The sequence below is a fragment of the Diadema setosum genome, chromosome 13 (genome assembly GCF_964275005.1).
Source record: "Diadema setosum chromosome 13, eeDiaSeto1, whole genome shotgun sequence".
Lineage (NCBI taxonomy): Eukaryota > Metazoa > Echinodermata > Echinoidea > Diadematoida > Diadematidae > Diadema > Diadema setosum.
Genome location: NC_092697.1, coordinates 34,241,201 through 34,374,272, shown reverse-complemented (window position 1 = coordinate 34,374,272; position 133,072 = coordinate 34,241,201). Strand labels below are relative to the sequence as shown.

The window sequence follows — 133,072 nt, the reverse complement described above, 5'->3', positions numbered from 1 at the left end:
TCACGATAAATAAAGGGGGCGTGCGCCTCATGCGTCCCCTCTGGATCTGCCACTGCTATGTGTTTATCTCGAGTGATGGTGATCGTGTTTCTAAATGTTTATAAAAAAAGGACATTATCTGAGTGATGCCTGATGATAGTGGAGGTGATGATAATCAACGATGCTGATGTAAAAGACGGCTTGCTGTGGATGCTGAGCGTTTATACGTGCCCTTCGTTTATTTAAATAAGTTTTCCCTCTTTTACTCTTCTTTCCCCTCCCAAGAATGATAAAAAAAGAAAATACTGTACCTACACCTCACAACAAAAGGAACCACGTGTGAACAACTATCGTTAAGTTCAATCGAAACGTTCATTATTAGCAAAGAATAAGGGGAAAACACGAGTGACGGAAAATGATAGAAGCGACGAGATTGTCTTCTTGTGTATAATGCGGTCTCTTGGGATTGGAAAAACCCCACCCTCGGATCCCTTTGTGGAAATTTCCACAAAACCAGGTGCGTGCCAGACCCCAGGTGCCAGACGAAAGAATGCGCGCACTGGTGTAGTATATCGATCGAAGAACTCGCTGGTGAGTTGAGTTAAAGGAATCATTGCAAAGATGTTCCGATTCTTTCGCCTTTCTTTAGGCGCATACATCGAACAGTCGATTATTGCGTACTTGATCTAAGTACAATGTATTTATATGTTCCCGAGCTGTAAAAAGGAATTGATTAATCACTCAAAAATGCAATCACAGATTATGAAAGGTCTCATATGCCTAGACAAATTCACTGAGATGTCCTATGTGAGATGCAGCCACCACCCGATTAAACAGCAAAATCATGACAGTAAAATTTCACGCTCACCAAAACTGCCTATTACTTTTCATATGAATTTTGGTTATCAACACTCGTTCGTGGATTTGTTTGTTTGCATGTTTTGTGTGTATTATTCCTCGATCCTGAAAGACGTAATAATTATTCGCATCGAACGTAAACTGTTTACCGTAACTAAGCCTATGGTGCATTCGATCTATTCAACTTGCAGTAACCTCTAAGGCAGTAAGTTAGTAGCACATGGTGCATTCCTTTGAACCACATGTTTCGCATATCGGCACATCCAAACACATTAGCGATCGTCGTTATGGCAAACTTTCCGATTACAGTCAAGGGAGAAGAAATCGTAATACTGTACATGTACTTACGAAAGTGATTATGCTTAAGATCAAATAAAATGAAGAAGTTTGAAAACAACTTGGCAACACTCAATCAAGTTTTTCATTCTCTCACACAAAAGCTCTCTTGAGAAAATGAAAGCATTCCCCCTCCCCTGCTAGATAATGGAAGTTTTCATTACTAGCCCAGCAAGTTTTGGGAGTGTACATGAATGTTTTTAGGATAGAGTCAAAAGGGACCTAAGCTTTCGATTATAGCAGAATCTTCGTCAGAAGCAAAATGGCAAATAGGCAGAAAAAGCAACCACACACATGTAAAGCGACTTCACACAACAAGAACAGTCAGGGCAAAGGGACACGGAACAAAGAAAACAAAAGGAGAGGGTAGGAAGTCATGGGCAAGGAGCTCAACAGGTAAAGGGAGGGGGATTAGAGCAGGAGGATGGACAGACAAAAGGCAGGGAAGGTTAGTAATGGTCGCCGTGAGGGCCAGGGGGCAACCATTGAAGGAAAAGGATGAATATGGAGGCAACATCAAACAAGATAAGGAACAACAGAGAGATAAAGAAAGGTAAAGAGTGAAATAGCAACAGCAAAGGGGGGGGGGGGGAGCAAACAGCAAACCCTAGAAAGGATCTGTACAAGTACCAAGAGGATGCAACAAAATGAAAGTGAGAGTCAATCAACAAATGCAATTAACCATATCAAAGTATGGTAATATTAATACAGTAATAATGATGATATTGACAAAACAAATTACAGCTGTAGAATAATAATCATTAAAGCACATAAAAAAAAGGGGGACACAAAGTCCATGGGAGAGAAAATGTATACTTGCAAAGCAAGTATCAATAGGCAAAATAAATACATTTCAAAGAGCTGGTTCATATGAAATCACCTTTGATTTATGATTTTACAAACAAGAATTTTCATCGCTTACCTATTTCTTTTATTACTTTCCTAATGTCATGATATTTCATGATGGCATGTGTTCTGTCTTTACATGGCAAGATAGGATTTTTTTTTTTTCCATCCAGGGTCAAAAGAAGAAAGTGATAGAAAGATAATTGAAAGGATAGAATGAAACACCTACTCAGCAGGCTCTTGATATAACGCAAAAGCAATTCATCAGAAATGCAGTACAGTTATAAATAATTTATCAGTGGAAAAAAGAGCAAAGAAAATGGGATTTCGAGTTCAATAGGAGTAGGAACATCGCAATTTACAGACTTGGACCTGATGCAAACATATTGTCTAGCTTCTGGTTGAGTTTCTTCAGAGACATAAATTTTGGTAGCAGTAAACCAGAGTGAACAAGCAAAAGGATACAATTAAGTGAAAAAATAAAATGCAGGTCTCTAGACCATTCCAGTGCACGATCGAGCGAGCAACACTAAAACAGCCCCCAGGGCCAGGCCATGTCGTCAGTGTTACTCTTGTCTTAGATCATACAGGCCTACATTGTACATACATCGTTTCGTACTCGTCATCGCCAACGTCATGATGGTCGGTCACACGAAAAAAATTGCATCATCATAAGAGCTCTTATATCAACACCACTAGATAGTAGAATCATTATCATTATCACTATCATTCCAGTCAATCTCATCCAAAGCGAAACCCTCAAAATCCTCAAAATCATCGTGGTTAATAATAACACTCTCACAAAACACATCTGTAAACGATTCAGACATCGCAGACCTAGCTACACATCTTGCACACAAAAATGAAATGGAGGTGGAAAACTACGATGAATACACAAAAACTATCGACGATGGCATTTTACCGTAGCAGAAAATACACAGAGTATCTTGCACCGGAAAAACAAAATGGATGTGGAAAACTACGATGAGGAAAACTAGGGTGAAAACCTGATGCGTGAAGACGAACGATGAGACACTTTTACGGTAAAAATACTTACACGGAAACAAACGAGTGGGTACGATATTCTCGCACACACGAAGATAATCGACACATCGTTCAATCGAAAAACTCAACAAACACTCGAACAAAAACTCACCCCAAATTGTGGCAAACAGGGTAATCACTTAATAAAAATGAGAAAAAAACACTCTCAGAAGTATGATTGTACTCTGAAAAGAAAGGGACACAATGATACGGAAGCAAAAGAGAGAAAATGAGAGAAATGGACGGGAAACCTAGAGAACTTCGACGAAAGAAGAGCTAGCGATTCGCGATTAGAGCTAACTTTGTATACATTGTAGCTGTGTGTGTGATCGCGCGTACAAAGGGTTGAAAGCGTTGAAAGCGTTGAAAGCATTGAAAGCGTTGAAAGCGTCCACAGCTTCGGAAAAGCGTTCGGGGATTTCGTTGAATTCGTTGAATTCGTCCAAAATCCGTCCATGAAGTCTGGACGCAAAAAGCGTTGAAAACGTCCCAGGCGAAATCAACAACGCTAAAAGCGTTGGGACGAAATTTGGACGCACTTTCGTCGGGCGTTTTCTATTGCGCGTACTGTATGGGCAATTCCACGGTATATAGGACACAGATGCCGAAAATTCAAAATGATATTTGTTTCAAACACCGTACATTTTCAGACAATACTTGAGTTGAAGTTTCAAGAATCATTATGTTTTTCAATATAAGCGGCCATTTTGATTTTCAAAATGGCTGCCAAAATATGCTTTCATAACTCAGTACATGGTTGGTAAGAAAGAGTGTATTGTCATGTAACTTACTCTCTGTAATTATCCACTTTACTAGTACTCTAAACAACAATCTTTTATAATTATGTATGCAGTTACCAGACTAAGTCTTTTACCACATGATAGAAAAAAAAGCTGGTTGCTTTAAAGGATTTGATAAAAACTTTTAATTAGTTTGACAATGATGGATGTAATGTCAGTTACCAAAAAACAAGGAATTTGTAACTTTATTCATCAAAGAAAGTGAGCTGTATGATGTAATTTGGGATTTCTAATGTATGCCCATATGTATTCATTTCAGTACCAGAAATAAGGATACGTGGCATACTGGAGAGTAAAAATGAACACTTCAAAATGTGTAATGTCAGTTACCGAAATGTCATATACCAGTATGTAAAGTCAGTTACCATGACAGTAATTATAACTGAGGAAAATTTTTTGACTTAAGGCCATTTTAATACATCTGGGAAGTCAAAGGTTATCAACAAGAGCAGCAATCCCTTTGATAGGGAATGATGTCATCACCATGGTATGTCAAGGATACATTTTTATTTTGTTCATTTCATTTTTTTCTTAAAATTTATTTATCTATTTATTTATTTATTATAATTATCTTTTTTTTTTTTGGCTTGAGCTTTTGATTTTTGGTTCAGCACAAGTTTAAGGTTAAATCATCTGGAAGTTTAGGTTTACCGCATGCAATATATATGATGGGTTTGTTTGCAAAAACAGATAAGTCCATTTTTGAACATTTTGAAGTACGGTCTCTGTCATAAAGTACAAAATAATACCTTGGTCACTACATATAAAGGTATATTTTTGAAGTTATGGTCAAAAGAAGCAAAAATTTTCTTATTATTCTCTTTATTTTTCTTGATTAATCTATTTCATTCATGCAGGGACATTTTGTAATACGGTCAGTTTTACAGTAAAGGGTGTAACTTTGATGTGGCAAGGGTCAAAAATTAAAGTTGTGTTTCCATTTTTATCTTTGCCTTTAATTTATATAGGAATGTCTATATTTTCAATATTTTGTCATTCCAGAGCTTAATTCTTAAGCTAAATATGAAAAATGAAGTGACTATTATGGAATTTTAGATAAATTTAGGTAAAAACAACAAGAATGTTTTGGTTACCCACAGCAACCAAATGAAGATAAATGGTGGAGGTAATGCAACTTTTCATTTGCTGTGAACATTATTTGAAATATCAAAACACTTTTCCCCCAACAGATATTCACTCTTGCAATTATTTGGATGTGAACTTCAAATTCCAAGGTAAAAATGGTACCTGACAAACTATTTTTAAGTTAAAAGAATGTTCTAGAAGCAAGAGCCACTCTACACATAGCCCTAAATTATCTCTTGGTAACAAACATTTATCAACCCAAATCCCAAAGAAATTCGATTATTTTTGACAAAGTTGAAATTTTCAGACTTGTGAGTTTCGGAGGCTTCAGTTAACAAACTAGTGTGTTTCGGAGGCTTCAAAACTGCTATTACACAAAGTTCTAGTCCTGTATTCACTTAAAATAGTAAAACTACAGTAAGCAACTATCACTACATGCTAGAATAACAACAAGGCATCAATAAAATGTGGATAACAGTATACAGATGTACATTTTACGGCAGTGCATAATGTTTACCCTTCATACAAATTGTACTTATTATTATAAGGAAATTGGCTTCCACAAAAGTGAATAACAAACTGTGTACACTTTGAGCAATGCTCAGTTCGAATTTATGACATTACATGAGGCAATAATAGTCTAAAGGAAACTGCAACAGTAGCAATAAAAGTACACTGATTAGGAACATCATCTTTTTTTTTTTTTTGCGACTTAGCAGTTAGCAGCAATGCAGCAATGCATGTTTCGGAGGCTTCATCATGACTGTTAACATGCAAAAATGGTCCATTTTAAGGTGATATGAAGTACATTAATGCAGCTGATTGTTTCCAAATAACTAACAATGTTGTAACATGTAAAATAGTATTTATTTGTATGCAGAAAAAAGACTTTCCAACATAATTATGTTAAGAGACAAAGAAAAATATTTTAAATCTTTATGCTCAGTTGTATACATACACTGTATTTGCATATCCATGACTTTGGCAATGCAGAACATGATTAGGCTACACACATTTGTACAGCTGTATGCATTTGTCAAACTTTTCATCATAATGCAGTAAGAATTACTTTCAATGAGTTAGAACTGTAGCAATAGACTTAATGCAAATATTATGTTTGCTTGCTTTATAAGTGCAGTTTGTGGGATGTATATTGACATAAACCACCCATCATAATTGTTTTATATACATGTGAAATCAATTTCAACTGTTGATGAGAAAGGGATAGAAAATAGACTATGTGATGGCATGACGGTTAGATTACAACATAGCATTGTAAAATATAGAAAGGGGAAAAAAGGCTTATAAACATTCTTTTGCATATACATGCCTGATATCCCCTACTATAGCTATCAAATGCAGTGATCATGGTCATAGAACAGCAAAACATCGATCAGCCATTCCATGTAAGGGTCATCATCAAACTGTCATCATCAAAATGGAGTTGGAATAATCAATATATTGGTGATATTATCATGGTGCTCGATAGAAATTGAAATGGTCAAGATCCCATTCATCTTTTTGAATCGCCTGTTGAAAAGATAAATGTACATACCCTACCCATGACTGTGTACGAATTTGAATTTTAAAAAAATGTTGACCAAATGTATAGTTCCCTATAATATATGATAGTTAGAATTTTACTTTCTTTTTCTGTGACAGTATACAAGTCACCCCTGTTTTATATCATTTTATTTTTCCTTTTTTTAAATTCTTCAAAGGCTTTTTTTTTAATAGTTATTTTATAAAATTCCAGATTGTGTGACTCCTGTGACAGCTAGGAGGTCTGTTTTTGAAGGTACGCATTGAGAAATTGCTAACAGAACTGTTTCTAAAAATGACAACCTTTTTAGGAAAAAATTAAAAAGCAGCAAATGTGTTTAAATATCTAAGTTTGTTAGAAACCCACAAGTTTGTTTTAAATAGTATATGAATAGTCGAAGAATGGAACCCGAGTTTAGCCCAGCCGTGGATTGAGATAGTTAAGCCGTGAAGCTTGTTTATTCGATCTGTGAATAGATCAAAACCGTAAACAAAGAAAATATTAGCACCTTGTTGCTAATACACATGCAGTAACTTGGACATGTGAATCACATGTAATACTCAGGCATGCCTTGTACACTGAACTTGGACTTCTGAATCACATGTACATTATTCATGCACGTCTTGTACACTATACATTTGTATATGATTAAATCTTTGCATTGCCTGACATGCATATAGATTCAAAAACTTCTCTTGTTGTCACTGTCTCTTATTACCTTCATAGTATATTGTACGTGTATTGTACATGTACACTTCACCTGGATTTATACCTGTCACATATTGAAAAGCGACTAATAAATCACCATGTTTCTGTTACATAGGGAATATCAATTGAACATGCACATTTAATGCTTGGAGTTTGCTACTATACACTTGTATGCTAGATGTATGCTTGCTGTATGTGGGAGTTTGCTACTACAAAGTACACTTGTATGCCAACATTACAGATTCTTTCTGTCTTATTGAATGAGCTTTGTATAATATGTAATACACTGACTCATTGTGCTCATTTACTGTGTACACATGCAGATTAATCTGAGCACTTTATTTTGCACTCTTGCACTGTACTTAGCCGTGTTGTGCATATCCTGTCTAATTTGTACTTCTGCACAAACATGTAATTTTGTACAAATACAACATGTGTTATCACCCCTTTAACTCTCAGTGACTTTGCTTCATACACTTGCAGTCACAAATCATACGGATATGAAACAGAACTTACATTCAACTGTATGTGCAAGTCAAACCACCTGTACTTTAACTTATTCTTACATGTTATATGTCAAACCTCACTTGCATCTACACTCTGATTGTACTGTAGACACTCATAATCTCACTTTGAGCTCGGTAATTGATGCTGAATATACTCAATGTAACACCTTAACGAATCTACAACCTGCATTTCTGTATTCGCTTAGCACTATATTGTACACTCAACATTGTTACTTCCATACCATGGATTCTAGTTCCACTCCAGAAATGCAAATTAAACCTTACAGCACACCATTGAGTAGATTCTTACACTTTAAATTCCACTTTAGGCACTACAAACACTGTATGAACTGCTGTCATTAAGCACAGTTCTGTAATTACCTTGCAATTTGTCTTGCAATACAAACACCCACACTGATGCATGTCGATAAATCATACACAAAGAACCTATTAACGTGTGGTGACCTTTTCCCACTATCAACTCTATTCACCAACAACTTTGTCTCTTTGAACATTATCGACATTTATATAACACTAAATCTGTCTTAATGTCAATTTCTGTCACAACTGTATCTTCACACAACCACCACATCAGGTTGATGAAATGACACTACACATAGTTCATAAATTCCTGGCATTACATGCCTTGACATGAACGTGCATTACATGAACATGCACCAATGTTCACGTGCAATACCTGTGTAACCACGTACGTACCACGTTGCAACTCACCAGTACGCATGCAACAAATTCAACACTGTAACTGAGTTCAAATGAGTTCATAAGTTCGCTCAAGCATACTCTTATTTGCTTTCTTTCAGTTTTTAATGTTCATTTCACATTTTTGGGTATTTACTTACTCCTGTAGCGGGACTAAACTTGACTTGCATGAGTCTTCTGCAGAAACGGACGAGTCAGCATTCGCATCCCATAACGCGACCAGTCTTCACGTTGATACGGTCAGCTGCTAACTAACTGAATGGCACAATTAGAAACTGCGCGAAACGTGACAAATGACAACTTTCACTCACTGCGCATGTCGTCTATGGTGTCCTCAAATCACAAATGAGGCAAACTCAAACGCAAATTTCCCTTACCAGAATCAAAACCCGCTTCGCTCCGCGAGACATCCTCCCCACCCAATGAGGAAATATCTCCTCATGATCGCTTTAACACTGAATTTATCACAAACAAATCACTCGTCGTATCCCTCAGCTGGGTAGATCACCGCGATCTTCGTAACTGGACGTCGATACTCAGCAGTTGGCGTTTTCACCTTCACATTGCGCACCTTACCATCCGGTCCCGGGTAGACTTGGATAACGCGGGCGATGGTCCATTTCCCTCGAACCGCGTTCGCGTCAGCCATCATCGCGACGTCGTCGACACGTATGTTGCGGCGATCGACGTGCCATTTCTGTCGCGGTGCTAACAACGGAAGAACGTCTCTCGTCCAGCGATGCCAGAATGTGTCGACAATTCGCTGAATGAATTCGACACGATGCCTCGGATTTCTCGTTTCCCGGAACGGCCCTTGAGCGACGTCGCTAGATGCACGCCCCAACAGCATATCATTAGGACATAGGTAGTTGCCGTCATCGGGTTCGGTCGGAATCCTGCCAATCGGTCGCTGATTCACAAGGTTGGCGACCTCCAGCAGGCACGTATACAGCTCGAACGGTGTCAAGATCTGCTCCCCAATTGCCCTCTTCAGAGCATACTTGCAGCTTTTAACCAGCGACTCTGCACTGCCATTCTGATGGGGGGCAGCGGGTGTCGTGAATGTCCATTCCGTGCCTTTCTCTGCACAGAATTCTCGTAGCTCCTCTTTAGACCAGCCTCTTACCATGTCTCGTAGTTCACGCTGTGCACCAATGAACTGAGTTCCATTGTCGCTTAGGATTTTCCCTGGCTGGCCCCTTATAGCGAAGAATCGTCGAAGCACTTGCAGGAATTCCATCGTGGAACAGTCTGCTGCAAGCTCAAGGTGGACGGCTCTTGAGTTTAAGCATGTGAACAGGACGCCGTAGTTTTTTGCAGTCTTGTTACGTCCTACCCTCACTTGGAAAGGACCAAAATAGTCACATGCCGTGTAGTGAAATGGCGGCGTATGTGGAGATAGCCTCTCGGTAGGCAGGTCTGCCATTTCCTGGGTCTCAGTCTTGTGGTCGAATGCTCGGCAAACTGTACATCTGAACTTAACTGTTTTTGCCAAATTATGCCCTTTCAAAATCCAGTATCTGCGTCGAGCCTTAGCAGTCGTTACAGCCACTCCATTGTGACCGCTCTCATGGAAATGCCGTGTAATCAGGGTAGATATCCAATGCCCGTATGGAAGTAGCACTGGATGCCTCATTTCAAATGACATTTCAGCCTTGTCTACTCTGCCCCCTACTCTGATTATGCCTGTTTCGTCTGTGTATGGGCTGAGGGTCTTTAATTCTCCCTTGACGACTCTGGCCTTCAATGACTGCTGGGCTTTCTGGATCAGGGAATTCTCTCCCTTCTGCAGGTCATCAGGTGTCAAAGTGCAATCTGTGTCTTTCTCACTCTCGTCAGTTTCTCCTTTGCACTTTGCTTTCAGCTTTCTCAGGAACCTCAGCACATATGACGTCACCCGGATCAATTTTCTCCAACTGGAGAATTTGGCACAGTCTATAACATCCTCATCTGGTTGTTGGGTGATGTTTAGAACTGACTGATCTTTTCTCATTTCCTTCTCCATTTCAGACATCTTTTCCTCTGCCTTGTCTTCTTCAGGCCAGTCTGACATAGGCTCACGAAGGAAGTCAGGTCCGTGCTGCCATCTGGCGGTCAGCTGATCTGCATCTAGTCCTCTCGACAGGTCATCTGCTACGTTAACTTCTCCGGGGATATGACGCCACTTACTCGGGTCAGTAGCAGTCTGGATTTCACCAACTCGGACAGCGACAAACATCTTGTAACTCCTGGCCTTACTCTTTATCCAAGATAGTGTTATCATGCTGTCAGTCATGAAGATAACATTGGCCAGCTCCATTGCCATCTCAGTTCTGATTGCTGTGTACAACCTGCTTGCAAGTACCGCTGCTTGTAGTTCAAGCCTTGGGATAGTCAACTGTTTCAGCGGTGCCACCCTAGACTTTGCTGTCACAAACCGCACCTCGTACCTCGCCTCGTCTACCTCCCATCTGAGATACGCACATGCTCCGAATGCCTCCATAGATGCATCACAAAAAATGCAAAGAGTTGGCTTGCCTCTGGCGTGAGCTGGTGTCAGACATCTCTCAAATCTGACATTTGTCAACTTTTCCATTTCACGGAACAGCTTTCTCCATTCTGTCTGACTCTCCTCGGGTAGTTCATCATCCCAGTTCAAGCCTTTCTCCCATAGCCTCTGCAGTCCGATCTTCGCTCGTATCACTATGGGGGTTGCAAATCCAATGGGATCGAAGATACGTGCAACTTGGCTAAGGATGCTCCTCTTTGTCATCTTGATTGCTTGAATTGCATCCTCATTCAGTTTGACTTTGTATGAGAATGTGTCTGAGTCATTTTCCCATACCACACCCAAGACTTTCTCATCAGTGATCGTCTTCAGTAATTTGGGCTTTTTGTCATTCCCATCATGTTCTCTGGAGAGCTCCTTGTTTGATCTCCATCCCTTTACTTTGAACCCTCCATCAGCCAGTACTTTATCGATGCTTCTGCTCAGCTCCTCTGCCTCTGTCACTGTCGGCACCGATGCACAGATGTCATCCATGTAAGTATCGTGCATGATGGTTGATGCTGCTTTCGGAAACATCTTAGCGCCTTCCTCCGCTGTCTTCCGCAATGCCGTCTGTGCCATAGCTGGGGATGGCTTATCACCGAAAGTGACAACTCTCATGATATAGACATCTGGCTGCTTATCCTGGTTCAAATTCCTCCACAGAAAGCGGTGGACGTGCTGGTCCCTTTCAGGTATCATCACTCTGTGGTACATCTTGGATATATCTGCGCAGAGTGCCACCTCGTGTTCCCTGAATCTCATCAGTACACCAAACAGTCTGTTCAGCAGATCGGGACCCTTCATCCAGTAGTCGTTAAGCGAGTGTCCCTGGTAGGAGGCGGATGAGTTGAATACGATTCGGATGGGGGTACTCTGCTTCTCCGGTCGAACGACCGCATGATGCGCAATGTAGTGCACTGGGCCTTCATACGATCGCACTTCATCCTTTGACAGCTTTCTGGCAAATTTCATTTCAACCATCTCCTGGATCTGTCTGTCATATGCGTCTGCATGGTTGGGATTTTTTGCCAGTTTCCTCTCAGTAGCATATAGCATTCTCTCAGCCTGGGCCTTGTTATCCGGCAGAAGATCCGGCTCCTTTTGCCATGGATAGGGAACGAGCCACTGCTTGCCGACCTTCTGACAGGAATCACTGATTAGCTTACTCTCATCCATTTCCTGTCTACTCAGTCCGTCTGGTTGGTACTGGCTGGGACTATGACAAACTCCCATCGACTCTGTTGTCCAAAAATCTTTCAAGTCCACAGCATCTGTAACCATCACATTCAAAACTGTGCTTTTGGCAGCCTGATGATCCGGGTCAGCTCCAAATACCACCCATCCCAGGGGGGTATGTCTGGCTACCAAATTTCCTTTCTGCCTGGTTTCTCCTGTGTGCAGCTTAGCATGATCAATTCCAACCAAGACATCAATCGATCCGCTGCTACGATGTAGACAGTTCTGTCCCAGGTTGAATGTCTTGCACAAGTCATCTGTCTGGACTTGTACTATGTCATCATTGATGGAATCCAGTCCGACAGCCGACACTCTGTACACTCTGTTGTCATCGAGAGATCGCAGTCTTAATCGGTAGATCTTCGTCTGGACCTCTTCAGTGACACAGCCAACTTTTGTGATGTTGATGGATATCGGCTTTCCCTTTAATCCTAGGTTTTCTGCAACTGATCGTCTGACAAGGCTAATTTGTGCACCAGAATCCAGTAGACAGTTAGCTGAGTAGCTCTGGTCCTTGGAACCCATCATAGTAACTGTCACAACAGGCAGAAGGGCTGTTTTCCCTGAAACACTTGCCACTATCTCACGGGCTATTTCTTTGTGCAGCAGAGGATGATGAAAGGATGTGCACTGTTCTCCGTTCAATTTCTCTGTGCACCTCTTCCGTCGCTTGCAAGTTTTCATGTTGTGATCCCTGCCTGCTCTCTTCAAGCAACTGTAGCATGCATGATTGTCTTTCATCATTTGGAACCTCTTGGGCTGACTCTTTGACAGAAGCTTCTTACACTGGTCTACCCAGTGATCAGATGATTTGCAAATCCAGCACTTGTGGTCCACCTGTTTGCCTGACTTATCCTCTTCAGCAATGTGACTAACTGAAGCACTGGATCGTTTGTCTTTCTGTTGAGTGGAAGACCGTGCATCTCGAAGAGGGGCTGATGCTCTTAATCTCATCTTCATTTCCCCACTCATCCAGGTTCGCAGTGCCTCAAAGGTAGCCTCCTGTCTATCCCTCTGTAGATAGCGGAACCAAACCTTGCGATCATTGCTGGTCATCTTTCTTTCCACCAGTGCCAGCATGTGGCTGTTATCCATATCTCCCGTTCTCCCCACTTCCTTCAGTGTGTTGTAACTTCTCATTACAATGTGCACAAGATCGCAGAATCTTGCATCATCTCCCTCTTTGAGTGGGGGGAACCGCTCCATTTCATCCACGATTACATCTGCTACGAGCCTTGGATCGCCGTATATGGAGTCCAGCAATGCCCATGCTTCATCATAGTCATTTCCTATCCCTCTGATTAGCTCCAAAGGCTTACCGTGTAATGCTGTACGAAGGATGGCCATCGCGTCCCGTTTACTGTATCGGTCTATCAAATGGTGAAAGTCCGATTTGAACGTAGAGTACACTCTCACGTCTCCGCTGAAATGTGGCAGTTTGGGCCGCTCTACCTGTACTCTGAATGCAGACTCTACTTGTGGACTGTTAGATTCATCTGGTCTTTCAGGTGAGGCTACATTGCTGCTATCATTTACAGCCGGTTGTGTCTCAGCTCTCTCAGATGCCTCACTTGCTTTTGCCTTGATGCAATCCTTCGCCTTTATCTGCATATCCATGAAGTTTGACTGACACTCTTCCAACCAAGTGCCCTCTTTGAGAAACTGCTCGTCATCCTCGATGATCTCACAGTAGGCTTCATGTTTCTCCTCTAAGTCCTTATACGCTAACTCCAGACTCTGTAAGGACTCGGTGACCTCGTCAAGATTCCTGTTGCTGTCCAGCAATTTCTGCAAGGCATTCAATAATCGGGTCAGCTTTGCCTTGGCAGTCCTCCTCTTGATCTTGAGGTCCTTCTCTTTCTGTTCTGCACTCATGACTGCATGCAGTGTTCCCTCTGTCTCCTATTCCAGGTCAGCTAGGAATCGAATTTGATGAATAGTCGAAGAATGGAACCCGAGTTTAGCCCAGCCGTGGATTGAGATAGTTAAGCCGTGAAGCTTGTTTATTCGATCTGTGAATAGATCAAAACCGTAAACAAAGAAAATATTAGCACCTTGTTGCTAATACACATGCAGTAACTTGGACATGTGAATCACATGTAATACTCAGGCATGCCTTGTACACTGAACTTGGACTTCTGAATCACATGTACATTATTCATGCACGTCTTGTACACTATACATTTGTATATGATTAAATCTTTGCATTGCCTGACATGCATATAGATTCAAAAACTTCTCTTGTTGTCACTGTCTCTTATTACCTTCATAGTATATTGTACGTGTATTGTACATGTACACTTCACCTGGATTTATACCTGTCACATATTGAAAAGCGACTAATAAATCACCATGTTTCTGTTACATAGGGAATATCAATTGAACATGCACATTTAATGCTTGGAGTTTGCTACTATACACTTGTATGCTAGATGTATGCTTGCTGTATGTGGGAGTTTGCTACTACAAAGTACACTTGTATGCCAACATTACAGATTCTTTCTGTCTTATTGAATGAGCTTTGTATAATATGTAATACACTGACTCATTGTGCTCATTTACTGTGTACACATGCAGATTAATCTGAGCACTTTATTTTGCACTCTTGCACTGTACTTAGCCGTGTTGTGCATATCCTGTCTAATTTGTACTTCTGCACAAACATGTAATTTTGTACAAATACAACATGTGTTATCACCCCTTTAACTCTCAGTGACTTTGCTTCATACACTTGCAGTCACAAATCATACGGATATGAAACAGAACTTACATTCAACTGTATGTGCAAGTCAAACCACCTGTACTTTAACTTATTCTTACATGTTATATGTCAAACCTCACTTGCATCTACACTCTGATTGTACTGTAGACACTCATAATCTCACTTTGAGCTCGGTAATTGATGCTGAATATACTCAATGTAACACCTTAACGAATCTACAACCTGCATTTCTGTATTCGCTTAGCACTATATTGTACACTCAACATTGTTACTTCCATACCATGGATTCTAGTTCCACTCCAGAAATGCAAATTAAACCTTACAGCACACCATTGAGTAGATTCTTACACTTTAAATTCCACTTTAGGCACTACAAACACTGTATGAACTGCTGTCATTAAGCACAGTTCTGTAATTACCTTGCAATTTGTCTTGCAATACAAACACCCACACTGATGCATGTCGATAAATCATACACAAAGAACCTATTAACGTGTGGTGACCTTTTCCCACTATCAACTCTATTCACCAACAACTTTGTCTCTTTGAACATTATCGACATTTATATAACACTAAATCTGTCTTAATGTCAATTTCTGTCACAACTGTATCTTCACACAACCACCACATCAGGTTGATGAAATGACACTACACATAGTTCATAAATTCCTGGCATTACATGCCTTGACATGAACGTGCATTACATGAACATGCACCAATGTTCACGTGCAATACCTGTGTAACCACGTACGTACCACGTTGCAACTCACCAGTACGCATGCAACAAATTCAACACTGTAACTGAGTTCAAATGAGTTCATAAGTTCGCTCAAGCATACTCTTATTTGCTTTCTTTCAGTTTTTAATGTTCATTTCACATTTTTGGGTATTTACTTACTCCTGTAGCGGGACTAAACTTGACTTGCATGAGTCTTCTGCAGAAACGGACGAGTCAGCATTCGCATCCCATAACGCGACCAGTCTTCACGTTGATACGGTCAGCTGCTAACTAACTGAATGGCACAATTAGAAACTGCGCGAAACGTGACAAATGACAACTTTCACTCACTGCGCATGTCGTCTATGGTGTCCTCAAATCACAAATGAGGCAAACTCAAACGCAAATTTCCCTTACCAGAATCAAAACCCGCTTCGCTCCGCGAGACAGTATATAAACCCACAGACTACAGTTTAAACCCTTTGAATTTCAAAATAGTTAGGGGATGGTAACTTTTTCCAGAAAAGCCAGGACTAAACAGATTATAAAGACTTCAATCATTTCAATATTGTTCTTCATGAACATAACTTCTCCAGTCACCCACTCATGTAAACTACATGTACCCAATGGCAACAGGCTATTTATAAGTAGAGGTCTATATGTAATTTATAAACAATCCTATCCCAACCATTACTGTCCATTTACTGCACTGAGAACTACATCCACAAACATGTCATAGAGTCTCACACATGTATGCGAAGAGATGTTTCGTAACACGTTACATTTTGTTTAATAAAAAATAGTCAAGTGGTCACTGCCAGCATGATAAAGTATGGAAAATAGTGTATAGTATCAAGATTGTGTTGCACCTTGCGTGCATCAGATCGGACATACAGATTAATATGAAAAGCTGTCTGAATGAAGTAATCAAATGTCAAAATTCCAAAACAGTACCCTGTGATCCAAGTCACACCACAGAAATGATAATCTGCAAGATGTTAGCTATTTTCAAATCCAATCACAAATTTATTGATTAATTACTTTCCTCCAAATAAGTATTGGAAATGAAAGCCAAAGAATTTGTTAAGAAATGGAAAGCTGAAAAAGTCAAGATTTTAGTATGGCAAAAACAAATGCCATGTGAGTAACAATGGAATGGATTCGTCAATGGGTTATAATGGACATGTAAAAGATTGTGTTTCGAAACTTTTACACTCAGATGATAGTGAGTCGAAAGTGTAAAAATCCAAAAAGTATTTTCCACAATTTACTCTGGATCATGCATAAAAGATATAACCTTAAATTCAAAAGTAATATATTTCTTAGTTAAGTGTATGCTTCCCTCTTGAATAACCATCTACTAAGTCCTTGAATCTTCGGGGCAGGAATAGTATTCAGTTCTTTAAAAAAAAAAAAGTGTATGTAACACTAAATAATCAAGTAATTGTTTGGTCTCCATTATCAAAGTCTAACCAGTCAAAAGAGTGATACAAATATGGTCACAACACTTCAACTTCTCTCAAGAGTAAAAATGAGTTATCCAACTTAAGAACATTGATGTATCCACAACTACTTGCTTTGTTGCACTACTGTTGCACGATGTGGGCATGCACGCAAGCTGGAAGTCACTTTCATTACTCACAATATCTAGCCTGTTCCATTGTTTCAAAAGGAAACCTACAAAATAAATGCTTTTCATACATTTAAACAACTATCCACACCTTGCTTGAGGAATCATTCAGTCTCATTCAGTCCAAACAGTTATTTGATAGACTTAGAATTACAAAATTGTAATCAAAACATTCCATTTACATGCTGTTAACATAAAATGAAGCCTCCGAAACATCTGGAAAATTAATTTTGTATGCCTTATGTTTTTATGAAAATCATGTATGTTATGTAGAAAGTGATGGGTAAATTGTGTCTTTTTTGGTTGATATCTTACACTGTTTAAACATATTTGTGGGGCAACATCCTCATCTGCTAATATTTTATTGCTGAATGAAAAGGTGAGTTATGTGTGACACGTCTGCACTGTTTATGAAAAATAGGTAAATCGTATAGTAAATCTATATTGGTGAGTAAACAAAGCAGCCAGAAAACTGAATGTGATTAAATATCTTTAGATATGTCATAAGCGATCATTGGGTGGGTGAATAATAAATCTAATTTGATTTTGTCCAGAGAAAATCACAAAAATGCAGTGTTAACATCCTTTTGAAGCCTCCGAAACCACTTTTTCTCTATAAAGTATATTAGCTCAAAAAATTATTGCAGTATGATAATGTTTTTATTATTTTTGTTGTCTGTCCATGTCTGTTTGATGATTTCATGGCATAATTTGGGGCAGACACTCAAAGAATTTATCAGAAATGTCAAATTAGATGTTTTTGCTGTTTCGGAGGCTTCAGTGCGTCTCGGAGGCTTCACGTGTTAACGGAAAATTTGTATTGTCTCCTATTTTCAGAGAGTTTGGCGGATCTTAACTATTTTTGGTCTATTAGGTTAGGGCCCCATATCCTACATTTTGACATATAGATTAGGTCGCTTCTCTTATCTATATTCATATTATTTGACTAAACACTTTGTTTCGGAGGCTTCAAAACTGCTAACGGAAATTTCACTTGATGGAATAAAATTATCACGAAATTTCAAATAGCCCAAGAATCAAGTAAACTTTGATGTAAGTCTAAAGTTTAGCTGTACCTTACTATTTTCAACATAAAAGAAAGTAACCAAAACACATCCACTGATCATTACTGTCCGTCAAAGTTTGTAAACAATTGTTAACGGAAAATGAAGCCTCCGAAACCTCAAATTTGAAGTCATACAAGTGTAGTATTCTAAAATAAAGGGCCAGATACAAACCAAACTAATTTGGTCATTTCAATTGATCATACAACTATGCTTTTAACATAAAAAATTAGATCTCTGCAGTTGCTGTAGAAAATTATTAACATTTCAAAAATGTTATATAAATTTCAATGCAACAAAATAGTCATTTTGTGACTGTCAAAACAAAACGCATCAATACCTGGACCTGATTATGCTACCCAAGGTGGCTACTCATAAGGTGACTCACATGGGAAAAAATCTTTGAGATCTGTAAATCTATGTGTTCAGGGTGGGCCAAAAGGCTAAAAATTGAAAGTTACACCCTTTACCGTAAAACTGACCATACATGATAATTATGAACAGGAAGATTCGTTTATATTGATCTTAGAATTCTTTCATTGCAAAGTCCTATTTTGTGGTATCTAGGATGTATTTGCAGGCCTTGATATACCAGTAAAAAGGAAAAGAAAAACAATTATATTACTTCAAGCAGGGAATAAACCATTAATGCCCTTTTGACCAAAAAAGCATAATGTTTCTTCTTCACAGAAAAAATATTAAATGTGTAACACTATTCATTTAAATCAATTGATGATGGAGATCATTTTTTTTTTATTTGTGGCCCTAACAATGCCTTAAAAGAAAAGGAGTACAATAAAGAAAAGAAGAAGAAATATATCACAGTAGATTTCATACATATTTATAAATGCATAATTGAGTTGTGTGTACCCCATGACCGGAAAGATATATATATATATATATATATTTTTTTTTTTTTTTCACACACAAAAATATTTCTGTTTTGTGTAGTACTGCAGGGTATTATGGGTGGGGCACTCTAGACAGAAACTTTCATGTTCATTAAAAAAAACCCAAAAAACAAAACAAAAAAACAAAACATTAGTTATGTCAATATTTATACTTGGAACTGCTGAATCTAAATGGCTCTGTGCAATCATAACTGCTGAATAAGCATTCAATCTTCAGACAAATGTCAAGAAATATCCTCTGGTGCATTTACATTATTTTTGCTCAACTGTGCTATGGCATGGGGGGGGGGGGGGAGCTTGCCCCCTAAGGGCCCCACCCCATTTGTGTCTTTAGATTTTGTTTTGATTTGTTGCTAAGTAAATGCCTGGGATTGTTACTGGTATACTGCAGCAGTATGATAAACTGTTAAATAAATTAGTTCTCTGTAAACCCCATAGCAAAAGTATGTGTAACATCAGTTACTGACATGTACCTTTAAGTTTTCATAGAACACAAAGAAAATGGACTAATGTTTCATTTCATTTGGGTATTTGTAATTGATGAACCAAGGTATGATTCCATATCAAACAAATCACTCTGAAAGGTCAGAATTATAAAATATCACAAAACTATTCCCAATCATGATTTTGCATGTGTAAATCCATGACAAATGAAAGCGTCATACCGTCATGCCTTCACTGAAATTGGCATGGTGCTAAAAGGAAATATCTAAAGTGTACATTATTTTGCACACCTGTTCCTAAGAACCTAGGTATATTGCCATATCGTCGGTTGAGAATGATAAGGGCGTTAAGTTGTCACAAAACCCATAGTGTTCAAGATAACTTAACGCCCTTCTCATTCTCAACAGACGATATTAAACACATAAAGGGTAGAAGTCAGGGACATGAGATATTTCCATTTAAATCTACACCATAATTTCCCCATGTCCTTTTTCCGTAACGTCAGTTACCGACACATTTTCACTTGCTCTGTGGTAAGAAATGCAGTTTGAGAGAAAAACTTTCCACCCATTTCTTCATTCTCATGAACTCATTCATCAATGCTAATTACAAGCCCCAGGTGCTTTCATTCACAAAACTACAACATAAACAATTTCGTGAAAATCCTTCCACGTAACGTCAGTTACCGTGGAATTGCCCTTATGCTGAAATTGTGAGCATGCTATATTAACATATTCTTTAGATGAGAACTGCCAACTTTCAAAGCAATAGCATCATCTTCTCAAAAGTTAGTAGAGTTGAAAGTGAAGAGTATGGAGAGAGTCTTTTTGTGAAATGAAAAGGGGACTCTAACCCTTGAATGGCACAAATCTCCTGCCTAGCTCAGGGTAGCCTTTTGTCAAGGCCCTCTCGCTGTACTGTATGGTGAAGAGAGCCCAGCTGAGTGGGGTTGCTGGCGCGCTCGGCTGGGCTCCCTTTGCTCGCCCATTACAGCGAGAGGGCCTTGACAAAAGGCTAAGCTCAGGGCTGCACATTAACCTGTTTTTGTTGTTGTTGTTGTTTTTTTTTCTTTCTACTGGTCTGACCTGTCTATCGTTCAAGTAGGTACCCAGTTTTCCCATTCTTTATTGGTCAACTCCTGAAAAAGTTACTGGTCCAACAGTGATTTTTACTGGTCAAGGACCTTTGGATCAGTACTCTGATCTTTTCGTCTCTGAAGTGTCCTTGTCTAACCTCGGTCATGACATACCAATAATTTGATCATTCTGCCTGGTTTGGAATATTAATCTCCATGCACTCTCAAAATTAAAGGAGATAATGGGATTGAAGGAGTTTTTGTCTTGATTGAACATGTCACACATTTATATACCAGCATTTTTATCTGTGCAACGTGGGAGTAAGAATGGCTGGGTTAATTCAGAAGCCATTCCGACATTGTACAATGTACTAGTGATATTGTATGGGAGGAACTCCAGACAAGGGCTATTGCACAATATTTTGTTAAGGTGACCCAACACTGCTGTTGAGGGTTATGGTATCAAGGGAACAGGATGCTACTGATATCAAAGTAAGCTACATTGTAATGGGACATGAGTCGGGAATTCCCGTCTCATATCTGCTCTTTCAAATTTTCATCAAAGGAAAAGAAAACAAATAGTTGGCAAAAGGTCAAGAATTTCATGAAACAAACAGTGTTCTGTCAAATAGAAAAAAATCATGAAGGAAATAACATGGAGAAATACAAACTTTCGTTTATAGCATGCGGATGCGAACCAACAGAATGGACAGCAGCCCTAATAATGTTTAGTCCTCGCCATCCACCGAACATGAGATATATTTTTTCTTTCTCCACATAATCCCCTGTATCTCCAATCATGTGATTGACAGCTACAGTTGGAGAATGTGAATGAAAGAAAAAAAAAAGTGCCCAGACAACCATTTCAACTTGAGATGGACATTGTACAGGACACAAGTGGTAGAGAAGATTGAGGAAGAAAGGTTTATGGTAAACACCATGTGTATAGTACACTGCATGTGAATGAGGTGAGCAAAAATGTTTTTGCTTGCTTCATTTTGTCATACATCGTTTGGAATTTCTCATCTTCTGCACCTCTTTCTCTTGATGATTTTCCAACCTTCTCCTCCCCCTCACTCTCTTCTGGTTCATCCTTCTCCTCCCACCAACTTCCAAACTCTTTACCTGATTCTCACTCTAGATTCTTCCTACTTACGGTCCCTGTCTCCTATTCTCCCCGTCCACTTATTACTGAATGGAGAAATATGTGTACATCACATTCATATCGGGATCAGAGTCAATATATTTACTTCTCTTTGAATTCACGAACAGCACCTGACTTGCAGAATTCGCGAAAATAAAAACCTTGCAAAATATTTGGTATTTTATACAGTATTTGCCTTCCTTACAATCTCCCTGTGTTGCTTCCCTCCACTCTCCTCTGTGAGGGTCTTTTTACCAGACAAGTATTTTCAGGGACTACATGTACATATTACGTTAATTACTGCAAACTTCTCTCTCTCACTTACATCACCTCGCAAAATTTCAAACAACACATTTATCAGAATTGAAGAAAAATGGCAGAGAACGGTGTGAGCTCACTGAAAAAATAGGAGTAGAAATAAACACAAAAGAGTGTATATTTGATGCCTGGATTAATTAGCCACTTATGGAAATGAGGGAAGAGAGACACAGGAACCAAGCACTTGATATTCTAGAAAGAGAAAGTGAAACGTTTTAGCCTGTTTCCTTGTACCAATACAATTGTCTGAAGGTCAGAGAACTTTGATTATGACAGTATTTTACAAGAAAAATGAATGATTTCGGTTCTGTGAAAATCAGACCTGTAAAAAAACCTTACAATTTGGATTCTTTTATCTTCTTTTAAGAAACGGTATCATACATTTGGGGTTATGATGTGAATGCAACTTTAAACTCCTATTGAAGCAGATGTGAAAAAAAAAAGACTCTAACTGTGCAATAAATTTTTGTAACTTTCTCACCTTTAATGTCGAAATTCAGCTCTTGCTGTTTTATTCATGTAATTTGACAGGTGTGATGAGGTTGAACTGCTGATGTTCTTTGTCACAGAGTAGAAACATTTAGAGGGGAATGAAACTCAAATGTATGCTGATTGAGTAGAATCAGTAGAATACACCAATAAAACTTAATGAGAAAAATTGAACAATCCATTCAACAGAATGATGAAACTGGTGGATTAGAAGACTACTACAGATCATGACATCTCATATGCACTATGATGTAAAAAAGAAAATTCAAACTATGTTCACTTTTCTAGTATATAAGAGCAAACCTACTACTTCTTTTAGAAAGCAGGGAGAAAGTATTACACTCACCATATGTCAGTATCAAGGGAATGTGTTTTTCAATTTGAATTATTCTGTGGAATTTTCTATATGTTTTCTTTATATCTGTAGTGCACGTCATGATCTGTGGTAGTATTGTGATCCTGCGGTCTCATCACCAGAATTTAAAATTTTTGCAAAAATCAACCTGTGATGTCTATAATGTCTCTGCAAACCTCCAAAGATAAAGAAAGGCAAAAAAATAATGGAGGAAAATGAAGAATCTTCTGACAAATCCGTATTCAAAAGACATATTAGAGAAGAAGCAATGGTAACCAGGATGGTATTTAAAATTTAATTGGAAATTAAGAAAATTTGAATAATGTTTTAGTCTTGAATTTGTCTCATGAATTCTTAAATTCCATGATTAAAAATTAAATAAAAAAAAAAATCTTTCCATTTTACACTGTATCACCTTTGCGGCTTACTCCCTTTGTCATTTAAAAGGGAAGGCTAGTAACTGATCAGTGGGAATCAGTGGAAATGCTGGGAGATGATTGTTCCAATCCTTATGGGATTCATTCTAGAGTTCATTGTATATCTATTGTTGTGTGAAAATGATTTGCTTCAGAACGGTCTCATATTCAAGTAATGTGCAGACTAATGCTCCGTCACTGACCAGGGACGCTAACCTGGAAGCATTAAACTGCACATTACTTGAATATGAGACCATTCTGAAGCAAATAATTTTCACACAACAATAGATATACAATGAACTCTTGAATGAATCCCATAAGGATTGGAACAATCATCTCCCAGCATTTCCACTGATTCCCACTGATCAGTTACTAGCCTTCGCCTTTAAAGTTTGAGCTGACACAAAATTCTCATGTTCTCCCTGTAGTTTCCCCACTATGTTTTTATCATGATAATATAGAGAGAGACAATGTAGCAAAAACTTATTTCTGCTATTTCATTCATGTCTCCCATTGCGTAAATTGTTCTTTGTTATCATTGCTATCTTGAATGGCATTTCCAATGAATGTCGAATTGTCAATTTATGCAATTTTTGTCCCCGCCGAACGAGTTCGAGCAGGGGACTATGAAACGGGCTCCGTACGTGTGTGTGTCCGTGTGTCCGTGTGTCCGTCCGTGCGTCCGTGCGTCCGTGCGTCCGTGTGTCCGTCCGTGCGTCCGTCCGTGCGTCCGTGTGTGATCAAAATGTTCAAAATGCTACTCCTTCGCCATTTCTAACCCGATTTTGATTCTGTTTGCTTTATATGATAGCACTACATGGGAGCTTTGAAACTTCTATAAAGAATTTCAGTTGTGACCTTTGACCTTGACCTTTGACCTATATTGTACATTTTGCTTCAAAATGCTACTCCTTCGCCATTTCTAACCCGATTTTGATTCCGTTTGCTTTATATGATGGCACTAGGTGAGGGCTTCAAAACTTCTACACAGAATTTTGACCTTTGACTTCTTTGACCTTTGACCTTGATTTTTTGCCTATATTGTACATTGGCTACAAAATGCTACTCCTTCGCCGTTTCTAACCCGATTTCGATTCCGTTTGCTTTATATGATGGCACTAGGTGAGGGCTTCAAAACTTCTACACAGAATTTTGACCTTTGACTTCTTTGACCTTTGACCTTGATTTTTGACCTAAATTGTACATTTTGCTACAAAATGCTACTCCTTCGCCATTTGTAACCCGATTTCAATTCCGTTTGCTTTAAGTGATGGCACTTGGTGAGGGCTTCAAAACTTCTACACAGAATTTCGACCTTTGACTTCTTTGACCTCTGACCTTGATTTTTGACCTGTATTGTACATTTTGCTATTAAATGCTACTCCTTCGCCATTTCTAACCCGATTTCGATTCCGTTTGCTTTATGTGATGGCACTAGGTGAGGGCTTCAAAACTTCTACACAGAATTTTGTCCTTTGACTTCTTTGACCTTTGACCTTGATTTTTTACCTATATTGTACATTGGCTACAAAATGCTACTCCTTCGCCATTTCTAACCCGATTTCGATTCCGTTTGCTTTATGTGATGGCACTAGGTGAGGGCTTCAAAACTTCTACATAGAATTTTGACCTTTGACTTCTTTGACCTTTGACCTTGATCTTTTTACCTATATTGTACATTTTGCTACTAAATGCTACTTCCGGCGGGGACATATATTACGCACCGCGTAATTTCTACTTTTCCTTGTTACTATGGTGCCTTGGAGGACAAAAATGAATATACATGTATGTTCACTCAGCCGAATGCATAAACTTTCAATTTATGTATAAACCTGCCAGGTTAATAGCCACTTAAATAACCTTTAATATGGTTTATAACACAATGATTTTTATCCAAATTTTCTATGAAAAAATATGAATAAGAAAAGTGTTTACTTTCTTTTTTTCTTTTGTTGTTGTTGCTGAGTGTAGGTACATGTAGCAGTACTTGTGAACTATTGTTCTGTCACTTTCAGGTCTCAATCCATAGGCGAGGTCACACTATGGGAAACTACGCAAAGTCTCACTACAGGGTATTTTGCTTTGCGTAGTTTGGGCAGTGTGACCACAAACTTCTCAAGAATTAACAAATTACTAGCAGAATTTCTCATGAAACTTCCTGCATGCACAAAATTGGGAAGTTTCTCACTTCTCGCAAAACCACACACAGTTTTGTGTACTGTGACCGCGACGGTGTGCGACTGAAACTAAGGGAAGTTTGTGGTGTAATAGTCTATCCATCCATGATATTTGCACACATTGTGCATTCTTTTCTACGCTGTTGTGTGTTTGCATCTTTTCCTGTTAGAGACCGAAATTACAGGTATCACTGAACGAGTTCTGCATAATGTGCAGTTTTGTCTGTAGTGTGACCACACATGCTCAAACCTTTGGAAGTTATCGGAAAGTAAACTACACATAATTTTGCTTAGTGTGACAGCATCTTATGAGAGCTTTGATAGACTACAATAAAGGCAGAAGTAGTTGAAGTATCAGCAGTAGTCCTTACACATAGGCCTGTGTAAACAACACTGTTTTCCATAGTTGTGTTTTCTTTATCATTATATGCACTTGCCTCTTCACGCCATTTGGCAGTAGGCCACATTAGGAAGTGCAACAGTTTGAAAGTGTTGACAGTGTGCATGTGGTGAAATTCACATTTTTTGTTCCCTCAAAACAGGATGAAGAAAACCTTTTAATGCCCAGGGCATTAAATGGTTCCACTTATGACATCTTCTAGTTTTACAGTAGGCTGGAAATGGTGCAGTTAACAATGCCAAGTTTGTCGAGGCAGACCGCAAACTGAAGTGGATTAGATTTTAAACCAGTTTTCAATCTTCCCTTTTCATGAAGTCTCAACAAATGATTTCATTGAATATATATTTTTTAGCTTATCTGAGCAAAAATTCAACTACAATGATCCACAAATGAACCACACCACATACAGTGTGTTTTTGTGGATGCTTTTTGAAATTTTGAAAATAAATGATGGACAATCAACAACATGCCCTTTTTAAATGCAAAGTATGTTAATTGAAGTATTTACAGTTCAGCCAGCGATCAAGTTCCCCCTAGATCGCGATCACGGGCGATCAGTGATCGCATACGTGATCATTGATTGTATGCAGTTCGGCATACAATCAATTGATTGCGACATATGAATGCAATGTGTGCTTCATTAATGAATTTGTACATACAATGAAAATATTATGCTCTCTTGCACTAGTTTCTGTACAGCAAAGTGGGATATAATGTAGTTGCATCAACCTGTTGCTCCTATATGAATCCCCCACACAACTTTGTATACTCAACACTCAGTTCCTATGGCTCCAGCAGCTATAAGAGCAATGGGGTAAAAGAAGAACCCTTGATGGAAACAAGTTTCTGACCTTGTAGATATAGCTAGCACTGTCTGAGTGAGGGTTAGTCAGAAACCATTCAACATTGCACCTACTGGGATGCAAAGATTGCAGGTTGTCCAGTGGCTGATAGTCATGCATCAAGTTTGTGCATGCTTGTCTCAGAAATGAATAATACAATGGGCAATGTATGTTACAAGCTTTTAATTCCAGCCATGACAGTACACATGTGATTACTTGTAAGTCATGGTTTTTGTTATCTGAAAAGTAGACCAAAAATTTTGAAGAAAAAAAAAATTCAAGTTGAATTGGATTGGTAGCAATTTCAGCTGATGAATAGTATGTGTATTTCAAAATGATATCCTGTGCACTTCTCTGGCAGAATTCTGATCAACACAAAAGTTTTTTTCAATTTTTTTTGTTAATGCCTCGGCCATCAAGTGGTGCCGGAGGCATTATGTTTTCGGGTTGTCCATCCGTCCGTCCGTCCGTCCGTACGTCCGTCCGTACGTCCGTCCGCATTCGTTTACGCGATAACTTCAGTAATATTGACTGGAATTTTACCAAACTTGGTCCAAGTATAAAGAATGATGGGGCAATTACTTCATTAGATTTTGAGTGAAATCGGCCAAAGGTCAAAGGTCAAAGGTGAAGGTCAAATCATAAAATTGTATCCGTTTACGCGATAACTCAAGACTGGATCAAGCAAATTTCACCAAACTTTGTCAGAGGATGATGTATGATGGGACAATTACTTGATTAGTTTTTGAGTGAAATTGGATAGAGGTCAAAGGTCAAAAAATCAAACTCAAATGCTAAAAATGTTGCTATTTTTCCCATATCCATGCAATGTCCTAAGGTATTTTCTTGAAACTTAGTGTAGACATGTACTAACTGCGTAAAGATTCTCCAGAGAGAGTTTCATGTCATAAGGTCAAAGGTCAAAAGGTCAAAGGTTAGGTGAGAATGTTACAATTTCACTTTCTTGCAAATGGTTCAATGTATCTTATAAAAGGGTCGGTCAGAAGTCAAGTAAAAATCCTCACTTTCCCAAATACAATGTACGTGTACCTGCACTCTTAGACAATTATAGCAAACCTACATTGTACATTACTAGATCAAGGAATGTGAACATTCAAGTTTTTTTTTTTTTTCATGTTTTATTGAATCAACAAAATCATGATATATACAAAATATTACAAATGATTAGACAAATTTATGGGCGAAATCAAGCATGAATGAAAAAAAAAGAATAAATAAATAACTAAATAAATGATAATAACAATAAATGCAGCTTATACGCCCCCCCCCCTCCGACAGGAAAAAAAAAAAAACAAATCCATAAGATTACCAGTCGCACTAATACATATATTTTCAAAATGATTTAAGAGATCGCATTCTGTCAGAGGGGAAGGGAGAGAGAGGTGGAGGAAAAAGAGTTGAGGCTTGGCGAAAAACAAACAAACAAACAAACAAACTTTAAAATCGAAAGAGAATCCGTCTAACAAACTTCTAGCTCCCACAGGGTCCGCAAACAATTAAACCAACAAAGTAACCATTGATCAGTCTCACAACTTCCCCGTCGGGGCCCGACTCCATCTTCATCTTAATATGACTTGCTTTTAACTTTGTTGTAGTTTGTATATTGTTTGAAACAAATAAACATACCCACACCCACCCATTCACACACACACGCACATACAATAAATAGACACACATACTCACGCTAACTCACATACACACTAACATACATACACACAGACAAACAGACACAGAGACACACACTGAAATATTAACACCAACTCTTTGTATTCCATGGAGCCGCCCCCGCTCTTGGGTAGGAGCGAGACAGATAAAACATCCCCTGGAGAGAAGTAAAACATGAAACCGGCGAAAATCGCGGAAACTCTCCCTGAAGTTTTACAAAACGTCATTTGAACAAGCCTCAACCCTGCTATGTATACAAAACAAAACACGTGTACAGCGTACATTTCAGCATAAAACTAATCACACAGTATGATACATGCACACAACGACGATTTAGATAACATGATACAACCTATACAGCGATGAACAATTATTAGTCACCTTATAACAATGGCAGTCCTCTTGAACTTTACAAACTCAGTTCTTAGAATACGTAAATATATACATATAAAAAACAATATGTCATTTAAGATTACTACACTTTTACAAGCAGTGAGGAAGAAAAGCAAAAACAACAACAACAAATATTCTTAATTAAGAAGTCATAAAGAGAACTTCCATTTCCTAAAATGAAGCGCTAACTTGTTTTTCTTTTTGGCAATACTATATTCTATCTCTTTATTACTTGCAATGTATACTTTATAGCCCTCAAAAGATGGTGATTTATTTTGGAACTTACATATATAAATATAATATTTAAGTAAAAGAAACAAAAATGTAAAAAATTTATCATTGTCAAAACCGAACATTTTTTCAAAAACAGTAGACTTCTCTTTAATAACCTTGATAGTTTTTTCCCAAACAGGCTTGACCACAGGACACTCAACGAACAAATGTATGTAAGTTTCTGGGGCAATATTGCAAAAAGCTACATTCAAGATGTTTCTGACAAACCTGTCATTTTAATATTTTGTCAGTCATCACACAATGTGAAGACATTGTACCATATACCTATTGGGAGAATCATGCATTATGGCGGAGGCATCAGTCGCCATAGCGACATTTCTAGTTTTTTAAAGCAGTTGTATAAAAATGCATTGCAAATTGTGGTGAGATGCCAGGAAAACCACTTCCTGCTCCATGGTCAATTTTTTATGCCTCCCCCACTAGTGGTGCCGGAGGCATTATGTTTTCGGGTTGTCCGTCTGTCTGTCCGTATGTCCGTACGTACGTCTGTACGTACGTACGTCTGCATTCGTTTACGAGATAACTTGAGTAATATTTATTGGAATTTACCAAACTTGGTCCAAGTATAAAGTACGATGGGGCAATTACTTGATTACATTTTGGGTGAAATCGGCCGAAGGCCAAAGGTCATAGGTCAAGGTCAAATCATGAAATTGTATCCGTTTACGCGATAACTCAAGACTGGATCAAGCAAATTCAACCAAACTTGGTCTGAGGATGATGTATGATGGTACAATTACTTGATTAATTTTTGAGTGAAATTGGTCAGAGGTCAAAGGTCAAAGATCAAGGTCAAATCCTAAAATGTGTCTGTTTACGTGATAACTCAAAACTGGATGAAGCAGCTTTCACCAAACTTGGTCCAAGGTCGAGGTATGATTTAGCAATTAGTTGAGTAGATTTTAGTGACATTGGCAAGAGGTCAAAGGTCAAAAGGTCAAGGTCAAATGCTAAAAATGTTGCTTTTTCCTCCATATCCATGCAATGCCCAAAGGTATTTTCTTGAAACTTAGTGTAGATATGTACTACTGCCTAAAGATTCTCCAGAGAGAGTTTCATGTCATACGGTCAAAGGTCAAAAGGTCAACGGTTAGGTGAAAACGTCATAATTTCACTTTTCTCGCAAATGGTTCAATGTATCTTCGTGGAACTTGGTACATATGCATATACTGACTGGCAGGGATTATCTAGGGAATTTAGGGGTCATGGGTCAATAGTCAGGGGTCAAAGGTATAGGTCAGCTCCTCAAAATTTTACTATTTCCCTCATATACTAGATGCAATGCTTGCATTATTATTTTTAAAACTTAATATACATGTATTACCGTATTGAGATTCTCTTGGAAATTTTTAGCCAGAAGGTCAAAGGTTAAGGGTCAAAGGCCAGGTTTAAATAAAAAAAAAAACAAGTCTATTTTATACTGTAATTACACTCTTTCTTCATACCTTGAAAATTACTCAATGCATTTAACTTATAAAAGGGTCGGTCAGGAGTCAAGTAAAAATCCTCAATTCCCCAAATACTTGTACCTGCACTCTTAGACAATTATAGCAAACCTAGTTCAAGGGAAGTGAACATTAAAGATATTTCTGACAAACCTGTCATTTCAGTATTTTGGCAGTTATGTGAAACTGTCATCACACATTGTGAAGACATTGATGTACACCTATTGGGAGAATTATGCATTATGGCGGAGGCATCAGTCGCCATAGCGACATTTCTAGTTTACAAGTAAAGTCAAATGAAAAGTAGAAGTGTTACACTGTATGCCAAGTTTCAAAAAACGGTCTTTACTTTGTTGCACAGACATGCAAATCACAATTCTTTCACTTAATTGTCTGTTGATGATACATACAACCAATAGTTTTTATTTTACTGTCGTTTCCACCTTCAAATGCATTGTGGCTATTGTAACTTGATGCAATATGTTACAAGTCATACTTTTGCATGTGGTTTGAAATTAATGTGGAAGTTTAGTCGAGTATGTCTTTAGGTGGATGTTGGACTTGTGAGGTGATTTCATCGTGGCATCTATTAATGCACAAAGTTGTGTGGTTGTGACCACAATATTAAACTTCAAAATCTCTCACCATTCTTATACACCTTTGAATTTAATGAAATCTTATTCCCTCATCTACTCATTTAATAACATTGGATGTTAGGTGACAGATTTATGAATGTTATGTTAGGTGACAGATATATGAATGATGTGTACATTTCTTTGTCTTTCAGTGGCATTGCCAGACCTGACGGTGGTCACCAATTATCCTCGAGTGGACGCCAGCAATGCTGCTGATCTGACCATTTCTGTTGTCCGCGGAGATTACTTAGTGGATGGCGACCAGTATGATGTTAAGTTCAGCAGGCCGTTCAAGGTTTCCAGTCAGAAAAAAAGTTTGCCACAATCCAGCTTCAAGACCACTGAAGGTCAAGCAGTCGAAACACTGCATTTCAACGAGTCCACTCCAACGGAGGTCGTTGGAGTTTACAACGTGAGAGTGACTTGGAATGGACTTGAAACAACTTTCACCAGCATCGTGATGCTCTCAGAAGGTACATGAAGACATCAACCATGCAACCTCTGATGATTCATTAGAGAATCCAGATTAAATCCAGCCCAAATATAAGTTTATAGTCTGATAAGAAAGAGTAAAATATGAGTTCAGTGGTAAAATTTTAATCAAAATCAGGTGAAAAATAAGGAAGTTATGAAGTTGAAGTTGAAGTTTCGCTAATTTTTCAGGAAACAGTTCTTGGACAGTCAATGTGAATATGCAAATGGCAAAGTGAGCAAGTCATCCCCTCACAACTTGCCATAAGTTTGTACATAAAATTTTGAAATTTCCATCTTTTTCATTCAAACGCAATTATGTCGAAGCTCAAATCATGGTATGCAGAACTGTGTGTAACTGATCACTATTCTGAAGCTATTCAACCAGGAATAGCATAATGTTGTAGACTACAGTGACAGAAACATTGAATTTTTGTCATTTTTTGTACACAATCAGTGGAAAATTGTGAGGTTATGACATGGTTAGCTCACTGATTTGCATATTTATATCAACTGTACAAGAACTGTTAATTGCAGAAAATAGCAAAACTTCAAAATGTCATAACTTCCTGATTTTTCATCCGATTTCAGTCAAATTTTTACCATTGAATATGTAATACTTTACTCTTAATTCTTTATCAGCCTAACTTATATGTGGACTAGATTTCCCCTTTAAGTGTCCCATTTAAGGGAGACCTTGAGATGATTTTCAGACCTTTACATTTGATCAACTATAAATTGGTTATAATTTGTAGAGTTTCAGCACTAGTGATTGGGATGAGGAACTTTAATGTTTTCAAAATCTATGAAAAAATCACAATGAACAAGGATGATGACAGGGCAGCTTGACCGTAATAATGCATGAATGGGGGCTCAAGGAAGCAGTAAAAAAAAAAAGAGGAAAATATGCATGCATTTAATTTCTTCATAGGTCAATGTCTCTCATATCTCTCAACAATTAACAGGATCCATGTTATGAAGACAATTTCAATTTTCTTGATATGTGACTCATGTTTGCCGGCATATTAGTTGTATATGATAGTGCCTGTTTTTGAAAACAATATCTGAAATGTGTATTGAATCATGACAGTCAGCATGTACAGCTGTACCCTAGCATAATCTTTTTTCACCAGCACAACGACTATAGTGAGAATCTATTTGCTTTATAGCTCAAAACATTTCATCTGTTCAAAATTACAGCTGTACATCATATCGTCCATGATGCAGATCCTTACAAAGTTTTACATAAATGTACAAGCTAATGTAAGATTGTTCTTGTATAGCATACATAACCTCATTTATACAGACTCATACCTGCATCTGTCATCTGCAAGAAGTCTTGAAAAGGACATAAAATATTTCCAATTTATCTGTATTTGTTCACATACCAAATTTGCCTGGCTCATGGAGTAGAGACCTTGTGAATAGATTTGTTATATTTGGATGATTTTGAAGTACATGCCAATACAATGTATAGCCTCTTCTTTGGGCACTCAAAATTGATAAGTTTCTACAACTTTCTTTTTATGTCTCGTGAAGTATAAGGCTGTATTAAAACATGAAACTAACATTTGTTCTCATTTTGAATGAGAATGCTCCTTGAGCAATGAAGATGCCTTCCGCCACATCGTGTAGGTGGCTTGCTGATGTCATCAGGGAGTATGTACATTCTATCATTGAAATGTATTTCTTTTTCCTGTCAACCATATGGCAATTAGTTTGATCAATGTTATTTTTCATTACTTACCATCAAGGTGAAAGGCCACTGAGACCAATTGATGAAAAAAGTGCATGGGAATATGCTTTAATTTTTGCCTATTAAATGCATTCCTCAAGTATACAACATTACAAAGCCAGCACATCATTGAGGATTCTACTGCTGAGTTCCTTGTTTCACGTCTGATCTGTATTTAAGTTCTTCTATTTTCTTTCTAATTGCCTTTTGACGCCTAGCAACGGTTGAACCCGACAGAACTTTCGTCACTGTCAGTAAAGGAGACAATGTAACACTTGCAGTTAATGTGGCAGATGCTTCTGCTGGAATTCTCCAGACTGGCTATCTCCAGTGGCGTTTCAACAAGGTGTTGCAACCACAGTTTCTTGACCACACACATGCAGTACTGTCAAATGTGTCTGAGGAGAACAGCGGGGTGTATGAGTGCCATCTGAAGAACAGCAGGGGAAGTGGGACACACGCCATCATGTACCTCAATGTCAGCAGTGAGTGCCTGAATTTTTTTTTGAGATTGAAACCTTTCAGAACCACAAGACTCTCAGGGTGGCACACAAGGGGCTTGCATATGTTGCTGCAACATCCTTAAAAGCCAGCAACATGTTGCAGTATGGATTGTCCTCGAGAATTGGCGACATGCTCTAAATAAAATGCAGTCATGGTTGTGAAAACAGGTGCAAAACTTGAGAAACATCAAACTATGTATGCTTGGAAAATTTATGCGCAAAACATGAGACAGAACATTGAAGACAAGCAGCATAGTGAGAAATAGTCAATTTTTAAAGTCGCAAAATGTTACATGCTACGCGTTGGTACAGTGGACTCCTATTATAGCGAAGTCCTTGGGACCAGCAGTTTTCTGTCTATAAAATTTTGTTATAACCGAATAAATAAACAATAAGAAATATAGCACAGATATTGTTGCAACCTGAATTTCTGCTTCGTTGTAACCAGAGTTTTGTTATAAAGGGAGTGCACTGTAATGTGTTCTTCATGCACCTACAATTTCTGCAATACTCTCACATTTAGAGCTGAAAACATGCTCAAATTTCAAGTTGTTGACCACCCTGACTATGGGGATCTTCAGAGGGGGTACAGCCAGGCAGGAGATTTTGGCCACCAACCCAATGCAATTGACTTGTACATTTTGTATTCATGTGTTGAAGTGATTTTCATGATGTACCATGACACAGCTCTCCTCCAAAGAAGACAAAGCTTGCAGAACTTTCATTTGATTTTATAATCAGCCTTTTGAACCCTCTTTAACCGGAGAAAGTGGTAACTTGCAAGATGTCTGTTCTTATTCCATTTGTATTTGAAGACATCTTTAGTCTTAGATGTGAAGAGTACAGTGCCGTACAGAGTGAGTTTAGTGTGTTGGTGGCTTTCAAAAGATGCAAGCAGAGTTTGTTACTATTGCAACATCAGTCTTTCATTAGAATGATAAACTGGCTGTCAAACTTATGATAGAAAATACGATATGAGAAAAACAGCATATTATAAATCCGTAAAGGGATGGTATGGTATTGTTTTGTTTTTAGACATTTTGAGGTGATGTAAAGAGCATAAAATTCTAAGGGGGAATTCAGAGTTTATTTGATAAAAACTGAATTTTTTTGAGGAGGAATTCAAAGTTTATTTGATAAAAACTGGTTTTAGAGATATCCAAAAACAGAGTAAAACAATGGTCCTAATAAAAGGTGGGTCCCACCTTTTCTTTAAAGATGGCTTTGTTTTGGATATCTCAACCATTTCAAAACCAATTTTCAGAGCTGACTAATAAACTTTTAATTCCTCTATACATTGTATGCTCTTTCATATTTCATTAGAGATTTCTCATTATCTCAGAAATTTATGAAAAAACGTTCGAAACCTGAAGTCCCATCTCAACCGAAACTGTACCTGTCCAACCCTATAAGAAATCTTATATAAATCAGTTTTGATATGAACAAATTGTGTCATGATGCTATTAAACTTCTAGTTTCCATGCCTAAAAAAATATTTCCTTCTCTCTGAGTATTTGACATGCATGAGCCATAGTGGAAAGCTGTCGACTCTGTAGATAGAGACAGATGAATTAGTCTGGGTGCCAAAGCGACTTTTTGGGCCTAACCTTGTTTTACCGTCCACCCAATGTTTTTTGATGGTTTTACCCTATTTCGGGGTTGCTGAATCCGAATCTGGATGATGCAACTCTTGCATCCTTGAGGGTTTTGAGATATTCAAGATGGCCGCCAAAATGGCCGCCCGAACTGGAAATTCCCACGTATTTCCTTCTAAATGGTGATAGATTGAAAACAATTGACGGTTTTACCCTATTTCGGGGGTGCTGAATCCGAATCTGGATGATGCAACTCTTGCATCCTTGAGGGTTTTGAGATATTCAAGATGGCCGCCAAAATGGACGCCCGAACTGGAAATTCCCACGTATTTCCTTCTAAATGGTGATAGATTGAAAACAATTGACGGTTTTACCCTATTTCGAGGGTGCTGAATCCGAATCTGGATGATGCAACTCTTGCATCCGTGAGGGTTTTTAGATATTCAAGATGGCCGCCAAAATGGCCGCCAAAACCGAAAATTCCCACGTATTTCCTTCTAAATGATGTGAAATTGAAAATAATTGATAATTCTATCCTATTTGGAAGGTGCTGAATCCGAATATGGATGATGCAACTCATGCATCCATGAAGTTTTTGAGATATTCAAGATGGCCGCCAAAATGGCTGCACCAATTAAAACCAGAAATTCCCATGTATTTCCTTCTATATGGTGAGAAATTGAAAATAATTGATGGTTTTACACTATTTCGAGGGTGCTGAATCGAAACTGGATGATGCAACTCTTGCATCCATGAAGTTTTTGAGATATTCAAGATGGCCGCCAAAATGGCCGCCAATTAAAAACGGGCATTCCCACGTATTTCCTTCTAAATGGTGAGATATGGAAAACAATTGATGGTTTTGCCCTATTTCGAGGGTGCTGAAATCGAATCTGGATGAAGCAACTCTTGCATCCATGAAGTTTTTGAGATATTCAAGATGGCCGCCAAAATGGCCGCCAAATAAAACCGGAATTTCCCATGCATTTCCTTCTTAATGGTGAGATATGGAAAACATATCATATTGTGATAGTGATGTAGAGAAGTGTACTGAAATTACCCAATATAACCTGTCTTAATCCATGAGCAGTTTTAATCTCTTCATCCATGAACACTCAAATTGGTTATTTGGTTTATATTGATGGTCTTGATGACATTGTTGAAGACACGAGTGGGACATTTTTATAGTTATGCTTCAATTTTTTTTTTCAATTATGATGTAACATTATATATGTGTATATGTATAATATGTATACGTATATATAATATATTACAAACACACACGAGGGGACGGTCATATCACAGGAAACGCGAAAAAAAAAAATTGAGTAAAAAAACAAACGACAACATGGAAGGTAATAATTTAAGTATAAGAAAGTGTTAAGGAGTTTCTGTTCATACAGGACATTTTAGATGTCCCAAAACCTTCAAAGACCTTCGGGCACCCTCGTAATAGGGTAAGACCATCAATTTATTTTAAAACTTTTACCATTAAGAAAAAATATATTAACATTGGAATTCTGCCACTTACTTTGGCTGTCATCTTGGTCGTCTAAAAACCCTAAAGAATGGATGAATTTCAACAACCAAGTTTCGAGGGTACTGAATAGGGTCTAAAATTTTTCAATTTTTGACAGTTATATTGGCGGTCATCTTGGACATCTCAAAAACCCTTAAAAAGAATACGAAAGTTGCATCAACCAGGTTCGGACTCAGCACCCTCGAAATAGAGTAAAACCGCCAATTGTTTTCAATTTTACACCATTTAGAAGGTAACAGAGGGCTTACATGGAAAATTTCGTTTTTAACGGCCATTTAGGGGCCATTCTGGCGGCCATCTTTATTATCTCAAAACCCTCAAGGAAGCAAGAGCTGTATCCTGGAGCTTCAAATTCAGCAAACTCAAAATAGTGTAAAACCACCAACTGTTATATATTTTACACCATTTAGAAGGAAATACAAAGGGGTCTACATATGAATTTCCGTTTTGGGCGGTCATTTTTGGCGACCATCTTTATCATCTCAAAACCCTTAAGGATGCAAGAGTTGTATCCTGAGCTTCGGATTCAGCATGCTCAAAATAAGATAAAAACCACCAATGGCTTTCAATATATGGGAACTTCCGTTTTGGGTGGCCATTCTGGCGGCCATATTGAATATCTCAAAATCTTCAACAATGCAGGAGTTGCATCATCCAGATTCTCATTCAGCACCTTCGAAATAGGGCAAAACCATCAATTGTTTTCAATTTCTCACCATTTAGAAGGAAATACGAGGGAATTTTCGGTTTTGGCGGCCATTTTGGCGGCCATATTGTCTATCTCAAAATCCTCAAGGAAGCAAGAGTTGCATCATCCAGATTCGGATTCAGCACCCTCGAAATAGGGTAAAACCATCAATTGTTTTCCATATCTCACCATTTAGAAGGAAATACGTGGGAAATTCCGGTTTTGATTGGCGGCCATTTTGGCGGCCATCTTGAATATCTCGAAAACTTCATGGATGCAAGAGTTGCATCATACAGATTCGGATTCAGCACCCTCGAAATAGGGTAAAACCATCAATTGTTTTCAATTTCTCACCATTTCGAAGGAAATACATGGGAATTTCTGGTTTTAATTGGTGCGGCCATTTTGGCGGCCATCTTGATTATCTCAAAAACTTCATGGATGCATGAGTTGCATCATCCATATTCGGATTCAGCACCTTCCAAATAGGATAGAATTAACAATCGTTTTCAATTTCACACCATTTAGAAGGAAATACGTGGGAATTTTCGGTTTTGGCGGCCATTTTGGCGGCCATCTTGAATATCTCAAAACTCTCAAGGATGCAAGAGTTGCATCATCCAGATTCGGATTCAGCACCCTCGAAATAGGGTAAAACCATGAATTGTTTTCAATATCTCACCATTTAGAAGGAAATATGTGCGAATTTCCAGTTCGGGCGGCCATTTTGGCGGCCATCTTGAATATCTCAAAATCCTCAAGGATGCAAGAGTTGCATCATCCAGATTCGGATTTAGCACCCCCGAAATAGGTTAAAACCATAAAAAAACATTGGGTGGACGGTAAAACAAGGTTCAGCCTCTGTCACCCAGACTAAATTGATTTTTGTCAGTTTTTTTCTGGGAATGATAATTCTAAAGGTCCTGTTCCTGCTTTGCACATACCTCTTAAAAATGCTAACTAGTTGTAGATTTATACATCATGTATCAATTCTCTTCCTTGTTCTCAAATGGCAATGTCTGCACAAACATTTGTAAAGTAATTGAGCCAGTATTCGGCTGTAGCCTGATAATGCTGCACCAGTTTGGACCGCATTGTGCAAGACAAACCCAGAAGTGTTTTCCCTCAATCAAATGATCAGCTGAGATTCAAAAGTGAGCTTTGTTACGAGGAAGTCAACTTGAAAGAGGAAGTTAAATTGATTTTCGTGAGACCAGTGAAATATAAACTATGAAGGGGTAAAAAGTGAAAGAGAGAGCTGTGAGAGAAGAACTTTTTGTGAAAGGTTCCAATTTCCTCAAACTAGTACGTCTCATTAACTTCCTTCTTTCCTTTTCATTATTTATTTGTACAAATCGCTCTGTCTGTGAGGCAGTTGCTCACATCAAACATGAACCTAATTTTGTGTTAGTTTCCAAGTCAATAAATTTTGAAGTGTATTAAATCTATTTGATGCTAGTCATAATAAATGCATCATGTACACAGAGAAAAAACAATGTGTACATGTACAACAAATTAAAGGGACTGTACAGTACTGGTTGAGGTGGGGATTCATGTTTTGAACATTCCTAAGTGAGATAATGAAAAGCCTGTTATGAAATATGAAAGAGCATGTAATTTTAAGAAGGATTCAACGTTTATTTGATGAAAATTGGTTTTCAAATGGCTGAGATATCCAAAAAATGCGAATAATAAAAGGCGACATGCCACAACTTTTTTAGGATCTCTTTGATTCACCTTGTTTTTGGATATCTCAGCCATTTCAAAACCGATTTTCATCGAATAAACTTTTGATACCCCTTAGAACTGAATGCTCTTTGACATCTCATAGAGTGGTTTCTGAATATCTTGCAAACCGCTAAAAGCTAAATCCTCACCTCGACCAGAACTGTACACACCCTTTAAAGCCAGAACCACCTGGAAGCAACTTGTGCTTGTAAGTGATGAGCCCCAATCCAAGATGTTATTATAAACTTAATACGGTTCTTGTAGACAACTTTCAGCAACTCTTGTATGTATGATGTGGGCAAATGGCTGACATCGACCGCAGCCCAATAGTGAGAAGGTCGCTTGCTGCCGTGAGCTGCTGGGTGGTCATTCTGAAGAAAATGTGAACATCCAGCGGCCAGAAATCAAATCTGCGATTTCTTGCAACACATGCCTACATAATCACATATGTGACTGTGCATCACAAAACCAACAAAAAGTCACACGCACTGATTTTCTGTTTTATAGCTTAGGACTGAAAATAGGTGAAATGGATCAACCCAGTCAATCATATTATATGATAGAACAAGTCTTCTTCTACACTATACTAAAGTTTGGGATCATAAAATGAACAGGAACTTGTGTTTTCAGCAGTTTTTCTGAACACTTTTTGGTGGAATAGTGTGATTAGGTGTTTCTCAGAGAGTCCTCTTTTTATTTTTTTAAACCCTGTCCATATTCTTCACTTTCAACTCCAATATCAAACTTTAGAAAGAATGATGCTACTGCCTTGAAAGTTGGGATTAATCATCTACAGAATGTGTTCATAAAGCATTCTCAATTTCAGCTTAAGTCTGATAATCCCTGTATTGTTGTTCCGCCAGTGGTTAACATCCTGTTTTGTTGTTCCAATAATCGCCAGCACAACGGCTTGGTAAAGATTATAAAGCACTTGAATAAACCCTGTACTTCAGAGCCTCTTTTCTCAGTTCACACTTTGCAGAGTGTGTGCTTTCTTTCCAATATTAGGATAGGTTAGGAGAGTACATTTGAATTGAATTATACATCTATTATTTTAAAGCTTAAAGTCTGCTCTTTTAGAATCAACTCTTAACTGAAAATCCATGTCTGGCGACTTTTTGTTGGTTTTGTGATGCAGGGTCACATAATATTATTCTTGCCGCAGTCAGCTTGGTACTCACAGAGCTAAAGAGGAATATCATGCAATATTTATCTTGGGTTATGATTCATGCAGTGTCTTTCCTCTGTGTTTTTGATGTGTGTATTCTCTGTCTGCCACTGTCAGAATGCCCTTCAGGTATGTGGGGGGAGTCATGTGATCAGTCATGTGACCAGTGCCTCAATGGTGGGTCATGTGATCCTGATTCAGGTCTGTGCGTGTGCCCTCCGGGATTCATGGGGACCATCTGTGAACAAGGTAAGATGATGAACTGATTGGTTATGTGGCAACTAGAAATATCTGCACCAAAAGAGCTCTCTGTTCGCTGGTTTGAGTTTCAAGTGTTAACCCTAAAAGGGTCGGGAGTGGGGGGGTTGGGGGGCGGAATCTGCCCCCCCTCAACATTTCGCGCTATAATTCTGTAACGCGAGAAGGCCTCGTCGCGAAGCTTCTTGACTTTGTTTGTTCAAGTCTCGCGCAAATTTTGAGACCAAATTTGCGACGTCTGCGCATACTTTTGCGAAGCCACGCCCATTTTTGTAACGGAATGTCGCCCCAAAACGGGCACAATTTTGTGATTTTGTGTACATTTCCTATGGAAAACAGTGCTCTGTCATGAAAGTCATAGAAACCTGATTATTTTTACAATTAATCACTTTCATTGATTAGTTTTGTGCTAATTATGGTAGAAAATTGGTCAGTGACAATTTTCAACGAAAAAAACAAAGAAAAAACAAAAGTTGAAAAACAATGAAATACATAAGAAATTCTGAAAACAATAAAATACATAAGAATTGAAATGAGTTCTGGAAGTTTTTGTGATATACAATTGTTGAATATGCTAAAATAGATTTACAGATCAAAAATTAGACTCTCAATGCTTTTAATTAGGCTAAAATATGACCTTGAGCTTAATTTGCATAATTAATTAAAATTAGAAATTGATTGTTTCAAAACATCTTACATGACACAATCTTGTAGATTACGTATGACGCGGGTCTCACGCATGCAAAATTTCGTCACGATCGCACCACCGATGGCCAAGATCTCGGGGGGGGGGGGGGGAATCCATCCCCCCCCCCCCTCCCAAAAGCAAGAATTCAATACAGTGTATGCAGTTGTACTCATCAATATATACAGTAGTTGTTTAATATGGGTCTGAGGTGCTCTCAACATCATATTTTTTGCCAGTAAACTTAGTTGATAAGGCATGTTATTGAACAAATCTATCATGTGAAATTCGTTGAAGAAAAAAAAATGTGTATTTACTATTATGTATGAACTTATGATACTGTGATACCAGATCTGATACAATCATTGGATGTCCCAATATGACTTCAAGCTAAAAGAGTATTTAAACAGGTGCCTGCTTGTATGTTGCTAAAACAGCCGCAAAGAGACATAGATAAATACAACTTCTATTCATTCTACACTCCCGCCCCTTTCAATTAGTCCTTGGCAGGAACCGCTATGGGAAGAATGGCACCCTGTCTTGCGATTCTTCTGGAGACAACCATGCTGCTGGTTGCCGTGGCAAGCTGTTCTGCCTACCAGACCCCTTTGGGTGCTCCTGTGCTGCTGGCTACATGGGACCCGATTGCGTGACAGGTGGGTTTGACATTGAGACATGGGCATGATTCAATATCGACAGCATTTTGGACTCGTTTTCAAACCTGGACAGACTTCGAGCTGTCACTACCCGTATAAAACTAGGCATGCAAGCTGATTATTGACATCTTGTCAAAAATCCCCAAAACTTGTTGTAGTAACGTAAATCAGACCAAAACAAGCAAGCAAGGAAGCAAAAAAAAAAAAAAAAAAAAAATGGAATGAAGTGCAATACACCTTGGGGGGTGTTTCATAAAGCTGTTTGTACAGTTACGAACGACTTTCGAGTGACTGGTGATCAGTTCTTGTGCTGAATTATGGAAATTCTGATAAGCATAGCACATCAGAACTGATCACCAGTCGCTCGTAAGTTGTTCGTCACTTTACGAACAGCTTTATGAAACAGGGCCCTGTTTCTACAATCACATTTTTGTTTATGTGCAAACATGACTGGGAATCAATTAAATTGCATAGGTGAAGCTTGGTTCATAGGTATTTTTCAATCAAACATGAACAGCAAACATTTAGATATGAAACACATAGAAGAAGAAGAAAACAGGAAGAAAAACTATGACCTGTAATGTGTTGCCTTTTGCACACTCTGTGTGCCTGTTTATGCAGTGCACATGTAACACATGCTGTTGTTAACACTGAAAGCAGCCACTCACAGTTCCTCATGTGTTTGATTGACAGGCTCTCCAGAGCTTAACCCTAAAAAGACTGGGGGGGAGGGGGGCCTAAAAGGCCCCCCCTCGACATTTCGCGCGATTATTCTGCAACACGCAATGCTCTCGCCGCGATGCTCTATGACTTTTTTCTTTCGAGTTTCCCGCACATTTTGACACCAAATTTGTGACGCCCGGGGGTACGGTTCTGAAGTTACATAACTTTTTGTACATGCATGTGAGGCTGAAAATGGCTCAAAAATGTGATTTTGTGTACAAAGTCAATGCAAATTGAGTTTTTTCACATGGTTCATATAAATATGCTTATTTTTACTCTCAATGGCTGAAATTAATTTGTTTTAGGAGTATTATGCTTCAAAAAGTGTCTGCCACACATTTTGTTAAAGAAACAACAAAAACAAAAGGTCAAAAAAACAAAGAAATACATAAGAAATTCATAAAACAATAAAATAAATAAGAAATCAATTTTGATACCGAATTTTTTTTCAAGTACATTTGCTAAGAATGCCACAAAGAATAATTAGACCAAAAATGAGCACTTTCGGAGCTTTATTTACTGATTTAGATCAAAGAGTCTGATTTCTCACATAAATTAGCATAATTAATCAAAATAAAATAAAAGAAGACTATTTTGGAAAATTGAAATATACAATCTTGTAGATTACATCACACACTACCATTGTGCAAATTTCCGCGGCGATCGCGCAATCCACGGCCGAGATCTTAAGGGGGGGGGGCCCTTTAGGCCCCCCCCCCCCCCCCCAGTCTTTCGAGCTACCAAAATAGCCCAGTCTTTTTAGGGTTAAGACACGCCCACACCTCTTCATCCATGTCTTCCTCATGTGTGTATATTGTTAGATTCTAACCATCATGATTAAAAAAGTCTTGATCATGCTCTCACTTTTCTTCTGCTATATGAAAATGGTTGTCGACATATATACCATTACAAGTGGCACTCGGATCAATTCATGCGTTTTCAACATTGAGTACACTTTGAAGAGAAAAGAAAAATCCAAAATCCAATTGAATCAAAGGCTGTAAATAAAGCTTATGGCTTCATGTTGCTCATAAATGCGTTCTGTTTAGGACTTTTAAAATGAGGCAGGGTAGGCTATGAAATTGTGCAAGTATATGGAATTTAAGAGTTTGTAGTATAAGCAGCAACTAGATCTCTATACGAGCTTGGCGTACATGCATATGAGGCACTACTGCACTCTACTTCCTTATCCAGAGTGTAAGCCGGGTACGTATGGTGCCAACTGTCTACAAGAGTGCCGCTGCTACCCACAAAACGAATGCCGGAAGGACACGGGAGAATGTTTGGAGGGAAACCAGTGCGAAGGTCATTGGGTCGGTGTCAATTGTCAAGGTATTCTAATCAGCCTTCTCCACATTTTTTTTTTCTTTTTTTTTTTTTTTGGGGGGGGGGTATACTTTGGGTTTCCAAGTAAAAAAGATCCTGCGGTGTGTCTGTGTTGGAAAAAACAAAAACAGTGACAAAAGAAATGAAACCACTTGTCCACTGCCAAAGCAACAATGTGAATATATGGAATCGATGTTATTGTATCAACTCAATGGCAGCTGCCTTCAAAAATAATTAGTACACACACATACATGTACACAAATATATATTCAATACATATGCCATTGATTGTATATTTTCCAGTAATTGAAAGTCAGTGAGGTTCCATGATTGTTTACAATTACAATTTGTACATATCTTGCAGTGGACTTTATTATGGATCTAGACTAGATGCAACATAGAGAAGTTAACAAAGAAGTAAGATAATACTACAGTAAGTTGACTTTGTAATTTGTAGCAATCAATGTATTGTAGTTAATAACTTCATATGAATGTCTTCATACATATAAAATGATCATTGCTTTGGTTTCCTAATCAAAGGACTTGTCATTGTACTTAAGGAAAACCAAAGCTTGAATACACTGTATTGTGGATGAGTGAAAGCAGCAATATTAGTTGAACTCATTAGTGAAAGTTTGAGGAAAATCAGACAGTTGATTCATATGTTATGAATTTTTCAACGTTTGGTGCTGTCACCACTGGATAATAAAGGAGTCTACTACACTTCATGCCGTTATTATGGATAATATGAAGAAAGTAAGAAAGAAAATTCAATATATTTTCACTTTTCTATAGTAATGTCAGAGCACTTTACTGTAATACCTCTTGATGTCTTTCAGAAAGCAGGGAGAATAATATTACCCTTTATAGGATGTGTGTCAGTAACAAGTTGATAGAATGTGTACTTTTCATGGAAACTACAATTTTGTGGATTAATCCTCATTATTTTCTTTATATTGTTGTCTATAATGACATCATAAGTTGTAGTAGTCTTCGTATCCAGCAGTGGAGGCACAAAACTTTAAAGATTTATAACTTTTGAATTGATTGCCTGATTTTCCTCATATTTTCACTGATGTGTTCCACTAATATTGCTACTTTCACTCAATCCATATTTAGGCTATCATTGTCTTTAACCCCTGATTCTGTACACTGTATCTGACACTATTATGGCTGTATACTGTAAAAGTGGAAATTTTCGCGGTGTTGAAATTTTCGCGCATTTCGCGCAACCAGAAACTAGCGCGAAAATAAAAACACGCGAATATTTTTGCTTGCCATACGTTCCTGTGCGTGATGTCTTGATTCCGCGGAATTAAAAACACGCGAAACTCTTCTGACCCGGCCTAGCGCGAAAAATTAGTAGCGCGAAAATATCCACTTTTACAGTATATCTCCTTTTATTTCAAAGTTCCCCTCACTATTGTATTTGGAAGACAAGTGCACAGAGGTAGACTCCAACCATTCTGACTTTGGAAGAATAATGAACTTGAATTTTTGCCATTCCAAGCTCTTGTGTCAATATTAGTTGCTATTTCTCTACATGATTTTACTACACACAGCCTGTCATGGAAACTGCTCTTTCTTTCCTGTTTTGAGCCAAATCATTCCTACAGCTGTATTTTTCTGTCAGGAAGGTCAGGGGTCTGCTGAGGATTAAATTGTCATGCAAAGTCACAACTTATCACCAGAGTACTGTTAAGGGGGGGGGGGGGGTCATGCATGAGATATATTTTTTTCCAGCACCATTTGTGTCCAATTTTGGACTAGAAAAAAAAAAATGAGCACCTGCAAACACACATTGTCAAATTGAAGAAGGAATTGTTGTTTTTCCCCATCTTTTGAACTTCAGAAGGGCTTCATGGACATTGATATACAATGGTCATATAGGTGATAAATATGGAAAGATGTACACTGTATTGCACTTCTGCACTCAGAATAAAATCACCCTCAGAGAAACTGTGAATGCATGATGCAGCACTAATAGCCAATCTTGACACTGACATTAATCAATTTGCAGAGCTGTCATCAGCAATTGAAGACCAGACCCAAACTACTGATGAACTCTCGGCTTCGACTATGAAGTCGACATCACAAACTTTTCAACCTTCTGCTCCAGTGTCCATGCGTTCCCCGGCAACTGATGGGGTGCTGATTCCACTCAGCGACCTGCCACACTCTCCTACACCCCTCCAGCCGCATGAAGCCACGCCCACTGGGCAGTCATCGTACAGAATCGAGAGCTTCAATTTCACCAAGGTCAACGACGGACAACCGACCCTCCTCCTCTGCACTGTGTCGGGAGACCCTCTACCACCGGAGGAGAGCATCTCTGTTGAGAGAACCTCTTCTGGATCCTGGATGGGAGAGGTGGTCTCCCTGGGTAGTCATGGAAACGACACGCTGACATCAGTGGCCTACGCGTTCCAGGTGATGGTGAGGTCTGACAATGGGTCGCAGGGCTTCCAGTGTGTAATTAAGACACCTGATGGGGACATTGTCAGTGCTGAGGTTCTGGTCTCGGTGTATGGTAAGCTCTCACAACTCTCTCCCCTTGCTTTGGAATTTTCAATAGGTTGTGATATGCAAAAGTATTTCATCTTATTCTGGTTGACCTATTGCTTTAATGTGCAGCTTGCGTGAGCTATCCTTGGAATCACATGATTTAGGGATGGGTAAGAATACAATAAAGAGTATGAAACTTGGCACAAATGTGCGACACACTTAACAGTCTAGACATATCTTTTGGTGGAGACAGTGTAAGAAATATGTAAGAATAGCAGTAGTGGCTGGGTTATATTCTACCAAGCAACCAGCACGTACACGTAGCATGTTTTCAGACCAATTCTATTGAACATTAAAGGCATAATTTACCATTTGCAGATGAAAGCATTAGTGCTATAAAATAGTTCCAAAATGTGAGTTAGGGATAGAAACAACCGCTGTCAAAATTTGAATCCGTATAATCGATGTTAAGTGTTGTTAAATACACAAAATGTGAACAATAGTTATAATAAAAAATTTTCCAGACTAAACCGTATACAGTTACGGTTTATTGAGAAAAACCCTGATATCTCCTTATATTTTAGGTTTTATTGCAAATATTTCATATGGTAGGATGTTTTATGATACAACAGACCTACACATATGCATCAAATGTGATATCTTGAAAATTTTTGAAATCACTGTTCCCAAAGGTAAACTGGACCTTTAACAACTACAACGTGCTTTAAATGTACCATTAGAACTTACCGGTACTTAGAATTTTGATCTTCATGAGAACACCTCTCTCGATCAATCATATTTGTCTGTTTTGGATATGTTTCAAACACCTGAATTGATTTATACCACCTAAGAATTCAAACATGTGAACATGTTTATGATTAATTATGAATGCACAATAAGACAGAGAAGAAGCATAAAAGCGAGACAGAAAATAAAACAAGGAAATAAAAAAAAAAATGAAAAGAAGAAGGAGGATCAGGTATTTGCACCATGCATGCAGAATAAGGTGCTCTTCTGTGAGGTCCAAAGCTGATGATGAAACGAAAAAAAAAGGATATGAAATTGCTTGGCTGAAGTAACATATCCATTTCTTTTTTGATTAAATAGTGAATGTGGGATGAAATTGTGACTAAGAACAGAGTTTGCATAAATTGTGGCCTTGAAGAATTAACATACAATACTGTATGTAGACTGTTAAGAGCTATCCTTGCATGAGTATATGGTTTTAATGCCAACCTACTTTTAGAATAAGAAAATTGTTCTTTGTTAATTTTGTTCTTGGTTTCAGTTGTACTGCTGATGAATTGCATTGAGTTTCAAAAGCACAGCAGTGACATTGTTCAGATGCTTCAGTACTTATCCAATTGAGTACCTATAACAGAAGAATAGAAATTAAATTACAAGAATGTCTAGATTCCAATGATTTCCAACATCTCTTGAAAGAAGACAAATGAATACTATCAAACATGTCTGTTAGTATGGTTAGCAAGCCCTATTTAACCCGTTCTGTACAGGAACCTGATAGACCCTGTGCAAAGTCTATGGGGATTTCAGAATCTCGTTGGAAACAGGTTAATTGATGTAAAGTAAATCCTACATGAAGGATGTTGTGATATAACAGTTATTGGTCAAATTCGTTGTCATCATCAGTTCTTTTTGTTGTTATTTTTTGATATTTTTGATGTGAAAGATGGAGGTGCTCTATTCAACAAGGCAAAGCAGATGTAAATAGTGCGCCTCATCTATAATTGATAGCGAAATCTTGAATTTTTAACTGAAGGTCATGTGATAGGCAGTTGACCAATTGGATGGTGCATTTTCTTTAGGTGTATAATATTTATCAAAACATCCACATACCCTGTCTCTGAATGTGTGGATTTAATGATTCAAGTTCGGAAAAAAAAAATGCTGGTATTGTACAGTATGTGTATGTCATGGATATTTTCATATCTACTTTTGATATAAACAAGGATACAATATAAATATATAAAGATATTTATTTTTCTTTCTTGGTACACCCTTGGATATCAAAGTTGCTGTTCACTACTATTTAATACCATATTCAAAAGTTAAGAGTGGTAACTGACTAACTTGTGCAGATGTAGCCTCCTGCTGGAATTAGGCATTGCCCAATGATTTATTCTGAGAAATGGAAGTGCATTGAAATGCCCCATGGCTAGGCCCAAGCAGTGCCCTGTTGATGTTCCAGCAGTCACTGGCTCATCTCTCACTGGTGATTCCGGTGTATGATACACATCGGCTACCCTCAACAGCAATATTTTTGCTGTGCAGCTGAGAAAGTCAAGGGGTTTGTGATGTCAAGTCTGTTCCTCAGCTTGCCACTTCTAGGCAGCCCAAGCTCATCTAGATTTGTAAAAGCAGCTTTTAATACCATTTGCTTCTTCATGTTTCTTCTATGCTGTTGCTGTTTTCATTCATGAAAATGACAGGAACAAGATCAAGAACAAGAACAAGAACAAGAACAACAAGAACAACAAGAACAACAGCAACAACAAGAACAACAATAACCAATACATGTACAAGAACAAGAACAAGAACAACAACAACCAGAACAACAAGAACAACAAGAACAAGAACAATAACAAATACAACAACAACAACAACACTCCAACAATAACAAAACAAAACATAGACGTCTTGCAAACTTTGTAAAGAAATGTAGCTGTTTTCTCTAATGGAACTTGTCAAACAGATCGCCTTCTGTAACCCATGGTGGCTTTGATTTGACCTTGAATTGTGATCACTTGAGTAGGATGACATCTGCGTACTGAGTGTGTGTTGGGCAGAGAATATACAGAGTGTGCCCTTCTGGAATTCTAACTCTGCTTTGAAATTTCAGTGGCAATTATCAACCCATCGAGGATGGGCTGATTTTACTACAGCATGCATTTCCCATAGACATTTGCCCAAGTTACCCGGGACTCGTCCTCAAGAGGTTAACTGATGGATGTTTTTTTTTTTTTTTTTTTTTTTTTTTTTTTAGGGGAGGGGGATAGGGTTGTAGAACTTCCATTATGCTACTGTGTATGTACAGCTGTGTTTGTGTGAAATGAAATAAAGCTCCTTTGCTAACCCTGATTTATTTTGTTTCTCTTTGTTTGATTTGATAGAGCTTCCAGCCCTGGCCTTGTCCCCTAGAGCACCATCCAATAATGTGACTTCAGACTCGATCACCCTGAACTGGTTGGCCTGGCATTCCAGTACTGATGAAGGAGAAGGTCCAGTCATTGGGTACAAGGTTTACTACAGGGTCGCAGGTCATGGGTCAGAGTTCATGTCAGTGAGCATGTCTCCCATCACCGGGCTGACCACCACTGTGATGAACCTTACCTTGGACACTGAGTATGAGTTTGCTGTGGCTGCTGTGAGACAAGGGGAAGGAGGTGTGGGACCTCTTAGCCGCAGCCTCACAGTGAGAACCAAATGTGTCGGTAAGAGTGTAAAAATACTTCTTTCCATCCTTTTTCTTTTTTTCTTTCTTCCAGCATAATTTCTGAAGCGGAATAAAACTCAAATGTACAATGTATGTGGATTGAAGGGCTGCAGAAATATAAATAAAGCAGATTGGTAAAGTGTGATTGAAATTTGGCGATCTGTTCAAGAGTTCTGAATTCTTATGCGGATTTGGTACCCCTGCAGTTGGATAAGAAAAAAAGATATGGAAGTACTCATGATGTCGTTGTGGATTTAGACACTTTATTTAGCTTATCAACCAAACAATGTATTTGGGCAAGTCCAAGATATCGCGCACCTTACGTATGGGACATTCAGAGATTTCAAACCTCTGAAAAGTAATGAAGGAGCACTTGGATTTTATTGTTTATCATCAGGAGGACTGGTATCCCTGAGAAGAATATTGTGTTTAAGTTTGATGTCATTTGACCTTGGGTTAATGGTTTTATTAAGAAAAATATGCCAACTTACGTATGGGACCAGAGAAAAACTGGATTTTTCAAAATAAAGTTTGAACTGAAAATTCTCTGAAAGTACCTTACTGATCAAGTTCTGTTTGGAAGTGAAGAAAGGTACAATACTGAAGTATCTTCCAGCAAAGTTTCACTGCAAAAGAATAAAGCATATTTTCATGAAGTTGGTTTAATTAACGAAAGTACACCTTACGTATGGGACATGGCTCAACTTACGTATGGGACATTTGTCTTTAGTGCACAAATGCATTCATGGGAATGACTTTAAATTTCCCCATAGTGTCATATTCAGTTCCACAAATCATGCTACAACATGTAACAAAGGAAATAGACTTCTAAGTGGGTACTTTCCTGGTTCAGGTACCTAGCAAAAGCTAAAATAAAACAAATAAAAGTAATTACCAATTTACAATTAAATGTCATAGTTTGGATTCCGTCATGCATTAACACTGTCCTCATGATGTCTGCACATACAGATATAGTGTACTGACACTCTATTTCTAGCCCATTTGTAATTACTCTAGTCAATATTTTTTCATCAAATGAAAAAAAAAAATGAGCGAATTCTAGCTTGTGACCTTGATATAGCATACATGTACATGTACAATAACTAATTTGTAGTCTTGATAATTTCAACTTTAGAATCAAATGTCATGTACAGTGTAATTTGCAAATACAGTTTGAAGTGGGTACTTTCAGTAGCTCTAGGCTTACCTTGCAAGTTGTCTGAGTTTTTATAAAGCTTTTATAATTGTTTGAAATGCAGCACAAAACAACAACAACAAGAGTACTTCATTTTGCTCTGTAATCATCATGTTTTGCCATGTGAATTTTAGCTGAACTGCAAAATCAATCAAATTTTAATGAAAGTTTTAGATTTCAAGGAGATAGAAGAATGTATGTACCAATGCTGTTTTTTTTTTTTTTTTCAAATTGCTTGGCTTCGTGTCTATGAAACCAAAGACGACAAAATTTGTGTTACTTTGTACATACATACATGCTTGTGTAGCGATACAGGAAAGATTATCATTTGCACATTCAAATCTAGATTTGAAACACTTAAGTTACTCACTGATCTGCAAATTACAATTTTGAATAAATTCTAATAACCTCATTTGATCATACACTACCAGATTGCAATGTATGTTGATAATTGTGTAGATGTGGGGTACAAAGTAAGTATGAGTTGATGAAGGTGTCTCAGAGCACATCTGTCTCTTCAAACACAAAATAGAAAAGAATATTGAATTCCCTATTTGTTTGTGTAATTTGTGTTTTTAGCACTCCAACCACAGAACCAGTATTGATATTGTGGTTTATAGCAAATGTAAACTATAGTCTTCATTTTACAGGATTTTCAGAAATCATGTTCATGACCTTGATGTTAAAGTCATGACATATTCTGAGGGTGAGCAGTTGAAATATTAACAATCATATCAAAATAAAAAGTATTCTCATAGGGTTTTTCCTTTGCTATCAACTCTAGTAATGACAAAGTTACCTGCTCACACCTTAAGTGATTTTTCTTTTCAGTAAGACCTATAATGTTGTCATTGATGAGCGCCATAAGCACAATTGTTTTGATTTCGCTTTTGAGGCTGTACAACCTGTGGTACATGCTGAACAGTGTACTGCACCTAAAATGACACTCAGAGAATCCCATTCTTGGACAAAGTCATTTTGTAGAGAGGTAAAGTTGAAAATGATAACTGAATTAAGAAAATGTCCAATATCAAAATGTTAACGGGGAATGTTAATTTAAGACCAGCTGCACAGCCTGTAATGAAAATAAGAAAATACAAGTATAAATGAATATTCTTTATTTTCCTTTCTTAATCATAGAATGACTCAATAATGCTGTTCTTAGACTCTCCCTGAGGTCAACTGAGTAGGAGAGGCAGATATATAGACATTTCCTTCAGAGTAGGTGCAAAGATAACCATTAACCAAACAAATGTAAGGACATATAGCATTCATGTCAAAAGGCGGTTTTCCCATTCACTTTGCATGTAATGTCCCATACGTAAGGCATTTGTCCCATACGTAAGCAAACTTTAATTAGTTATAAGATGAAGGACTAATTAAATTTCCTCATTTAGTTTTGCTAATCTGGAGTTGACATGAATAAATTAGAACTTCCTAAAGTATGATTGGTCAATGTTACAAATCTTCAGAAAAAACTTAAAAAAACATACTCAAATCCTTACGTATGGGACACTATGTTCTGGAAAAGTGCATAATTTGCATAATTAATGTGCTGACCTTGTCTTACCAATTGCAGATTATACTAACTCATACAGGGGTCATGTCCATAAAGGAACTAGGTCAAGGACAAATTCAACTGATTTTAGATGAATATTTATAATTTGTCCCATACGTAAGGTTTGTTTTTGATTTATGCAAATCAAGGCCATATTTCTTGCATAAATTTGCATAATTCAATATTTTCTTTGCTGGAAATATATGATTTAACTCTTTGGCTACAACATGATATCAATAACTTTTTGATAAAATCAAGATGAATTTTGAGCATCTGAGGGGACATTATCTTGGACTTGCCCATTTGCATTAATAAAACGAAGTTAAACTTCATCAATTGATTAAGCAATTTGTACTGGATTTGGTGACCATGCATTTTTTTCCTTACCACGGTCAACTACATGTGCCATCAAACAATGAAAATATCGATTGTGTGCGAGGTATGAATAGAGCAAAAGAGGCTGCGCGCTGATTGGTTCATATAGACTCTTTTGTTCGACACGAAACCAGGCACTTGAAAGGGATGACTGGGGTCAGCGAACACAGAAATCTACATGTACTCGAGCTCAGTTTCGATCGCTATGTACATGTTCATACAAGTTTTAGAGCAAAGCAGGCACAAACTAAAACAGAAAAAAGTAAATAATGCTGTGGTATACACATTTTTCCGAAAGAAAGAGAACATTGGTGATAGAATAAACTCTTATCTTTTTATCAAACCCATTTTTCTGGGTATTACAACACAAAAACTTTAGCTTTGGGTGATAAGAGTTTTGACTACTGCAACTCCCTCCTTGCCGGCCTCCCTCTTTCTCACATATCCCCTCTCCAACGTATCCAAAATTCAGCCGCTAGAGTAGTCTCCCTTAGTAGGAGACATGACCATATATCTACTGTTCTCCGCTCACTCCATTGGCTTCCAGTCCATTCCCGTATTACTTTCAAGATCCTTCTTCTGACGTACAAAATCACACGTAATCTTGCACCCATATATCTTCAAAACCTAGTCTCTCTCTGCTCCTCCTCTTCTGCCAGACCCCTCCGTTCATCTTCCTCTCTCCAATTACTTCATGGCCCACGTACAAAAACCCGTTATGGTGACCGAGCTTTCTCTTCCATTGCTCCCACTCTTTGGAATAAACTCCCTCTTTATATTCAGAATGCCTCATCTGTCGAATCATTTAAAATTCTTCTCAAAACTCACCTGTATAATCAGTTGTAATTTTTTTTTTTTTTTTTTTTCTGGAGGCGCACACAGTTATCAATTATTGTACCATTGCATCATATGTATTTTTCTTTTCTTTTCTTTTCTTTTCTTTTCTTTCTTCTTCTTTTGTTACTGTTAACGCTGATTTTGTTAATGCTATTGCGTTTTCTAGTCTATTTGTATGAGTAGCAAAAGTGCGCTTAGAAACGTCAGTATGAAGCGCCATGTAAATGCAATTATTATTATTATTACCATTATTAAAGAAACATTAATCTAGGCCACAAAAATAGGCACTCTTGTCTTCATCTCGGGAACCTGGTATACCAGGTTCCCGTAAGGAACGGGCTAAATTGTGATACATTCCCAAAATGGATGAATAATGAAATGGAAGTATGAAGTGATGGTGATTGAAAAGTTTGAAAAAGGTTCAACCCAATTAATCGAAACCACATAATCTTGCAGGTACAGCACATGTCTACATTGCCAGTAACATCAACTTTTTGCTTGGTCTTTCAGCTCCTTCTGCTGTCCCGAACTTGACCGTCACTGACCGAGGCCTGAATAACCTCACTGTAGTAGTGACGGTAAGGAATTTTACTTTGTACAGAAATACCATGTGTAGCTAATATTGCATCTATGTGCTCTATAAATCTTGTTTAATTGCCTCTCAGTTCTATGTGCACAACAGTCTTTACATTATCATTATGTGAACAGTATGTATACTTTGAGTCCAGTGCCCATGCAGTAGCATACAGTGTATTTTTTCTGGCTTTAGAACCAGCACAGCTGGCTCATATCATATGTTTCTCTGAAAATGGGGTACATGTAGTTTGGGATTCGTGTACATTTGTCCTTCCTTGCCCACATCGAGGGGCATTTAACTTTCATGACATAGGAAAGCACATGAAGCAAATTCAAGCAGACAGAGTAATAAAAGTGTCAAAAAATCAGGCACTAGTATAAAGACAGATAAAACATTGTAAAACATTCTACATGTTTCAATGCAATAGTGATGTTAGTTGCAGCAACAAAAGCAAATTATACAATGTACATGGAGACGAGGCTCCAAGTACTTAAATGTGTGTTTGTTACTACTGTCCCATTCTTGCAAAATTGCACAAAATCACATTCTTTACTTTTAAGCTCAAACCCCTCGAGGTTTAGGCAATGATCCTGTGTCTTTACTACATTTACAGACCCAGTAACATATACAGTTAAACTCCAAGTCGATCTTCTCGGGACTGAGCAAATCACATCAACTTAAGCGATTTTCGACTTGTGCGTAAGTCGAAAAAAATCGACTTAGACCACACGTACATATGTATAATGTACATGTATGTTGTCTACTCTGGAGCCGAGAGCTGGAGCGGTGTGCCGCAGCACGGGTCGCCCAGCAGGGCCGCAGCTAACTTTGCATGGACAGTGCATTAGTATTGGCAAAGGTCCGATTACTTTACACCCTTGTTAAACCTTGGGGAAGTGAATATGAATGATATTTGAGCAGTGATTGATTCCAGTTTACCATACCGTGGCTTGAAATGCGTGTACAGGTGTAATTCTGATTTACCCGTGCCCGTAACTTTCCCCCTACATTCCGCTTTGAAAACTCAGCAGCTTCATTCATACCACACCACTGCACAGCGCTGCAAATGGCAAGCTACACTGCAAGCTCAATACATGTAAATGAACGCATGACATGTGTACTGTACAAACGCCTTAACTGCGAGTGGAGCAAGTGAGAAATGTGTTCCTTCACCCTAAAAAGACTTGGCTATTTTGGTAGCTCGAAAGACTGGGGGGGGGGGGGGGGGCCTAAAGGGCCCCCCCCTTAAGATCTCGGCCGTGGATCGCGCGATCGCCGCGGAAATTTGCACAATGGTAGTGTGCGATGTAATCTACAAGATCGTATATTTAAATTTTCCAAAATAGCCTTCTTTTATTTTATTTTGATTAATTATGCTAATTTATGCGAGAAATCAGACTCTTTGATCTAAATCAGTAAATAAAGCTCCAAAAGTGCTCATTTTTGGTCTAATTATTCTTTGTGGCATTCTTGGCAAATGTACATGAAAAAAAATTCAGTATCAAAATCAATTTCTTATCTATTTTATTGTTTTATGAATTTCTTATGTATTTCTTTGTTTTTTTGACCTTTTGTTTCTGTTGGTTTATTTAACAAAATTTGTGGCAGACACTTTTTTGAAGCATAATACTCCTAAAACAAATTGATTTTAGCCATTGAGAGTAAAAATAAGCATATTTATATGAACCATGTGAAAAAACTCAATTTGCATTGACTTTGTACACAAAATCACATTTTTGAGCCATTTTCGGCCTCGCGTGCATGTACAAAAAGTTATGTAACTTCAGAACCATACCCCCGGGCGTCAAATTTGGTGTCAAAATGTGCAGGAAACTCGAAAGAAAAAAATCATTGAGCATCGCGGCGAGAGCATTGCGTGTTGCAGAGTAATCGCGCGAAATGTCGAGGGGGGCCTTTTAGGCCCCCCCCCCCCCAGTCTTTTTAGGGTTCAGCGAGGCTGCGTGCGAAAACAAAAGACCCAAAATATTTGTGCGAATTTGCAACATTTAGACGGGTAGAGAATGGTTGCATAATCTCTCAACTTTCCCACACCACATTCCATCCAAAGTTAGCAAGAGTCGAAAGAGGAGAGAGGGGGAAAGATAGGGAGAGAAGCGTCATGAAGTCTGGGTCTTATGTAACTATATACACAGCCCAGTCGCTGTACGTTCGCACAGCATATTAAGAGCGTCTGGTCGGGCTGGGTCTTATTATGTAAACAAAAACCGGCGTCTCGTGATTTTGACAGTGATTTATTACACAATAAAATCTTATTCGACTTAGGCACAGTGAATTCAGTGGTTTTTCCGTGAAAGTGTTCTTGGAATTTCATCGACTTAGGCGAGTATTCGACTTACAAAATTCGACTTGTTAGTGAATTAATACACGTAAGTCAATGGGGAAAAATCGGGACTTTTTAAAATCATCGACTTGCGCAATTATTCGACATATGCGACGTCGACTTAGGCGAGTTTAACTGTAGATGTTGACAAACATTATAATTGGACTGAGCATGATGTGGAACATGCCCCATTTGAAGGATATGTACATTGTAATACTAGTGGGGAAGGTATTAACTAGATATGACTCTCTTAAATAGCATTTCATTACAACCGTGGGGATAAACATTTTTCATTTAGCTGACAGAAAAATAGATCATCCTGTGATGTTATATGGCTTATTAGGCAAAGTTTTTGAGAGTACAATGCATACCTTCAACTTTTTTTTTTCTTTTTTGTCTTTGTTTCTATGGTGGCCATTTCTGCTGCATCACCCCAAAACCTTGAGTATGACCTGTGCAGAGTTTTGTTTCGTGTTTTCTTTTTCTGAGCAGTGTGTACGCAATTTCATTGCACCCTTAATTCAGTATGTGATACACTTCTTAGCATGTCCTACATTTGTGACCCGCGACAACGGTTTCAGGCAAAAGTCGCAAGAGCAAATTCCCTCCTAGGCGGGGTACAAAGATTTTGACCATTATATTTTTCGATTTAGGTTTTTTGCAGAAATCGAATCTTTGATATGTTTTCTACAGCTGTACATCTACACTAAATTTCATAGCATAAGACTAAGTTTTTCCTATCGAAAATGGAATTTTAAGCACCCTATGTTAGATCGCACTCGTCAGTTTCGAGCTTCTTTCGAACGCCGCGCCAATATCCCAAGGCGTTGCTACGGCGCAGGGTCTCGCATGCGATTGGCTGGTGCGTCACATACATTTACATAATTCGGCTTTCGGAGACACCATACCAGTTGCAGCGTTTGGGGAATGCTTTGTCCACGCGTGCACGATTACATGCTCCATTGTTCTTGCTATAGTGGTTTATATACGCTCGCTCTGTGGTGCGTGCTCTTCGTTTGGCTTTCTATCCAAACTATTCTACCGCAATGTTCAACAACGGAAGTGAAACAAAAATCATGTAGCATGACATAACCGTGTGAAAAGAAAACTAGATATTCTCAGATTTGTCTACTTGTACATGTAGTAAAAATTATGACAGCAGACTGACTCAATGGAAGGGAGATGAGAGGAAAGGAGCGGTCACATGCGACTAATTACTCGTATATTCAAATACTACACGTCAAGATCGCACCAAATTAACGAGTCGTGTTTGTTTGTTTGTTTTAATTTAATTAGCACCACCGAACAAAGCAACATTATGCATGTCTTGTAAAAGCAACACAAACAGGAAGCGTGACCCTTGCCAGCACTGGCAATTTTCTGCCTTCAAAAGGGTCGCCAATGATATAGACAAATCAACCACAATGAAAACGCGATTTGTAAATGTGTGGATTCGCCACCGCTCCTGTTACATGAACACGGTCATGACGTGTGGATGCCATTGCGTAATGCGTACATCAAATACACATGTACATGTACACCATGCAGCTGTACGTGCACTTATCGTATTCGCCATCTTGAAAGACATAGGGTTCCTACTGTAAACAAACCCGAGCGAAACGCATTGTTTTTCGGCTCCATACGCTGAGCTCCGAGGAAGGTGCCCGGGAAATTTGACTCTCTCAGTGAGCCAATCAGAAGGCGATGTGGTTGCTAGAGGCGGAGCTTAACATCGATTGGCACCATCGTACGGATGGGTGATTCTCCCCTCGCATCGCCGCTCCGACATTGTCTTTGAGAAAGAGGTGAATCTTCAAAGCCTGTTTTCTCGCAATTTTGTCAGGCTAACATCTTAAAAAGTGCATTTTATTTCTCTTTCTATGCCCACTTATGGTGCCGAAGAATGCAAGTGTTTTATATCAATGCAAAGCTTAGGAAATGGGCAATGTGATTCAGTGAAAAAATGAATTTTCAAAATTTCCGACTTTTGCCTGAAACCGTTGTCGCCGGTCACATTTGTAAATGTCAACCACGCAGTTTTTAGCACTGCATGGAATACAAACTTTTATTCTATCAATTAATTTAAACCTTTCATTGTACAAATCATTTGGTATTGTTTTCAATTTTTACAAGTTGTTTTCACCCAGGGAGAATAGGCCTATTCGTAGAATGTTCTACCCATAAAAAGATCCACAATTACGTGATCATGATTTTCCAGTCAGTGACTGGCATTTGACTATTAAATCTACATGATATGAAATAATGTTGCCCACTATTTTGCTGTCTCTGATGTGCAGCTTCCTGGTGAAGATTTCTGGGGTTGCAGCGAACTTACCACCATCTATGTATGGTACAGGCAAGATGGAGGAGGTTGGAGGACCCTACATCAGTCTCCATCCGAGGAAATATTTGTTATTACTGGTTTGCACGCATGCTCACAGTATGACGTTGCAGCTGCATTTGCTAACAGGGATGGAACAAGCCGCTGTTCCGAGATAATCCAGACCAGTACAGCTGCCCAGAGTGAGTGTGGTTTTGTTGTCTAATATGTCAAAACTCATGTCAGTCCTGTACTTGTGTGGCTATATGTAGTTTCTCCTACTGCATGTACATGTAATGGTTGTTATTTCTTGGCTTTTTGTTTTGTTTTGTTTTGTTTTGTTTTTTGCTTGGTATGACGATCAACAGGATGTGCAGTCTATTTTGCACTTATCCACGTCGATTACAATTTGTACACAATTTATACGTACTATCATGGTGAATCTTGTGGTTAGTATAGTTAAAGTGGCAACTTAGTGTGAGAAGAGTTTGGTAGGTGGACCTGTAGGTGATTATAAAGCTGTTATAGAAACACTTTGATTCAATCATTTTTGTAATATACTTAACCCGTTCCTTCCGCAATTCTCTGAGTGCCTTTAATGCCCCAAACGCGATTCTTTTCGCCCGTCGACAGAGAGGCACACAGGTTGGTAATCCAGCTGTGTGAAGGCAGTCAAGCGGTTCATTGTGTCCCCCTTTCTACGGTCAACTACATGTGCCCGTGAACAATGGAAATATCGATCGGGTGCGAGGTATGAATAGAGCGTGCGCTGATGAGCTCTCAGAATCTTTTGTTCTACACAAAACCAGGTACCTGAATGAGGTGTCTGGGGTCAGCGAACCCGCATTTCTAACTGATCTCAGCCTTGATCATTATGTACATGTTCGTATGAGTTTACAGCAGAACAAGCAAAAAACTAAATCAGGAAAAGGTACATAATACTGTAAAACCCCCTTTTTCTTAAACAGCAGGAGAACAAATCCTGATAGAATAAACTCTGATCTTTTTATCAAACCCACTTTTCTGAGCATTTTAACACAAAGAAACATGAATTTAGGCCACTGAAGCAGGCACCCTTGTCTTCATTTTGGGAACCTGGTAAACCAGGTTCCCGTATATCAGTTGCTCCCACGGGAACCTGGTAAACCAGGTTCCCGTAAGGAATGGGTTAATTGCATGCATCTGAGAAGCCACTTGTTCATGCATGTGCTTTCAATTTTGTTCATGTGTGTAATATCAGACAGCAGTCAGCTTGCCAGTTTCAACATCGCGTTTGAGATTTTCCAGGGACGGATCCAGAGGGGGGCGCAGCCGGCGCACACCCCCCTTTATTTTTCATTAAAAACAAAAGAACTAAAAAGGAAAAAATGAAATGAAACCCGGAAGTAGCACCAGAAACATTAGTTGCACCCCCCTTTACAGAATTCCTTGATCAGCCCCTGTTTTCTACCCCTTGAAATCTCTTATTTTATTCTATAAATGTTCTTTACAGTGAAAATGGAAGATCATGAAGTGATATGCTAGAAGTCTTGTGGTGCTCTGGCTTATTATGATATACTCTTGTAAAGGTATTGCGAAGGAACAAATGAAGTGATCATTTAATTCCTAATCAGGGGTAGTCTCTCAGTAGTGTGAGCCCAGAGGAAAGGAAAGTGAATTGCATGGCAGTGTGAAGAATGGGTCACAAAGTATTATTACTACCACAAAGAGTCTCCTTTTGAACAAAATTGTGCAGAAATCTATGAAGATATGTGTTAGTCACAAGCATTTTAGTTTTCATCAGTGAGTATAAGCCTGAATTGGCTCAATTAGACGTATTAAAGGTCCTTTGACTGTCTACACCTGCCAAGACCTGCACCAGTGCAGTGCCTACTCCAAAGACAGACCATTAGGACTGTGTTTGACAGCTTTTTGTCCACCCTAGCCTCAGAAACAAGTCTTAGAGTGCCTGCTTGTGCTATTGAGCATATACATGATTGTATACAGTACCGGGGTATGTATTTATTTCCGGGGTTGCAGTTGAGCATATCTACAAAGTTGTTTATGAATCCGTAGGCCCTATGATATTCCCCACAGAATGCAGTTTAAAATAGGTGGGAACCAGGAATGCTGATTTAGTTCTCTAAAAGGCAAAAAAAAAAAAGAAAGAAAAAAAAAAGAGAGTACGATCTGTGGGCTGGTAAAGTAAGAACTTGCAATGGGGTCTTACAATGGAAAACATTTGTCTAAATACATATAATGCTGCTGCCTCACTGTTTATAGAACCTGAACAAGTGGGAGCATTACAAGAGACATCTGCAAGTATGACTCAACTGGAGTTTAGTTGGACCACAGCAGAATCATCCTGTGCTGCAGACTACTTCATCATACGCTACACTTTGCAGAGTAAGAAGGCCTGTTCTACCCCTGAGACCAACCCTATTCAGCAGGAGAGGAATACAACAGTGCTAACCTACACTCTGACAGACCTAGAGGCCTACTCCTGGTACAGCATCTCGGTGGTGGCCGTGAACAGTGCCGGGGAGAGTTCCGAGGTAGCGACTTCAGCAGACACGAGTGAAGGAAGTGAGAAACATTTGTTATATTTTGATGATATGGCAAGAGGATAATTATATCCTGTATGAACAAATTTGTTCCAGTAAAGTGTTGAAACAGTCAGAGTTTGATGAAGATAGAACATTAGTTAGAAACTAATTTGGCAAAAATTTGAGTGTACAAACTGTAAAAGTTTGATTTGAATGCCGAGCCACTGTAGCTTAACAAATATGATATTTCCCCTTGAGTTTGGTTGGTTCATTTGAGTTATAGCAGGTGATATTTGTTTGCCATTTGTATGTTGTGTGTAGTTGGTAAAACTCTTTACATTTTTAATTTCTTCTTAAAAGTCCATGGTCACATCTTAACAAAGTCTTAATAGCAAGAATCTTTCAGTGGCAGGGAATTTGATATCATTATTGATAAAGATGGTCACCAAGAGAAGTCCTCAAGGTACCTATGTTTACCAGTAAATAAGTTTTGCAGAGCTTCTTTTTCATCAGACTCAGAGTAAGGACAACTGATTCGTGTTGCATTTTAGATTCTTTTAGAAAATGCAGATGCTAGCAGTTTTGGCTCAATGGTGCATTTAACTATTACAGAGGTTAACATGTTTGGGTGTGGTCTCAATTGTAGACATTAATATTTTCGTTTTTCATTAAAATGCATAAATACATTTGTGCAAAACGTAAGAGCATTGACCGATATTCGTAAGATCCTTATCACTTTAAGGTCCTGTTTACCCTTGGGAGCAGTGATTTAAAAAGAAAAAAAATTCAAGATATCATATTTGAGACTTATGTGTAGGTCTGTTGTATCACAGAACATCCTACCATATAAATTTTTCACAGTAAACCTGTTACTTAACATCGATTATGAAGATTTAGATTTTTACAGGGGTTGTTTCTATCCGTAACTCACATTTTAGAACTATTTTAAAGCACTAGTGCTGGGTTTTGGTTTTAACTGCAAATGGTTAATTGTGCCTTTAAATGCAGAGACTCAAACCATCTTTTGACATTTTTGCAATTGCCGGGTTATTACAGTGAAAAAACAGACAACGGTTGCATACTAGCGGTACTGCTATGAAGCATTCGTGTGATGTCCACAGAATAGACAAATCTGACAGTCATAGGTGCTAGTGTATGTTGAAGAATGAGTTCTTTAATACTATCAAATATCTTTCTTTTTTTTTTGGTAAAAATCCTCTTGTTGCTTTCCAGGGCCACCTACAGTGACCAATATCAAGATTGACCCCTCCATCACTTCACCGACAAGTATTGGATTCACCTGGGACAGCCTGTCCTGCCAAAATGTTGGTGGTCGGTTTTGGTACTACTACGCCCGGATCTACAAGAAGGGAGAAAAGAAGAGAGCCATCGCTCTGCCCGAGAGCAGGAAGAAGCGATTCTATAACTGCAGTGATTCATCTGTAGTCTTTGATAATTTGGAAGCCTGCACAAAGTATGAGCTGGATATTTCCGCTGTCAATCATGGGTACTCAGGGGATGTTGTGACAGCCCCCGGAAACACGCGTGTTACCTGTAAGTATATCAATGGATTGGTGCCTACAACCAGTTTGTCCAGAGATATTTTTTTCTCATTGTTACTAACTGATGAATTTTGTAATATGAGCATGTCAATTTTTAATTAGTGAAGATTTTTATAGGAGATTACATTATTTATTTCCAGCCACAGCATTTTTAGTACATACACAAAAGAGATTAGTACATTGTGTCTTGTTTTCCCAAAGGACTGTAGAAGAAAGAAAAAAAGTTGAATAGATAATCACTTGAGCTGAATTCTGCAAAATACAATTGCAGCATTAGTCAGGTTTCGAGTGCCATGTATGTGTGTGTGTGAAGTGTCCATGTGATGTCCATGCCATTCACACAAAAGACTCTATATTAGATTTTACCTGAATTGTATCCATATCCCAGTTTTAATGTAGTATAATATGTATGAACACAGTTAGATATTAAACACATAGAATATTTTTGAATAAATGAAAAAGACTGAATTAGATCACTGTTTACTGTGGATTATGCTGATAATGCTGGTATGCATTCTTCATCTGTGCGCTTCAACTGCACATCGTATACAACTATATTTAATTGCAATGTAAGTATTGCCAAGGAAACTCACTGCAGCGTCTTTCTAATTCCCCAAATCTGTTACCCATGTGAAATCCTAGCATACTGCATGTAAAGAACTACTAGTAGATCTTTGAGGGAGAGAGGTATTTTGAAACCAGTGCAGGCTCACTTCATAGTTTTCACTTGATTATCAGAATAGTAGTTTGCAATGTCGTAATGCTGCAATTCTCGGTATTGCCAATACCTAGGTGCCTTACGCAAAGCAGCGTTTAGATTCATTATGGGAACAAACTCAGGCAACAAACTTGCCCAGGTTTTGGCTGCACGTGCACTCAGGTCAAGTTCTGTCTTTTTCGGGTGGAATTTTGTTGAAAATTTCTTCACTTTCCATCATGTGACCAGCGCAGTGAACCCTTGCAGTAGTGAACCGTGATACTAGTGACTGCAAATCAGTAAAATTTAGAAACTTTCCACTCTTTTAAAGCTGCATTATAGCCAAGAAAAAGGGAGTAACGGAAAAGCAGACAAATAACCCCATCGAATTGTATGGGAACTGCGACATACGCAAGACAACCAAAAGCAACAATGGCACCGAGGAATCTATAACAGTGTATCTGTGACAGGGTTCTACAGCTAGCATATGCAGATGCTTTCTTCGCATTAGCAATACCAAGAATGGCATGCCAGGTCTTCTCCTCATATTAGCAGTGTAGGTTTGATGATGAAAAAGTGTTACTTTTTAGTGATGAATGATGAGTTTGTCACATTCGATTTGTCATCATGCCTGCATGGGTGATAAGATTCTCAAACCATGGCTGTCCATAACAACGAGCCTCGGAGACTTACTGTCACCTGGAACGTACCATATCAGTGTCGTGTGCAAGGCTACCAGCTCACGTATCAGTTGGCTCAACGGGAAGCCTGCCCTCAGGAGGCAGTAAATGACAGTCAGCTACTCGGCGTAAACTCCAACACATCACGTGTCATTCTCACTGGTCTGGAGAATTATGCAGTCTACGATATTTCCATAGCGACGGTGATTGATGGGACACTGAGTGTACCGGAAATCCTAAATGGGACTACCTTACCAGGCAGTAAGTATATTTTACCTAGGTAGTAATTTCTTATCTTGGAAGTTTTGACATAATGTACAAGTACATTGTAAAATTATTAGTCGCTCCTGGACTTGATTCATCTGCAGCATGTATATATGTATGTATGGTGGCAGAAAGAAGAGAAAGGGTATCCAGAAATGAGTTTCTTAAATATTTCTTCATTTTGTTAAAGTTTGATAGGAAAAGGGAAGCCTTGTCAGAAACACTGAAAAAAAAAATCAAAATATAATCAGGCTGATCCGAATGCTATTTGCATGCCTGCTAAAAAATCAAACCATGCAACAATTTGTGGGTTTTTGGGTGGAGGATTATTCAAGAATTTATTCAAGAATACAATTCTGAATTGGTAGATATTATTATAACACAGCACGAGTAGATGTAAAGCTGTACTAGTTTCTCTTTGTCATACATAAATGCTTCTTCTGACAGCTTACGACCAGTTCTGTCTTGTTGCGCTTTTCCACCGGTCATGTACTCATTGATCTTCTTTTGCAGAACCTGCCCCAATTCAAGGGACTTCGTTTAATGCCACTGCAACCTCCTTGCACTTCTGGTGGGATGACCCTTTGTGTGAAGATTTAAACGGAGAATTTTATAGATATGAGTTTTACGTGGAGCATCCAGATGGGAGAAACAGTCCGTCTGTCAGCAGCACAGTGAATAATTGCAGATTTGATGGCTTGCAGTCTTGTTCAGCATATGAATTTGGAGTGCGGATTCATACATTTTCGGCAATGGGTGATTATGTAATAATGTCGGCCACAACAGGTGTATCAGGTAATTGTCCCTCTGGGTACACTTGTTTTCAGGAAAGTGTGATAAAAGTCTGATGTTTATCATCCTGTATGTTTCTTAATCCAAAAAGGAAATTTTCACTCTTCTATGGGTTCATTATTCTACAATAAGCACAATAATTCTTTACACCGTTTGTCAATCCAAAACTTAAGTAGAGAACATTCACGGTGTCATTCCAAAGTTTTGAAATTGCAAAGATTCTTTCATCTTAAAATGAAATGAAGTCTCTTAATCAGAAAATAAAAAAGATGTGTACCATCAAATGAACCTTCGGAATAAACTTTTAACCCATTGATTTTGCTACAGCACACATTTCCCATAGACACCTGCCTGAGTATACTCGGAACTCGTCTTCAACGGTTTAATATTTTTTGTTTTTTCTGATGAAAATACCTTTGGAATAACTAACTCTATTTCATTTTTGGAATAACAAACCTACGTGATAACAAGCTTTATAAAATTTTTAGACTAATTAACCGAATTTCTTTTTCAGAGAAATGAACCTTTGAATAATGAACCTTTTGAATTGCATACTGTAACTAATAAAGTCAGTAAACAGCGGTTTCTAGCTTTGACAACTCCAAAGTTTCTCATCTGGACATCAAGCTTTCATGTATGTGTTTTTGCTCTCATTCCTTTTTTTAATAGCACTACCCCACCACATAGTGGTACATACCATTCATACGAAATGTACATTTGTATATTCTCTTTTTTTTTTATATCACAGCTCAGTGGTGATCACTGCTATCCAGCTTAAAACTATGCAATAATTCTCTCTTTTTTATGGAAATTGAAACATTACACTGTAAAATTCACATCATTTTTCTGATGGGAATATTACATGTGCCTCTTGTGAGGTTTGTAGGAGATATAATTGTGTTACAATTACGTTTTCATTAATTTTCACTGCATGACCATGTCCAGCTGATCGAGAAGTCTGGGTCAGAGATGGTCGGGTAATAGATGTCAGACTACATCACTTCACACAGCTCTGCAAAGTTTGTGTAACTATGTCATTATAAACATGTATGGAACTATGCTTTCAACCCTGATGTTAATTTTTCTTATCAGAACCTGGAATGCCAGAAAATCTGGTCTTGAGCGAGCTGGAGGATGAGAAGAGGATCACAGCGGGCCTGAATGTCCAATGGAATGCCCCCACCACTCCCCCTTGCCTCCCAGCTGCCTACAATATCTCTTATGAGCTGCTCTTTAGAGACCAATGTTCTACAGAAGGGGCTGGGGAAATTTCTGAGGGCGGGGTTGTGGGGGGAGCCGTGGAAGGGGCTGAAGGCAGGTCCGGCCCCTTTGCATTCAATCTCACCGGCCTCCTGCCAAACTCCAACTACAGAATCTACGTCGCTGGCAGTACGTCGGCTGGGCCTGGTTCCCCAGCAAAGACTTTGGCACGTACTGGCTTTGCTGGTGAGGTCATTTTTTCCTTTTGTGTGTGTGTGTGTGTTTTTTAAAGTTAGGTTTCTCTCATTTTTTGCATGTGCACTTTCAAGTACTTGGAAATGATTAAACAATGCTTCCTTTTTTCTTTTTTTTTGTCGATGTGTATGATGTGTATGTGTGCTCATGTGAGCTAGAGAGCACATCAAATATACATCTGTTTAGGTAAGATTAAGATTACAACACATCAGCACCCTTTTCCCACACTGAAAAGAAATCTTTTTGTACTGTAAAGATGTTTCAGTGCAATACAATGAATTGCAGTGCAACTCAGAGAAAGACTAATACCTGTAGGTGATAATAAAACTTGTTGCTTGTATTTCATTTCACAATGTGCACACTATACAGGTATTGTAGATACTGGTTACTTATGCATGTGGCAAGATATCACTTTTGTAGAGTTGTCTTCAATCTCTCCTTGTGTTGAATGCATTAAAACTTTTAATCTTCACCCAATTCCGTACCAATTCTGTCCACGTGAAAAGCCCCCTCCGGACCTCCCACACAAGTCGAAGCCATCACCATCAAGAAGAGAAGTCTGACGTTTTCCTGGGAAGAGCCAGTATGTGGAAAGCGGAATGGACCCATCACGCACTATGACTACATCCTCTATGACTGGACAGGTGATAATCAATCCTTTTAAAGATGAAGAGTAATTTCTAGTTGATCAGTTGCAATGAAAACATCTCGACAGAAGAATTTCCTAATTTGAATAGTTTCTAGCTGTCTCTCAATCCTAAAAGTTTTGTTCATGTAAGGTATATTTATTTCATAATGGACATTACTTCATCACATTGTTTTACCCATTAGTTTTCATACATTGTACATGTTCATATCACCTTCCACGTGCTCGTTTTTGCATGCTGGAACAGAAGTGTCTCATTTCTCTATGCATTGCAGAAGTCAAGATGAAGTGCAGCACAATAAATTTGAAAACAATCCTTAATCAAATCATTGATTTAACATTTCTATATATACAACTGTACATGTACCTATACCTATATGATACAAATACACACACACACACATGTGAATACTACAGGCATTCTGTGTACATCATGCATTTAAAGAAGAGCATATACATGTACGTGTATTTAAATTCGGTGTATATTAAATTAGGCCAGTTCTGTGAATGGTCCAATTTGGGATGAATTGCCACTGTGATGGGTACACGTGTATATGGTACTTACACAATGTATTTGTTGGTATTGTGATTTGTGAATTGTGATACAGCTGTAAATTGTTCTTCATTCATAATCTCAACATGAGATAATCTTTATCTATTATAAACCCTTTGCATACATTAAAGGTGCCATGGTTGCCAGTGGAAGCCAACCCTCTGGAAGCACAGAGAAGAAATTTAGTAACCTCACGCCCTACTCCTACTACAGCGTTTCGCTAAGAGCTCGCAATGATGACTTGGCCAAGGAATATGGGCCAAATTCCACTGCGAGGACAAGTGAAGCAAGTAAGTGAACTTACTTTGAATAACCCGTTGAGGACGAGTCCCGAGTATACTCAAGCAAGCGTCTATGGGAAATGTGTGTTGTAGCAAAATCAGTCCTTCGTCAACGGGTTAATATGTGACTGTGCGCATCACAAAAATAACAAATAGTCGCACAACCTAATCTCACATGAGGACTAAAAGAAAGAAAGAAAAAAAAGATGTCAACCTATTTAGTCGATCTTCAATTTTTTCACATTTTCTGAAGTTATCCTTATGCTTGGGATCATAAAAGGAAAGTTGGTATGAGGCATGAATCAGATGTGTTGATAGCAATTTGAGCTGAAACTGATAATCCCTTAATTATTGCTAGGGCATTTTACAGCATTCCCCCCCCCCCCCATTTATTTTGGAGAACGTGGGTTTGTGAGATTAAGCACTTGATTGGACCCCAAACCTCAGAGCCTGTTTTCTCAGTACACACTTTTCCAGAGTGTGTGCTTTCTTTTCAATATTAAGATGTGATAGGAGAGTCCATTTGAATTGAGTTACCTGGTATACATGTACATTCCTTTTTTTATATTCATTGAAAGGAAAAATGTGACTATGATCTCAAAAAAGGAAACCCTGTTGAGTCAAATTAACAGTATACGATTGTATATTTGAAAAAAAAAATGCTATATAGTTCAGCCATATACATTGTATAACATCTTCATGCAGAATAAGAAATATCATACAAGAAATTTCACACTCCAGTTTTTGTTTCAGTAGCCATAGAAAACCATAGATTGTAATACTTTAATGACATTCAAGGAGATATGGATATGATTTTCTTAAATTTGATTTCTTTGGTTTTGGTGAAATTTTTGCGTACTACAAGTTTGTAGTACCTGTAAAGTTTTGGTGACATTATTTTTATTCCCTATCACAATATTCTTCAGATTAGATTTTCCTAGCTGCACTGAGTAACATTTGATTTCTTTCTGTTCTATATCATCTTTGTGAAAGTTATATTGATATGGAAGACATTGTGTGTCTTTTGTTTCATATCAAGACATCTAGTTCTGAACATACATTTATTAGGAAAGGCTGAATGAAAAGATGACAACAAGGTTCTCTACAAATGTCATAAGACATTCTTGTTTGATTCCAGTAGCATTGTGTTTGTGCACAGAATTGTTCATATTAATTGTAAAACACACATGATTATCCATCTACTTCTGCAGAACCCGCTCGTCCGCGCAACGTGAGTGTTCCCCACTCTTCCCCTAACTACCTCGTTGTCCAGTGGCGGTCTCCGTACCCCCCGGAGGGACGGATCATCAACTTTTACATCTTCTACTGGGAGACCAGAGACAGCAACAGCACCGTCCATAATGTCAGCATCCCCTGCTATCAAGAGGACTGTCCGATCCACAATGCGTCGCCCTGCCGGCTGCTTGATTGCCAGAACCCAGATGTTATGCACACACACAGCGTCATGGGTCTCAAACCTGACACAAATTATTCCATTCAGGTATGACGATTTGTCTATTATTCCCCTCTAGCTTCTGCATTCATCTTGACCCCCAACAAGACTTGGTACTGTCTTATTTGAAGAAAAAGAGAGTTGTTCCTTTTCTATTTCTGACCATCTCTCTTTATTTCCAATTTTCAAAGAAATGCAGTCTGAATATTATAAACCATATTAATAATATGTTTGTTTACCGGTAAAAGTGTTTGATGTTGAGTATCTGCACTTATAATTCTTATTCTCCACTGTTCTTGCAGTAAAGGTTGAGACAGACACATTGTGGTGCATTGGCCTTAAATCTTTACACAGTGTACATTGTGTGCCACATTATTCTGAGACAGCAATGTATACATAGTCATGCTTTGGTAAAAACTTTGTTGTTCAAATCTATGTAACTTTCATAGATTTTTGTTACCCTGGACATGTAGTGAGCAAAGTTGTAGAGAAAATGCCAAGCTTTGCTTTGATGTACATGTGAATTGTATGACAAATCTGTGATTGTTTTTCTTTCAAATTAGCAGTAGATACATTATTGTAGAAGCATTTGAACACAAAACAGTGACAGAAAGTTAAAATTTATGTGCAAATCCAGTACATCCTGTCATGGTTAATAACCATATAAAATGCAAGCTTTATGTGACAGGAATAAAATTGCGAAATTTAAAAAATGAAATTGAGCAAAATATGCGAACTTGGCACATAAAGAGTTAATTCACATAGGTATAAAGTGTAAATCTAATCTGTCGTTTAGATTTAGTCCGTGGACTTAAGCAAGCATGATGTAGGCTCACTTTTCATATGAGCACATGAGTGTATTAGTGCCTGCTTTCATTGTTAAAGTCTGTTTGCACATGTGATGTGTCATGCACATTTACATGCTAAAAAATTAACATTATATATAAAAGACAGAGGAGATTTACAACCTACTACACTTGTGAATTTCAGCCAGTTGTGTTGATCTGTTTGTGCTAGACACAGTGCAAGAGAAAAGATGGTTTCAAAACAGTGAGTGATATACCATTTTTCCTGTTACCATCATGGTTTTGGTTGGATTGTAGATTTACGCCATTTTTGCCTAACTTGCACACACACTCACACAGGTACGTGCTGAATCCATCATCGACGTAGGCCCAGCTGCCCCACGGACTCCTATCGTACAGCTCACAGCAGAAGGGAGTAAGAGACTTTGTTACCTTTTCGTCCCACACTATATGGACTGGGAGTTGGGACTAGGGGATCTGGGAAAGTGACATTTAGTTATCATACTTGCCAACTAGTAAGATTTTATCAGATTCAGTAAGATTTTTTACGTTAAAAATAGCAAAATCAGATTTTCTGTCAGAGAAATCAGATTTTTAAAAAATATTTAGATATACCTTTCATGTGTATTTTCTGAAGATTTGACCGAAAGTAAGATTTTTAACTTCAGTTTGCATATAAAATAAGATTTTTGCAATCCACAAGTAAGATATTTCATCTTGAAATGTTGGCAGGTATGAGTTATCCTTCTCTTTTGTCTTTGTGTCTTGGTTATTCGTTGGCTGTGAGAATTACATTTAACAGGTTATTTTGTTCTTTTGGACTAAAGTGCCATCCATTAAAGTGGCATCAAGACAAAGTAAGGACAGAGCTATTGTACATGCATACTTACCCACTGTCCCTACAATCGTGTATTTAACTTTTCATTAAGGACATCCCCTATTTTTGCACTTTAAAGTGCCATCTCTTCATACATTTTTTTTTTTTCATTTTGTCTCTATGTTTTTCAAAACCTGAATGAAGTAACGTTTAGGAAATTTGGGAATTTCCCCATTTCCTATGAAAATTCAGTACTCCAAATTGTGCCTACTTTTTAGTTTTTAATGTTGGCAAGTGCATACATGTATATGTACTAATGTGCATATACTCTTGGGAGATCTTTGTATTCTGCAACTGTCCAGATCATGTGCTAAGTTCAAATTTCAGGAAGGTCACATACTACAATCTAACTTTAAAATGCTTTTGTGTACAGAAGTAAATTTTCCACTGTTGCTTCAAACTTGATCATAAAATGAATGGGAAATTGTGGGTTGTTTTATTCCAGGTTTTCGTGATCATTTTTATTTTCTTGAAGAGTGCAATGAGACATACACAATACCCTACAAGCCCCTTTTCATTTTTTGAAAACCTTTTGCACACTGTTCACTTTCAACTCTAGTAACTTTTGAAATGATGCTGCTGCTGCATTTAAAGATTGGTACAGTGTAGTTATGAATAGAATGTGCCTAATGAGTGTGGCAAATCATAAAGCTTAGAAGGATAATCCCTGCAGTGCTGTTACTTAATAAAGTTTGATATCCTGTTTTTCATTCCATTCATTGCACAGAGCACCACTTGGTGAGATTGAGCATCTGACTTTACCCTAAATTTCAAAGCCTCATTTGTCAGTTAACACTTTCCAGAAGGTGACCAGATTTAATGTGCCCATACATTTGATGCGCCCCTAACTAAAAATTCATACCTGGCAACTTTCTGGTGGTTTTGTGATGCAGGGTCACAAATGTTACAGTTTACCAGCTAGCGACTCTCTTGGAATCAAATATCTTTCCAATAGTGACCAAACATGAGTGAGAAATGCACTTTATATTCTGTACAATGACTTCTGTGCCTGTATATATTACTATAACTGTCTTCATCTACATGTATCAATTATGTGTATTTACATGTACAATGTAACTCTTTGCCATATTCGCATGCCCGACTCATTTGACAGTTTGCTAGCTTTTGCATGTTTTCTTCAAATGCACAACCACTCAGAAACCAACCAGTAAATCCTGATATGCCCTAGCTAGTGCATTGGAAGTGTCACAGCCATAGCTTTTTCATACAGTGTAAGATTCGCATCACACTAAAGCTTGCAGTTTTCTCTGCAACTTTGCAGTGAAGTGCATTTTGTAGCACAAACACTTCTACAAACACTCGCATGGTTGTGCAAATGGAGTGTTTTCCAAAAGTGCTCATACTGTGGTCTAAAAATGATGTGGCACAGATACACATAGGGGGCTTCAATACGCACAAAGAGTTAAAAGATGTCGGCACCGCTGTATCTTCATAGTGTGAGGTATTCATCTGTCCATCCATCCATTTGTTTGTTTGTTTGTTTGTTTGTCAGTCTGTTTGTATGTGTTTCTGTCTGTCTAGTAGTGTGTTTGTTTCTCCATGTCTGTGACAGAGCCGAGTGCCCCAAGAAATGTGAGCATCTCAAATATTGGTGAATCTTCAATGACTGTCAGCTGGACTGTGCCTGAATACCCAAATGGAAGAATCAGTCAGTATAAGGTATTGCTACCAGGGGGGTGTTTCATCAACGTTTGCCAGCGCTGACAACTTGAATCACCATAGTAACAGTCAGTGATCAGAGCATCTCAGCCAATCAAAACCAAGGATTTTGCTGAACTGTCGGCGCTGACAAGCGTTGATGAAACACCCCCCAGATATATCTTCATCACTCAATTTGTCATCTGAAGAGATCATCGGAATGTTTAAGTTTGCCTTTTATTATAAAAAATATTCAATCTCTATGTTTTTCTTATTTATATATATTTTTTTGTACTGCCATACAAAATCAGCAAAAACTCATGTACAAATGTCAGTAAGAAGAAGCTTGATAGTAGCTTGCATTATTTGATAATGCTGTAGATTTTAAGACTATAATAACACTGTAGGCTGTTATGTACTGTAATTACAACTATATTCTATGTTTGACTGATTTGAAGCAGCTGATCTGATAACACTGATATATTTACAATGTTTTAAAAGTGGGTGCTCTTGTGTTGTGCTTTTATGGTTTTTATTTCCAACAATTTTATCAATCAAATTGTTAAAAGGGTGAATTTAATTTCAATTTCATTTGTACTGTATCTATCAGTCTTTACATACATGTAGGCAAAATCTGTACACCAGAGTTTGTGTTGTATGTCATTTGATAGTTAATATGAAATGATTGCTTCTAACAGACTTTATTATACTTGTTGCATGACTGTGTCCATGCAATATGTACATGTCAAAACTGCACATGTACAAGTTTATTCTGCTCTTTTGGTCATATTTCAATAATATCCATTGTACATGTAACTTCGCATTAAAAGGGCACTTGATCAATGCATTTCATACTCTGACACAACCACTGCAGATACTGATTAGAGTCAAGCGCAAGCCACTCGAGCCATCATTCGTCCCAAGTACAAGTGACACTGAGGTTATACCTGTAGAGGGCGACGTGTGGGAACATATTTTGCGAGACCTGGAAGCGGCAGTTTGCTACGAGGTCGGTGTAATTGCAGCAACAAGTAAAGGCGGTGATGGGGACCGTAGTCTGTTTGTGGAAGCCTGTACAAAACCTCCATCAGGTAATACGTCATGCCATATTATTGTAGTGTGTTTACAGTGACAACTACATAGTAAGTCCTGTAAAACAAGAAATTTACACATGCCTGAAACTTTGGTGAATTTTTGGAGAAGCCAAGATTTGCGACATTGTAATGCAAGCAAAAGTTTTGCCGACACAATGTTTTGAATGAGGTATGAGTACAGAGGGATACATTTTGAAGAAAACTCATACATGTATCTTCACCCCTCTACTTGATAATCGCTTGCGTTCATTTTTACAGTAATTTGCTTTGTCCGTTGTGGGCTACATTGTCTGACTCCTGGAGCTTAAGTAAATTTGTTCCAAGTTCAACGTGTCACTGCAGGCAACCAGGGATAGCCTGGTGGTTGTGTCGCTGCCCGGAAAGCAATAGATGACAGGTTTGATTCCCGCTGGTTCCTGCTTTTCTGACATGTTTGGTAAAAATGTCGATAGGCTGCAAATTTCATTTGGTGACTTTTGTTGTGGAAAACATTACACTTCGTGATCTAAACTCAGGGTGTGCAATGCTACATTAAATAGAGAGAACACTTGGTCTTTGGAACTTGTATAACCTCCATCAATGACTTTTCAAACTCTTTCTATGGAACAGTTTCCATGCCCCTTCCCTGCTAGTCAAGCTTTGTATAGTAGGAAAGAGATTGATATGCCAGATGATGTGCCAGTTGGGAAGATAAAAATGGGAGAGCTTTAACCCGTTCAGGATGGACTGATTTTGCTATTCCATTCTTTCCCCACAGACACCTGCCCGAGTATAATAATAATAATAATAATTGATATGATTTATATAGCGCCAAATCCACTCTGCAGAGTGCTCTAGGCGCGGAAGGAAGAGAAAGTGAAGGAGATAAAGGACATACAAATATCAAGTACATGTAATAAGTAGTCAAATTGAGGCTTTAAACAAGTGAGTTTTTAGACTGCTTTTAAAGGAGTCTGATGAAGAACAATTTCTTACGGCCGAGTATACTCGGGACTCGTCCTCAACGGGTTAATAATTGAAGCCCACTTAATTCTCTTTACAGCCACATGCAGTCACTTTTCTTTCATTCTCATGATACAGACTTACCAATGCCCAGTCCACCAGTGATTCAGATTTCACCAAGTAGCAGCAAACCAATCATCATGATCAACGCTGTGGAGTCCAAGTACATCACGTGAGTGAATATTATTGAATTCCTTGTCATGAATATGACAGGGGATTCTAGTAGAATAATCTAAATGATATCAGACATGCTATGAAATGTGAGCAATGCACACACTCAGGCAAGAACTTCCGAAAAAGCATTCACCCCAATTTGACCTGCCTGTACTGAGGTCAGTGAAGCAATCGTAAACGCTCTTTCCAAGCTCAATTAAAGAAAGTGAGCATAAACAATGCTCCCGTGAACGATGTTTTGAATCAGCGTTTTGAATCAGCATTTTAAGGCACTGATTCTGCCTTTACAAATTGAGCATAAACACACCCTTTGTTTGCAAGGAAGGTTGAGTATGTGAGTTCCCCCTGCCTGCTCTGATATTCCAAGTCCTAATCTGTGTTCTTGGGGCCTTATGTACCTTTACTTCGTTAGTAATACCTGCAGGTATATGGAAATAATGACTTTTAAAAACTCTATATTGTGCAACTTCTGCGAGCCTCTGCAAAGCGTGCCATCAAGACTGCAACACTTCGTGGATCGCCACAATCTCATGAAAAGAATAATGCACATTTACTTTTCAGACATGTCCTGGTGAGCGTCACTAGGATAAACCCCACCCCAAGTCGCCGGAGGAGGGAAAACGAACTCAACGCGTACCACGCCAACCCAAACTCCTACATCGGGGCGAAATTCAGTAGGGACGAATTTCCAGTGAACTTCACCCTTGGAGACAATCAGACCTATGGTGGTTACTACAATGCTCCACTGGTAGAGGGTGCGTCCTATGAAATACGCACCGGTGTGGTCAGCGATACTGAATACAGCGTAAGTTCATCAAAACTAACCAAAAGTCTTTCACCCGTGATGAAAAAAGGTAGAATGGAAAACAAAAATAAAAAGAAGAAAATCTTTAACATGACTGTAATGTGTAAAGTTGTACTGCATGTATTACAGAAAGTGGAAATTTAGTAATGTGTACTGTTAAAAAAAGAAGCGTGGTCATATTACTTGAGGCAAATATGAATTTGCCAAGGAAACACTACTGACGGACGAAAACCAGCTTACATTGTACACCATTATATCTATTCGTAAGATAGTGATTTTCTTGTATGTTAATAGTATTCAAGAAGAAGAATCTACACAATGTCACAAAGGACTGTATGATTTTTGGGTATGCCTTAAGATACTGTGTACGTTCGTGTCAACAAAGCTGGTTTTAGTGTACATGTTTTGTTTTGTTTTGTTTTGTTTTAATATAAAATGTGCGTGACAATTTTATGCAGGTTGCAAATTTGCCTCCTAAACTTGAGAGGTTATGAAATGTGTGACTCCAGCACACAGATATTATGTGTGTCAGACAGGCATGATTTTAGAACTCCTTTAGGTCAAGCCAATATTCTCATTTACTGTAACTTGAATTACTTTGGCTAAAATCTGTAAAAGAAACATGATTAGGGTTTTAATTCATGTAGGAAGAATTGTATGTTGTTAGAGACAGAAGTAAATGATCTGTTGTATATACATGTAGCCATGCCTGATGGCATATCTGATCGTCATGATTTTTTACCTCGTTTGTTTTTTTTTGCAGAAATCTGTTGTGTTTGGTGATCCAACTAAATTTAATGGTAAGACTTCATTCCATATCTTGCCAGGATGTGTGCTTCGTTTTGCAAATCGCATCTTTTTACAGCTTTCTATACTGCATGGTAGACAACTTTTAAAAATTCAAGTCATCGAAATGAGTTTTCCTGGACTAGATTGGAGAGCAGAGCAAATCTGAGTTTATTTTGAGCTGATGTGATGATGCTTGAAGGGATCAAACAGTTTTGGTTGAGACTTACATATGTGTAATTTCAGGTTTCTAACATTTTTTGGTGAGATAATGAGAAACCTCTTATGAAATATGAAAGCGCATGTAATTCTAATAGGAATTCAACGTTCATTTGATGAAAATTGGTTTTGAAATGGCTGAGATTAAAAAAAAAAGTCGATTATAATAAAGTGTGGAACCCACACTTTATGTGACGATCCCTTTGTTTTACTTTGTTTTTAGATGTTTGAGTCATTCCAAACCCAATTTTTGTCAAATAAACTTTGAATTCCTCTTAAAATGGTATGATCTGGACTATATCATAAGTGTTTTCTTGGTACATATCTCGTAAAGAGTTAGAAGCCCAATTCTCATCTCCACCAATACTGTACCATCCCTTTAATTGGCAGGAAGAGAAAAAAACATAACTACAACTGTACACTAGCTGCAGTCCTGCCTTGCAAAGTACAATTATTGTATGAAATATATAGTTCCATAGTCATGCCTCTTGAGTCAACTAAACAAGCAACTCCTGATTGAGCTTTCTCTCCGAACTGATTTACTATACATTTCTGTTGGCTTTGTGTATCCACCATACTGTGCCAGCAAATGCACCACTACTTCTTTGTGTTCCATATTTTGTTTTAAGTTTCTACAAATGCAGACCTATAGCAGAAAGATGATGGTGGAATGGTCTAATGCATAGTGCGTGCACAGTGCTTTAAGCAACAAGTGTAGGATTCGGCCTGCCTTGCCTCAGTGTTTACATAATTGATCAAATCAAGACACTCTTACTGTCCACAATGCTCTTCTCCACTGATGTGTACAAACTTGTAATGAGTAACTGATTGGAAGCTATAAAAATGGCCGCCTGACTGCATGCTCTGCTCCTCAGGGGAGTGGGGTGCGTGGATTGTGGTTTTGATTCCAGTGACTGAGGTAATGATATACATTGTAGAGTATCACAACATGATAGAAGAACATTATCTTCATATGTAAGAAAACAACCAACTAAACAAGAAAACAAAGCTGATATACATGTACATGTAATATCATTATTATTGCCACCATTTTAAATTCTTTATGTCTTTCCTTTGATTGTACCTTACACAGCTCCAATAATCAGCAAGCCTGAAAAACCAAAGTCTGGGGTCGGCGTTGTAGTGGCAGGAATCATGGTTTCTTTAGTGCTGATAGTCGTGGTAGGGGTTGCAGTTTTGTATATCAGGTGAGTGTGGTAATGATGATGATGATAAAACAAATAAAAATGGTTCGAGCCCTCCAGCATTAACCAGTATTATTGTTAATATGATGGGTGATGATAAGAATGATCATAGCACTGTTGTAATAGTGATGGTAATAATGAGCATTTGAAATGCAACATACAGTCAGACCTGTCTAGTGCATGGCCAGCTAAGGAAGTCAAAATAAAACAAAACAAAACAAAACAAAAAGAAAAAGTCGTGGCTGTAGACAGGTGACCACTATAGATTCACACAATCTGCAACATGGTTTTCTCTTCTTGGGGAATTTTTCAGTGGCTGTATACAGTAGGTGGCCACTAAGGCAGGTTTGCCTGTAATCGGAAAGCATTGAGGATACTATCATCAACATAATGCTAGGCAGTTTATTTTTGAGGATTGTAAATTGTATTTTCTGCTTATTAGAGATAGTTTGATTTGTACCTTGAATTCATACAGCTAAAGAAAAAGAAAGAAACATTGAATCAAGAGAAACCATACTTATAGGTGGCACATTTTCATTGTGCTATTAACATGCTGACCCACTTCATTGTATTTAAAACTTGTTGATGACTGCGCTACTATAGGCAAAATTTTTTCTTATCAAAATTTGTTTCATATAATCGTATTCAAATTGCATTATGAAACTCAGATTTTAACAGTAATTGGAAATTCACACACTGATACGAGAAGAGAGGAAACATGTTCTCACCGTACCCTCATTTAACCCGTTGAGGACGGATTGATTTTGCTACAACACACATTTCCCATAGACCTCTGCCCGAGTATACTCGGGACTCATCCTCAACGGGTTAACAGAAGAGTAGTAAAAAAATAAATCAAATAAAGTAAACACTAAAACAATGTGAAAGAAATGTCATAATTATCAAATATTGGCTGTGGTATTTTGGTCAGTATGTGGTCTGCCATCACTAGAGAAAAGTGACAAGTATCTGCGTTGCATAATTTCAGCATTGTAAAAGTCAACATATTATTCAACATTTGCTTCAAGGGTTGTTTCTTCCAGAAGTGTTTCTTTTTGCACAGTAACTCTGAATTCCATCTTTCTGAATCCAGAGGCCTAATCATCATGTAGCAGTAGAATTATTGGGTGGTTGGTTATGGAAAAGTTAACCTGTGACATTTTAGTGTTGTACGTACATTGCACTGAGATGTGATTGTTAAAGTCTGGTGCTGGTTTTGTCCAGGAGACGTCGAATGGAAAAGAGCAATCCTACCAGGTCAGTGTTCTATGCAGGCAAGCCGTCTGCTTCCAGATCTAGGTGAGTAGCAGCTCCTCTCTCAATTGATTTTGGCTCGGTTTCTGTATCTCAAAATGCCCTCATTCACTATTTAAATGGTGGTGGCAAAGATTAATGTGATCCAGGAAGCTACAGATTGTATATGCCTGTAGAAATAGAAATTGCATTTGATATTCGCACATGATGTTGATGCACATTTGTTTTGAGTTTTTGCTCCTCTCACACGTAGTAAACCCAAGACAGAACTACTTTCACTTAGCTACTTGTACTTCAACAAGTTCAGTCACCAACTGGTCACATCGTTAACATTCATGCACAACCGATTGGCACTTTAGTCACATATTGTAGTCACTGAATTAGTCATGTAATCCATCACACCTATAGTCACCACTTCATGCACCTTATGTGTCACACATAGTCACCATTAGTTTCGTTATTAGTCTTATCATATCACCACCAGTCAAACGATGAAATGATAAAGTCTCAAAACATATGTGCTGTTGGGCAAGCCAGCAGATATATTATGCTAATTGGCCAAGGAAGCATGGTTGAGAGCAAAGAAATTGCTGAATGGTACAGCAGTCTAACGTATTCTTAAAACAACACAGACTTACTGGCCTTTTGTCTTTTTTCGCTTTCTGAAAGCTACAACAATGAAGTACCCCTGCGGCATGTTTCGACACTAGGCAGAGGTAAGTGCAGTCTTGTTGCATGAGGGAAAACCATGATTACTGTTGAAGTGGAATTTTTTTTTGCATGAGTAATTTTTCACGCTTGGTTGGGTAAGATGAATTTTGCGTGTTCTTATATCCGCTGGATCAGGACATTGACTACTGGAACATATGGCATGCAAAAATATTTGCGTGCTTTTATTTTGGCACTTGTGTCTGGTTGTGCAAAATAAGCAAAAATTTCCACCCCATGAAAATGTCCACTTTTAAAGTAATCTGTTGCCCAATGTTGTTAACCTTGCGTGGTGTGTAGTATAAATCTCTGAGGATGATTGTATTTCCCATTAACAGTTTACTATAGGTACACTTCATGTGTTTTTTTTTCTCTCTCTCTTATGCAATACATGTAATAGATATCCATATGCACATTGCAGAACACGTACATGTATTTGTCTCAGTTAACCAATTTTGGGAGAAATAAGTCTGAAAATGTGACTCATAAGAGGTGATGTTATTTTCAGATACACGCTCAGTGGATGGCCTGTCTGATGCCAGCGTTCACCAGGAGGACCCCGCGATCTATGCGAACTTTGAGGAGAGCAGTAGTGCGCACCAACCCATCCCTCTCAATGACCTCATCGACTTTGTGGCCAGGAAGAAAGCCAGTCCTATGTCAGGATTCAGACAAGAGTATGATGTAAGCCGCCATTGTCTGCTTTCTTACCACTCATGGCTGTACCTTTGTCTTATGGTTTGTGAAGGGGGAAAAAACAAAACAAAAACGTGTAGCATTCGTGGTGGCCAAAATAGTAGGCGTGGTACTGTGGTGGTAGTAGTGGTGGCAGTAGCAGTGATAGATGCTTTGGTGACAGTAATTGAGGGGGCAACAGCATTAGTAATATGGTAGTGAGTTGTGGCTGTTGTAGTTGTAAAAGTGGTATGGGTGGTACTGGTAGTTGTAGTATTTGCAAACGGGATTATAGTGGTATTAGCATAGTTGTAGTTGTGGGATGTTGTGTGTAGTAGCAGCTGTAGTGGTAGAAGTGGTTCTGGTAGAAGTGGTAGTGCTAATAGTAGTGGTATTGGTGGTAGTAGAAGTAGTAATAGTAGAAGGGCAGTATTTGAGGCATACTCGTGTAAAAAGAATATCTGTTACTGGGGTACTCATGGTACACCGTATTTGGGGCAAGGTTTACGTATAGACATTTGCTGTGAATATGATCATACTTTGTCCACTTTGCAACTGGCATGGGTGCTCTGTTTTATCAGGCAAAGTCTGCTCTCATCAACCCGATGTGGGGGCGGGGAGATGGGAGAAATGTGATTTAGTACCAGAGGGAGTATCAGTTAAGCCACTATTGGATGACTCTTGCTTATCCTTTCTTTATAGAGACTGTCACTGTATGTGATGAGGCAAATGTTGACAGATTGACAATCAGTGCTTATAGCGCTGATCAGTAAAACAAACCATACTAGCAGATGACCTGCTAGGCAAAGAGTTTGGTGAGTCTAAATTGTAGAAATCAAAATATCATACACATTTCTTTTCTCTCTAGACTATTCCTTCATCTCAGCTGCATCCGTGGGATGTTGCAGAAAAACCGGAGAACAAGAGGAAGAACCGATACAAGAACATTATTGCCTGTGAGTTTTCAATAGTGTGCACAACCCATTGGCAGTATATCATTATGTTTTGTTTTGTTTTGTTCTATTGGTTGCATGTGGGAAGGTGTCTGTGTGTGTAGACAGCAGTCCATGATCGCATCATTTCTCCATCTTTTGTGATGTTGATGTATTTATGTCAAAAGAGAGAGCTGGTTGTCAGTTTTGGTAATGTCATAATGTCTGTTGAATAGCTGCCATTGCTTGTATTTTGTAAGCATCTTCAAATACTAGTACTGTGTTGTATGAATATTTTTGAGGAGTTTTAATTTTGCCATTGTTGTATTGGTAAAATTGACTCATTTCAAGGAAATCATAAACAGCCCAAAATATTTCATCCTTTTAAAAAAGTATAACTTTGCTGCCAAGTTTAATGAATAGTTATCTTTCATTTATTGAGGAGGAAAGAAACTTGATTTTAATTCTGTCGCTGTGTATCTCAGTTGTCGCTTTAGCCATCTGCGAAATTGTTTTGCAGGTCCTGATTCTCAAAATATTGAGCTTGTGAAATGTACAGTGTGTGATACATACAGTACAATACACTCTCACCAAATGTTTCCTGCCCTTGTGGGCTGTAAAAGACTAAGCCACACATAGTAAAAAATTAAGTCACACATATTTTTTCTTTTTTTAAGTGATACAAGAGCCACCATATACATGTTGCATGGAACATTCCATTGTAGAATGGGTCTATTTTGAGATTTTTTGAAATGAACACACACACACACACACAGACACACACACACAAATGCCATTACATGTATATGCAGAAAATGAACATTGTGAATGTTTTCTCCTCCCGCACTTGTTTGACATTCTGCTCACACTTCACTGTCTCTATCACATTAGATGACCACTCTAGAGTCAAACTAACACCGTTTGAGACTGACCCACATTCTGACTACATCAATGCCAGCTACATTGACGTAAGTACATGTAGTACCTTTCTTCCTGGATACATTTACATGTAATTCTGCAGGCTCCAAAAGAAAGTACACTATACATTGAGAGAAACCTGATTTTCGCACGCGCAGTCATAATGCTTTTCTACACATGTTTGTCAGGAATTAACTCATTGAGGACGAGTCCCGAGTATACTTGGGCAGATGTCTATGGGATATGCGTGTTGTAGCAAATTCAGTCCGTCCTCAATGGGTTAACTTGTATATCCCCATATTATGGTACTTTCATGGTAATGATGGGTCTTGAAACTGGTAGTGGAATTCATTTTTCCGCAATTCTCTTTGATAGAGCTACAATCTCCACTTTTTTTTTTTGCAGGACAATTGTAAGAAGCATTATTCTGGATCTTAAATATTTGGCTGCATGCAATGTATGGTATGGCGTAGATGATTATGTCTAAAAGAAGAGATGTGTCTTTTGAAGAGTCTACTAGTCTCTAATCAGTTGAAGTTAACCCGTTGAGGACGAGTCCCGAGTATACTCGGGCAGGTGTCTATGAGAAATGCGTGTTGTAGCAAAATCAAACCGTCCTATACGGGTTAATACGAATACTCATTTTTTAATTGTATTTTGGTAACGAGTGGTATTGCTTTGTAAGTCAGACATTACTGTCATGTTCACTGCATATGACAGTCAAAATGATTTTATATCGAGAGAGAAGATGATCTGAAGTAGAGTTTAAAATTCTCTAAGATTTAATGGTTTATATTGTATTTGAAATGTTTTATAGTGCATATGTCAGTAACAAAATGCTATTTTCTCTGTGATTTAGGGCTACAAATGTCCACAGATGTACATCGCAACACAAGGTATGTACGTATGACTGTACATGTACATGTACCTCGATCGCTGTACAACTATTCTGAGAAATAACAGTAACTCAAATCTGTGACAAGAAGTAGGGCTGGGGAACTCTTGATTTGTTTCTGGCAAAAGATCAATTATCATCCGTATAAGGCATTTTAGGAAATTTCAAAGCATGTACACTATTCAATGAAACATGTGAGCTAGTGTATTAATTCCCCATAGGCTACTGTGGTATATGAGCAACTACAGTCTGTGGTAAATGGCTATGCAATAAGACACTGTTATCGTCTTGTATGTTGTGCCCATGTGCATACCCTTGCTGCATTACAGTTGCACAAACTCTTTCCACAAGTGCAAGTCACAACTTACATATTGTAGTGTAGAGTTATTTGACAGCCAAGTCAGCAGCTGAGGTTGATGTTTTGATATACACTGTAATTCACTGCAATCTGCACTAATCAGTGTCTTTAAGGGAAAAGTGTTGGAGCCCTTTACTCATTTAATACCCCTATCCCTTTAACTAATTTTTACCACTTTATCTATCAAAGCTGAACTGTTTCTACTTTGATATCACTTACATGTACATGTACAGTGTACAGTCTTCAGACCAAGGATAGTTTAGAGGACACACAGTGTACAGGTTTGAGATGAAATGAAATGGAATGAAATGAAATGTTATTCTTATTCCACATACCGCCTGTAGTGGACATTATATTATGATATATACAGAGTATACAATATACAGAATGTTTTGACATTTTTGCATACAGTTACAAATGTGCAGGGGAGTACTGAGAAGCAGTGCTTGTAAAATGTAGACCCCCTATGGAATGCAGGCAATATAATATCAAAGAAATCCTTAGAAGTCCTTTTTAGTAGAGAGAGGTCTACTGTCATGTTTTGCTGAAATGCTCAATATTTTAAGATAAGATTTAGAGTTAATACTACTCAGCGTATGGATTTTGTGATGTTTGCACCCCCTACTCCAGGACCCAATGTGGAAACAGTGAAGGATTTCTGGAGGATGATATGGCAATACGACTGCCGCAAGATTGTCATGCTGACCAACCTTGTGGAAGGGGGCAAGGTAAGCCAATGGTGATGGTGATGGTCTTGTCATTGTTACTGTACATGCAATCTGCAATCGGTGAGCTGTCCTCGGCAAGAGGTTAAAGCTAAAACATACATTTTACATGTACACGCGTAGTTCTAAGAAGGGCTCTAAATTCGTCTTCACCATTTGAAATTTGCTTGCAATAAATTGAAAAGCTCTAGCAAGGAACTTATCTTGCTGATGTGATTTGCCAGGATAATGCGTTGTTTGTGATAATTTTGAGATCAAAAGAGAAAAAATGATTTTGATCATAGGTGTACAACTTTTATTCTTGAAGAACTCTCCCTGTTCAGTGGTGGGTTGGTAGAATGTTACATTATGATTGATCATGCCCCAGCAATCACTTTTCCCAATAAGTTGCATGCAATTCACTCTAGTGTAGAAAATGGGTTGATGCAGCTGTGACCCAATAGCTACAAAATGTTTTCAAAGCATTAAATAAGATGGCAAGGTATTAATTTCTGCAAGAAAATCTGTCATTTCTGGTGTCACAAGCCCAAAGCAAAAAATTGGCTCAACATACTCTACCTTTCCCTACTGTAAGAGGACATTTCGGTGGCACTTGAATCTTGCGCAGACATACAATAGCATGCAAATATTTTTACTTGTTATTCATACATATATGTACCACTGTGTTAGGTCTTGATTCTGCAGAATCAAAAATATGTGCTATTCATCCAGATATGCTGCCAAGTGCAAAAAAAGTACTTGCATAAAACATATCAACTTGTACAGTATAATTTTCGGCTCTGCCCTGTGTAAGTGTAGTCTTGCCACTGATTGACAAATCGCCCTACATCAATGTAAATAAGCACTGAATTGATCAGTGTTTTAGTAGTAGCCATGATAAAAAATCATGGGTGAACGTACTCGAGCAGGATTTGAACCTATGTTGATGTAAGGCAATTTGTCGTATCAGTTGCAATAAAAACACCTCGACGGAAGAATTTCATGAATTTGAATAAACATGTAGTCTTGTCTGATGGTTTTATTGCAGAAAAAGTGTGAGAAATACTGGCCTCAGAGGAAGATGTTGTATGGAAATATCACCGTTGACCAATGGAAAGAGGAGACAAATGTCCACTATACCGTCCGGAATTTTACTCTTAGGGTAATTATGACTATTTTCAGTCCATGCTTAAGTAACTGCAAGCCATTTGCTTAGTGAGTAATATTCAGCAGAATGGCCTTGAATAAATGTTTAAAAGGTGCATCAAAGATTCAACAAATTCATTCTTATTTAGGATATACATGTAACAGGCAATCCAAAATATTGAAAAACTTGAACAATGTGTAACAGTTTTAATAGCATAATGTACGTATAAGAAGACACAATTAAATTAATGTCAGGCAAAACATAAATTATTAACACACAGTCATGAAATATAAACAGATGGTGTAATTGGTGACACAACATTTGCTCCTCCGACAATTACTGTGGTCTTACTGTATTTTCTCCAAGGACTTAGGGTAGGGTTATGTTTGTAGGTAGAATCAATGTTCGGCTTAGCGTGCAGATACTTCGAGGTAGCAATTGTTGCAGGAGCAAATATCATGGCACCAGTGTAATTATGTTGCATCTCCTGTGATTATATCGCGTTTATAGCATATCTCTGGGCCCTTTTCCCTAATTGATCATCTATGGTGTTGTCTGAATCTCTGAACAGAAAGAGCATGAGTCGCGAGAGGTGATTCAGTTCCACTACACCTCATGGCCTGATATGGGCGTGCCCAACTTCACCACGCCCCTGATGAACTTCATCCAGACCACCAAACTCTACGAGACTGAGCAGAGAGGGCCAGTGGTTGTTCACTGCAGGTAAGGGCAACTTCAACGTTCAACTTCAATTTTAATATCGCTAAAATCTCCATCAGTTTCTGTTGTCAAAACACGGGAGTGCTTCTATGGTACAGGTGTCTGAAAACTATAAATCATCAATGATTATAGATTACCTAATCTCCTAATCCTTCTAGTGTTGCCATGTGTCTTCCTGTTGGAATAAGGCATATTGTTGCTGTTGATTGGGCTTACAAACTTGTCAGCTACACTTGTAGGTAGGTAAAGTTTCCATGGATAATGGAATGTTGAGAAAATATCTTGGCAAAGTAAGTGTCGGTGAAATAAAGCTTCACGAATGCACTATTGCACGTACAGTGTGTATACTGTTGCTGTGTTAGTTGTAGAGTACGATGGGAAAAGATGAACAGACAACTTAGATGAGCTTCTCTGTTGGACAGAAGGGGGGGGGGGGTGGGTCAACTTTACTCTATTGATAGTATTCCTTGATGCCACTTACACGGTAGGACATACTGGACATGTTTCTTCAGTAGTATGTTACTACTAGGCTATCATCGCGAAGTTGTAGTTACAGTGAAAAAAGAAATTATTATATTCTTTTTCTTCAGAAAAGAAATGCAAATTCATGAGATTAGATTGACAAATCCCCCATACTCAGAAAGATAATCAGCAGAGCATGTGTGTTTTGAGAGGAAATATCATTCAGAGTGGGATATGAATGTAGATTATCAGTACATATATTTTAGGAAATGTGTGTGTGTGCGTGTGTCTGTGAGTGTACTGGCTATGAAACTATGTTCACCCAGCCTTTCCACACTCTGTGCAGTGGACACTGGGGTCAATGTGAATGAAAGGAATATGTATTTGAAGGGACAATGACCACTGCTGTTTTGGTTCCAGTGCTGGTGTTGGCAGGACGGGGACATTCATCACACTGGACAGTATGCTGAGCCAGGCAGAAGCTGAGAATACCATCGATGTCTACAACTTTGTCTGCCGGATGCGACACCAGCGCATCAAGATGGTCCAAGTGTCGGTGAGGGCAGCTTGTTCAGACCAGTCCTTCCATCAAAGGGAGATGGGGAGGGAGTTTATTTGTTGGAAACAACAAGGAAATGACCCAAGGTTGTTCTGTCATGATAAAGCAATATCCTTAACCCGTTGAGGACGAGTCCCGAGTATACTTAGGTAGGTGTCTTTGGGAAATATGTGGTACAGCAAAATCAGCCCGTCCTCAACAGGTTAATTGATGGCTGTTATGCATTTTATTCAACTCTGTTATGAACGTGTATGTTCTTCTATATTTTCTCAGTAGGCTTAATATGAACACTATTGGCTTAATGACTATGATAAGTCTCTATGCCTGGCCCCAGCCATAGCAGACTTGGACCTTGGCTGTACTCTCCTGATTGCAATGAATGAATTTAATTGCAAAATAAACAAAGGTTGAATTAATTACTTTTTGTCTGTCAGTCTTCTTTTTAAAGGTATGTAGACCCGGTAGTTGTGGGAGTGCTGTTGGATGATAGTGCCCATAGTGCTGATCACCGTTAGCAATGATACGAAGATTGCCACAGTTGAGCTATAATCAAGAGTACAGTGCATAGGTGTTGCTAGGTAACATTGCCTTCGTTGTCTTCTCACAGAAGAAGTTTGCTAAAGCTGTCATCATCAGCTGAATCATGAGCTGAACTGTGATCGGGCCACTGACTACAGTGGATCAGACCTCTTCGGACTCGTGGAAATGGGTCAAGCGTAATCACTGAAGATGAGTGGATAGCAAAAGTCTATGTAGGAAACTTGCTCCGTGCGCCGGCGTACGCATTTGACTAAAACCACCAGGTCTATGTGCCTTTTAAAGATTGTAAATGTTATGATTAGGGGATAGTTTTATGTGTGCTTTCCGCTACCTCCTCTTCAGTTTTATCTGACTTCCGTTCTTCCATCTCTCCATGTTCGATGCTACTTCAGGAGCAGTACCAGTTCATCTTCGAGGCCCTACTGGAGACCTTTACTTGTGGAGACACCAGCATCTCACAGGACGTGTTCCCCCAGCGGTATGCCTCCCTCCTCACCCCTAGTCCGGACACCGGCTCCACCATTTTGCAGGAGCAGTTCCAGGTACGTGAAGGTGCTCTGGAGCCCTTCCGTCCATTTTTCCCAACCCATTTCATAACAATGATATGGTTTTCTTTTCTGTCCAGGGTAGCCTCTTCATTGTTCATGTTGTTCTGCCAGAGAGCCCTGCCATTATTATTACCCTAGCTAGGGTTAGGAAGGAAGTTGACTACCATGATTATGTTAACCAGCAGCTGTTTAAGGAAGGTAGTTGGTAAGATTGTTTTAGGAGTAAACTGCATTGAAGTAGGGAGCTGTTGTAGGCTGGTATGCGATGATTGAACACGTTCATATCTACTGTAGATAGAAACTTGAATTGTTGTTTCTCCCTTGATAAACAATTTCGGGAGTGTGCAGCATGGTCATTAAAGTGCAAGATGCGCTCAATAGATATCAAATACAAAATCATTGCCTACTGGGGCCTAATATGTCCTGTAATTCACAAAGCCTATAGGAATAAGGGAATCAGAAAATAGGTTAAAGATATTACCTTCTCTGGGAAACTGGATGGACTTTGTAATGTCCTTTTGAATCACTCCCATCACCGAGTGGTATTCTTAAGTGGGCTGGGTGATAGCTGTTCTCCAATATGAACACTTCAGAGATACTGGATGGAAAGTGATGACATCATAATGTGTGAGCTCCATTAACGAAGACTTCCACATCTAATGTAGATATCAATGGCAGAAAGTTCCTCAAATTGATACAAAATTGATTCATGAATGGAAAAAAAAATCAAAACTGTAAAACATCCATCCAAAGTGAATGTTCAAATTCTAACACAGTACTTTCAAAAGCGCCAGTGGTATTGTACTGTTTGTTTTGTTTTTGTTTTTTGTTTTCCTCACAGCATTTATGATTTATGACATTAAAGTACAACATCAGGTCGTAAGAATCCAGTTCAGGAGTTGCCACAGGAGTTGTAGGGGGTGTAGAGTTGCCCCTTTCTTGTCATCACTACAAGGTCTTCTCTGGCCCAGAGAAATACAAACGTGTACATGTGGTATCAGTAAGGGCCCCATAAGGATAATTGCCTTTATACTCAAGTGGTGTTGGTAAGGGACTGTCAGACACTGCTAAGAACCATGGAAAGTATGACTAACAGTAATTGAGTTAGAGCCTGTATCTCGGAATTTTGACCCATCTTGATTGATTTCCTTTTCATGTTTCAATCAGCGTCTGGATATTTTCACTATCAAGCCAAGCAAGCAGGAACAGAGGGCAGCCAGGGATTCAGAAAACACCAACAAGAACAGATATGTCGGCAAGGTGCCAAGTGAGTGTGGATCACCGTTGTCATTATATTATAGTTCTACATGTTAAGTAGCTACATGTGTATTGGACTTGCATTGTGAGCAACAATTCGTGCAGTGACATCTTGAGGACCAGCATGTGCTTGGTTACTTCTTGACCAGAGCCGGTTGCAATCAATTTAATCATTTTAATTGCAATCATTGCACCTTTGTAGTGATTTGATACTTCTTTAATCCATTGAGGATGGGCTGATTTTGCTACAACACACATTTCCCATAGACACCTGCCCGAGTACATGTACAGTATACTCGGGACTTGTCTTCAGTGGGTTAATGAAATTGGCCAGAGATGGACAAGTGATTTTATTATGTACCAAGTGCAACCTGTGCATGGAACATACTGTGCAAGCTGACAGTATTTTTCACAAATGGCAGTTTATCAGACATTTTTGCGAGCTGTTAATTTCCCCTTTGTATTCTTCTCATTACCATGGTAATTGTACCTAAGAAACAAGCATAACAAACACTCTGAAAAAAAGGGTGACTTTTCAAAGAAACCGTTGTATTATGCAAAGTAGAGCAAGCATAATAAAGTGCTTGTACCGTTCTTACATGTAGATTGACTATGTCAGGGAGCACAATCAGTATGCCTGTGGCATTGTGACTTGACTAGATCTTCTGATCATTACTTGATATTGCAATGCCAGTGTGCCAGTGACAAAGCCAAATTGAATAGAGCACCTTATCTCATGTAAAAGCTCATATCATTGCATTAATGACCATTCACTACTTTTATCAGACATTACAGTGAGCTGTCATATCTGCACTGTAGTGCATAGAATACTTAGCACTCTGTAGTGAAAACTGCAAATATGAGTCTTTACAATGTTGGAGTTAGAATTGATATGCCTTAACCCTATTCTAACTGGGCTATTTGAGACCAAGTTTTTACTTGGGTGGGGGGGGGGGGGGGGTCTCGGCCGCCGATTGCACGATCGCCACAAAATTTTGCCTGAACATAGAGCTGGATGTCAACTACAAGATTACCTGGTCATACAATAGAAAAATGTTGATTTCATATTTTTTAATAAATTAATTGTGAAAATTAATGCATGAAATCATATTTTCACCTTTAACTCCATCAAAAAGACTGAAGGATTATTAAATTTTTGTGGCAGAGTTCCTCAAGACACATCAAACAATTTTCTTGTAAAAAAAAAGCGCAATCAAAATCATTTTCTTTTGTTTTTTATTGTTTTGTTAATTTCTTATGTATTTCACTGTTTTTTTGATCTTTTGTTTTCTATTGTTTTTTTTTTGCCAAAATTTGTTGGAGGCACTTTTTCAAGCTTATCTACATTAGAATTGATTTATTTCAATGGTTAAAAGTTGAAATAATCTAATTTATATCAATTACACAAAAAAAAAACACAGTTTGCATTGGATTTGCACACGAACTCATGAATTCGAGCGGTTTTCGGGTTGACATGCATATGCAAAACATTGCATAACTTCAGAACGGTGTACCCGGATGTCGCAAATTTGGTCTCAAAATATGCGGGAGACTTCAATAAAAAAAGTCATGAAACAACGTGGCAAAAACTTTGCGCGTTGCGGAATCGTGGCGTGAAACGTTGAGGGGGGGTCAATTTGACCCCCCCCCCCCCCCAGTTAGAATAGGGTTAAAGTCATGTCTTTACTTTGGTATTGATTTATGAATCATACTTAGCATAACATGTTTGTATATTATATGAAATCATTAATGAGTGGCAGTGTAGTGTAATATCTGCATCGGCTCAAGTAGTAAACTGAGTGTTAAGAAGCAAAGAGTAATCTGGATTCTCTTTCCATCTTTTACCAGCTGACAAATCCAGGCCTTACCTGATAACGGAGGTGGAGAATACAACAAACTACATCAACGCATCATTCCTACCAGTAAGTAATGGCAAGGAATTATGTGATGACAATCAAGCAGCTATTATGAAATGGGGTTGAAAATCTCTGCAGTCTGATTGGTAAATTTTCATGCATTGAATTTTAGTGATCCACACTGAGGCATGAGTCCAGTAAAATCCGAATGCATGGCTCAAGTCTTGTATAGTTTTGTAGGTGTACCGGGCGCATGATGGGGAAAATGGTTGTATTTCATAAATTTACAGGCCCATTTTATAACACAAATGATGCACAGGCCTATTTCGTGGATCAGTGAGAATTGGATGCTGTGGTTTAACTTTGGAACAGCCTAAAACCTACGAGCGCAGCGAGTGGGTTTAAGCAATTCCAAAGTTAAACTCGCGCATCCAATTCTCACCGATCCACTCTGTCCTGTGCATCATTTGTAAAGCAAACTTTCTTCCATCCACTGATTACATTTCCCCCTACCCTGCCTTCCCTTCCCTTCCTCTCCACTCACTCCTCTCCTCTCCTCTCCTCTCCCCTCTCCCCTCCCCTACCACCTTCCCTTTCCTTCTCTCCCTATCTTTTCCCCTCCCTGTCCTTCCCTGCCCCCTCACCCATCCATTCCTTACACTTGTATTAATTTGTCTTAACCTGTTGAAGACAAGTCCCAAGCATACTTGGGCAGGTGTGTGTGGGAAGTGCGTGTTGTAGCAATATCAGTCCGTCCTCAACGGGTTAATGCTCTCTCTGTCATCTCTATCCCCAAACCAGGGCTACACCAAGAAGGATGCCTTCCTCGGCACCCAGACACCGCTTCCCAACACTGTCATTGACTTCTGGAGACTGGTCTTTGACTACAAGGTCTCCACCATCGTTATGCTGAACGGACATCCCTCCGAAGATGCTGTAAGCCGTTTAGACTTTGTCTGCATTTTCCTTTACTTAAATAATATGAATGGCAGCATCAGTAGTACCTGGTTGATATTTTGCTTCTGCTATTACCACCACTAACACTACTACAACCACTTTTAATTCTTCTAATACTACTACTACTGCTACTAGTAACCACTGCTACTACTACTACTATTACTACTACTACTACTACTACTACTACTACTGCTACTACTACTACTACTACTACTACTACTACTACTACTACTACTACTACTACTACTACTTTTACTCCTACTACTACTACTACTACTACCACTATTACATGTTGTAATTACTACTACTACTACTACTACTGCTGCTGCTACTACTACTGCTGCTGCTACTACTACTGCTATTACTATGACTGCTTCTACTTCTACTAGTATCACTACTAATACTACTGATATTGATAATTGCATTAACATATTTTATACAATGACAACTGCAGTAGTTGCAAGGATATCAATAACAGTTATATAAGTGGAACCAGTGATAACAGTAGTATTCATAATGACATGATAGTAATAGTGATGGTGATGATTATAGTAATCACAGTTACAATAGGCACTGATCATGAAGCACCATATTTTAGTGATGGAAGCACGTTTTGACCTAACAGGATCCTGTCTATTAGTACCAAACTGGCACCTATGTCACACCCACACATCTTTTCTTGGCTGTATTCCTCCCAAACTGCCTATGTCTGACATCTATTTTTTGGCTTGATATTCTTCTGTTCACTTTGGTAGAGATGAGCACTGCAGATAAAATGTTAGCTCAAGGGCATGATGCTGTGCTAGGGTTTGAACCCATGTCCTCATTGCTGGTACTGTGTGCAATCAGGTGGACCACTGTCTGCCTCAACCAGTCAGGGTTGCTCGATATGCTTGTACTGATCATACCACTGAGATGTTTATTACCTTTGCCGTGGAGGTTGTGTTTTTTTTTTTGTTTGTTTTTTGTTTTTTTTTTTGCCAGCTGTGGTTTGTTTGTTTGTGTATTTGTTTGTATGTGTGCAAAATGACTCGAAAAATTGCCAACTGATTTTGATGTACAGTGTAACTTGTAGGAAAAGTTTGTAATGACACAAGGAGCAGAAGATTTAATTTTGGTAGTGATCTGGGAATCTTTATGGATTTTTAACAGGTTTTTATCTTTTGGCATATAGAGTCACTGAACTTGGGAGTTCAAGCTGTGTGTACTTGAGGTTTGCATACATGCTCTGAAGTGCTCTGCTCTGCTGACACGAGGCACTGCGTAGCTGGAAGCTGATGACCTAAACAAAAGGCTTCTACATGTATATTGGAAAATTGGGCGATTTTTAGCATGCCTGTATGGGTCAAAATGAGTTGCTTGGTGGAGGTCTGTGCTCTCAGAGTGCTTTTCTAGTATATTACCTGTAGTTGTATTGTTCTTTTCCAGTATTGTTGCTGGTTCCATCAATGGTCTTCCATACAGGCAGCAACAGCAATCACATCCATCTCTATATTTGAACACTCATTCTGCAAAAATAAATCCTTCCCACCCGTTTATCCTGTTCCAGAGCATGGCACGGTACTGGCCAGACGGCATTAAGGGGGACCTGGCGGTCGGACCTTTCACCGTCAAGTTGACCAATGAAGAGAACAGTGGGGAAATCACTTGCAGAACCCTAGAGCTGACCAGCTCAACAACCAAGGTACCCAGCCACCAAGAGTTTTCTGAAAAAAAAAAAAAAAAACAAAACTTGTAGATACCACTCTTCAGAATAACCCTCCTGATGCCCAGCCACAACCAGCACGGTCTGTCCTGGTCAAGGATGAAATAATGGATGTGCAAATACTGTAGTGTTACAGAGTTATGCATTTTGATTTGTAAAGATCTAGAGCAATCTCAGAGGTGATTGTTGACTATGTCAGCCATTTTGTTATTTTTATTTTCACTCTTTTTGATGCAGAATAATGTGATCCACATACTTGCGATCCCGTTATTGTAATCTTAATGTGGGATTGCACCATCAGTGGTTTTACAGTGAGTCTTTTGCTTTAGAGTTTTTGTTCCATTCATTGATCTCACATTAAGACGTGCTTTAAAAATTGTGTTGAGAGGGAAAAACGGTACTTTGCAACTGCATGGTACCATATTTATTGACATTTGATTTCTGTATGTGTGTTCCAACACAGCCATACCAGCAGACTGTGTCAAGTGGTATACAGAGCTCAAAAAGCTTTAAATCTTTGTTCAGTACTGTATCTTGAACATTGTAGTCAATTGGTATTGTAGGAAACTGGACAGTGAGTCAAATGTTTAGGTTTGTTGGTTTGTGTGCAAGTCCAATTCCACTCTTATTTTGGCATTCATCTGATAAAACATCTCTTCTCCAATGGTTTGCCCTGACTAGTCTCGTGTTCAGACTGTGTATCAGCTTCAACTCAACACGTGGCCAATGACAGCTGAGATCACCTCCTCCCCAGAGTCTATCATAGAGCTCCAGCGTCAAGCAATGGCCTTCACCAGTTCGACGGGGAAGGACTCTCCAGTACTCGTCCACTGCAAGTAAGTTTTTGGAAGCGGCTTGCCCCTTGCTGACTCCCTACCACATTTTGCGCAGAGGTGATGAACTTTGCGAAAGTTGTAACAAGATTTTAAAGTCTTTAGGCTAATTTGTCTGACATCTGGTTCTGTTCCAATGCCTATGCTTTATGGCTATGTGAGATGTTGTAGCAGTGTTTTTGTTCACATTTAGATTTGAAGTGATTCATGTATTCATTGATGTATGATGGTTGCAGATCAATGGCATTCTAGCTTGAGTTACAGTACTTTTTGATTTTGCAGGACTAAGTTTTGTGTGTGTGAGTGTAAATGCTGGATGCATGCTGGCTAAATTTGATGTAAAGAAAGTGTTGTGGATGTGCATGGAATTAATGATTTTGTTGAACCATGAACACAGGAAACGAGCAGAAATGCTCTCATTAAAAGGACAAGTTCACCTTCATAGACATGTGGGTTGAGTGAATGCAGCAATATTAGTAGAACACATCATTGAGAGTTTGAGGAAAATCGGACAATCCGTTCAAAAGTTATGAATTTTTGAAGTTTCTGCTCACTCAAGGCTGGATGAGAAGACTACTATAGCTTGTGATGTCACATGAGTACAACGATATAAAGAAAGAAAATTCAACATATTTTCACTTTTCTCGCATAACAAAAGAACACTTGACTTCTCTCTTTCAGAAGGCTGGGGGAATAATACTACCCTTAACATATGTCAGTAACAAGTCAAAGAAATGTGCACTTTATTCAAAAAGTAAAGTTTTGTGAAATTCTCTTTTTATTTTCTTTATATGGTTGTACGCGTATGACATCATACACCGTAGTAGTCTTCTCATCCAGCAGTGACTACGCAGATACTTTAACAATTCATAACTTTTGAACGGATTATCCGATTTTCCCCAAACTTTCACTAATGTCTTCTACTAATATTGCTGCATTCACTCAATCCACATGTATATGAAGGTGGACTTGTCCTTTGAAATGGAAGTTCAGTGGAAAATAATAGTGTTAAGCAGTGGATGCTGTAAAAAAATATGCAGCAGATAAAAAGAAATTGTAGTATAAAAGCTCAGTTCACAGTTACATAAGTAGCAATGGTCTGACATGACTGCTGGACCACAGACTTTTAAAAAACATGGATCCATCTTAAAGTGATGATTTACTTATACCCTCTGCATGAATGGCTTTTGATGTATTGGTTGAAAAGAATACACACTTGCCAGTGCATTCTGATATGCACCCAACATGGTTGTTATGAAGACCTACCCATTTTTTTCAAGTACTTCTATTACAAATAGATTTCAAGACAGAGTCTGCATTAACCTTCAAATTGTAACAATGAACTGGCTTATAATATTTGGTGTGTTTCTCGGCTGGTAAATTTGCTCCGGTATATTCTAACTTCTACTGATTAGTTACTTGTACAGAACATGTGCTAGTATCGCAGGTCACTTTAGATGTTTGATTTAGATGACAATCACAGAAGTGATATACATGCAGGAACCAATGATGCAGAGAGGGTTGCAATGGCTACAAATTACACTGATTCAATTTCCATACTTAAAGTCCAAATATTCACAGCTGGTTGGTTGCTGTCCATACTCGTGAACTGGACATCACTGGATTGTACTGACATGAAAACTTGCATAATGCATGCTATGGCTGGGCATTAACCCATATGGGGCCAACGCACCTGTGTACACAAACACCCAAGTGGCCCAGCGCCATTCGCGCACACACGCCGACAAACAGACGACTCTCCAAACAATCGCTCTTCATTAGCAAGCAATGAAAAAAACATAGACAAGTTATATAGCATTTGAAAGAGGAAAACAATCTCTTTAATATGGTATACGTTGTACGTTGTATAACATGCTGCCATTTAATGCATAGTACAGTCATACAATTGTAGTACTCAGTGGAAGTGAATGACGTCATTCACGTGTCATTTTATACACTACGGGATATTCCGTATGTGGCCCCTGCGGCGCTCGGACAAACTACGGAATATCCTGTAGATGACCCGATATGGGTTAATCTGCTCAGAACCCAGAAGTGGGAGTGTCCATGTGTTAGCTTCACTGTGCAGTTGTGTTTCTGTGCTGGGGCATAGTGGACGGGGATGTGGACTCAAAACAGGAGAGCGCAAGTTCAGTTCTGACCCAATGCTTCGACAGTGATGGCAGGACCCCACTGGGGAGCAGCACTTTTTGCCACCTGTAAAGAGGCTTTGCTCGGTTAACGCCCTCTATTGTTGTCATAACCTCCAGGGATGGTGAGGGGGCAACAGGTACTTTTGTGGCCCTCTGCGGCGTGCTGGAGAGACTCCAGGAGGAGAAATTGGTGGACGTCTTCCAGGCATGCAAGAAACTGAGGGCAATCCGGAAGCATGCAGTGGCTACACAGGTGCGTTCTCATGTTCAGATGTTAAGCACATGGTTGTCTTGCAGATATTGATATCAAGTTGTGAAGAGGACATGCCTTATCATATTGGTGTGCATTCCTATTTTTAGAGTGGAAAGGTACTTTTAAAAAAAAAAATGCAGTTTGATTACCATAATGTCTATGAATATATGCTCCCAACAACTATTGGTTGATGCGGGAGCAAGATTTTTGCAATAAATAAGCAACTGTCCCATGAAAAGTGGTCAGAAATTCACACCACTTTATGGAGCATCAAAGATGGAGCTATGGCTGTAGTTGGTTTCAGTATGCTGGTGGTCTTAGTACTGCATTATCTGGAAATTAGTCCCATGCTACTATCAAATATGTGTTTACTGTGGACAGTTGTATATTGCCGCTGCATTTCATTGATGATGCAGTAAATTTATTTCCTTAAGGGGACAGATAATGGGTAGAATATATGCAAAGTTGCTTTATTTTATGAATATTTCGTGGAAGGTTTGTCTTGTCCTTCAGTTGGTTCTTTCAAATTCAAAATGTAATATGCCTTGGTAATGTCGCCATGATAATGTCTCAAGTTACAGCTATACAAGAGAAGTCAACAAGTCAAATAAAAAGAAAATGAATAAAAAGTTGAAGAAAAAAAAAAGATCATTTTGTAAATTTTTCCATGTCTCCCTGTTTGGGGCTTTACAAGAAGTTACAAATGTATTTTCCCAGCTTTGTGATAATTACTAACACCTCTTTGTTCTTTACACTCTTCCTCACTTCTGTTCCCCCTTTTATAATTGTGTTTCTTCTTTCTTTCTTTTTTTTTAAAAATCTTGTCGGCCTAATTTCTATGTATTTTTCCCTCTATTTTCTATCCTCTTACTTTGCTCTGCCTCGTGTACTGTACCATATGTCAGCATGTTGTACATCTGAAATTACATCTGTGATCTATTTTATTACACTGAACAGTTGTTAATGTGCCTCAATAAATTTTTCATGCATGCTCTTTGTGAGTAAAGTGTATATACATGTCCATGTATACTTAACTGTCTGCTCTACCCTTTTTCCTGATGGTGTATAGGACCAGTATGAGTTCATATACAACATCGTCCGCCTGCACCTGGACTCATATGACATCTACATGAACTACAGATAAACAGCTCATGACGAGAGTGGCGCTAAGGAGAAAAGGCAATCCTACGCAAGGATAGTAAATCTGCAACATTAATGTGATTAGAGGTGGGCTATAGAGGGTCAATTTTAGGTCATATTTTCAGAACATGCTCATCACACCTTAGTTTGATGACTTTTTGCCTACTGACACCATTTTTGAAAAAAAGAACGAAAAAAATGCAAAATCCGGGGTGCCCCGGCCGAAATCGTAAAAAATCCAAGATGGCCGCCGTTTTGGCTTTAAAAAGACATTTTTGGCCATAACTCGGCTATTTTTTGGTCTATTGTGATGGTTTTGGTGTCTAACCCCATGTTTTAGGGGTCAAAGAAATGGATTATCATGATAATTTTAGTGTAAAACCGAAGCTTCTACATGAAACTAACCTTTTTCCCACATTTAGGGTTGAATTTCCTTCTCCTTTACCCCTACCCCAACCGCCATTTTTTTGCCCTTTTTTCCGCATTTTTTTCAAGTCATGTTAACTACCATACTTTTGATAACAAGTTCTAGCAATCTGTTTTTTTTTTTTTTTTTTTTTTACTACCGACAATACAGCAAGAAATATACAAATAACTTACGGTATACATGTATGTGTCATGCCAATACTGGTATGTGGCTGGTGCATTCAGAATGCATGGTAACTGTGGAACCAGTATTAAATACTGTATCTGCTTTGTAGTGTCCATTAACATTTTGGTCATAAGACATTTAACAATATAAATAAATAAATATGATAATAAATAATAACAAATAACTAACATTATATATGGTTTACATATATGTGTCATGCACATATCGGTATATAGTGTGGCTTGTGCATTCAGGATGTATGGTACATTGTAACAGAAGCCAGTGCTTATACTGTATCTGCTTTGTAGTGTCCATTAACATTTTGGTCATAAGACATTTAACAATATAAATAAATAAATATAATAATAAATAATAACAAATAACTAACATTATATGGTTTACATATATGTGTCATGCACATATCGGTATATAGTGTGGCTTGTGCATTCAGGATGTATGGTACATTGTAACAGAAGCCAGTGCTTATACTGTATCTGCTTTGTAGTGCTGATAAACATTTGGTATTCAGACCCGTAGTGCATGACACATATGTAAACCACGTATAATGTAAGTTATTTGTATAGTTCTTGCTGTATTGTTGCAAGAAAACACCACATTGATAGCTAGAACTTGTTATTAAGAGTATGGTAGTTAACATGATTGAAAAAAATACGGAAAAAAAGTGCAAAAAATGGCGGTTGGGGTAGGGGTAAAGGAGAAGGAATATTTATTATCATATCTATTTATTTATATTGTTAAAGGTCTTAGGACCAAAATGTTAATAGACACTATAAAGCAGATATAGTACAATACTGGTTCCACAGTTACCATGCATTCTGAATGCACCAGCTACATACATGACCAGTATTGGCATGACACATACATGTATACCGTAAATTATTTTGTATATTTCTTGCTGTATTGTCGGTAGTAAAAAAAAAAAAAAAAAACCAGATTGCTAGAACTTGTTATTAAGAGTATGGTAGTTAACATGACTTGAAAAAAATGTGGAAAAAAGGGCAAAAAAATGGCGGTTGGGGTAGGGGTAAAGGAGAAGGAAATTTAACTCTAAATATGGGGAAAAGGTTAGTTTCATGTAGAAGCTTAGGTTTTACACTAAAAGTATCATGATAATCCATTTCCTTGACCCCTAAAACATGGGGTTAGACACCAAAATCATCACAATAGACCAAAAAATAGCCGAGTTATGGCTAAAAATGTCTTTTTAAAGCCGAAACGGCGGCCATCTTGGATTTTTTACGATTTCGGCCGGGGCACCCCGGATTTTGCATTTTTTTCGTTCTTTTTTTCAAAAATGGTGTCAGTAGGCAAAAAGTCATCAAACTAAGGTGTGATGAGCATGTTCTGAAAATGTCACCCTCTATAGCCCACCTCTAATGTGATGACATGCTATACCTAGGTTAATTTTTAGTGCAGCGTTGAGGTTTTGTGTGTTTTTTATCCTTGCAGTAACATGTTGATTACAAAGTCTCAAGGTCCTGACTGTGGTTATGTCAAATTGCCATCTCATGAAAATTTCATATTGATCAAATGTATATATTTTTTTTTTCATAAAAAGACTAATGCTTACGTATATTCCTTTCATTATGCATTGCACACTGCATGATAGTCGATGTAATCGGCTGTAATTATTGTGGATAGTAGCGAGACATTTTCATCTGTGCAATATAGGCCTGGCCCACTCATGTACACAATAGGCCTGGCCCATTCACGTACACAATAATAGTCATTTTGAAAATCAATGTTTTCAGTGCAATACAAACATTGATAATTCTTTTGTGCAGATATAAACCAAATCACGTAACTACAGGTATCATGGTCTTGCCTCTTGCCTCAGTGCATGTGAATGGCACACAAATAATTTTGTTTATTCTTTTAACCGCTAGATGCAACTCTTCACGCTAAGCCAGCTGTGAGTATGCCCAGAGTCATGTTCTAGTCATTTCTTACTATGTGCAGTTTGAGTTTTAGAGTACCTGTCTTTCAGCCTAGTGACAATTTTTTTTTTTTTTGGTCATGTGTTTGCTGCAATGAATAAAATTGCATTTTGCAGTGTGACCCAAACTGATGATTCTTAGTCTGTGAGTGGTCCCAGAATGTGTTGTGCTGAGAATTGCTCCAGTGAAGTTGAGTGCTTCACAAGAAATTAGATACGAAAAGCTTTTTATCACAGTGCCCTTGATAGCACTATAGTATGGCACTTGTCATTTCTGTATAATTATATCGTCGCTGAGGTGACAAGACCTTGTATCTCAAATTTTGGTGAAAATTACTTTTTTGGATTACTGGTCAGATAATCAGTTAAGTGGTGTCCTGTCCAAATCCTAGCTGTCTTACCCCCAAAAATGAAACCACCACAGCATGTCAAAGGAAAGGTTATCCCATTTGATATCATGCTTTGGCTGCCATGTTTTTTTGCTCTCCTAAACATTTAACATTTTGTACATACAAGGTCTTGTCCCCCCAGCGATGATACATATATCATGTGAAATTATTATTGTATGCAAAGTGGCTGTGCATCTTTATTGTGTCAGCATTGTATAAGCAAATGTAAAGAAATATCTATTTTTGTTGAAGAATATTTACAGCTTTACTTTTTTATGCAAATGTTGGAGTCCTTATATTTTAAGAATGTATGAAAGAAATCTACAATTTGAGTGAATTACAACATTAGCAAGTTCTTACTATTGTGTATTGATGTTAACAAACTGATATGATTCTTTGGATCTTAATTCTTACACAAATGTACTAGGTTGTGGCCTTTCGACTTATGAAGTTAATTGCAAGATTGAAAGATTGAAATACACTGTACATTAGTGTAGTGCATATACATAATTGAGACAAATATCTACTTTTTTAAACAGTACAGTGAAATTAAGTTGATCTGTTAGCATTATAATGTCAGTACTTACGTTCAATGCATTCCCCTTATCTAGAGATATTGTGTTGGAAATTTTGTCTCCAAAAGTCTATGTTTCAGTTCTTATGTAAGTATACACTGTCCATGTTTTTCTTTATGATGTATAAGTCAAACACATACACTCACATTCCAGCATGCCAGTCAAGATATGTAAATATTTCCAAATTCCAGTTGATGTTGACAAGGCATTAGTGACATTATTGCTTATTAATTTTTCATTGGTCTGATGTAACAATTGACTTAATGAACCAGTCTTTACCACAATCAAAAATATTTGTTTTTGATTCAGAGACTACATTTCATCGGAGTAAAGATACAGTTATGCAGCTTCGTTTGATACATTGCTGAAAGATGGGAAGAATTCAACATGATACTGTATATTTCATTTTGTCAAACTTGACGGAGGTGTGAAAGATTTCTTCCCCTCAAATTATGAGCCACTTGGAATCATTCCATGTGAAACTGTACATGTATATCCTAGTGACTCGATATGATTTTATACATTTCACACAGGTGCAAAGAATACACCCCTTTTGCTCTGCTTTATGACATTATTGTGCATGAAATAATAGCTGTAGAGTGTAAGTGTTGCTACAATATTATGCCTTTCAGTAGTATGCAATAGTATGGTTTATTCGATTATGATGCAATGTGTACATATTATTTCCTGTGTTCATAAACAATCACGATACCTCTTCAATGTAGAATGTAGATCTTCATGAAAGCAGAGAAAGTGTACATTTGGTCATTTTGGGTCAAAAAAGTAAGCAGAATAAAGAAACAGTTTGATTTTTAGTTGGTGTTTTCCACACCTGCAAAATAGCTAACAGAGAACAACTAGACATAATGGGACATAAAATTTCCATGAAATATCCAAACATCATTCGTATCTATTTTGCAATATTTGTGTTGTTTCAAAAATTTATGTTCCTTGGTGATTAGCATAAATGTTTATCTTTTTGCCTCTGTGGTATATTTTTATTTTATTTATCTTTTTATTTATTAATTTATGTATATATATTTTTTTTGTACATGCATGCGTCATTTTGTCAATTCCCCAGAAACATTTTAAAATTTCCCTGACAATAATGATTCCATAGCCGAGGTAACCTGTTCAGGGTGCTTTTCGATGCCTTCATTTTTGTTTTGCATTTTCTTTTTCAAATGTCATTTCCTGGTTTATTGTTTTTTTATCTTTTTTTCTCCTCTCCAAACAAGCAAATGGTAACGAGTTCCTTCATGTAAAGAGTTGTGCAAATGTGACATTCCCTGAAAGGGGGCGTGTCTACAAAATTATTGCTGTACCTTTTATATACAGTCACAGTGCAGCCTATAGGCTTTCAAGATTTGCCAACACAGAAAATCCTCTACATGTATCATTGACGTCATTGCACTATTACTTTTAAGATATGTCTGCATGCACAATCTTGTGCCTTGACTTAATGTAATACAGTTTTGACTCATTTTATAGGAGTTGTATGACTCGCCCCTGCTATGACACATGATAGTGATACTTGTAGTTACAGCACTGATAGTGATAATAGTCACAACAATGATGTATAGTGAAAGTAACAGCAGTGATTAGATACAATGAAATGATGTAATGCTTACAAAATGGACAATTGTTGCTGGATAGACTTTATTTTGCTGTGTTGTAAGAGTGAAGACACAAAGAGAGGAAAATGTTTGTGTGTTTGATTTTCTGAAATATGAGAGAACCTTGCAGAAGATGCACTCTATGCGATGTTTCAAGTATAGAGTGTACTGTATGTGTAGCTTACAATAAAAGGTTAAAGTGCCCAAAGTGTCAAAGTCTTGCCTGTATTTGTGGGTATTTTACTGCATGTATATGCTGGGCTCGGACCCCCCCCCCCCCCCACACACACACACACATACACACACGCACAAGATGTGATGAAATCGTCTGCTGTATGGTACAGTATCAGCACAAAAAACAACATCAACAAAAACAAAAGCTGAACCAAGCCTTCACAAGATGTCAATGTGTAGCACTCTCTATTTCTGTTCTCTTTTTTTTTCGATATTGCGTTTCAACGAACAGTAAAATGAAATAATTACACGTCACAATTGCAAGAACACAATACAACATAATCAAGATATGTAAGAAAGCTTGCACTTTTGACGGTTCAAGCTCAAGGTTTTCATAGCACTTGTAATTACCACCTCCGAGCGGCAAAACCTCTTGGTAAAAGAATGTGGATAATAATGGGAATTTATATACTAAAGGGGAATTCCAGACGAATTTCATACCTTCACATCATGCAGTACATAAATCGACAGCTCCATATACAAATTTGTGGGTTTTAATGTGGTCCTAGATCAGAGAAATCTATACACTGTACTCTAAAAACCTCAAACAAATTACACTGAACGAAGATGATGACATAAAAGGCTCGCACATTTCAAATGTAGCATTGTAATTGTGTAGAATTTATGCACACTTTCTTATTTTGTTCTGCTTCCTTGAGCCCCCATTCATGCATTCTTATGGTGAAGCGTGCTATAAAATGTCATCATCCTTGTTTATTGTGATTTCTTATGAAGTTTGAAAACATTCTCTTTCCATATCCCCATCACTATAAATCCTGAAACTCTGCATCCAATAAAACCAAATTATAGTTGTTCAAAGGTAAAAATCACTCTGAAAATCCTCCGGAATTCTTTCAGGGTTCCCCTGGTACTGCGCACATCTTTATGCAGATCTCTGGATACCTATCATGTATGTATTTACTGAATTAAAACATCCCATATGCATGTATCAAAGAAATAAGCCACTTGTTTAAACTGATTTTGTCCATTGGGAATCTCTTCTTTTTACATCTTCAGTACATGTACTTGAACAAGCGTGACGTCTGAACAGTACTCAAATTCTGTAAGTGATTACTTGTTACACACCTACCTGATCTATAATACCTGAGTAATCAAAATACGCATAATGTACAGGACCAAAATATCAATACTCTGTATGAAATAAAATTTATAATCATACATGCATAGATATTAATGCATGAACATAAATTTCATATTTGTCTTCAAATGGCGTTAATGCGCAATACACTATGATCATTTTATTACAATCATTAACATTTGCCATTCACACAGTATAGTTACAAAGAAAGTAAATCACACAGGATGTAAATATTGTTACAATATCCGCAAACAAATTTTACTCGATCGAAAACAACGCATGGGCGGAACTGTGATATTTTGACCACATCAAATTCCACGACTTATCCTGCGTTTAGGACATAACTTGTGAGATTTCCTTATGCGCTAGGAAACAACAGACTAAAAGTACCAAATTTAGGAAGAAATGTACTAAAGCTTCTGAATACATGATGTATCCCTCTACAGTTGATGTAATCTCGTGGTAAGATTTTTAGCAAAGCCCGGCAGAACTTTAATATTCAAGCTTGTGGCATTTGAGTCCTGACCGTCCTCTTTTCGGAATGCGCTATTTTCCATTATATATATTTACCTCATTCAATGTTATTTTCAAATGATTTGAATTGCGTAGAAAAAAGATTGAATTAATCATAGAATGTTTTTCTTCGACAAAGATTGACAGTAAGTTGATTCATAATAGTGGGAACTTTATATCTTCCCCGCCCTGCATTGTTTGCTGTATGAAAATACGTCATTTAATTTTCAAGTTATTGGAATCGCATAGACAACACAATCGTCCAAGAATTACAGAAAGTTGATTCCCAATGCCGGGACGAGTTTCTAGTTATTCCGTCGTGACATTTTGTAGGTGTGATGCGAGGTCTGACAACGCCTCTGTATGTGCACTTTGAATCTTATTTAGGTTTTGAACACTGCTGGCAATTCATACACTATTATTTACAAATAGTATAGTGACGTGCTAAGAATCATCAGCAGCTTTTTATACAAATATCATCCATCATGGAAGGTCATCAGTTAATCTGAAAGAATGAACTGCGCTCTCACCTGCGTTTCCCTGCTTGATTTCCCTTTTCCCTGCTACACAGTTTCGTCATGGTCATTTTCATTCGCCGTTATCGTGTCTTGCTCATAGTCCGCCTTGTATCTCCTTTCCCTACTGAAACTTCTTCCAAGTGATTGATTTCCATTTTTACTCGATTTACTTCCAATTTCTTTCTAAAGTAATCTACGTTCAATTGTGAAGCTCCACTACCAATTAGCCATGTTACCTGCATGGTAAATTTACATAATCGTACGCGTTATATATAGATCATCCTGCGCTATCATCCTAGCATATTTCTATTTTTGTTGTATAGTCAGGAAGGAAACAAGATTTGAGTAGATAATGTAAATCAGGAAAAAAAAAGAAAAAAAAAAGATAGAATGCCATTACCTTTGACATCATGGCAATGTAACTTTAATTTTCAGGGACAGATCAAAGTAAAACGTATCCCGGTGATTCTTTTTTTCCCCCCAAACTGTTTAAACGTTAAGTTTTGCAAATAATCCTTGCATCGCAATGAGATGAGCAAAAGTTTAAGTTTGAACCTGATATCGGGAATAATATTCTCACTGTTAGACTCACGATTACTGTAATCCATTTCCTGTACGTGAACAGCGGTAGGCCTACTCAAATTATTCTCATACTTCGTAGCCGGCTACTTCCGCTTATAAAAGAACGCCATTTATACGGAATAAATTTGTTCTACATAGTCTGGGGGCGTTTCATAAAGCTGCAATGTATTCTTAAAGTTTCGAACAACTTACGAGCGACTGGTGATCAGTTCTTGTGCTGAATTATTGAAATTCTGGTATGTATAGCACATCAAAACTGATCACTAGTCGCTCGTACGTTGTTCGTAACTTTAAGAACATGAAGAACAGCTTTATGAAACACCCCCCTGATCAGATTATCAAATTCATATTAATCACGTTCTTAGAAAGGGTATACTCTATCTCATTTTATAGGCATATCAGTAACTTCCGCATAGAATTATATAAGATCTTAATAGACATTTAAGTAGATATTCCCATAATTCTTGCGCACCAGCCATGCGGTGATCCTACACTGGAACCCAAACTGGAACTTCGGCCTACGGATGCCGACGTATGACGGGCAAAAGAGGTCGCAAGGTTGAAGACATCTAATACCTGACACGGTATAGGTCCACGGACGTGTCTCGTGCTGCACTAAACTCGACAGTTCACGTACACTTCGAATGAGTCTAGATAGGACTTGACTATGGTGTAAATAAACTCGTACTGCGCCTGGAAAGCCAAGTTATAAGGAGAGAATATTTTGAAGAAAAAAAAAAAGATAACTATAAATGAAATACTTTGTATTGCGAGGAGCCTTTTTGAATCAATCCGTTTATAAAAGTTGCATCATTTTCCCCAAAGATTACTATGGCTCACAAATCGCTGCTTCATTGAATGCCTCGAGTATGCGGGAGTAAAAGATCCAAGTAACCTCAGTACTGTTCCCCCCCCCCCCAAAAAAAAAAAAAAAAACAACAACAACAAACAAACAAACAAACACAAAAAAGCACAAAAAACAACAACATAGCAACAAAAAAAAAAAAAACCCCGTCGTTTTACCTCATTTCTAGCTACTTAGTGTCTCCTTAAGGTGTTCAAGAATCTAAAAATGAATAATTGCTAGTTTTGATACATCCAATCATAGTGTGCTTGTGAGAACACATCCATACGACAGAGCGCGTTTTTAAATGTCATAATATTATATAATCATCATATCAGTATAGAGACTGGCGTGAAGGAAGGACAGGGCTTACCAGCGATGCTACGGCCCCCTGTCTCACGGCCCTCAGTCTCTTACAGGCCTGGAAGACGTCGATCACCCTCTCGGCTGCGAGTCGGTCTAAGACGGACGAGGCAGCGACAAAGGTACCTGTTGCTCCTTCACCATCCCTGGATGCAATGTGACGATGGAATATTCGTAGCTGAACTATTTTTTTTTTTTTTTTTTTTACCACTGAATACATTGCAGCGAAATGGTGATTTTATGTTTACCCTCATATCATTTCAAATAGTCTTATATAGCCACGGAATATGGAAATCATAAGAAGCTATCTACTGAGAAATTTGATGGCAAAATGATGGACAGCACTGTTCCAATCTTAAGATAGTAACTTTAGAAATCAGACGGATTTGGAAATTATATAAATATATTATTCATAATCTAATGTCAGTGTTACGGGTATCACATTCAACACCGACTGGTTAAACAAATCTTCCTTGCGTTCGAGGTGGTTATCAGCACATCAATACTTCTTAAAAAGTGATTTTAGTTTCATAACATTATTGCTCTCGAAATAATTAGTCATCCCCCTTCCAAAGAATTTATATCATGTATTGTAGTATATGATTATGTATGAAGAATTATATATGAAGAAGATGGAGAAATAGAGAAGAAGTTCAGAAGAAGAAAGAGAGAGGCTTCAACAACATTTGAACAAAGAAAAAAGAATGATCGTCACCCGCAGTGTACTAAGATGGGCGTACTCTTGCCCCTGGAGCCGTTCAAACCGATGGCTCTCTGATGGAGCTCCACGACAGACTCTGGAGATGAGGCGACCTCAGCAGCAAGCGGCCACGTGGTCAGCTCTAGTTGGTGTACGGTCCGATCACGTGACTATTTCATACACAATTAATGCAAATGATCACTCACCAGGGAGTCCTAAATGCACAACTATAGCACTAATTCTCTCAGGTTTTGCATTCTATCTGCAGCTCTGTCTTCGTTTCTGTCGACGAGGATTGTTTTTCAAGACCAGAGACAATTACTAGCCTTTTGTCAAGGCCCTCTCGCTGTATGATGACTACGGAAAAAACAGGCGAGCGCGACAGCGCGCAGTCCAACTCGGCTGAGCTCACTTCGTTCGCTCCATTCGCTCACCACCATACAGCGAGAGGGCCTTGGCAAAAGGCTGGGAGACAATGATTTCGCTGTCTGGGAAGTCAATATACCTTGTCAGTGTACCCATAGTGTATCTATTATATCTGAATGTGGATGTTATCAACGATAACACTAATAACGATTATAATAAGATAATCAGTTGCCTTGCCGTCTTGCTATTAAACCTACAATCAAGTATGAAGGGTGATTTTTTTTTAAACTCCGAATGTGACCATTGCACTGATCAATGCACCGTCGTCACCGTGACCATCATCATAATCATCATCGTCGTCGTCGTCATTGACATCATTAACATTTGAATGTGAATATTTGCGGTCGTTTTGATCTTCTGTAATAGCCAGTTAAAGGGGCATTCCAGACGATTTTCATAATTTCACATCATGTAGTACATAAATCAACAGCTCTATGTACAGATTTGTGGAATTTATTCTGGTCTTTAAGCAGAGAAATCAATACTCTGAAAAACCCAAAACAAATTACACTAAACAAAGATGATGACATAGAGACTCACATATTTTAGAAATGTAGCAATGTAATTCCATTACAATATCACATGCTTAACAAGTTCACCTGTATAGAATTTAGGCATGCTTTCTTCTTTTGTTCTGCTTCCTTGAGCCTCGACTCATGCATTCTTATAGTGAGGCTGCCATGTCATCATCCTTGTTCACTGTGATTTGTCATAAATTTTGAAAACATTCCTATTCCTCACCCCAATCACTGTAAATTCTGAAACTCTGTACTCAGTATAACTAATTTATAGTTGTTCAAATGTTAAAGTCTGAAAATCACCTGGAGGTCTCCTTAAAGAGAGAAGAATTTAAAATATTGACAAAACGTCGTGGCCCACATTCAATGTGTACCCAGAGTTATAAAGCAATATCGATACCGATTACCGAACACGAAGATATTTAACAATTATGTCGCGACAGAGATCACTACACCGGAGAAACTGAAGAGGGGCTTATAGTAATGTTTATCAAGTGCTAAAGACAGACAATTTCACGGTTTACAGATGTGAATTGTTCATTTGTCTGTAATTAATGGGAAAATGTGTTCTAGTGCACTTGAATGAATATCCGAACATGCTGAAAGAGTCTTCATTTGCCTTGGATTGCTGGCTATCTCTGTTGAAATCCTCCCTAGCAAAACAATTGAGGAACGTACACAGTCACATATAAAGCTCCAATAGAAAACCAAATTTATCATTACACTATTCAGATTAAGCTGGAAACCCTTGTAAAAAAGTACCATTAAGTACCATGGTATTACTATGGTATTACCATGGTATTACCATAGTAACCATGGTAAATTAATTTGTACCATAGTACTACCATAGTACTACCACAGAAGTACCGTACGGAATAGGAAAGTACTATTTGAAAATATAGAAGTACCATAATGTACCATAGTACTACCATGAATGTACCATAGATGTTACGGTATTACAATGAAATTACAATATGGTTGATGTTATACTGAACAGAGTGCCATCCTCACACGTGATACTTTCCTGGTTCTCCATAGTACTTTCATGGTTCTCTGTGATACTTTCATAGTACTCCATGGTACTCTTGGACATTTTCATTGCACTTTGTGGTACTTTCACAGTTCTCTATGGTACTTTCATGGTACCTTATGGTACTTGTTTGACTGGCATATGGTACTGCTACCATAATCTTGCAAAGTTGACTGTACAATTGCCCCAAGAAAGTCAAAAACATTGAAAATGATAATTTCCTCTTTAATAATCTAATCACTTAAGCTTGGCCTTTCATAGCATTGGAATATTGTTATACAAGTGATTCTGTAGTTTGCAAAAACTATGAATTAGGCATTAAACAGCCCAGTAAGATTTCCACATTTTTCCTCATTTTTTTATTACATTTTACTTGCCTATATATATGGGTAAGTGAATTTCTTCATTTTAATTTGTTCACTTGCCCGATATAAGATTTTACTAGCCCCGGGAAAGTGTGCAAGTGATTGTGTCAGGCCCTGTTTTACTTCAAATACTGAGTAGTTGAAATGCGCGCAACTCGAAGGATTACACTGCTGTAGGTTTTTTCTAACACACACATACACAGTTACAAGTGTACATAGCTTTTCAACATCTACCGTAGATGGATGCTTATTTGTGTGTATACATTGTACAGGCATTGCAGGCTAGACGTACCCTTGATGCCCAGGTCACTTCCTGTCTGCAATGTCATGTGATGTCTGGTTTTTATGCAAATGAGGTAATAATGAATAATTATCTTTATGACAGCCAATTATTTTAAGTTACGTAATATATTCAGTATTCTTTAGCCAATCAAAATAGTTTTGCCTTTGTGGCCATTGAGAGCTGCGCTTGCGCTTGCAGGGTACATGCAGCAGGCCCCAAAATTTAGTCAGTCCTGCTGCAACTTTCATAGAGTGATCACCAGTGCGTCTCTATTCTGCTTTAATAGATCTGGCACGTGCTTGTGACTCGGGCACACGATACTGTCAGTGATGAGTTTTTATTGACTTTGAGATTAGCTACTTCACTGTAGGTCACCTACTCGATCGGTCTACGTAGACCTCAGTTGTGTTCTGCACAGTTGCCTATATACTGATTCTGGTGGTGGATTCATATTTTGGACTGAGCATTATTTTTGGATAATTCCAACCCCGGAATAGCAGGCACTCCTGTGACGCTAGATTACTGCTAGAATCTACCAAGGTTTTTTATCAGTCGTACATCGCCCTAGCCTACGCACTGTGTAGACTTCTGATTGGACATTGACAGTAGTATGCAGTATCACATCAGGCTAGGCTATCTCCGTGGCGTATAGGGAGCTAACCTCGCATTGGTCCCTACACTGACGTCTGAACCTGCCATCATTGCAGTACTCGTGCACAGCAGGGTCCCTTCTTGGTTTAAAGCTGTTTCTTTCGACGACGCGGGCGCCCAGCACGGCAGTGAACATCAGTGAACAGTGAATACCACCCTCCTAGTTTTATCGTCAGCGGTCAGAGTTTTCTTCCAAGATTTTACGGATGATTTCTAGCGCCTGTGGCTGTGTTACTGTCAGATCTAACTGTCGACGGGACTGCTACCGACATATCGACTACCGCACTAGTGCTGGACTATCCTAGCAGGTAGCTTTTATTATTAGGTCTTAGATTTATACTTGGTACAACCATGTACTACAATCCATGTTTGTAAACAGCGGCGGCCTCCCGCTATATAAACAGTGCCTGTAGTTAAGCTGTACTACTATACTAGAAAAAGTAACAGTCCCTGCTGGTTAACGTGCGTACTGTAGTGTAGGGCCTACAGTCTGTATCCTGGTATATAGGATAGGCTATCTAACGTTAGTCTATACTGTTTTAGTCTCAGTTTTGTCGGCCATTGTGATTAGAACATATGTAGGTTACGTTAATGTTACAGTTTAAGCGGCGGCCTTCCGCTATATAAACAGTGCCATGCACAGCTGTATACTTGTCAACCAGTTTTAAGGTTAAGCGGCGGCCTTCCGCTATATAAACAGAGCCACAGCTTACTTGTCAACCACAATTTAAGAACTAACTGTAGACACGCTGTGTTTTCTCTGGATTTATTTTTGATGGCTGATGCCTCATAAATAAAAATGGTTTAAGCCAGATATCTTGAACAGTATACCGACCAGTACCAAAGCCTTCGTTTAATTGCGTGGTGTAACATTTAGTGTAAAGCCTAGAAATCTACCTGTGAATCCCGTGATCAAAAGTGTGGGGTGAATGGGCATGTGGAGTCCTTGGATTTTAGTTGTTTTTTTTTTTTTTTACTTTGAGCTGCACTGAGAAAACATTCATGTGAATGGTGTGTGTGTGTGTGAATTTATTGAAGTCAGTGATCAATACTTTTGGTTACGTTTCATCTGACATCACACACTCATTTAATACTTGCTAGGTATCTCATAGTACATCGAAATACAACAGCACCAAACCCACTAAATCATATTACTTCATATACTATCTCCACAAGGTCATGCAGACGTGCAATGGCATAGATTATTGCTTATAATGAGCATTTCTCAAGCTACCACAATTAGCCATGCAAAGCATATATGATAAGATATGAGGTGAGTGGGTTGAACTTAAAGTATTATTTTGTGCTAGTAGTATACTAGTGTAGTTCTGTGGATGATGTGATACTATGTGATACTTGAAGTACTGTGGTACTAGCATGGAAGGACCGTGGTACCACCATGGAAGAACCGTGGTACTACCGTCTGGATGTACCGTGGTACTACCGTGGATGTACCGTGGTAGTACCGTGAGATGTACCGTGGTACTACCGTGGAAGTACCGTGGTACTACCGTGGATGTACCGTGGTACTACCGTGGTAGTACCGTGGAAGTACTGCGGTAGTACCGTGGATGTACCGTGGTACTACCGTGGTACTACCATGGATGTACCGTGGTAGTACCGTGGTACTACCGCGGTACTACCGTGGTACTACCGTGGAAGTGCTACCATGAAAGAATGGTACTCATGGCATGGAAGTACCATGGTAATGAATGGTACTACCGTGGTACAACCATGGTAATACTATGGTATTACCATGGTATTTTTACCATGGTAAATCCATGGTAAATGTACTGCCTTCATCTGTCAATTTACCATCCTATGGTAATACTATGGTATTACCATTGTAAAAGTACTATGGTAAAACCATGGTAATACATGGTAATACTATGGTATTACCATGGTATTTTTACCATGGTAAATCCATGGTAAATGTACTGCCTTCATCTGTCAATTTACCATCCTATGGTAATACTATGGTATTACCATTGTAAAAGTACTATGGTAAAACCATGGTAATACATGGTAATACTGTGGTATTACCATGGTATTTTTACCATCGTAAATCCATGGTAAATGTACTGCCTTCATCTGTCAATTTACCATCCTATGGTAATACTATGGTATTACCATTGTAAAAGTACTATGGTAAAACCATGGTACTTTTTTATAAGGGAAAAAGTCCCTCTCACCAAGAACTACCTCAGAAGGGAAGTAATAGATAAGTACTACACGGTATTAACTGAGGGAAGTATCATGGAAATTGCAACGCTAACTGTAAAGGCTCAGCTTTACCTGGGAAGAAGTGCTGCTGAGTTTAAACGTCCTGCTGGAAAAGTTTCTATCAAGGTCTTCTTCCGTGAGAGATACGACAAACGGACCGTAAGCCGCCTCGCGTTGGTGCCCATCGGGCCAGTACTGGGCCATACTCTGGAAAAGACGAGAACATCTAAGACTCTTAGCGATGCCTTTGAAAGTTTTCCGCAAGATTTCTAGTAAGGTGCAATAAACGGTTCTTTCATGGCAGTCTAATGATTGTTGTTGTTTTTTTTTTTCAATTTTGCTCTGTATTTTCTTCTACCTGTATTGTTTGTACCTGGCAAGCGGAAAGACAGAATGCGCAACATTGACAAACGTATCGGCCTACGGTCCTGGTAGTTTCTTCATTTTCTAAGGAAGAACAATTAAATGAAATCTACCTCGCATCAAAACAGAGCGCCGAGTAAATACTGCACTGTCAGCGTAATCTCATTTGATAGGCAGGATTTATTTTGCTCTACGAACATTAGAAAAGGAAGTGTACTCAATCAACCCTTGCGATACAGGGAAAGCCTTTATTGTTAATTAACTGGTGAAATGAAATCTTTATTCTTTCAATTAGTCCACTTGTGTGAGTTGCGGACGAAGTATGTACAACGTAGAATAGAAAAAGGTTATCGTCACATTCATCACCAGTGCCTGGAAAGGAACAAACGATGCTGGAAGAATAATGTTCATTTATGCTGAATAAGCGGCGCTGGCAATCATAAGAACATACCTTGTGCTCAGAAGACCGTCCATTCAACATGACAATGGTAGTGATGTTATAGTCGTAGACCAATCTCCAGAAATCCACTACTGTGTGAGGAAGTGGTGACTGTGTCCCGATGAATGCATCTTTTCTCGTGTATCCCTAGAAACCAAGAAAAAACAACTTGATATAAACTAAATACAAGAGATTAGCACATATTGCACTGCTTCTCAGGGAGAAAATAAAACTTGCATATGAGCGATGGAAAACCAACTTAATACAGAATTCTTAAAAAGCAACGACTCAAATTGTAATCTTATCCAACGTTGGATGTAGATTTTTTTCTTAAGCTTTGACTAAAGTGGTATTTATGATAATAACAGTGATTAATGACCGTGCTCCATAGAATTTCTTGTATTTCTAAAAAAACAACAACCAAAAAACAAACAAACAAATAAACAACTCATTCTGGCGAGTGAAAGCGCAATAACTCCATCTTTAAACACAGCCACTCATGGAAAACTGCAATGATGTTCGTGTTCAACACCATATCAACGCACTTTGCGCAGAGGAGACTCGTTTTGGACAATAAAACGTTAAAGGGCCCCTGAAATCCAAATGCATGTTGATTTGTGTTGATTTATGATACCCTCAACATCACTTTTTGCGGTGAAACGGATATCTAGAAACATTCCATATATTTTTAACGATTTTTCTCCTATTTTTCTTCAGATTACTTGGGAACGCCCACAAAAAACCCCTTCCAAACCAATATTCCTCAGATGACCTCATCTGTCAATCATTGCTAAAGTACTGAAATGTTTAACAAAAGACATTGGAATGTACCTTCCCCTCGACTCAGCATAACTTGCATATTCCCTCGCCATGTCTTTTGTTAGTAACATTGATATCACAGAAAACATGCAAGTTATGCCTTTAAGAGCAGGAAAACGAATCTTACATCAAGTGTTTGCACACAAAACAAAGACGCACTTCACAATGCAGGAAATTAATGTCATTATACATAATAATCCGGCGTATTTATAGATCCCTATATAGGTCTAAAGCACGCGCTATCATTATTAAAGTTAATGATATGTTTACGATGTACCATAAGTACTTTGCAATTAAAAAAAGAATAAAGAAGGGAGCAGATGGAGGAAGAAGGGAGAGTAGATTTGAAGAAGGGCAGCCTATGAATATACGAATATCATAACCTTATTTCTGCTGGCTGTGTTACAAAGCTTCAATCAATTTTTATGATGAGATGCCATACCGTTCATTGAAAGATCGTCATACTCACAGGCAAGAACGAGGCGTTGATGTAGTTAGTTCCATTCTCTACTTCAGTACTAAGATACGGCCTCGACTTGTCCGCTGAACATCAGGTTAAAATGAAATAAGAATCACATTTCACTTCGGGAATTGCAAATTATGTATGCAGATTTACCCGGAAGAGGAAACTCTTCCACAGGGTCCATTTCAATTTAATGTACACACTAAAAACTAGCGGTACAATTGGGGTAGGCGTTTCCGCCTGCGTACCCGTATCGGGCTTGTGAGCAAGTAAGTTCGTCTAGGGGTACTCGTCGGTACTGGAACGGGTAGGCATCCATGAGGGTAGGTGTTCCTACTTGTCGGTACCGTGAATAGTCTTGACACAAAGACCAATTATGCATGCACATGTTACATTACATCTTGGTAGTGGATACAACGGTTATGTCAAAGTACACATTTTGCATATTTCGGTATACCTAAAACTTGCAAGTACCGTGTTTTAAGACAAAGTGTCAATACACCTGCAATCTTGGAAATGTTTTTCGGGGGCTTTACGGTTGTTCAAATCACGTTCTGATAACGAGAATACCTACCGCCAAACTAGTTGACCAATAAGCGAAAAGAAGGAAATCAATTCCTGCGATTATCAAAAACCAGCGTTATTTTCTGAATAATATACTCAATTAATTAATTTAATTACATAAAAAATTGCTAAAAATGTTTACAAAATAATCGTTCATGACATATTTACTTAAAAATTTATGTATGATTATTTTAGTTATTCTTTTTTTCTTCATCTGTACAACTCGCCAAGTTGGCCACTCATTCAAATATCTGGAGCGGCGATGACGTGTCGCCGAGCGGTAGGTTTTCACGCAGGATGATCGCGTTGCATACAGCTTGCACGTAACCGAATGTAACCGAGGAACAAAATCTGTCGATCATCAAGCTAACTAGCGAGATTAAACATTTATTATCGCACTTCAACTGGTAAAAAACGTGCAACTGCAAGGATCTTCAATTCAAGCACGCAGTGGACAGAAGGCCATTAACTGATGCATGCACAACTTCGACACTAGACCAGACGTGTTGACCACTTCTCGTAATGTCACGGTGAGTGCATGATCATGACGGATCACAACGGACTTACAAAGAGTCTGTCTGAGGATCTAAAGACATTGTTAGCTAGAATATTCTTTGTATATATAGTGTCTAGACCACTAACAGTTCTAAGGCCTGTTTGTCGAAATGTTGTCTACAGTCCCAACAATAACATTACAGCCAAACTATACAGTACAGTGGTGCAGTGTTACTGTTTACTTAACTGCGACTAACTATACACAGCCCAGTCGCCGCTGTACAATTAACAGCGTCTGGTCGGGCTAAACTGCGACCAGCTGCCCCATACGCATAGCGTACACACTGCACTGTACTGAATAGTAGTGCTAACTGCGACCAGCCCCAACGCGAGAATAGATGTGTACAAGGAGCGCCCAGGGGTTAGGGTTGTGCAGTGGCAGTAGAGCTCTAGTCTATGTCACTGTATGTGATGGTGCACAAGTTATACCAAGCAAGATATACGATTAAAACATGGGCACCAAAACATATGTTCCATGTGCGAGTCAAAAAATACTCATGAATTGCAGCATCCTGTCTCCCAACAGGAGTCTTTTTAAAATTTATTCTCCTAATCGCTGGTTTGAGTGGAAGGGGAGCATCTTGAAAGGCAGCAATGGTTTGTGCTGTTACTGGGCTGCTTTAGATGGTAAGGTTAGACAGTTGCATCCCTCTACGGAAAGAGTTCCTTGTAACCGTCATAAAATTGCGTTTCGATAGCCCAGTGTGTGACATCTAACATAGACCACAGACTACAGGATACCTTTGGTTTACGTGTCATACACATACAACGCGTGGCCGTTTGAATTTAATTTACCATTGAAAGGGCGGATCCAGAGGGGGGTGCACCGGGCGCCTGCTCCCTCTTTATTAGATTGAACCAAAACAAAGAAATAATAAGTTAAATAGGGGGGGTGGGGGGGGGGGGAGCCTGCATCTCCCATTTGATTTTGTAAAGACCCCTCCCCTTTACAGAATTATTGTACCCACCCCTGATTTAGTCAAGTGAACCACACTGAATCAAGTGAATTGCACTGTCTTAACAAGTTAGTCTATCACCTTATCTTATCATTTTCTCATGGCCGATTGAGTTCAAACTTTTATAATAGGGTCTATAGATTCTATTGTAATCGGAATTAATAAGCCGGATGGACACAAGGCAGACCAAGACTAAGTGATGTCTAGTCAACTACATAGACTTGGTAGATCTCTAATACAATGTATTAATAGTCTAACTTCTAAGATATACAGAGTCTGATGACTGGATGGAATTTGTAATTGAAATATAAATCCAAATGCTGACTGTGCCAAGAGTGTAAAGATCTTCCATTGAATGAAATTTCATTCTTCGTATGCATTGATAGGCCTTCATTCCCGTGGATACAGTCAACACAATTGTAACATTGCATGTAAAAGGGAATATAAGTTAGTCCTAAAAATCATAGAGTGTACTCATAATGTATCCCCATCCCTAGCCCAACCAGACGTCATGTAAAGCATGCCTGTTGCGACTTCTGTACAGTGACAGGGCTGTGTACAATATGCACTGTAGTTTTAGATGTTCTTTTTATGGATTTATGATGGCCTTTTTAAAAGACAGTGTAGAACATCCCAGTCTAGCTGTGTTGCTACTGCTATTTAGATTATGTCATCAATACTCGAGACACTGGGGAGTTTACCCATTCCAGTAAAATTTATGAACCTATTGTTGATGTCACTTGCAATATTCATCAGTGTATTCCTACCTTCACAAACTTTTATTCTTATTGGAAGCAGGTGTGACCCAAACATTTTCCCTTTCTGAATTTACAAGGCAATAAATACTTACCACGGTACAAGAAACTGATGTAAGACCTGAACCTCACATTAGTGCTACCAATTACCCATTTCTTTATTTGTTGTTATTGTTATTTAGACAAGCAGCTCCTAATGCAGTTGTTTCACTACCAAGCTGTGGATTACTTCATGTCACATGTGAATGGATGTGACAAAGGAGAGGAATACATCTCTTCTAACCATCTGGAAGTCAGTGGAGAGCAAAGATTATTCAAGAACTCTTCAAGGACGTTATCAAGCATACTTGGTAATGGTAAGTCTTTTAATGACACATAAGTACTGTAGTTAAAACGGGAAAGAACAATGCAGAGCACAATATTACATGATGTACACGTAGTTACATGACTTCAGCCCTGGGTCATACTATTATTTGATAAATTGTGACTTGTAACGCCAGAAGATGCATGTCCATTTTTGGGTAGGGCCTACTACTGATTTTGTGGCAGTGACATGATGGCCCCATGACTGCTGGATGTAGCATCAGTTAACAAGTGGCAAGATACATGTATTTGTGGTCCATGACAGGCTGTGAATTACTGTTATTCTTACAAGACCTTTGCAGAAAGAATGACTTTGCAAGTATTCTAAACTATAATTGTCCTATTACAGTGCACTCCCGTTATAACGAACACGGTTATAACGAAATTCCGGTTATAATGAAGTAAAAATTTGGACTGCAATCTCAGCCACTCTATGTATATCTATTGTTTCTTTGTTTGGTTCTAACGAAATTCCGATATAACGAAAGAAAACTGCCGGTCCCGAGGACTTCGTTATTGTACTGTATATGTAGGATGTATATGACATGATTGTAATTCCTATGAATTATCAATCAGATAAAGTGACCAATTCCTTTATCTCAAATAAGGTAAACTGTCCCCTTTTTTCCTGTTTTCTTTTTTTCTGTCCATAGATTCACACTTAGGTTCTCTTCACCCTTACAATACTCTGAAGCTGCAAGGACTCTCATCAAAAGGGCACCCATCTTGGAAGACCCTGGCTGTAATACCACAGGTTTGTGTAAAGTGAAATATGATTTGAAAGGGAATGAGTCCATATTTGATTGGATATTTTGTCACAAAAAAAGAAGAGCTTTTGGTACATTTCAAATGTTTTGTGGAAAGTAAATGTTTATAGAGTTGTAATTTGATTATTTGCCCCTTGCTTGACATGAGTGTAAGACCCTGCCTTGTTTCTTGGATCGTGAGTTTTCTTGAATTTCGTTCTCAGTGTGTTAAGTACCATGGAAAGCTATCGGACTGGAAAAACATAAATGCAGGTGTCCCCCAGGGCACTAAACTTGGGCCAATTTTATTTCTGATAATGACCAATGATGTATGTTCAAATGTTCCAGTACAGCATTTAAAGTATGTGGATGATATGACTTTGATTGAGAGTAGGAAAATGACTCAACCATCCAACATGCAGCATGCTTTGGATGAAATTAACCAGTGGACCAGACACAACAATATGAAATTAAACCCCTCAAAGTGTGTATCAATGACAATAACTTTTTGTAAAAACCCTCCTCTGCATAATGCTTTGTTCATTGCAGACGTTGAACTAGGTACTGTCACCCAGACAAGGATATTAGGTGTTGTGATTCAATCAAACTTGAAATGGGATGGTCATGTTACTGAGGTCCTAAAAAAGTGCAACAAAAAGTTATACATGCTTCGCTCCCTCAAACGTTTCCACCTCCCCACAGCTGATTTAGTTACTGTATACTCAGGATACATACGTCCTGTTCTTGAGTATGGCTGCCCAGTGTTCAGTGGCTCCCTCACAAAGAAACTAGAAAGTCAGTTGGAAATGATTCAGAAAAGAGCCTGCAGAATAATATTAGGCAAAAACTACACATCGTACATTACAGCTCTTGAAACCTGCAAGTTGGGCACTTTAGCTGAAAGGAGAAGACAGCTGAGTCTAGAATTTGCTTGTCGGATGATTAAAAACCCGCTCGTATTCCACTGGCTACCTGCTAAACACCAAGGGCATCAATACACATTGCGTTCGAACACAAGGTACCAGCAATACAAATGTAAAACAAAACGGTTTCAGGACAGTGCAATTCCATATTTCATTAATTTACTGAATAATACAGATTAGAAGTTTTTATGCATTTGTATAAGTAGCATTTCAAGTATGATATTTCCGGCTGTATGTTCATCAGTCTATTTGCCTGTGTTGTTTTTGATATGGTATTATTTGTAATAGAAAAAATATATTGCGGATTTGAGTAAATGACCGGATATTTGGTATATATGAAGTAATAGTGAGAATTTCACTGATCTTATCAGTTTTTGAGCCATAATTTTTATGATTGTTATAGCAGAGACGGGTAGATTTCGCTTTTCTTTTCTTTTAATTTCGGATATTGTTTTGTTATAAAGAAAAACAATGAGTGTGGATTGAGTTGATCTCTTTTTCATTTCAGATTTTGATTTGAGATATAGTTTCTTTTTTTCTGATGGATGTAGTTTTTTGATATGTAGGCCTAAAAGATATACATGTTTTATTTATGTTGAAGGATGAGCTGTCATGATGATAACAATTGTTTAAAAGAAAAGAAAGAAATATTGTTTATTTTATTGAAATTTGGCACACGTGATTAATGTGATGTGTAGGTGTGATTTTTTTAAAAATCAAAATCAATATATGTAGATGAAATAGTAATGGAAATTTTTTAATGACTAGTTGTGTAATGATATGTTGACAGTGAATTTTTTCCCTTTTCCTCATTTCTTCTTTTTTTATGTTTTTCTTTTCTTTTTGAAAAAGTAATCTGAGTATTGATGGGCTGGTACCCTCACTGATTTTATTATCAGTTGTAATAGTAATGATTTTTTTTTATTCAGTGTTGAGCAGTGTTGCCATGTTGACAGGATATTTTTTATCTCCTTTTTCTTCTCGTTTTTGTAAAAGCAATTTCAGAATTGATTGGGCTGGTACCCTCATAGATTGATCACTTCTTGTGATTTACCACATGTGACCACTGTAATATTTGTTCTTTTTATGTCATGTCCTTATATCATTGTTTGTACAGAGCACCGAAATAATCTGTCTATTTTTATAACTTTGATTGTAAAACATGTGCAATTCAGCCTTTGGCTGCCAGACATGAATTCTAATAAAACCTGTTCAATTCAATTCAACTCCCCCCCCCCAAAAAAAAAAGAAAAGAAAAGAAAGGTTGATAGATATTATTGAAGCAAATTTGATAAGTTTTGCAATTATGCTGCTTCTTCTTGTTTTCCACATCAACCTCAAATAATATAAAAGGTGATGGTTACTTTGAGCATAGATAATACATGTAGTAATATTTTCAATGTAAACCAGGGTTTGAAACTAACTGATAATATAATGTTTTTGAATGTTGCACTTTTGATGGCACTAAATAAAATGTGAAGAAAAGTTTGTTTGTTGTTATTAACAAATTTGTTGTAAATTCATTTCTCACTATTTGTCCAGGAACCTGCGGGACCAAATCCAAATCCATTTCACCTCCTGAATGTCGACGTCGAGGTAATGACGTTGTTTTGAGGAACTGTGCATACTTTCATGTTCTCCAGTACATCCCAGGCCTGAATCGCAAAACGCGTCTGCCAAGGATTTCATTGCCACCTATATTCAGAACATGAGTGATGTCATCGCTTAGTGCAACCACTCGCCAGCCTGTTGGAGGAAAGGGAGCCATGACGTCGTAGCAGTACGTAGTGAACGACGTGCACTGAAAATCAAAATGGGCGATATCATCCCAGATGTGACAAACGGACTGAAGCAATCTGGAACCACTCTTGTACAAGAAAGGTGGCTGTGTCCACACAATCAGAAAGTCCCTATTAGTAATATGTGGGATTCCTTTTGCACCAGATGACCTTCTCGTGGAGGTGGAAGGAACAGTTCTCTGCACCTGCACCAACATTTCTGCAAGGGTTGCTGCAACTTTGGCTGTGTAGTGCACATTTGGGCTGGAATAGCCCAACACGAAGAGCGCACCAATATTTCATCCAAACCTCTCTCACAAGATTAGGATATTCCAAGTAATTACCATTCAAGGTACAAAGATTGATCAACTTAAATATCCCATATATTCAGGTCGATTCTGGAAATTGCTTTGAATATTTCCAGCATCTCGTTCTTAAGATAGGAAAGTTGATTAACGTTAAATCCCAATAAATTCATGGTGGTTTTACCTCTTCTGGCCCATTGATAGGACAGAAACCTTTTACCTCAGCTGAATTTAGGCAACAAATTTTCATTTAGAACTTTAATGTCTCATGTGTGTTAACTTGAAGTTAAAAGAATATCCTTAAATACGGTTCTTGTTTTGCTGCTTACAGTGATTGTACGTCTCTGGCCTCTTAACACTGTAAGGTTAAAATGTGATTTCCATCATAGTTATGAGCAAGGAAATCTTTTAATATGTTGCTTGAATTCATTGCAAATCATAGTTTGCCTTGCCCGTTTGATGTACTCATGTACACATGCACCAGATGCAGTATCAACTGAAAAATTCGACAATAATGTGTTTGTAGTGTACATATTCTTTGCAGGCAGAGCCTACTAACTTGATACAGGAATATTGGCAACTGAAGCAGTTCACTAAATATGATACTAATCCTGAGTGCTTACCATACAAAATTATAGGTTGACTGCAGTGTATGTGTTACAGCCAAAGGAGAGGCAAGAATTTCTTAAGGTTCAGATGTTAATGGAAAATTGAATCACTCTTGAGGTTTTTACATTGCTAGTAACAGGGTGAGGATTTGGTTACTTTGGGTTCTACACCTGCCCTCTCTTTACTTATATTGAAGTTAGATCTCCAAGCTCACTCAAAAGCAAAACACAAACTTCCACGTAGCTTCTATGTACAATAGGATCTTACGTGTTTCCCAGTAATCTACATCAAATACACGAGCATGAGCTTTACTTTCATGAAGATTCCTGTAATTGCCACTGCTTTTTCTAAATCTATATTTTCTTATTTAGAATGAATATGAAGTGCAACCAACCTTGCTTTAGTTGACCTTGCGTGGATCTAGCGATATTCAGCTACATTGTAAGTTATTCATTTCCCTGAGAGCATTCATTACATTTCAGCAGTGTGTTATAGTATGTTCGAACAGATTGATATACATTGTACATAGTACCTGCGGTGTGCAAGACATGAGTAGACAATTGAATGGTTTGCATGACATGGCTGCACACTAACCCATTTTTTTTTTTTTTTTTTTTTTTTTACTGGCCATACCCACTTGTTTGACCAGTAGGTAACCCAGTTTGTCCATTTTTACTGGTCCAACTGTGATTTTCACTGGTCCTGGACTGTTTTACCAGTGCCAGTGGGCGGTGTTGTGCATAGTGAGATTACCTCAACAGATGGGAGTTCTGTAAGGAGATTGCCATTAGATTTAGCCTGATGGTCAAAACTAATTTATGTGATCCTCGTCCAAAAGTTGCTCTTCAGTGGTGAACTGATAGAGAAGACCATGTTAACCCATTGAGGACGTTTTGAGTTTGCTACAACACGCATTTCCCATAGACATTTGCCTCAGTATACTCAGGACTTTTCAGCGGGTTCACACATCTTCCTTTTTTTTTTTTGTGGGGGGGGGGGGGGGGGGTCATGACTTCTCTCCAGTTGGATATAAAGCTGTATTTATGCAGCGTGCAAAACAAGCACTCACTACATGGATTTGATGCATTATGATATGACCAGTGTGCTTTTACATGATGAAGATAATCTCTTTCACTAAATGCACAAGTGTATAAAATTGTGTTCTATAGGAAGAAATATCGTACTTTGAAATATAATTGATGGTGCAAACAGTGCGATAATAATACATGTACATGCAGTATGTCTACTACCACTATCCAATTCATATCTATGGCCTACCCATTTCTCAATGGTGCATAATCTGTTTACTTTTTCAGAGATACAAATGTGTTTCTTGTGTGAAGAGCAAGGGGTATCACTTTGGTTGAATCAAAACTCACTGTACATTTTTTTATAATGCATCAAGTTGAACGTAGTTTTCTTCGTGACAGAGTAAGAGGAATTTTGCAAAGGTAGACATTTACAGTGTATTGACAGGAGGTATCTGTTACTGCGAAGAAGTGGATATACACATGGGACATAAAATCGGTTCATGTGCATTATGAAAGCAAAGAACTTTCTTCAATCCCCAAATACCTGCTTTCTTAGACTATAAGACTCTCTTAGCTATTATCCAATTAAAATTAGTTCAAGGAAAGTAAACACTCAACACATTTGTGACATTTGTCATTTTACTATTTTGCCACTGTCGTCACTCATCCAGACGTAACATAGACCTATTGGGAGAAGCATGCATTATGGTGGATACATACCACTTACCATAGCAACATTTCTAGTTTTATTCCATATCTCTTGAAATTCAAAGGTAAAGGATTAAAAAGGCCATTTCAAAATTCAAAAACAAAACCCTTCTTAATTCAGAGCAATTCTGATATACTTATTTCATTTTGCCATTTTGATGCCAAATTTCGTTCCATATTTACCTATTAGTGCTACAGTGTTTTTCTGTCACAGATTAACCTTTGATTTTAAAGGTCCAGTTTACCTTTGGGAGCAGTGATTTCAAAAATGTTCAAGATATCACATTTAATGCATATGTGTAGGTCTGTTGTATCATAAAACGTCCTACCATATGAAATATTTGCAATAAAAGCTAAAATATAAGGAAATATCAGGGTTTTTCTCAATAAACCGTAACTGTATACGGTTTAGTCTGGAAACATTTTTATTATAACTATTGTTCACATTTCGTGTATTTAACAACACTTAACATCGATTATACGGATTCAAATTTTGACAGTGGTTGTTTCTATCCCTAACTCACATTTTAGAACTATTTTAAAGCACTAATGCTTTCATCTGCAAATGGTAAATTATGCCTTTAAGATTATGAACAGCTGTTTCTATAAGTTAAGTAACTGAAGTGATTTACCAACAAATTAAATCAAGTGATATTTCGTTTAATATGATAATGTTGGATGTTCAATGTGTGGACTAGTGAAAGATGTTCTTCAAGCCAACTTTATGATTGATGAGAAATTATGGAAATGTGAATTTTGAGCATGTATGGATTTCATGGCTGTGTAATCTTAGTATTTGAGTGTATATTATGACATATTTCTTTGTTGTGCAATTTTATGTATTCCTGTAGGCACCTACACTGTTGTACATTGTGCCAAAGAAAAGCAGTCTCAACTACATGTACTGCATAAGCTGTTCGTCTTTGCGTACATATATATTTTTGTGAATGAGAAGGTCACAGGTATTGTCACAAGATTTTGTTTTCGTAAATTGACACTGAGACCCTCTTAAATGCACTAAATATTATACCCCAGTAGCGCTTGGTGAGAATTTTGCTTGTCAAATTTGCAAACCAAATATGATTCACAAATTCGCGAAAATGGCAACATATTGGTACAGTGCACTACTACATCATGTACATGTATTATTTTTTCATGCAACAACCTTATTCGTATGTATAGTCCTCTGTGTTTGTAGTGCAATATCAACACGTGGATGCTTTTGCTTTGTCATTAGTTTCCAGGAAATAAAGCGTATAATTTGTATATATCAAGGAAAAACACCTTTAGCATGTCTTATACATACAGTTGTATGCTGTAAACTTACTCTCATAGATTGCTTGCCTGTGTTTGTGTGCAAGTTTGTGTGCGTGTTTGTGTACGTGTTTGTGTATGTGTCATATTGTTTACTTAGACAGTCACATACACACTAAAAAAAGGAGTGCAAATATGTACCGATAAGGGTACAGATGCTTGTCGCTATACAAGGAACCCTAGAGGTACTCATCTGTACCCTATGCAGGGGTACTCATCTGTACCCCATACAGGGGTACACAATCTGTACCCTAGAGGTACATATAAGTACCCAAGGCAAGGGTACTTATATGTACCCCTGTATGGGGTACATATAAGTACCGCTAGGGTTCCTTGTATAGCGACAAGCATCTTACCTCTAGGGGTACATATTTGCTCTCCTATTTTTTAGTGTGTACATGTATGTCACCATTGTTGGTTTTGTAGACTTTTAAAACATTCAATTCTGTTGTCTTTTTTTTTTCTTTCTAGCCGGACGGATATTGGCGACACACAACAACACCTTTAAAATGTCCCCCAGCGGCGGCAAGTATTTAGCTAATTACGACCTATAGAATGAGACCAACTATGTCTTAGACAGATGGCCTGTGCGTGAAGGTGTCATGAATTATGATGAATAAAATACTGTATTACTAGTTAACCACAAAGCAGGATCCAGGAATCCGTAAAAGGGGGGGGGGGGGGGGGGTACGCGTCCCTATTTTCTTTTTATTTCTTTTGTTTTAACAAAAATGTTTTTTTTTTTTTTGGGGGGGGGGCGCCCGGTGTTTTCTCCCCCTGAATCAGCCACTGCAAAGGGTGGCTACATGCGCAGACTGCAACTCTTCCGGGTAACGTTGAATCAAACTTTTGAACAAACAGCATAGTTACAAGTATCGCAAGTGTAAGGGTAAAATATGACAGCATGTCATCAATCTTCTTTAGGCCTATACGCAAGACTAGTGTTGTGGTGACATTGTTGTTGTAGATGCAGTCAGTTAATATTTTCCACCCGTGGTTAGACTTTTTTTTTTCTTCAACACCTGTGACTTACTGGGGAACTTGTCTTGGTATCTGTTCTTGTTGACATTAGCAGGATCCTTTGCTGCCCGATGATCGCTGTCCTTTGGCTTCACAGTGAGAGTGTCAAGGTGCTGTCGAGATTAAAGGGTGTGTACAGTTCTGGCTGAGGTGAGGATTTAGCTTTTAACGTTTTGCGAGATATTCAGAAACCACTCTATGAGATGTCAAAGAGCATGCAATTCTAAGGGGTATCAAAAGTTTATTTGATGAAAATCGGTTTTGAAATGGTTGAGATATCCAAAAACATGGTGAAACAAATAGATCCTAATAAAAGGCGTGGCCTGTCGCCTTTTATTATTATCACTTTGTTTGATATCTCGGCCATTTGAAAACCAATTTTCATCAAATAAATGTTGCATCCTTCTTAAAATTACATGCTCTTTCATATTTCATAAGAGGTTTTTCGTTATATCAGTTAGGAATGTTATGAACCTGAATCCCCACCTCAACCAGTACTGCACAGTCCCTTTAAAACAGCCAATTACAAACGAAACGAAAGTTATTTCTGCCAAAAAAAAAAAGTAAAAATGAGTGCACAGTATATTATACGGAATTTCCGTGTAACGAATACGCAAGCGACGCATGATGTGTTTATCTGAGCTCTGATCAGTTATTGGCTGAGCACATAATATCCTTCCAAGCTCGTTGGAATACTATTTTAAGTTACCTTGGTGTTTCGGGTTTTGTAATTATCTTGGTTCAAAAGACAGTAAAAAAGGTAGTTTATCAAGTCTGGCATAACGTTCAGTTATCCCCTATGAAGATCGTGCGTTTCTCTCTATGTATTCTTGTTGTTTGGATGTTGTTGTCTTTTTCAGGCTTAAAAAATCGTCTCGTGATCTATGAGAGTTGTTCGGTATATTCTTAGGGGATAATTGACACGTTGCTCCACTCACGGCGAACTGCTCTTGTAAGACCGACGATCCCGTGTCCGGGCTGGGAAGGCTGAGGGAGGGGAAGACGTGGTGAAAGTCATCTTGTGTGATGCTGGTGTCGCCACACGTGAACGTCTCCATCAAGGTCTCGAAGATGAACTCGTATTGCTCCTGGAAATAACAACGTGGAAATCGAAAATTACTTCTTTCCTTTCTATTGCAAGTATCCTATCAAGCTTCAAAGCGTCTTACAAGCTTGGTTTTTTTAGTGGAACACTTGTTTTTCATCATTGTGATTATTTACTATTTTTGTTGCCATGGCAAAGTGCATTGTTTCTTTTTTACGACATCATTCGTGTAAATACTTTATATTGTATTTAAAAAAAAATCCTTTATCAGACGGGTGTAAGAGAAATGAAAACAAAAATTGTATCACTTCGGATTATGTCAACTTTTTCTTTTCTTTTCTTGTTGATGATGGAAATAAATAAACTATTGAATTGAAAGCAATATACAGGGCCCGAAAAAGTTTTGGTTTCAGCATGGGGACGAAACCGGACGTACTTCGATCGTGTTAGAGAATAAAATTGTAATTTATCTTATTTACCCGGCGCGTAGCTGGGACGTAGATTATTTTACAATTTAACAAATATCTTACCAGTATAAACAGCATTTTTTTGGGGGGGGAGGGGAAGGGATAGGGTGCATAACTTACGGCTACTTGGACCATCTTTATCCGCTGCTCTCTCATGTTTTTGACAAAGTTGTAGACGTCGACCACGCCCTCCACCTCGGCTTGATCCAGCATGGCGTCCAACGTTATGAAGGTTCCTGTCCTTCCTACACCGGCACTGGGAATGAGAAGAACGAGGAGGAACGCTCCCTTCTCCATTCATTTGTTTAAAAACTTAAAGGCACTATCCATCCATTAGAGATATTATAATGATAATAATAATGAATAACACTTATATAGCGCTTAATACTGAGGTTTCTTCTTCTTCTTCTTCGAGCATTAATCCGGAAAAAAAATATTAAGGTAAAATACAGCATTATCAAATGATATAAGAACAACAACTACAAAGATATGGATTGAGTAAAGAGATAAGTTGTTGGCTCATTTGGGCGGGTGACAGCCTACATGATATACAGAAAGAGAGAGAGAGAGGAATCCATGAACTTTTAATTTTGTTGATCCTCGGGCCACCGGGTCACCGCCAGTGTCGACCCCTCCCTCCCGCTATTCTCTCCCCCTTCTCTCTTTATGTAGTAATATATATATCTATATCTATATATACAGGGCTCGACACTAACGGTGGCCCGGTGGCCCGGGGCCACCAAAAACGCGCGTCGGGCCACCAAAATTTCAGAAATGAAGAGTTTGGTGGCCCAATCGGGCCACCAAAAAGTCGGATAATTGCCTTTACTTTTGTAGATGGACAACGGTAACAATCGGCTCCGTAAGATGCTAAAATGAATGTCAGATGTTTGCTTTTTATTTTGGAAATGAATAACGGTAATATCCGACTCCGTATGATACTAAAATAGGTGTCGGATGTTTGATTTTGCGTTCGGAAATGAATAAGGATAACATTCGGCTCCAGAAGATGATGAAATAAATGTGGAATGTTAGCTTTGACGTTCGGAAATGAATACTAATAGCATTCAACTCCGTACGATGAGAAAATAAATGCCGGATGTTTGCTTTTACGTTGGAAAGTAAATAACAACAACATCCAGCTCCAGAAGATGCTAAAGTAAGTGTCGAATGATCCCTTTGACGTTCGGAAATGAATAAACATGATATTCAACTCCATATACGTGTAGATAGTAAAATAAATACCGGATGTTCACGTTCAGGTGAATGATAAGAATAATGTCTCATGTTTGCTTTTATGTTCGAATGTATATAGCAACAACATTCAGCTCCGGAAGATGCTAAAATAGATGTCGGATATTAATTTTGCTCTGACGTTCGGAAATGAACAACAATAATATTCAACTCCATATAGATAGTAAAATAAATACCGGATGTTCACGTTCAGGTTTGAAGTAAATAGGAATAACAGATCAGCTGCGGAATATGCTAATGTCGAATGGTCCCTTGCCCTTTGACGTTCGGAAATGAATAACAATGATATTCAGCCCCGAACGATGATTGAATAAATGTCGGATGTTTGCTTTTACTTTCGAAACTAAATAGCAATAACATTCGGCAAAGGAAGATGCTAAAATAAATGTCAGATGATTGCTTTTACGTTCGGAAGTGAATAGCAGTAATATTCTGCTCCATACGATGCTAAAATGAATGTCGGATATTTGCTATTACATTTCGAAATGAATAACAGTAACTTTCAGCTGCGTTTGATGGTAAAATATTTCATGTCTGATGTCTGCCTTGACGTTCAAAAATGAAAAACAGTAAAATTCGGCTCCGTACACTGCTCAATTGTCAAATAATTCATTTCACTTTCGGAAGTGGACAGCAGTAACATTCGGCTCCGTACGATAATAAAACAAATGTTGGATGCTTGCTTTTTTATTTTAAAATGAATAACGGTAATATTCTGCTCCGTACGATGCTAAAATGAAAAACAGATTATTGCTTTTAAATTTGGAAATGATTAACGGTATCAATCGGCTCAGTTAGATGCTAAAAATAAATTGGGGATGTTTGCTTTCACGTTCAGAAATGAATAAGGATAACATTCAGCGCCGTAAGATGCTAAAATGAATGTCAGTTCTTTGCTTTTACATTTGAAAAAAAAATAATAGTAACATTCGGCTCCGTACGGTGTTAAAATACTAGTAAATGTTGGATAATTGCTTTTACAATCAGAAATGAATAACGGTAACTTCCATCTCTTTATAATGCCAAAACAGATGTCGGATGTTCACAAGTGTCTGCAAATGCTCCCACTCTATCGTTTCAAACGTAAGTTTTGACCACCTAAATAGGCATCAACTTTTATAATAATCTATAAGCCTATTTGCTAAATCTTAGAACTCAGAATAACGGTAAGATGATTGAATTTTCTCTTCATTTATTTTAGACATGGGTACATGTATCACTTCTGTCGATTATTCATTTTCTATGTTCAGTAGGACCGATTTAGTATTTCTTATGTTTTTCTTGATTTTTTTTCGGGCCACCAAAAAATAAAAATTAATGATATATAATATATATATATATTAAGGTATAATGATTTGTCGGTTAGTTTCATGACATTCCTTGTAATTGGAATGTCAAATGTCATAGAATATCTCTGAAA

The 133,072-nt window shown here is 38.2% G+C and overlaps 3 protein-coding genes across 3 annotated transcripts in view; 1 reads left to right on the top strand and 2 right to left on the bottom strand.

Annotated features, from left to right (window-relative positions):
- Positions 1 to 8,901: 8,901 nt before the first annotated feature.
- Positions 8,902 to 13,892, bottom strand: LOC140237034 (uncharacterized). The gene is made up of 4 exons (XM_072316976.1): positions 12,123 to 13,892; positions 9,809 to 10,568; positions 9,570 to 9,730; positions 8,902 to 9,533 (listed from the first exon to the last, which is right to left on the bottom strand). The coding sequence occupies exons 1-4, from the start codon at positions 13,807 to 13,809 to the stop codon at positions 8,902 to 8,904; spliced, it is 3,240 nt and encodes a 1,079-aa protein (XP_072173077.1). The 5' UTR covers positions 13,810 to 13,892.
- A 19,541-nt stretch (positions 13,893 to 33,433) lies between these two features.
- LOC140236614 (receptor-type tyrosine-protein phosphatase S-like) lies at positions 33,434 to 99,744 on the top strand. The gene is made up of 41 exons (XM_072316535.1): positions 33,434 to 33,452; positions 33,775 to 34,041; positions 40,896 to 41,027; positions 42,222 to 42,377; positions 44,295 to 44,432; positions 46,447 to 46,956; positions 50,063 to 50,383; positions 54,861 to 54,928; positions 59,566 to 59,791; positions 61,851 to 62,153; positions 63,347 to 63,667; positions 65,020 to 65,313; positions 67,201 to 67,554; positions 68,070 to 68,207; positions 68,894 to 69,052; positions 70,255 to 70,544; positions 71,642 to 71,717; positions 73,753 to 73,859; positions 74,713 to 74,929; positions 76,013 to 76,106; positions 76,670 to 76,913; positions 77,677 to 77,713; positions 79,012 to 79,126; positions 80,348 to 80,422; positions 81,047 to 81,093; positions 81,594 to 81,769; positions 82,629 to 82,716; positions 83,584 to 83,660; positions 84,470 to 84,506; positions 85,494 to 85,591; positions 86,616 to 86,729; positions 87,286 to 87,437; positions 88,317 to 88,452; positions 89,388 to 89,537; positions 90,711 to 90,810; positions 92,649 to 92,722; positions 93,458 to 93,592; positions 95,163 to 95,297; positions 96,000 to 96,154; positions 98,422 to 98,557; positions 99,627 to 99,744. Exons 1-41 carry the CDS (start codon positions 33,434 to 33,436, stop codon positions 99,699 to 99,701), a joined length of 6,546 nt encoding a protein of 2,181 aa, XP_072172636.1. The 3' UTR covers positions 99,702 to 99,744.
- An 8,617-nt stretch (positions 99,745 to 108,361) lies between these two features.
- LOC140236613 (receptor-type tyrosine-protein phosphatase T-like) overlaps positions 108,362 to 133,072 on the bottom strand; it is a 31,131-nt gene continuing 6,420 nt past the window's right edge. The window contains exons 8-16 of the mRNA XM_072316534.1: positions 130,519 to 130,654; positions 129,825 to 129,974; positions 128,900 to 128,999; positions 117,266 to 117,339; positions 115,990 to 116,124; positions 115,248 to 115,382; positions 109,695 to 109,849; positions 108,990 to 109,125; positions 108,362 to 108,465 (exon numbers count right to left, since the gene is read on the bottom strand). Of these exons, the coding sequence (XP_072172635.1) occupies positions 108,388 to 108,465; positions 108,990 to 109,125; positions 109,695 to 109,849; positions 115,248 to 115,382; positions 115,990 to 116,124; positions 117,266 to 117,339; positions 128,900 to 128,999; positions 129,825 to 129,974; positions 130,519 to 130,654 (1,099 nt within the window). The 3' untranslated portion in view covers positions 108,362 to 108,387. The remainder of the gene's footprint in view (positions 108,466 to 108,989; positions 109,126 to 109,694; positions 109,850 to 115,247; positions 115,383 to 115,989; positions 116,125 to 117,265; positions 117,340 to 128,899; positions 129,000 to 129,824; positions 129,975 to 130,518; positions 130,655 to 133,072) is intronic.

What these genes read in the sequence shown, in the direction of transcription:
- LOC140236614 (XM_072316535.1), top strand. An exon ending in AGTGAGAACCAAATGTGTCG is followed by an intron (nt 50,384 to 54,860) that starts GTAAGAGTGTAA and finishes TTGGTCTTTCAG; the next exon opens with CTCCTTCTGCTGTCCCGAAC. An exon ending in TCCGGAATTTTACTCTTAGG is followed by an intron (nt 86,730 to 87,285) that starts GTAATTATGACT and finishes ATCTCTGAACAG; the next exon opens with AAAGAGCATGAGTCGCGAGA.
- LOC140237034 (XM_072316976.1), bottom strand. Translation starts at nt 13,809, where the DNA reads ATGGATATGCAGATAAAGGCGAAGGATTGCATCAAGGCAAAAGCAAGT. An exon ending in TAGACAGGAAATGGATGAGA is followed by an intron (nt 10,569 to 12,122) that starts GTAAGCTAATCA and finishes TCCCCGGAGAAG; the next exon opens with TTAACGTAGCAGATGACCTG. An exon ending in CTATCTCCACATACGCCGCC is followed by an intron (nt 9,731 to 9,808) that starts ATTTCACTACAC and finishes AAAAAACTACGG; the next exon opens with CGTCCTGTTCACATGCTTAA.